General features: G+C 36.5%; 2 protein-coding genes across 4 annotated transcripts in view; both read right to left on the bottom strand.

The window, feature by feature from the left end:
• LOC148940099 (serpin I2-like) overlaps positions 1-58,889 on the bottom strand; it is a 156,582-nt gene extending 97,693 nt beyond the window's left edge. The window contains exon 1 of one of the 3 annotated variants that reach the window (XM_089105932.1): positions 58,742-58,889. The gene's annotated coding sequence lies outside the window, so the exon portion shown is untranslated. The remainder of the gene's footprint in view (positions 1-58,741) is intronic. The other 2 variants (XM_089105934.1, XM_089105933.1) reach the window with 2 other exon arrangements.
• Positions 58,890-84,329: 25,440 nt separating this feature from the next.
• LOC148940098 (heme-binding protein 1-like) lies at positions 84,330-120,427 on the bottom strand. The gene is made up of 5 exons (XM_089105924.1): positions 120,263-120,427; positions 119,586-119,712; positions 109,721-109,898; positions 108,766-108,826; positions 84,330-84,524 (listed from the first exon to the last, which is right to left on the bottom strand). The coding sequence occupies exons 1-5, from the start codon at positions 120,395-120,397 to the stop codon at positions 84,408-84,410; spliced, it is 618 nt and encodes a 205-aa protein (XP_088962050.1). The 5' UTR covers positions 120,398-120,427; the 3' UTR covers positions 84,330-84,407.
• Positions 120,428-144,179: the final 23,752 nt, after the last annotated feature.

The following is a 144,179-nucleotide window of genomic DNA, read 5'->3' as shown; positions in this document are numbered from 1 at the left end:
CAGTCTTACCCATGAAAATTTAAGTGCCTGAGAATATTTGGCTGATTTTTGAAAAAAGGGCGAAAGACCCCCTAAAAGCTATAGAACCTTAATGAAAATCACACCATCATATTCAGCGTATCAGAGAACCCTACTGTAGAGGTTTCAAGCTCCTATCTACAAAAATGTGGAACTTTCCATTTTTTGCCAGAAGAAAGATCACGGATGCGTGTTTATTTGGTTTTTTTTTTTTTTTTTTCTTTTTACCAGGGGTGATCGTATCGGCCCATTGGTCCTAGAATATCGTGGGGGGGCTCATTGAAACGGAAATTAAAAGTTCTAGTGCCCTTGTTAAGTGACCAAAAAAATGGAGGGCAACTAGGCCCCCTCCCACGCTTATTTTTTTCCCAAAGTCACCCGATCAAAAATTTGAAATAGCCATTTTGTTCAGCATGGTCGAAAATATTATAAATATGTCTTTTAGGATGACTTAATCCCTCGAAGCCCCCAGGGGGAGGGCTGAAAGTTATGAACTTTACCCAATGTTAACATATAGTATTGGTTATTGGGAAGTATACAGAAGTTTTCAGGGGAACTTTTTTCTGGTAGTGGGGGGTGGGGGATATCCTCCGAACTTCCCCAAGACCAGTCCAAAACCCTGCTGAAAAATCTACAGCTTAAAACCAAATTTTTGAGGTTCAGTAGGTGATCACCAACCAAGAATTTTTTGTGAAGAAAATTTAATTGATTTGATTTAGGATCAAATTTGAAGTTTCATTTTCAAATAGATTCTCTAAGTCTTAGAAGTATGGAACATATTTTTGCCGTTCAACGGTTGATAACGGGTACTTAAAATTAAGTATTGCCTACTTTGCTACATATTATTATTGTACTATGGTTTCTAACTTGCCACAGGCTTTTAATTTGGACAGCAATTTCTTTAACAATTAGGCCAGATATGCAATAAGGGACTATCCGAAGAAAGGAATCTAACCTGAAAGGGTGAATGACAGGTTCATGCTTGTATTTTTATGACACATTTGCCAGACGAACTACTAATGAAATGCGCAAGAATTAGGTCACGGTCTTCCCAAGAAGTGTTGCCCCCAGAGGAGATCAGATATACAAACAAATGAATTTCTAGACCTCGTAATGGTAAATGTGAAGAAGAGGGGCTTTTCACTAGCATGAAAATTTGTCATGTTAAAGGAATGAAACAGTACTTATCTGTTAGCCAGTACACACTCGAGAATTGGGATCTATAAAATCAGACTATAACCAGTTTATTGCTGTTTATATACGGAGACGATCAGCTTTGGCTCAGTAGAAAACTACATTGTTGCTGTATTTTAATAAATATTTAGTTGTATTTTGGTTGGGTTAGGTTACATTTTGCATGCAGCCCCACTATACTTAAGCCCCCCCCCCCATAATGTGCAAATATATAACCCAAATTATATATATCCTACCTATGTCCCAAGCGTCTCAGTTGTCCTGTAGATCCAAAGTCTCGAGTGTGTACTGGCGAACAGATAAGTGCCAATGAAACTTTCAACAATAGATTTACAGCCCAAATTATAACCCTGGAAGGTATTTCAGGCTCGCACCTACACTCCCGTCCCTCTATTAAGGCATAAAATACTAGGCGATAACTGGAGATGTGAGACTTCAAATTGGCTTAGGGTTCGACTCGAATCCTGGGAACCGTGCCAGGGGAAACAGAGAAAGAGATAGGCCTACAGCCTCTAATACAAACTTGAACTTTCTTTATTGGTTTTCAAATTTAAATCAATTAGCCAATACGGTGACCCTATATCCCGATAAATTTGGAATAGTCTCACATATAAGAGTCTCTGTCTGGGTGTCCCAGAAAGCGACAAAAACTTTCGAATTTATATGACATTAAAAAAAAATTTTACTGTCAAACGACTCTTTTAAAGAGTTGCTGCAGAAGTCAATCTGTCAGCTTTTTAAGAAGGTCAGTATGAAGTATATAAGTCGTTCTGATGTACTTAGCTGAGTTTGAAAAGAAAAAAAACCCACAGCATGAAAAAAAAATCATGTTGAATGACAATAACAGTTTTTAATGTCACTTCTGCTAATTTCTTTGGATCAAACGTCTTTTCATAAATTTTATTTTCCTCCTTATTTCTCCCCATTTACTTTTCCAAAGAGAAAAACCAAACAACTTAAAAAAATGAGGACAAGACAGTGACATGAGTAGTAATCAACCTTATACTTTGCCTGCGCCCCCGTACCAAACAGGTTTCTGGTAGGTATAATCTGGTTTGGTAGGTACAATCTGGTTAGGTGGGTATAATCACATTGCCTATTCAAAGGTAGTGTGCAATTGAAACTGTATCAATTATTTTATTCCAGTTTTTCTAAACCAGTATTGTCTATAACTTAATTTACGTAGATTTAACTTCCGATGGTTAAGAAAGCGTAATGGGTAATTAAAGTATGAGGAATAGGATGTTATAATTAGAATGGTTTTAAGTTGAAAACTGTGACGTAAAAATAACTCTATTTGTGAATTTTTTGCGAAAAGGTATTTGCGTGAAGGTATTGCGTTGGTTAAGAAAGAGTAACGGGTAATTAAAGTATGAGGAATGGGATGCTATAATTAGAATGGTTTTAAGTTGAAAATTGTGACGTAAAAATAATTCTATTTGCGAATTTTTTGCGAAAAGGTATTAGCGTAAAGGTATTGCGTTGGTTAAGAATGCCTCACGGGCAATTAAAGAATGAGGAATGGGATGCTTGCATCAACAATACAAAGAATATGCTCAGATACTTAATAGATTTGACGCCTAGAAGAGACATTAGTAGAATATATTCAATAACTTCATCGAAAAACAACGATAGAATGACATTTTGACTTGACATACATTTACCTCTCAGATACGGTCTGTATAATATAAATGCAACGTTTGAAAAGTATTTCAATTTAAATAGAAATGGCCAAACCGGGTTGTGAGGTGGATGGGATTGCATAGAGGGTTGAGTTGCACGAGGCTTCAGTTAAAGTGGGTACAGTTACACGGGGGTTTCGGTTATACAGGGGTTCAGTTACATAGGGGGTTCAGTTGCACGGGGGTTGAGTTAAATGGGGCTTGAGTTCCACGAGAGTAGTGCTATGTCATGGTTTAGCTTGTCACATTTACATTCTCTTGATCTTTCAAAGTTCACTTTGATTTTAGTTACATGGGGGGTTCAGTTGCACGGGGGATGAGTTAAATAGGGCTTCAGTTCCACGAGAGTAGTGCTTTGTCGTGGTTTAGTTTGTCACAGTTACTCTTTTTGGGCTGTTTGTGTTTCTTTGTGTTGTGTGTGTTTCTTTGGGTTGTGTGTGTCTCTTTGGGCTGTGTGTCTCTTTGGGGTGTTTGAGTCTTTTTGATCTGTTTATGTTTCTTTGTGGTGTTTGAGTCTTTTTGGTCTGTGTTTGTGTCTTTGGGGTGTTTGTGTCTCTTTGGGCTGTTTGTGTTTCTTTGGGCTATGTGTGTCTCTTTGGGCTGTTTGTGTCATTTTGATCTGTGTGTCTTTCTTTTGGATGTTTGTGTCTCTTAGGGACCGTGTGTGTCTCTTTGGGCTATGTGTGTCTCTTTGGGGCGTTTGAATCTTTTGGTCTGTATGTGTCTGTATGGGCGTTTTTTGTCGGGTTTGGCTGTGTGTGTGTGTCTTTGGGCTTTGTGTATCTAATCGGGCTGTGTGTGTATCTTTAGCCTGTGTGTGTGTCTCTTTGGGCTGGGTGTGTCTCTTTAGGCTGAGTGTTTCTTTAAGATGTTTGAATCCTGTTGGTCTGTGTGTGTCTCTGGTGGCTTTTTGTGTCTGTTTGGGCTTTTTGTCATCGTTTGGGTTGTGATCGTCTCAATTTAGAGAGCGCGACTCCATTATATGTACTTTTATCTTGGACTGTGTGAGTAATTTTGTTCAGGGGGTTGTTAATTCTTCTTTTTTTTTCTCTTAGAGGCCATGTGTGTTTCTTTGGGCAATGTGTGTCTCTTTGGGGATGTTTGAATCTTTTTGGTATGTATGTGTCTGTATGGGCGTTTTTTGTCACTTTGGGCTGTGTGTGTGTCTCTTTGGGCTTTGTGTGTCTCTTCGTACAGTGTGTGTGTCTCTTTGTGCTGTGTGTGTCTCTGTGGGCTGTGTGTGTCTCCTTAGGCTGTGTGTATTTTTGGGCAGTTGAATCGTTTTGGTCTGTATGTGTCTCTGTTGACTCTTGGTGTCGTTTTTGGGGGTGTGCCGCTCTGTTGGATGTATGAATCTCTTTGGGCCGTGTACGTCTCTTTGAGCTGTATGTGTCTCTTTGGGCTGTGGATGTCTCTTTGTGACGTGTGTCTCTTTAGGCTGTGTGTGTCTCATTGGACTGTGTGTCTTTTTTGGGGTGTTTGAGTCTTTTTGGTCTGTATGTGTCTCTTTTGGGCTGTTTGAGTCTTTGAGGTCTGTGTTTGTCTCTTTGGGTTGTGTTTCTCTTTGGGCTGTCTGTGTCTCTTTGGGCTGTTTGTGTGGGCTATGTGTCTCTTTGGGCTGTTTGAGTCTTTTTGGTCTGTTTGTGTCTCTTTGAGCTGTTTGAGTCTTTTTGGTCTGTGTTTGTCTCTTTGGGCTGTTGTTTGTGTCTCTTTGGGCTGTGTGTGTTTCTCTTTGGGCTTTGTGAGTCTCTTCGGGCTGTGTGTGTCTCTTTAGCCTGTGTGTGTGTCTCTTATAAGGAAAGAAAAACGAGCAAAAATGGGGTTTTTATAGGCCAAATGACGATACTGAAAAAACAAAGCGAATATTTCGAGAGGACAAACGCCTCTCTTCTTCAGCGCGAAACGAAACGATGTAACAATAAAAGCCAAAAATTAAAAGAGTTAAAACCAACTACCTAACAACCATAAAAGCGAGTTATTCGCCAATATCCGCGATTTGCACAAAATCCAAAAAACATGAACTGCCATCGACGGATACTAGCGAGCAGCTGACAAATGAAAGGAATCAATTCATTCACTTGGAAATAACAAAACGAACCAGCAATTAAATAAGTTGGAAAACTATGTCGTTTGATTTTCGGATTTTAATTATGGCATTTATTGCAGACACCCTTTGAGACCCAAGGGGTTGTTCACGTGTTTGATTACATGACTGAGAAAGTGGTTCAACTTTTATGGCAGGGACTACTTAAGTATCGGATTCTCTTTCGAGAAAACAAAAATATGACAAGTTCATTCTTAAATCACTGTAATGTCTGTTCAAAGCTAGGTCTAAATGTTAGTATATATGAATTTCAACTGCTTCTCTGTAGTGCTGGACTATACCTTTATCATGCGAAATAAGACTAGCTTTTGCCTATAAAAACCCCATTTTTGCTCGTTTTTCTTTCTTTATGTGATGTCAGGCCAATGTGGTTTAAGAAATTATCTTTGTGTGTCTCTTTGGGCTGTGTGTGTCTCTTTAGGCTGAGTGTCTCTTTGGGCAGTTTGAATCTTTGTGGTCTGTGTGTGTCTCTTTTGGCTTTTTGTGTCGTTTTGGGCTTTGTGTGTCTCTGTTGGATGTGTGCGTCTCTTTGGGCCGTGTGCATCTCTTTGAGCTGTATGTGTCTCTTGGACTGTTTGAGTCATTTTGGTCTGTGTGTGTTTCTTTTGGCTGTTTGTGTCTCTTAGAGGCCATGTGTGTCTCTTTGGGCAATGTGTGTCTCTTTGGGGTGTTTGAATCTTTTTGGTATGTATGTGTCTGTATGGGCGTTTTTTGTCTCTTTGAGATGTGTGTGTGTCTCTTTGGGCTTTTTGTGTCTCTTCGGAGTGTGTGTATGTCTATTTAGTCTGTGTGTGTCTCTTTGGGCTGTGTGTGTCTCTGTAGGATGTGTGTCTCTTTGGGCACTTTGAATCTTTATGGTCTATGTGTGTGTCTCTTTTGGCCGTTTGTATCGTTTTGGGCTTTTTGTCTCTCTGTAGGATGTATGTGTCTCTTTGGGCCGTGTACGTTTCTTTGAGCTGTATGTGTCTCTTTGAGCTGTGGGTGTCTCTTTGTTATGTGTGTCCTTTTAGGCTGTGTGTGTCTCGTTAGACTGTGTGTCTTTTTGGGGTGTCTGAGTCTTTTTGGTCTGTATGTGTCTCTTTGGGCTGTTTTAGTCTTTTAGGTCTGTGTTTGTCTCTTTGGGTTGTGTTTCTCTTTGGGCTGTCTGTATCTCTCTGAGCTGTTTGTCTCTCTTGAGGCTGTTTGTGTCTCTTTGGGCTGTGTGTCTCTTTGGGCTGTTTGAGTCTTTTTGATCTGTTTGTGTGTCTCTTTGGGCTGTATGTCGCTTTAGCCTGTGTTTGTCTCTTTGGGCTTTATGTGTCTCTTTAGGCTGTGTGTCTCTTTTAGCACTTTGAATCTTTATTGTCTGTGTGTGTGTGTCTCGTTGGTCCGTTTGGATCGTTTTTGGCTTTTTGTCTTTCTGTAGGATGTGTGTCTCTTTGGGCCGTGTACGTCTCTTTGATCTGGATGTATCTATTTGGGCTGTGGGTGTCTCTTTGTGATGTGTGTCTCTCTAGGCTGTGTGTGTGTGTCTCGTTGGACTGTGTGTCTTTTTGGGGTGTCTGAGTCTTTTTGTTCTGTATGTGTCTCTTTGGTCTTGTTGAGTCTTAGGTCTGTGTTTGTCTCTTTGGGTTGTTTTTCTCATTGGGCTGTCTGTGTCTCTTTGAGCTGTTTGTATCTCTTGAGGCTGTGTGTGTCTCTTTGGGCTGTGTGTCTCTTTGGGCTGTTTGAGTCTTTTTGGTCTGTTTGTGTGTCTCTTTGGGCTGTTTGAGTCTTTTTGGTCTGTGTCTGTCTCTTTTGCCTGTTTGTGTCTCTTTGGGATGTGTGTGTTTCTTTGGGCTTTGTGCGACTCTTTGGGCTGTGTGTCTCGTTGGACTGTTTGAGTCTTTTTGCTCTGTTTGTGTCTCTTTGGGCTGTTTGTGTCTTTTTGGGCTGTGTTTGTCTCTTTGGGCTGTTTGTGTCTCTTTTGGCTGTTTGTGTTTCTTTGGGCTATGTGTGTCTGTTTGGGCTGTTTGAGTCATTTTGGTCTGTGTTTGTTTCTTTTGACTGTTTGTGTCTCTTAGGGGTCATGTGTGTCTCTTTGGGCTATGTATGTCTCTTTGGGGTGTTTGAATCTTTTTGGTCTGTATGTGTCTCTTTGGGATTTGTGTGTCTCTTCGTGCTGTGTGTGTCTCTTTAGTCCGTGTGTGTCTCTTTGGGCTGTGTGTGTCTCTTTAGGCTGTGTGTCTCTTTGGAGCAAATTCTTTCAAAAATATGTTAATACGTTTAAGCAATAAATATCTTTAAGCTTAACCCGTCTTTATTCTTTAGAATAGTTCTATTCATTTCATTAAATTATGAAGAAATTGTAAGTAAGTAACAATAGCTTTCTTGAATAATTTGTGTGTCTCTTCGGGCTGTGTGTGTCTCTTCAGCCCGTGTGTGTCTCTTTGGGCTGTGTTTGTCTCTTTAGGCTGTGTGTCTCTTTGGAGCAAATTCTTTCAAAAATATGTTAATACGTTTAAGCAATAAATATCTTTAAGCTTAACCCGTCTTTATTCTTTAGAATAGTTTTATTCATTTCATTAAATTATGAAGAAATTGTAAGTAAGTAACAATAGCTTTCTTGAATAGGTAACACACTCATTATTGAAGTCACCTCTTGTATACACAATGCGGAAATTTCATTTAAGAAATTATCAAAAATTGTAAGTAAGTAGCAAATTCTTTCTTGAATTCGCCTCCTGGATAAATAAAAAAAAGAAATTTCATTCAAGAAATTATGACAAAATTCTAAGTAAGCAATAAACTCTTTCTTGAAGTTACCTCATGGATACACAATGCAGAAATTCCATTTAAGAAATTATCAAAAATTGTAAGTAAGTAGCATAGACTTTCAAAAATATGTTAATACGTTTAAGCAATAAATATCTTTAAGCTTAACCCGTCTTTATTCTTTAGAATAGTTTTATTCATTTCATTAAATTATGAAGAAATTGTAAGTAAGTAACAATAGCTTTCTTGAATTCGCTTCCTGGACACAATACAGATATTTAATTCAAGAAATCACAATAAAATCACAAGTAAGTAATAAAGTCTTAATTGTTTTCACCTATTGGACACACAATACTGAAATTTCATTCAAGAAATTATGAAGGAATTGTAAATAGGTAACACACTCATTCTTGAGGTCACCTCTTGTATACACAATGCAGAAATTTCAATTAAGAAATTATCAAAAATTGCAAGTAAGTAGCAAATTCTTTCTTGAATTCGCCTCCTGGATAAATAAAAGACATTTCATTCTAGAAATTATGACAAAATTCTAAGTAAGCAACAAACTCTTTCTTGAAATTACCTCATGGATACACAATGCAGAAATTTTATTTAAGAAATTATCAAAAATTGTAAGTAAGTAGCAAATTCTTTCTTGAATTCGCCTGATAAATAAAAAAAAGACATTTCATTCAAGAAATTATGACAAAATTCTAAGTAAGTAACAAACTCTTTCTTGAAGTTACCTCATGGATACACAATGCAGAAATTTCATTTAAGAAATTATGAAAAAATTCTCAGTAAGTAACAATTTCTTTCTTGAAGTCAACTCTTGGATACACAATACGGAAATTTCATTCAAGAAATTATGAAAATATTTTTAAGTAAGTAACAAACTCTTTATTGATTTCACCTCTTGGATATACAGTACAGATACTTCATTCAAGAAATTATGAAAAAAATTGCAAGTAAGTAACTTTTTTTTCTCATTATCACAAACAATTTTCACTTAGCTACATGATGTAGAAATTTAATTCAAGAAATTATTAAAAAATTCTCAGTATGTAACAATTTCTTTCTTGAAGTCAACTCTTGGATACACAATACGGAAATTTCATTCAAGAAATTATGAAAATATTTGTAAGTAAGTAACAAGCTCTTTATTGATTTCAACTCTTGAATATAGAGTACAGATACTTCATTCAAGAAACGTGATTAAACACGTTTTGAAACTACATGCTATTTGCATGCCTTTCCTTGGCACCTTTCCAAAGGAGCGGGGAAGAAACGTGATTAAACACGTTTTGAAACTACATGCTATTTGCTTGCCTTTCCTTGGCACCTTTCCAAACGAGTGGGGATTCCCCCACTGGTTCCTACACATTGCAAAAGACACACAAACAGAATCATAGTGAGTGAGATATCCAAAAAGTTGGGTTGATCTAGGTTCACTTAGAGTGGCGTGCCACTCTAAGTGAACCTAGATCAATCTAACTTTTGGATATCTCACTCACTATGATTCTGTTTGTGTGTCTTTTGCAATGTGTAGGAACCAGTGGGGAATCCCACTCGTTTGGAAAGCTGCCAAAGAAAGGCAAGCAAATAGCATGTAGTTTCAAAACGTGTTTAATCACGTTTCTTCCCGCTCCTGGAAAGGTGCCAAGGAAAGGCATGCAAATAGCATGTAGTTTCAAAACGTGTTTAATCACGTTTCTTGAATGAAGTATCTGTACTGTATATTCAAGAGTTAAAATCAATAAAGAGCTTGTTACTTACTTACAAATATTTTCATAATTTCTTGAATGAAATTTCCGTATTGTGTATCCAAGAGTTGACTTCAACAAAGAAATTGTTACTTACTGAGAATTTTTTCATAATTTCTTGAATTAAATTTCTACGTCGTGTAGCTAAGTGAAAATTATTTGTGATAAAGAGAAAAAAAAAAGTGACTTGCTTGCAATTTTTATCATAATTTCTTGAATGAAGTATCTGTACTGTATAACCAAGTATTGAAATCAATAAAGAGTTTTGTTACTTACTTACAAATATTTTAATAATTTCTTGAATGAAATATCTGCATTGCCTATCCATGAGTTGACTTCAAGAAAGAAATTGTTACTTACTGAGAATATTTTAAAAATTTCTTGAATTAAATATTTTCATAGTTTATCCAATTGAAAAATTGTTTGTGATAATGAGACAAAAAAATTACTTACTTCTAGTTTTTTTCATTATTTCTTGAATGAAGTATCTGTACTGTATATCCAAGAGGTGAAAATCAATAAAGAGTTTGTTTCTTACTTACAAATATTTTCATAATTTCTTGAATGAAATTTCCGTATTGTGTATCCAAGAGTTGACTTCAAGAACGAAATTGTTACTTACTGAGAATTTCTTCATAATTTCTTGAATTAAATTTCTACATCGTATATATAGGTCGTGAAAACAATAAAGAGTTTGTTACTTACTTAGAATTTTGTCATAATTTCTTGAACGAAATGTCTTTTTGTTTATCCAGCAGGTGAGTTCAAGAAAGCATTTGCTACTTACTTACAATTTTTTCATAATTTCTTTAATGAAATTTCTGTATTGTGTATCCAAGAGGTGACTTCAAGAAAGAATTTGTTACTTACCTACAATTTTTTTATAGTTTCTTAAATGAAGTTTCTGCATTGTGTATCCAAGAGGTGACTTCAGGAAAGAGTTTGTTACTTGTTTACAATTTTTTCATAATTTCTTAAATAAAATTTCCGTATTGTGTATCCAAGAGTTGAATTCAAGAAAGAAATTGTTACTTACTGAGAATTTTTTCATAATTTCTTGAATTAAATTTCTACATCGTGTATCAAGTCATGAAAACAATAAAGAGTTTGTTGCTTACTTGGAATTTTGTCATAATTTCTTGAACGAAATGTCTTTTTTGATTATCCAGCAGGTGAATTCAAGAAAGAATTTGCTACTTACTTACAATTTTTTCATAATTTCTTTAATGAAATTTCTGCGTTGTGTATCCACGAGGTGACTTCATGAAAGAGTTTGTTACTTGCTTACAATTTTTTCATAATTTCTTAAATGAAATTTCTGCATTGTGTATCCATCAGGTAACTTCAAGAAAGAGTTTGTTACTTACTTAGAATTTTGTCATAATTTCTTGAATGAAATGTCTTTTATTTACCCAGGAGGCAAATTCAAGAAAGAATTTGCTGCTTACTTACAATTTTTGATTATTTCTTAAATGAAATTTCTGAATTGTGTATCCATGAGGTGACTTCAAGAAAGAGTTTGTTGCTTACTTAGAATTTTATCATAATTTCTTGAATGAAATGTCTTTTTTTATTTATCCAGGAGGCGCATTCAAGAAAGAATTTGCTACTTACTTACAATTTTTGATAATTTCTTAAATGAAATTTCTGCATTGTGTATACAAGAGGTGACACCTCAAGAATGAGTGTGTTACCTATTTACAATTCCTTCATAATTTCTTGAATGAAATTTCAGTATTGTGTGTCCAATAGGTGAAAACAATAAAGACTTTATTACTTACTTGTGATTTTATTATGATTTCTTGAATTAAATATCTGTATTGTGTCCAGGAAGCGAATTCAAGAAAGCTATTGTTACTTACTTACAATTTCTTCATAATTTAATGAAATGAATAAAACTATTCTAAAGAATTAAGACGGGTTAAGCTTAAAGATAATTATTGCTTAAATGTATTAACATATTTTTGAAAGAATTTGCTACTTACTTACAATTTTTGATAATTTCTTAAATGAAATTTCTGCATTGTGTATCCATGAGGTAACTTCAAGAAAGAGTTTGTTGCTTACTTAGAATTTCGTCATAATTTCTTGAATGAAATGTCTTTTTATTTATCCAGGAGGCGAATTCAAAAAAGAATTTGCTACTTACTTACAATTTTTGATAATTTCTTAAATGAAATTTCTGCATTGTGTATACAAGAGGTGACTTCAATAATGAGTGTGTTACTTATTCAAGAAAGCTATTGTTACTTACTTACAATTTCTTCATAATTTAATGAAATGAATAAAACTAATCTAAAGAATAAAGACGGGTTAAGCTTAAATATATTTATTGCTTAAACGTATTAACATATTTTTGAAAGAATTTGCTCCAAAGAGACACACAGCCTAAAGAGACACACACAGCCCAAAGAGACACACACGGGCTAAAGAGTCACACACAGCCCGAAGAGACACACAAATTATTCAAGAAAGCTATTCTTACTTACTTACAATTTCTTCATAATTTAATGAAATGATTAAAACTATTCTAAAGAATAAAGACAGGTTAAGCTTAAAGATATTTATTGCTTAAACGTATTAACATATTTTTGAAAGAATTTGCTCCAAAGAGACACACAGCCTAAAGAGACACACAGCCTAAAGAGACACACACAGCCCAAAGAGACACACAAGGGCTAAAGAGACACACACAGCCCGAAGAGACACACAAATCCCAAAGAGACACATACAGACCAAAAAGATTCAAACACCCCAAAGAGACACACATAGCCCAAAGAGACACACATGACCCCTAAGAGACACAAACAGTCAAAAGAAACAAACACAGACCAAAATGAATCAAACAGCCCAAAGAGACACACATAGCCCAAAGAAACACAAACAGCCCATTATTTATCCAGGAGGCGAATTCAAGAAAGAATTTGCTACTTACTTACAATTTTTGAAAATTTCTTAAATGAAATTTCTGCATTGTGTATACAAGAGGTGACTTCAATAATGAGTGTGTTACCTATTCAAGAAAGCTATTGTTACTTACTTACAATTTCTTCATAATTTAATGAAATGAATAAAACTATTCTAAAGAATAAAGACGGATTAAGCTTAAAGATATTTATTGCTTAAACGTATTAACATATTTTTGAAAGAATTTGCTCCAAAGAAACACACAGCCTAAAGAGACACACACAGCCCAAAAAGACTCAAACAGCCCAAAGAGACACAAACAGATCAAAAAGACTCAAACAGTCCAACGAGACACACAGCCCAAAGAGACGGACACAGCCCAAAGAAACACAAACAGCCCAAAGGGACACAAACAGCCAAAAGAGACACACACAGCCCAAAGAGACTCAAACAGCCCAAAGAGACACAAACAGACTCAAAAAGACTCAAACAGTCCAAACGAGACACACAGCCCAAAGAGACACACACAAGCCCAAAAGAAACACACACAGCCCAAAGAGACACAAACAGCCCAAAGAGACAAACACAGAGCCAAAAACGACTACAAACAGCCCAAAGAGACACACAAACAGACCATAAAGACTCAAACAGCCCAAAGAGACACACAGCCCAAAGAGACACACACAGCCTCAAAGAGACACAAACAGACTCAAAGAGACACAGACAGCCCAAAGAGACACACAAGCCCAAAGAGACACACACACAGACCTAAAGAGACTCAAACAGCCCAAAGAGACACATTACAGACCAAAAAGACTCAGACACCCCAAAGAGACACACATTGTCCAACGAGACACACACAGCCTCTAGAGAGACACAAACAGTCACAAAGAGACACACACAGACCAGAATAACTCAAACAGTCCAAGAGACACATACAGCTCAAAGAGACGTACACGGCCCAAAGAGACGCACACATCCAACAGAGAGACACAAAGCCCAAAACGACACAAACAGCCAAAAGAGACACACACAGGACCATAAAGATTCAAACTGCCCAAAGAGCCACTCAGCCTAAAGAGACACACACAGCCCAAAGAGACACACACAGGCTAAAGAGACACACACAGCCCAAGAGACGACAAAGCCCAAAGAGAAACACACACAGCAAAAGAGACACAAACAACAGCCCAAAGAGACACACAAACAGACCAAAAAGACTCAAACAGCCCAAAGAGACACACAGCCCAAAGGGACACACACAGCCTCAAGAGACACAAACACCTCAAAGAGACACAGACAGCCCAATGAGAAACACAACCCAAAGAGACAAACACAGACCTAAGACTCAAACAGCCCAAAGAGACACATACAGACCAAAAAGACTCAGACACCCCAAAAAGACACACAGTCCAACGAGACACACACAGCCAAAAGAGACACACAACCCAAAGAGACACACATAGCTCAAAGAGACACATACAGATCAAAGAGACGTACACGGCCCAAAGAGACGCAAACATCCTACAGAGAGACAAAAAGCCCAAAACGATACAAACGGCCAAAAGAGACACACACAGAGACCATAAAGATTCAAAGTGCCCAAAGAGACACACAGCATAAAGATACACATACAGCCCAACTAGACAAACACATGCTAATGAGAAAAACACACAGCCCTAATAGAAAAAAAAACAAAAATGAGACACACACACACCCAAAATAGAAAAAACACGCCCATACAGACACATACATACCAAAAAGATTCAAACACCCCAAAGAGACACACATTGCCCAAAGAGACACACATGGCCTCTAAGAGACACAAACAGCCAAAAGAAACACACACAGACCAACATAACTCAAACAGTCAAAGAGACACATACAGCTCAAAGAGGTGCACACGGCCAATAGAGACGCACAAATCAAACAGAGACACACAAAGCCCAAAACGACACAAAAAGCCTAAAGAGACACACACAGACCAAAAAGATTCAAACTGCCCAAATATACAATCAGACTAAAGAGACACACACAGCCAAAAGAGACACACACACAGGCTAAAGAGACACACACAGCCCGAAGAGACGCACAAAGCCCAAAGAGAAACACACACAGCCCAAAGAGACGCAAACAGCCCAAAGAGACACACACAGACCAAAAAGACTCAAACAGCCCAAAGAGACACAAACAGACCAAACAGACTCAAACAGCCCAAAGAGACACACAGCCCAACGGGACACACACAGCCTCAAGAGACACAAACACCTCAAAGAGACACAGACAGCCCAAAGAGAAACACAACCCAAAGAGACAAACACCGGCCAAAAAGACTCACACAGCCCAAAGAGACTTACAGACCAAAAAGACTCAGACACCCCAAAAAAGACACACAGTCCAATGAGACACACACAGCCTAAAGAGACACACATCACAAAGAGACATCCACAGCCCAAAGAGACACATACAGCTCAAAGAGACGTACATGGCTCAAAGAGATGCACACATCCAACAGAGAGACGCAAAGCCCAAAACGACACAAACAGTCAAAAGAGACATACACAGACCATAAAGATTCAAGCTGCTCAAAGAGACACACAGAATAAATAGACAAACACATCCCAAATAGACACAAATATGATACAGATAAACAAACCGAGTCATAAGATACACAAACCGAAAACATAGACACACAAGACGACTAAATATACACACAAAAATACTAAAGACAAAGCCATACACAAAAGATTCAAAAACAACACCAAAAAGACATACATTGCCCAAATAGACACACACATGGCCTCTAAGAGACACAAACAGCCAAAAGAAACACACACAGACCAAAATGACTCAAACAGCCCAAGAGACACATACAGCTCAAAGAGATGCACACGGCCAAAAGAGACGCACAAATCCAACAGAGAGACACAAAGCCCAAACCGACACAAAAAGCCAAAAGAGACACACACAGACCAAAAAGATTCAAACTTCACAAAGAGACACACAGCATAAAGAGACACACACAACCCAAAGAGACACACACACACACAGTATGAGGAGACACACACCGCCCTAACAGACACACAAAGCCAAAAGAGACACACACACACACAACCCAAAGAGACAAAAACGCCCATACAGACACAGACAGACCAAAAGATTCAAACGCCCCAAAGAGACACACATAGCCAAAAGAGACACACACGGTCACTAAGAGACACAAACATGTGAAAGAAAGATACACAGATCAAAATGACAAACACATCCCAAAGAGACACACATAGCCCAAAGAGACACACACGGTCCCTCAGAGATACAAACATCCAATAGAAAGACACACAGATCAAAATGACACAAACATCCCAAACAGACACACTTAGCCAAAGAAACACAAACAGCCCAAAGAGCACAACACCCCAAAGAGACAAACCCAGACCAAAAAGACCCAAACAGCCCAAAGAAACATAAACAGATCAAAAAGGCTCAACCCCCCCAAAGAGACACAGAGCCCAAAGAGACACACACAACCCAAGGAAACAAAAACAGCCCAAAGAGAGTAACTGTGACAAGCTAAACCACGACAAAGCACTACTCTCGTGGAACTCAAGCCCCATTTAACTCAACCCCCGTGCAACTGCACCCCCCATGTACCTGAACCCCTTTAGAACCGAAACCCCCGTGTAACTGTACCCCCTTTAACTGAAGCCTCGTGTAACTCAAGCCTCCATGCAACCCATCCCCATCAAAACACTGTTCAGCCAGTTCTAGTTAAGTTGAAATTCTTTTCAAACGTTACTCGTGTATAATACAGACCACATTGGTAAGGTAAAGGTAGGTCAAGTCAAGATGTCATTCCATCGTAATTTTTCAATTAAGCTATTGAATACATTCTACCAATGTCTCTTTTAGGTGTTAAATCTATTAAGTATCTGAGCATATTCTTTGTATTGTTGATGCAAGCATCCCATTCTTTAATTACCCGTGAGGCATTCTTAACCAACGCAATACCTTTACGCAAATACCTTTTCGCAAAAAAATTCGCAAATAGAGTTATTTTTACGTCACAATTTTCAACTTAAAACCATTCTAATTATAACATCCCATCCCTCATACTTTAATTACCCGTTACGCTTTCTTAACCAACGCAATAACTTCACTCAAATACCTTTTCGCAAAAAAATCTCAAATAGAGTTATTTTTACGTCAAAATTTTCAACTTAAAACCATTCTAATTATATCATCCTTTTCCGCATACTTTAATTGACCGTTACGCTTTCTTAACCATCGGAAGTTTAATCCATGTAAATTAAGTTATAGACAATACTGGTTTTAGAAAAACTGGAATAAAATAATTGATACAGTTTCAATTGCACACTACCTTTGAATAGGCAATGTGATTATACCCACCAAACCAGATTGTACCTACCAAACCAGATTATACCTACCAGAAACCTGTTTGGTACGGGGGCGCAGGCAAAGTATAAGGTTGATTACTACTGACATGACAGTGACAAGACAGAAATTAACCTCAGGCTGTATTGATGAGAATGACAGTACATTTCAAAAGACTATACATATTTCTTGCCTGGTGTAAAGTATTTAACATCAATTCGAGAAGCATTTCCGGGTATCTCCTTTCTTAGTTAGTTGGGCATTTATGCGTCAACGATAGCGGTCCAGGGGGAGCTCTTGGGACTAAAAGCTAGTCGTGGGAAAGGGGTCGTTCCCAGGGCTGGAACTTCCGTTCCAGGAAAGTTACATTCTTCGCTCATTTCTAAAGGCAGTCCATCTCTCGCCTTCGTCGTAGTTAGTTGTTCTTGTGCTACCTTATTTTCTCTATGTGTATTCTCACGTTATTTAATAAAGACCATGTACCAACGTTTATCGTCTATCTTTGGAATTTACGTAAACCATTACATCTGCCAACATAGAAGGGCATAAACAAAGAACTAAAGAGAGGTTTACAGAGTGGTGGCAAGCAGTTAAGACTAGTGGAGCATATATCACTAGGGGAAAACCTCCAAGTGATATTTGAGTGACCGTTATAAGTACTTACGACATCTTACGCTAAATACTGGCAACATATTGAAGAGCTATTTGGCCCGCTACCAAAATTGCTTGTGATATTGAGCGGCAAATACTACAAAAGACTGATAAAAAGGCATCGAAATGTTACGAGGTATTGAACTTTTTTCTATTCAAAGCGCCTTCTTGAGAAACACTTTCTTCTAAATTAACATTTTTAAATCGGCTGTTACACAATGCCTAATATGGATTTCCTCGCGAGAGCTTCTACCTACTAATTCAAATTTCTACAACTGAGAGTCTCCGGTTGATTTCTACATTCACTTAGCCATTTTACGTTTGGTGGTTTATTTTACCTGATTTTATACAGTTGACGTGTGATCTACATTTGACAGTTTCCAACCAAAATTTAACATTTTGAATTCGATAATCGAAAATTAATTCTCAATTGTGACTACATGTGACGCAAGTGATTTAATTGAAACCAACTACAATTGGATCTGGAAAGGACTATCTTTCGTAAGTGATTTACCACGATTAAACAACCCAGTAAATTTTATTATACCCTTGCTGTTAGAAGTGAAGTTATTGCCCAAAATTTAGCGTCCGTAATTAAAGAACGGTGTTTAAAACAAATATTTAAATTTTTAGAATAACTGCTTTTCAAATTTTAATCTCAATATGTCAGTTTTTATTCCTATTCTCGATCCGGCGGAAACTGGATATAACAAAAAGGTTGCTTTTGATTTTGTAAAACAGTGGAGGGGAAATGACATATTTCCACCTCTTTTATTTGACTCAAATGATCCTGATTTCGATCAAGATGAACTTTATGATTACCTTCAAAAGATCAAGACATGGGTCCCAACAAACCCTTCAACTCCCCTGAGCACTACCCCAATTAATCCTCCCCTAGAACAGCCTCCAGAGTCCCAAGTAATAGGATCGCTAATTGACCCTTTTTTTTTTATTAATAACGCCTCTCACAAAGTCAGAAAGTTGAAATATATTTAATTTTGTTAAAAAATTTGTTACAAAGTTACAAAAATTGAGTCTGTTGCAAAGTTAAAAAAATTTCAGTTGTTGTTAAATTGGTCTGATTCAAAAGCTTTGCGTCATTTTTGGCCCATGGTTTGTTTCGCTCCTTTTTGGGAATCTGGATCCCACGATTATAAATTTTTCAAGTTTAAAAGGTGGATTACTTGTAGTATATACCCCAGGCAAAATAATAGGCAACATGGTTGCAGAGTTTGTAGGCGTGGCTCAATTTAAGGAAAAGGGTATATCTATTCTATAGAAGGATGCAAAAATTAGGAAGGTCATTTAGGGTGTCCTTAGAAGCCAGGGATGATGGTGTAGTTCTTGGAAGATTTGCTCTAAATTTATTCAAGGAGAGGATCAGACCGTCCTACAAACGATATTTGTTAGATAATAGTGCAGAATTTTTTTTTTTTTTTAGGTAATGCGTATAAGGTTGCAAAAAAATATTAAAAGTTAACAAATGGTGTGAGGAAAAGATACACGTCTTCTTTTTCCAATGAGTCTCTTTCTGCGCTGCCGAGGGTGAAATTTGGACTCAATGATAATGAGAAGGCGCTGTAAGCTGGTCCTGATTCCTTGCAGGGTGGTTTGGCTACCCAGGAAAAGGGAGCTGGTTTTGAAGTCCCGTGGGATGGTACTGATGCCTCACGGGATGGTTATTTTTGTTGCACTGTGAGATGGTACTGAGTCCTCGCAGGGCGGTTTGGCAACCCAGGAAAAGGGAGCTGGTTTTGAGGTCACGTGGGATGGTACTGATGCCTCACGGGATGGGTTTTTTGTTGCACTGCGAGATGGTACTGATTCCTCGCAGGGCGGTTGGGCTACCCAGGAACAGGGAGCGTGTTTTAAGGTCCCGTGGGATGGTACTGATGCCTCACGGGATGGTTTTTTTTTGTTGCACTGCGAGATGGTACTGATTCCTCGCAGGGCGGTTTGGCTACCCAGGAAAAGGGAGCTAGTTTTGAGGTCCCGTGGGATGGTACTGATGCCTCACGGGATGTTTTTTTGTTGCACTGCGAGATGTTACTGATTCCTCGCAGGGCGGTTTGGCTACCCAGGGAGAGGGAGCTGGTTGTAATATCTCGCGAGATGAGGTTGATGCCTCACGGGATGGTTTTAATGCGTAGCGCTAATAGTTATGTAGAGATATCAACAGTAGTACTGCCATTTGTCGAACCACAAGTTAGTAGAGAAAAACCAAATAGGTCTACACCGAGGCGTTCCACAGCGATAAAACCCCGAGGATTTTATTGGGAATAATATCTTAACGTCATTGCATCATGGTATGATTTTTAAAGTTTCTGCAACTTCTTTTATTTGTCGCTGGTATTTTCAGGATTAATTAGCCTTTCCCGGTCATTCCTTTTGCCCTAATTCAAACTTTATACATAATCCCAACTTTCCTTGTCCTCATCAAATTCAGGGGTATGGGGAACAAGTCTATTTTAAAGTATACAAAGAAAAATGAAGTGTTAAAATATCCAGTTTCCGACTACTGTTGTTAGTGTGGTTCGTTTATACTATGTAAGTATTTACTTATGCAAGTATTGTGTAGTGTTTGTATTATGTAATTGTTTACTAGTTCATGCTGTAGAATGTTAGTAGGTGAGAAGTGAATAATTTGGGAAGGGAATGTTTTGAATTTAATTAAAGTTTGGGGGTTTAATGAGAAGGGGATAAGCCAAATTTGGGAAATTTAACTTAAAACAGGGGGGAGAATCTGTAAAGTATTTAACATCAATTCGAGAAGCATTTCCGGGTATCTCCTTTCCGAGTTAGTTGGGCATTTATGCGTCAATGATAGCGGTCCAGGGGGGAGCTCTTGGGACTAAAAGCTAGTCGTGGGAAAGGGGTCATTCCCAGGGCTGGAACTTCCGTTCCAGGAAAGTTACATTCTTCGCTCATTTCTAAAGGCAGTCCATCTCTCGCTTTCGTCGTAGTTAGTTGTTCTTGTGCTACCTTATTTTCTCTATGTGTATTCTCACGTTATTTAATAAAGACCATGTACCAACGTTTATCGTCTATCTTTGGAATTTACGTAAACCATTACATCTGCCAACATAGAAGGGCATAAACAAAGAACTAAAGAGAGGTTTACACTGGTACAAAAAATTTGCTTTTTGCTTGTCATTGAGTATGAGTCTACATGCGGCATGGAACTGAAATGAATTGTATAGTCTACGTTAGAAAAGACTATTTTAGTTTTTTTTACAAAGCTTTTATTTTTCTGAACCATGATTCTGTTTCTGAATTTAAAGCTCTGCTCAAGCTGGGAAGCAAGCATACCCCATGTTGACCTTTGTTAAAGTGATGTACAAGCTGTAGAAGTTGACGTGATATACTACACATTAGAGATATTTCAAGACAGTGACATGTGAACCAATATATACGAATATTTAACCTTTTTATAAACTGAGTCCTATTATGCTGTCATCTAAGTTTGGTCTTGAGGGCTCCATAAATGGACTATCGTCCAACTAAAGTGAAGGTCCTCCGGCACATTAAATAGTGTTTTGCTAGCCAAGAGCTGGCAAAGTCAGCTCTTTGGCCAAAAAAATAGCTATAACTTCAGCAATTCAAGAAACGTGATTAAACACGTTTTGAAACTACATGCTATTTGCATGCCTTTCCTGGCACCTTTCAAAGGAGCGGGAAGAAACGTGATTAAACACGTTTTGAAACTACATGCTATTTGCTTGCCTTCCTTGGCAGCTTTCCAAACGAGTGGGGATTCCCCACTGGTTCCTACACATTGCAAAAGACACACAAACAGAATCATAGTGAGTGAGATATCCAAAAGTTGGGTTGATCTAGGTTCACTTAGAGTGGCGTGCCACTCTAAGTGAACCTAGATCAACCCAACTTTTGGATATCTCACTCACTATGATTCTGTTTGTGTGTCTTTTGCAATGTGTAGGAACCAGTGGGGAATCCCCACTCGTTTGGAAAGCTGCCAAGGAAAGGCAAGCAAATAGCATGTAGTTTCAAAACGTGTTTAATCACGTTTCTTCCCGCTCCTTTGGAAAGGTGCCAAGGAAAGGCATGCAAATAGCATGTAGTTTCAAAACGTGTTTAATCACGTTTCTTGAATGAAGTATCTGTACTGTATATTCAAGAGTTAAAATCAATAAAGAGCTTGTTACTTACTTACAAATATTTTCATAATTTCTTGAATGAAATTTCCGTATTGTGTATCCAAGAGTTGACTTCAAGAAAGAAATTGTTACTTACTGAGAATTTTTTCATAATTTCTTGAATTAAATTTCTACGTCTTGTAGCTAAGTGAAAATTATTTGTGATAAAGAGAAAAAAAAAGTTACTTACTTACAATTTTTATCATAATTTCTTGAATGAAGTATCTGTACTGTATAACCAAGAAGTGAAATCAATAAAGAGTTTGTTGCTTACTTACAAATTTTTTCATAATTTCTTGAATGAAATTTCCATATTGTGTATCCAAGAGTTGACTTCAACAAAGAAATCGTTACTTACTGAGAATTTTTTCATAATTTCTTGAATTAAATTTCTACGTCGTGTAGCTAAGTGAAAATTATTTGTGATAAAGAGAAAAAAAAAAGTGACTTGCTTGCAATTTTTTTCATAATTTCTTGAATGAAGTATCTGTACTGTATAACCAAGTATTGAAATCAATAAAGAGTTTGTTGCTTACTTACAAATATTTTCATAATTTCTTGAATGAAATTTCCGTATTGTGTATCCAAGAGTTGACTTCAAGAAAGAAATTGTTACTTACTGAGAATTTTTTCATAATGTCTTGAATTAAATCTCTACATCGTATATATAGGTCGTGAAAACAATAAAGAGTTTGTTACTTACTTAGAATTTTGTCATAATTTCTTGAACGAAATGTCTTTTTGTTTATCCAGCAGGTGAGTTCAAGAAAGAATTTGCTACTTACTTACAATTTTTTCATAATTTCTTTAATGAAATTTCTGTATTGTGTATCCAAGAGGTGACTTCAAGAAAGAATTTGTTACTTACCTACAATTTTTTCATAGTTTCTTAAAGGAAGTTTCTGCATTGTGTATCCAAGAGGTGACTTCAGGAAAGAGTTTGTTACTTGTTTACAATTTTTTCATAATTTCTTAAATAAAATTTCCGTATTGTGTATCCAAGAGTTGAATTCAAGAAAGAAATTGTTACTTACTGAGAATTTTTTCATAATTTCTTGAATTAAATTTCTACATCGTGTATCAAGTCATGAAAACAATAAAGAGTTTGTTGCTTACTTGGAATTTTGTCATAATTTCTTGAACGAAATGTCTTTTTTGATTATCCAGCAGGTGAATTCAAGAAAGAATTTGCTACTTACTTACAATTTTTTCATAATTTCTTTAATGAAATTTCTGCGTTGTGTATCCACGAGGTGACTTCATGAAAGAGTTTGTTACTTGCTTACAATTTTTTCATAATTTCTTAAATGAAATTTCTGCATTGTGTATCCATGAGGTAACTTCAAGAAAGAGTTTGTTACTTACTTAGAATTTTGTCATAATTTCTTGAATGAAATGTCTTTTTTATTTACTCAGGAGGCGAATTCAAGAAAGAATTTGCTACTTACTTACAATTTTTGATAATTTCTTAAATGAAATTTCTGCATTGTGTATCCATAGGTAACTTCAAGAAAGAGTTTGTTGCTTACTTAGAATTTCGTCATAATTTCTTGAATGAAATGTCTTTTTATTTATCCAGGAGGCGAATTCAAAAAAGAATTTGCTACTTACTTACAATTTTTGATAATTTCTTAAATGAAATTTCTGCATTGTGTATACAAGAGGTGACACCTCAAGAATGAGTGTGTTACCTATTTACAATTCCTTCATAATTTCTTGAATGAAATTTCAGTATTGTGTGTCCAATAGGTGAAAACAATAAAGACTTTATTACTTACTTGTGATTTTATTATTATTTCTTGCATTAAATATCTGTATTGTGTCCAGGAAGCGAATTCAAGAAAGCTATTGTTACTTACTTACAATTTCTTCATAATTTAATGAAATGAATAAAACTATTCTAAAGAATAAAGACGGGTTAAGCTTAAAGATATTTATTGCTTAAATGTATTAACATATTTTTGAATGAATTTGCTACTTACTTAATATTTTTGATAGTTTCTTGAATGAAGTTTCTCCATTGTGTATACATGAGGTAACTTCAAGAAATAGTTAGTTTCTTACATAGAATTTTGTCTTAATTTCATGAATGAAATGTTTTTTTTTATTTATCCAGGAGTTAAATACAAGAAAGAATTTTCTACTTACTCACAATTTTTGAAATTTTCTTAAATGAAATTCCTTAATTGTGTATACAAGAGGTAACTTCAATAATGAGTGTGTTACCTATTCAAGAAAGCTATTGTTACTTACTTACAATTTCTTCATAATTTAATGAAATGAATAAAACTAATCTAAAGAATAAAGACGGGTTAAGCTTAAATATATTTATTGCTTAAACGTATTAACATATTTTTGAAAGAATTTGCTCCAAAGAGACACACAGCCTAAAGAGACACACACAGCCCAAAGAGACACACACGGGCTAAAGAGTCACACACAGCCCGAAGAGACACACAAATTATTCAAGAAAGCTATTCTTACTTACTTACAATTTCTTCATAATTTAATGAAATGATTAAAACTATTCTAAAGAATAAAGACGGGTTAAGCTTAAAGATATTTATTGCTTAAACGTATTAACATATTTTTGAAAGAATTTGCTCCAAAGAGACACACAGCCTAAAGAGACACACAGCCTAAAGAGACACACACAGCCCAAAGAGACACACAAGGGCTAAAGAGACACACACAGCCCGAAGAGACACACAAATCCCAAAGAGACACATACAGACCAAAAAGATTCAAACACCTCAAAGAGACACACATAGCCCAAAGAGACACACATGACCCCTAAGAGACACAAACAGTCAAAAGAAACAAACACAGACCAAAATGAATCAAACAGCCCAAAGAGACACACATAGCCCAAAGAAACACAAACAGCCCATTATTTATCCAGGAGGCGAATTCAAGAAAGAATTTGCTACTTACTTACAATTTTTGAAAATTTCTTAAATGAAATTTCTGCATTGTGTATACAAGAGGTGACTTCAATAATGAGTGTGTTACCTATTCAAGAAAGCTATTGTTACTTACTTACAATTTCTTCATAATTTAATGAAATGAATAAAACTATTCTAAAGAATAAAGACGGATTAAGCTTAAAGATATTTATTGCTTAAACGTATTAACATATTTTTGAAAGAATTTGCTCCAAAGAAACACACAGCCTAAAGAGACACACACAGCCCAAAAAGACTCAAACAGCCCAAAGAGACACATACAGACTCAAAAAGACTCAAACAGTCCCAAAGAGACACACAGCCCAAAGAGACACGCACAGCCCAAAGAGACACACATCAGCCCAAAGAGACACACACAGCCCAAAGAGACACACACAGCCCAAAGAGACGTCAAACAGCCCAAAGAGACACAAACAGCATCAAAGAGACACAAACAGCCCAAACGAGACACACAGCCCAAAGAGACACACACACAGACCATAAAGATACACACACAGCCCAAAGAGACACAAACAGCCCAAAGAGACAGACACAGAGCCAAAAACGACTACAAACAGCCCAAAGAGACACACAAACAGACCAAAAAGACTCAAACATGCCCAAAGAGACACACAGCCCAAAGAGACACACACAGCCTCAAGAGACACAAACAGACTCAAAGAGACATACAGACAGCCCAAAGAGAAACACAAAGCCCAAAGAGACACACACACAGACCTAAAGAGACTCAAACACGCCCATACAGACACATACAGACCAAAAAGATTCAGACACCCCAAAAAGACACACATTGTCCAACGAGACACACACAGCCTCTAGAGAGACACAAACAGTCACAAAGAGACACACACAGACCAGAATAACTCAAACAGTCCAAGAGACACATACAGCTCAAAGAGACGTACACGGCCCAAAGAGACGCACACATCCAACAGAGAGACACAAAGCCCAAAACGATACAAACAGCCAAAAGAGACACACACAGACCAAAAAGATTCAAACTGCCCAAAGAGCCACTCAGCTTAAAGAGACACACACAGCAAAAAGAGACACACACACAGTCTAAAGAGACACACACAGCACGAAGAGACGCACACAGCACAAATAGACAAACACACAGCAAAAGAGACACAACCAACAGCCCAAAGAGACACACACACAGACCAAAAAGACTCAAACAAACCAAAGAGACACACAGCCCAAAGGGACACACACACCCTCAAGAGACACAAACACCTCAAACACACACAGACACCCCAAACAGAAACACAACCCAAAGAGACAAACACAGACCTAACAGACACAAACACTCCCCAGAGACACTTGAAGAACAAACCCACTCAGACACCCCAAAAAGAGACCCCGTCCAAGGAGACACACACAGCCTAAAGAGAAACACATCACAAAGAGACACCAATACCCCAAAGAGAAACAAATAGCTCAAAGAGACGTATACGGCTGAAGGAGACGCACACATCCAACAGAGACGACACAAAGCCCAAAACGATACAAACGGTCAAAAGAGACATACACAGAGACCATAAAGATTCAAAGTGCTCAAAGAGACACACATCCTAAAGAGACACATACCGCCCAGATATACAAACACATACAAAAGCTACAAACACACAGTCCTAATATAAAAAAAACGCCAAAAGACACACACACCCCTAAAATACACACAAAACGTCTATACAGACACATATATACCACAAAGAGACAAACACCACAAAGAGACACACATTGCCCAAAGAGACACACATGGTCTCTAAGAGACACAAACAGCCAAAAGAAACACACACAGACCAAAATAACTCAAACAGTCGAAGAGACACATACAACTCAAAGAGGTGCACACGGCCCAAAGAGACGCACACATCCAACAGAGACACACAAAGCCCAAAGCGACACAAAAAGCCAAAAGAGACACACATAGACCAAAAAGATTCAAACTGCCCAAAGAGCCACTCAGCCTAAAGAGACACACACAGCCCAAAGAGACACACACACAGGCTAAAGAGACACACACAGCCCGAAGAGACGCACAAAGCCCAAAGAGAAACTCACACAGCCCAAAGAGACACAAACAACAGCCCAAAGAGACACACACAGACCAAACAGACCCAAACAGCCAAAGACACAGAAACAGACCAAAAAGACTCAAACAGCCCAAAGAGACACACAGCCAAAAGGGACACACACAGCCTCAAGAGACACAAACACCTCAAAGAGACACAGACAGCCCAAAGAGAAACACAACCCAAAGAGACAAACACCGACCTCAAAGACTCAAACAGCCCAAAGAGACACTTACAGACCAAAAAGACTCAGACACCCCAACAAAGACACACACTCCAAAGAGACACACACAGCCTAAAGAGACACACATCACAAAGAGACATCCACAGCCCAAAGAGACACATACAGCTCAAAGAGACGTACATGGCACAAAGAGATGCACACATCCAACAGAGCGACACAAAGCCCAAAACGACACAAACAGTCAAAAGAGACACACACAGACCATAAAGATTCAAACTGCCCAAAGAGACACACAGCCTAAAGAGAACACACACAAGAGACATACACAGACGAACATACACACAGTCCGAAGAGACACACAAAGCCCAAAGAGACACACACACAGCCTAAAGAGACAAAAAACACTCATACAGACACATACATACCAAAAAGATTCAAAAACATCCCCAAAAAGACACACATTGCCCAAAGAGACACACACATGGCCTCTAAGAGACACCAACAGCCAAAGGAAACACACAGACCAAAAAGACTCAAACAGCCCAATACGCACAAACAGCTCAAAGAGATGTCCACGACCAAAAGAGACGCACACATCCAACAGAGACAGACAAAGCCCGAAACGACACAAAAAGCCAAAAGAGACACACACAGACCAAAAAGATTCAAACTGCACAAAGAGACACACAGCCTAAAGAGACACACACAGCCCAAAGAGCACACACAAACAGGCTAAAGAGACACACACAGCCCGAAGAGACACACAAAGCCCAAAGATACACACACACACACAGCCAAAAGAGACAAAAACGCCCATACAAACACATACAGACCAAAAGATTCAAACGCCCCAAAGAGACACACATAGCCCAAAGAGACAAACACGGTCCCTAAGAGACACAAACATCCAAAAGAAAGACACACAGATCAAAATGACACAAACAGCCCAAAGAGACACATACAGCCCAAAGAGACACACACGGACACTAAGAGACACAAACATCCAAAAGAAAGACACACAGAACAAAATGACACAAACAGCCCAAAGAGACATACATAGCACAAAGAAAAAAAAACAGCTAAAAGAGACTCAAACACCTCAAAGAGACAAAAACAGACCAAAAAGACTCAAACAGACCAAATAAACATACACAGATCAAACAGACTCAAACACCCCATAGAGACACAGATCCCAAAGAGACACACACAACCCAAAGAAACACACACAGCCCAAAGAGAGTAACTGTGACAAACTAAACCACGACAAAGCACTACTCTCGTGGAACTCAAGCCCCATTTAACTCAACCCCCGTGCAAGTGAACCCCCCATGTAACTAAAATCAAAGTGAACTTTGAAAGATCAAGAGAATGTAACTGTGACAAGCTAAACCACGACAAAGCACTACTCTCGTGGAACTCAAGCCCCATTTAACTCAACCCCCGTGCAACTGAACCCCCCATGGAACTGAACCCCAGTATAACCGAAACCCCCATGTAACTGTACCCCCTTTAACTGGACCCTCGTGTAACTCAAGCCTCCATGCACCCCATCCCCATCAAAACACTGTTCAGCCCTTTCTATTTAAGTTGACAATTCTTTTCAAACTTTACTTGTGTATTATACAGACCACATCAGTGAGGTAAAGGTAGGTCAAGTCACAATGTCATTCTATCATTACTTTTCAATTAAGCTATTGAATACCTTTTACCAATGTCTCTTGTAGGCGTCAAATCTATTAAGTATCTGAGCGTATTCTTTGTATTGTTGATGCAAGCATCCCATTCCTCATTCTTTAATTACCCGTGAGGCATTCTTAACCAACGCAATACCTTTACGCAAATACGTTTTCGCAAAAAATTCGCAAATAGAGTTATTTTTACGTCACAATTTTCAACTTAAAACCATTCTAATTATAACATCCCATTTCTCATACTTTAAATACCCGTTACGCTTTCTTAACCAACGCAATACCTTCACGCAAATACCTTTTCGCAAAAAAATCGCAAATAGAGTTATTTTTACGTCACAATTTTCAACTTAAAACCATTCTAATTATAGCATCCTATTCCGCATACTTTAATTACCCGTTACGCTTTCTTAACCATCGCAAGTTTAACCCATGTAAATTAAGTTATAGACAATACTGGTCTTAGAAAAACTGGAATAAAATAATTGATACAGTTTCAATTGCACACTACCTTTGAATAGGCAATGTGATTATACCCACCTAACCAGATTGTACCTACCAAACCAGATTATACCTACCAGAAACCTGTTTGGTACGGGGGCGCAGGCAAAGTATAAGGTTGATTACTACTGACATGACAGTGACAAGACAGAAATTAACCTCAGGCTGTATTGATGAGAATGACAGTACATTTCAAAAGACTATACATATTTCTTGCCTGGTGTAAAGTATTTAACATCAATTCGAGAAGCATTTCCGGGTATCTCCTTTCTTAGTTAGTTGGGCATTTATGCGTCAACGATAGCGGTCCAGGGGGGAGCTCTTGGGACTAAAAGCTAGTCGTGGGAAAGGGGTCGTTCCCAGGGCTGGAACTTCCGTTCCAGGAAAGTTACATTCTTCGCTCATTTCTAAAGGCAGTCCATCTCTCGCCTTCGTCGTAGTTAGTTGTTCTTGTGCTACCTTATTTTCTCTATGTGTATTCTCACGTTATTTAATAAAGACCATGTACCAACGTTTATCGTCTATCTTTGGAATTTACGTAAACCATTACATCTGCCAACATAGAAGGGCATAAACAAAGAACTAAAGAGAGGTTTACAGAGTGGTGGCAAGCGGTTAAGACTAGTGGAGCATATATCACTAGGGGAAAACCTCCTAGTGACATTTGAGTGACCGTTATAAGTACTTACGACATCTTACGCTAAATACTGGCAACATATTGAAGAGCTATTTGGCCCGCTACCAAAATTGCTTGTGATATTGAGCCGCAAATACTACAAAAGACTGATAAAAAGGCATCGAAATGTTACGAGGTATTGAACTTTTTTCTATTCAAAGCGCCTTCTTGAGAAACACTTTCTTTTAAATGAACATTTTTAAATAGGCTGTTACACAATGCCTAATATGGATTTCCTCGCGATAGCTTCTACATACTAATTCAAATTTCTACAACTGAAAGTCTCCGGTTGATTTCTACCTTCACTTAGCCATTTTACGTTTGGTGGTTTATTTTACCTGATTTTATACAGTTGACGTGTGATCTACATTTGACAGTTTCCAACCAAAATTTAACATTTTGAATTCGATAATCGAAAATTAATTCTCAATTGTGACTACATTTGACGCTAGTGATTTAATTGAAACCAAATACAATTGGATCTGGAAAGGAATATCTTTCGTAAGTGATTTACCACGATTAAACAACCCAGTAAATTTTATTATACCCTTGCTGTTAGAAGTGAAGTTATTGCCCAAAATTTAGCGTCCGTAATTAAAGAACGGTGTTTAAAACAAATATTTAAATTTTTAGAATAACTGCTTTTCAAATTTTAATCTCAATATGTCAGTTTTTATTCCTATTCTCGATCCGGCGGAAACCGGATATAACAAAAAGGTTGCTTTTGATTTTGTAAAACAGTGGAGGGGAAATGGCATATTGCCACCTCTTTTATTTGACTCAAATGATCCTGATTTCAATCAAGATGAACTTTATGATTACCTTCAAAAGATCAAGACATGGGTCCCAACAAACCCTCCAACTCCCCTGAGCACCACCCCAATTAATCCTCCAATAGAACAGCCTCAACAGTCCCAAGTAATAGGATCGCTAATTGACCCCTTTTTTTTAGTAATAACGCCACTCACAAAGTCAGAAAGTGGAAAAATAATTAAGTTTGTTACAAAATTTGTTACAAAGTTACAAAAATTGAGTTTGTTGCAAAGTTACAAAAATTTCAGTTGTTGTTAAATTGGTCTGATTCAAAAGCTTTGCGTCATTTTTGGCCCATGGTTTGTTTCGCTCCTTTTTTGGGAATCTGGATCCCACGATTATAAATTTTTCAAGTTTAAAAGGTGGATTACTTGTAGTATATACCCCAGGCAAAATAATAGGCAACATGGTTGCAGAGTTTGTAGGCGTGGCTCAATTTAAGGAAAAGGGTATATCTATTCTATAGAAGGATGCAAAAATTAGGAAGGTTATTTAGGGTGTCCTTAGAAGCCAGGGATGATGGTGTAGTTCTTGGAAGATTTGCTCTAAATTTATTCAAGGAGAGGATCAGACCGTCCAACAAACGATATTTGTTAGATAATAGTGCAGAATTTTTTTTTTTTTTTAGGTGATGCGTATAAGGTTGCAATACAATATGAACAGATAGAAAAGATCGTGGGGAAAGAAGACACGTCTTCTTTTTCCGATGAATTTCTTTCTGCGCTGACGAGGGTGAAATTTGGACTCAATGATAATGAGAAGGCACTGCGAGATGGTACTGAGTCCTCGCAGGGTGGTTTGGCTACCCAGGAAAAGGGAGCTGGTTTTGAAGTCCCGTGGGATGGTCCTGATGCCTCACGGGATGGTTTTTTTTGTTGCACTGTGAGATGATACTGATTCCTCGCAGGGCGGTTTGGCTACCCAGGAAAAGAGAGCTGGTTTTGAGGTCCCGTGGGATGGTACTGATGCCTCACGGGATGGGTTTTTTGTTGCACTGCGAGATGGTACTGATTCCTCGCAGGGCGGTTTGGCTACCCAGGAAAAGGGAGCTGGTTTTGAGGTCCCGTGGGATGGTACTGATGCCTCACGGGATGGGTTTTTTGTTGCACTGCGAGATGGTACTGATTCCTCGCAGGGCGGTTTGGCTACCCAGGAAAAGGGAGCTAGTTTTGAGGTCCCGTGGGATGGTACTGATGCCTCACGGGATGTTTTTTTTTGTTGCACTGCGAGATGTTACTGATGCCTCGCAGGGCGGTTTGGCTACCCAGGGAGAGGGAGCTGGTTGTAATATCTCGCGAGATGAGGTTGATGCCTCACGGGATGGTTTTAATGCGTAGCGCTAATAGTTATGTAGAGATATCAACAGTAGTACTGCCATTTGTCGAACCACAAGTTAGTAGAGAAAAACCAAATAGGTCTAAACCGAGGCGTTCCACAGCAATAAAACCCCGAGGATTTTATTGGGAATAATATCTTAACGTCATTGCAGCATGGTATGATTTTTAAAGTTTCTGCAATTTCATTTATTTGTCGCTGGTATTTTCAGGATTAATTAGCCTTTCCCGGTCATTCCTTTTGCCCTAATTCAAAGTTTATACATAATCCCAACTTTCCTTGTCCTCATCAAATTCAGGGGTATGGGGAACAAGTCTATTTTAAAATATACAGAGAAAAATGAAGTGTTAAAATATCCAGTTTCCGACTACTGTTGTTAGTGTGGTTCGTTTATACTATGTAAGTTTTTACTTATGCAAGTATTGTGTAGTGTTTGTATTATGTAATTGTTTACTAGTTCATGCTGTAGAACGTTAGTAGGTGAGAAGTGAATAATTTGGGAAGGGAATGTTTTGAATTTAATTAAAGTTTGGGGGTTTAATGAGAAGGGGATAAGCCAAATTTGGAAAATTTAACTTAAAACAGGGGGGAGAATCTGTAAAGTATTTAACATCAATTCGAGAAGCATTTCCGGGTATCTCCTTTCTTAGTTAGTTGGGCATTTATGCGTCAACGATAGCGGTCCAGGGGGAGCTCTTGGGACTAAAAGCTAGTCGTGGGAAAGGGGTCGTTCCCAGGGCTGGAACTTCCGTTCCAGGAAAGTTACATTCTTCGCTCATTACTAAAGGCAGTCCATCTCTCGCTTTCGTCGTAGTTAGTTGTTCTTGTGCTACCTTATTTTCTCTATGTGTATTCTCACGTTATTTAATAAAGACCATGTACCAACGTTTATCGTCTATCTTTGGAATTTACGTAAACCATTACATCTGCCAACATAGAAGGGCATAAACAAAGAACTAAAGAGAGGTTTACACTGGTACAAAAAATTTGCTTTTTGCTTGTCATTGAGTATGAGTCTACATGCGGCATGGAACTGAAATGAATTGTATAGTCTACGTTAGAAAAGACTATTTTAGTTTTTTTTACAAAGCTTTTATTTTTCTGAACCATGATTCTGTTTCTGAATTTAAAGCTCTGCTCAAGCTGGGAAGCAAGCATACCCCATGTTGACCTTTGTTAAAGTGATGTACAAGCTGTAGAAGTTGACGTGATATACTACACATTAGAGATATTTCAAGACAGTGACATGTGAACCAATATATACGAATATTTAACCTTTTTATAAACTGAGTCCTATTATGCTGTCATCTAAGTTTGGTCTTGAGGGCTCCATAAATGGACTATCGTCCAACTAAAGTGAAGGTCCTCCGGCACATTAAATAGTGTTTTGCTAGCCAAGAGCTGGCAAAGTCGGCTCTTTGGCCAAAAAAATAGCTATAACTTCAGCACGGGTCTCATGAGTTTTTTTTTTATAGCATATTCAAATTATGTATTGCAAATTCTTCGGCCGTTTAACGAATGACAAAATAAATTTTCGTATCTCGTTTTTCGTATTTCATGGTCATATTTCAGTAAAAGTGAAAAATAATCTGTGTTGTACGGTGTTTTATACACAGTCCATTGTTGCGAATTGGGTAAAAACTAACTATTGCTTTTAATTCAATCAAGTCGAACTTATAGATCAATAAATTACAACAAATTTTGTCTACAAATTCTAACTAAATTAGATTTTGCACAACCCAGCTGTCCTAACAGTCGTCTTAATGACGTGCAAGCTTTTTTTTTACAGCGCATGAACTGAATTAGTGATGAAGCATAAAGTATTATATACCCTGACAGATATTTTGTACTTTATTTTCCTGCACTCCTAAGGTTTTATTGTTTCAACACAAGTCGACAGTTTTCTATTATTCGATAGATGAGTTTGAGGAATATCTATCAAACTACTTGGATTTTGGAATTTGCTTCACATTTTTTTTACATTAAGAGATACCGATAATGATCTGAACAAGACGCGAAAACGCGAAGATATTCCTGTTTTTTGAAGAAAGTTTTGATTACTCTCTAAGAAAAAGTCTAAGTGGTATCATAGTTCTGACTCACTGAATGAGCACATCTGAAATTAATTAACCCAATGATTTAAGTATTTTTTTCTTTTCGGTGTAATCTACAGTTGTGAAGTCTTTGCGAAGTCACAGGTTTCATAGGGAATATAGACTTTGATTTTGAGGGTACCTTGACGAATTTATAGGAAATGATGTAGAAAGTAAAAAAAAAAAATGTTGATACCTTAGAAGTGAAAGGAAATAAATTACGGAAGGACAGTTATAGATAGTAAGGTAAATGAAATTTTTAAGCATAGTGGTTACAAAGTTGAGAAAAGGTGCTGAAAATTAGGAATATGATTTTCAATAAAAAGGGGTACCTGTTTGTCTAAGGAAAATTTAAATTAGAATATGCATTACCCAGGACCAGCAGTATAATATCTTTAGGTGATGACCGTAAAACCTGATAAACATGCTTATAAAAAATCCCTTTACAAGAAAGGTGATAAGAATGAGTCTTGTAATTATAGAGGCAATAGCTTGGTTTCTGTAGGAAGCAAAATGGTTAGCATGATGTTACTTGCTGGACTAATAATAATAATGATAGTTTTTTGGTGCCCGCTCATATGATTTTGCCAAGATTCAATATATATATTACAGAAATAAGTTTGTTGTAGGTCCGCAAGTATAATCTTCTTAATATTGTCCATTATAAGCTGACGGGTGGCATGGGCGCCCATACGCTGAATTCCAGGGGGGGAGGCAAACCGCATCTAATTGACATTTTTAATGCTATATAGTAGAAATCTCAGAAAAAAAATATAAAAAAAAGGCAGTATCATTCAGCCAGGGGGGGGGGGCGAGAGCCCCCCCCCCCCCCCATATGGGCGCCCATGACGGGTGGTTCTAACATATTAACCGTAGGTTATATCTAAGTAACCTAATAACCTAAGTAACCTAATAAGAAATGAACCGCGGTCTATACTAGCCAAAGTTAGCTGAAGTTTTTAAAACACTTTTACGAAAAAATTGTCTTATAAAAAAGGTCAGTCAACACTTATTCAGAAACGGTAATTAATATACGGATCTAATGGAAAGTCACGAAAACAAATTTCTGAGAATTTCAAAGAACCAAATTTGAGAATAATCAAAGAGCCTAATTGAGAATTTTGAGAACTGAGAATTTCAAAGAACCTAAAACCCGTCAGACATGACGTGATGGCAAATCGAAATAGAAACTGCACCATCGAAATCGCCATCATTGCAAGGCTGGTGACTAAAATTTATCCTCCCCCAACTTGAAAAACTTACAGTCATATTTTTGTATGAATAGCATTGACGTGTCTCTTTTTCCCCCAGCTGTAGCAGGCTACTGAAAAAAACTATATAGGATTTTTCGGTACTTTATTAGTAGTCAGGTAACACAAGAGAAGACCTGCATATAGAATGTCAAAGATATCATTGAAAAACTAGGCAGTTTCCACTGCCTAGTGAATTATTGCTCACTCCATGACAAAGATTTAAACTTTAGTTTTTCGGGGTTAAAGGGGCAAAAAAAGGTACCTAGGTTAGGTTACGTATTAAATATATTCTATGCTTTACCCCCCCCCCCCCCACAATGTGCAAATATATATAGCCTAAATTTGGTCATAAACTATTATATTTTTAATATACTTTGTTTTATTCCATTAGCATTAACCAAACTTCCCTTCTCGCGTGTGGCCTGGCTGCTAATAAAGTACCGATTTTTCTTATAGTAGAAATAAAAAGAGCTTATTGTATCTTTTTCGATACGAAAGTAAAGCTTTCTTGTTTCTTGTGGGTGGTTTTTATGCTTTCAGCAACGTGCTAGTTTTGCATAATATTGCAAACATAGGGAAATGCCATATGGCGTAATACTAGTACGAGTTATATAGATATACATTGCATAGGCTATGAAGCAATAATTTCTGCTCGTTTGAAGTTTCAATCAATTTCTTTATTTTCATGAGATTAATGATCATGAGATCATGAGATAATGAGATTATATCCTGGCTTTTAGAAAACATAGGGTTTAACCATACTCAGATTAATTTCTGCTCGTTTTGAGTTTGTCTTATTTTAATTTCTGTTTGTTTTGGGTTTTACTTATTTGTTGATACTGATTTGTGGTAGCTGTATGCTTGGTAGATTATTTGATTATATTTTTGTTCATTTTTGGTTTAATGGAGTTCTTTACTTAAAAAAAAAAATATTTTTTGCATAAAGTTTTTTTGATTAATTTCTCTTCGTTTTATATTGATATAGTCTTTTTCACGGAGAAAGACTGAGCCTCTTCTGAAGTTAAACTACCATCCCTTCCATAAAAACCTTTAATGCCCCTGGGCATAACTTACAACCCGTGCTCCTAATCTCTTGGGTTGGTTTTAACCCCAAAAGCCTTGTTATATGATATTTAGACTATTTTGAATAGAATGGCTATCTCAATATTTCTATTAGACTCATTTCAGGACAATATGACGTGTGTGCAGGGGTGAGGGGGTAGCTGTCCAGTGATCCCTTAGACTCTTAAAAAGAGCACTAGAGCGTCTGATTACCAATCCAATGAATCCCCTTTGGATTTTATATGACCCCACTTTCTATAAAAACCCTATATGACCCCAGGGCACAATTTACAAACCTTGCCCCGAGGGCTGCGAGGATTTGTTATCCTCAAAGACATAATTCTCAGACCTTGCTGATAGGCTTAACAAAATACCTGTATCAAACTTTTGACTGGAAGTGTTTGGGGAAATGATAGGCGTGTAGGGAGACATTTGCCCTCTGATAACTTTCGACTAATAAAAAAGGCACTAGTCCTCTCAATTTCCAATCGAATGAGCCTTTTTTGAAGCTTCAACGACAAAACTTTCTATAAAAACGTTGTATACCCCAAGGGCAAAACTTACGACCCTTGTCATGAGGCCTATGGGGGAAGGGTTGTCATTTTCAAAGACATAATTTCCAGACCTTATTGATAGGCTTAACAAAATATCTATATCAAAATTTCTATTCTATCAAAATTTATATATATATCATAGGCATGGAGGAAGACATTTTCCCACTGGTCACTTTCGACTAATAGAAACTGCACTAATCCTCTCAATTCTCAATCAAATGAGCCTCTTTTAAGGCTTTTACCGCAAAACTTTACATAAAACCGTTATATGTCCAATGAACATAATATATGACCCTTGTCATGAGGGCTATGGGGGGAGGGTTGTCATATTCAAAGACATAATTTTCAGACCTTTTAACTACATTGAACAAAATGGCCATATCAAAATGTTGATCGGAAATGTTTCGGGAAAAGATGGCCGTTGGGAAGGGAGGGCAATTCTTCCTCTGATTACTTTCAAATATTAAAAAGGGCAATAGCCCTCTCAATTTCCAATCAAAAGAGCCCTTTTTGAAATTTTACGACAACACTAGTAGAGAGGGAGGTGCTACTCCCACGCGACACCCCTGCTGCCACCTACAACTTTTTTACATAGTTTAATGGGGACAGTGTCAATGACCTCTTATTCCAAGGTCGATTTATTGTTATTGTTTTGGCAAAGTGCCCGCTAGGGAAGAATGTTATGATCTAGGACAGAGTATTTGTTGTTGTTGGCTAAGTGCCCGCTAGGGAAGAATGTTACGATCTAGGAAAGAGTATTTGTTGTTGTTGTTGTTTTGGGCAAGCTCCCAGCGAATGTCAAGGGAGAACACGTGGTTAATCAAAGTGGGACACCTGTGCTGACAGTCATTAATCAAATTGTTTCCGGGCAAAGTTTAATAGTGTCTGACAGATGACGTCAAGTTAATTAATGTCTTTGGAGTTCGACCAGAATTGTTTCCGAGGCAAAGTTTAGATCACACATGACAGATGATGTCATGATTGATTGATTGACATGAAAGGGGAATTAATTTGTTGTTTCTAAAGAGAATTATTGATTCACGAAAGGGGAATTAATTTGTTGTTTCTAAAGAGAATCGTTTCCGAGCGAATGTTTTGATCTTCGCGCGCGAAAAGGTTTCTTTGTAATTTCAAATGTGAAAGCACAAGGATGCCAAAAACAACAGGAACTCACTGAAATTACGTTTAGGGATTATTTGGGCGAAACCGTTTTTAGACATTTTATGGAATTATTTCGGCGAAACAGTTAGAGACATTTTAAAAGATGATTTAAAAGATGATTTTAGAAGAGGATTTGAGGGTAAAACTCTGTGGTCGTTATAATACACAAGTTGTATTTGAACAGTGTCGTGAGGTCCCCTACCCCAACCCCAAAGGGCGTCGATCCCCCCACCCCCCCCCCCAAGGACGCCCCCCGGTCCCCAAAGGTCCACCGAGCTCCCAAAAGACCACCAGGATCCCAAAGGGCCCCCCGGACCCCCAGAGGCCCTCCACCGGTCCCCAAAGGTCCACCGGGCTCCCAAAGGACCAATCGGCCCTCAAGTGCCCCCCAGACCACCAAAGGCCCTCCCCGGGCCCCCCAAAGGCCCTCCCCCCGTCCCCAAAGGTCCACAGGGCTCCCAATGGGCCACCCGGCCCTAAAGGGCCCCCCACACCCCCAAAGGACCCCCGGCACCCCAAAGGCCCCGGAGCCCCCATTTTTCAATACTTTTTATGGCTTTATTATATCTTTTCAGAACAAGTTATTTTCTTAATGTCCATCCTAAACCCATTTTACAAGTTGAAGTACCCATCCTTTTCACCCACAACTTTACTATACTGATTTTTGAATGATCCAACACAAAGCAATAATATTCAATGGCATTTCAGAACAAGTTCTTTTCTTAATGTCCCTCCTAAACCCATTTTACAAATTGAAGTACCCATCCTTTTCACCCACAACTTTACTTTACAGCTTTTTGAATGCTCCAACACCAAGCAACACTTTTCAAAGGGCATTTCAGAACAAGTTCTTTTCATAATGTCCATCCTAAACCCATTTTACAAGTTGAAGTCCCCATCCTTTTCACCCACAACTTTACTTTACAGCTTTTTGAATGCCCAACACCAAGCAATACTTTTCAAAAGGCATTTCAGAACAAGTTCTTTTCTTAGTGACCGTTCTAAACCCATTTTACAAATTGAAGTACCCATCCTTTTCACCCACAACTTAGTTATAGTTAAGAGTTTGATGTTTTACCTTAGAGACTTAGCTTAGATTTTTAGTTTTGTTTAGTTTTAGTTAAAATTTTAGAGGTTTTTTTTATATTATAATATTATCTTAGAGTTTTTTTTAGAGTTCTAGTTTAGTTTAGTTTTAGTTAAGAGTTTAGAGTTTTTATCTTAGAGTCTTAGCTTAAAGTTTCAGTTTGGTTTAGTTCTAGTTTAGTTTAGTTTTAGTTAAGAGTTTAGAGTTTTTAGCTTAGAGTCTTAGCTTAAAGTTTTAGTTTGGTTTAGTTTTAGTTAAAAGTTTAGAGGTTTTTTTTTAGCTTAGTCTTAGCTTAGAGTTTTTGTTAGAGTTCTATTTTAGTTTAGTTTTAGTTAAGAGTTTAGAGTTTTTAGCTTAGAGTCGTAGATTAGAGTTTTATTAAGAGTTATAGTTTAGTTTAGTTACAGTTAATAATTTAGAGTTTTAGCTTAGAGTCATAGATTATAATTTTACTTAAAATTGTAGTTTGGTTAAGTTTTAGTTAAGAGTTTCGAATTTTAGCTTAGAGTCTTAGCTTAGAGTTTTTGTTAGAGTTGAAGTTTAGTTTAATTTTAGTTAAGAATTTGATGTTTTACCTTTGAGTTTCAGTTAAGAGTTCTAGTTTAGTTTACTTTTAGTTAAGAGTTTAGAGTTTTTAGCTTAGAGTCTTAGCTTAAAGTTTTCGTTTGTTTTTGTTTTAGTTAAAAGTTTATAGTTTTTTTTTTAGCTTATAGTATTATATTATAGTTTTTTTTATAGTTCTATTTTAGTTTAGTTTTATTTAAGATTTTAGAGTTTTTATCTTATAGTCTTAGCTTAGAGTTTTATTAAGAGTTCTAGTTTAGTTACAGTTCAGAATTTAGAGTTTTAGCTTAGAGTCATAGCTTATAATTTTACTTAAAGTTGTAGTTTGGTTAAGTTTTATTTAAGAGTTTCGAGTTTTAGCTTAGAGTCTTAGCTCAAGGTTTTTGTTAGAGTTCTAGTTTAGTTTAGTTTTAGTTAAGAGTTTAGAGTTTTACCTTAGAGTCTTAGCTTAGAGTTTTAGTTAGAGTTGAAGTTTAGTTTAGTTACAGTTAAGAATTTAGAGTTTTAGCTTATAGTCATACCTTAGAGTTTTACTTAAAGTTTTAGTTTGAGTTTAGTTAAGAGTTTCGAGTTTTAGCTTAGAGTCTTAGCTTAGAGTTTTTTGTTAGAGTTCTAGTTTAGTTTAATTTTAGTTAAGAGTTTGATGTTTTACCTTTGAGTTTCAGTTAGAGTTCTAGTTTAGTTTAGTTTTAGTTCAGAGTTTGGTGTTTAACAACAGAGTCTTAGCTTAGAGCTCTAGTTTAGTATAGTTTTACTTAAGATTCTGGATTTTTAGCTTAGAGTCTAGGATTGTAGTTTTTGTTATATTTCTAGTTTATTTTATTTTTAGTAATTAGTTTATTGTTTTTATATTAGATTCTTAGATTATTTTTTATGTTTAATTTATAGTATATTTTAGTTTTAGTTTAGAGTTTTAGCTTAGAGTCTTAGCTTAGAGTTTTTGATAGAGTTGAAGTTTAGTTTAGTTAAGAGTTTAGAGTTTTTTTTGTTAGAGTTCTAGTTTAGTTTAATTTTAGTTAAGAGTTTGATTTTTTACCTTTGAGTTTCAGTTAGAGTTCTAGTTTAGTTTAGTTTTAGTTAAGAGTTTACCATAGAGTCTTAGCTAAGAGTTTTAGTTAAAGTTCTAGTTTAGTTTAGTTTTAGTTAAAGTTAAGAATTTAGAGTTTTGGCTTAGAGTCATAGCTTAGAGTTTTACTTAAAGTTATAGTTTGCTTAAGTTTTAGTTAAGAGTTTAGAGTTTTTAGCTTAGAGTTTTTGTTGAAGTTCTAGTTTACTTTAGTTTTAGTTAATAGTTTAGAGTTTTAGCTTAGAGTCTTAGCTTATAGTTTTTGTTAGAGTTGAAATTTAGTTTAATTTTAGTTAAGAATTTGATGTTTTACCTTTGAGTTTCAGTTAGAGCTCTAGTCTAGTTTACTTTTAGTTTAGATTTTAGAGTTTTTTAGCTTAGAGTTTTATTTAGAGTTCTAGTTTATTTTAGTTTTAGTTAAGAGTTTAGAATTTTAAGCTTAGAGTCTTAGCTTAGAGTTTTTGTCAGAGTTCTAGTTTAGTTTAGTTTTAGTTAAGAGTTTGGTGTTTTACCTTAGAGTATTAGCTTAGATTTCTAGTTTAGTTTAGTTTTACTTAAGAGTATAGATTTTTAGCTTTGAGTCTTAGCTAAGAGTGTTTGATAGAGTTCTAGTTTATTTAGGTTTACTAAACAGTTTAGTGTTTTTAGCTTATAGTCTTAGCCTAGTGTTTATGTTGACGTTATAGCATATTTTAGTTTTAGTTTAGAGTTTTATAGTAGAGTCTTATCTTAGAGTTTTTGTTAGAGTTGAAGTTTAGTTTAATTTTAGTTAAGAGTTTAGAGTTTTTTTTGTTAGAGTTCTAGTTTAGTTTAATTTTAGTTAAGAGTTTGATTTTTTACCTTTGAGTTTCAGTTAGAGTTCTAGTTTAGTTTAGTTTCAGTTAAGAGTTTAGAGTTTACCATATAGTCTTAGCTTAGAGTTTTACTTAGAGTTATAGTTTAGTTTAGCTTTAGTTAAAGTTCAGAATTTAGAGTTTTGGCTTAGAGTCATAGCTTATAGTTTTAATTAAAGTTATAGTTTGCTTAAGTTTTAGTTAAGAGTTTAGAGTTTTTAGCTTAGAGTTTTTGTTGAAGTTCTAGTTTAGTTTAGTTTTAGTTAATAGTTTAGAGTTTTAGCTTAGAGTCTTAGCTAAGAGTTTTTGTTAGAGTTGAAGTTTAGTTTAATTTTAGTTAAGAATTTGATGTTTTACCTTTGAGTTTCAGTTAGAGCTCTATTCTAGTTTACTTTTAGTTTAGATTTTAGAGTTTTTTAGCTTAAAGTTTTATTTAGAGTTCTAGTTTAGTTTAGTTTTAGTTAAGAGTTTAGAATTTTAGCTCAGAGTCTTAGCTTAGAGTTTTTGTTAGAGTTCTAGTTTATTTTAGTTTTGAGTTCTAGTTTAGTTTACATATAGTTAAGAGTTTGGAGTTTTACCTTAGAGACTTAGCATAGAGTTTAAGTTTAGTTTAGTTTTAGTTAAGAGTTTAGAATTTTAGCTTAGAGTCTTAGCTTAGAGTTTTTGTTAGAGTTCTAGTTTATTTTAGTTTTGAGTTCTAGTTTAGTTTACATATAGTTAAGAGTTTGGAGTTTTACCTTAGAGACTTAGCATAGAGTTTTAGTTTAGTTTAGTTTTAGTTAAGAGTTTAGCTTAGAGTTTTAGCTTAGAGTTTTTGTTAGAGTTCTAGTTTAGTTTAGTTTTAGTTAAGAGTTTGGTGTTTTACCTTAGAGTCTTAGTTTAGAGTTTTAGTTAGAGTTCTAGTTTAGTTTAGTTTTAGTTAAGAGTTTAGAGTTTTTAGCTTAGAGTCTTAGCTTAGAGTTTTTTTTAGAGTTCTAGTTTATTTTAGTTTTAGTTAAGAGTTTATACTTTTTATATTAGAGCATTAGATTATAGTTTTTGTTGAATTTTTATTTTATATTAGTTTTAGTTAATATTTTATATTGTTATATTATAGTATTATATTATATTTTTTTTTATAGTTTAAGTTTAGTTTAGTAATAGTTAGGAGTTTAGAGCTTTAGCTTAGAGTCTTAGCTTAGAGTCTTTGTTTGAGTTCTAGTTTAGTTTAGATATAGTTAAGAGTTTGGAGTTTTACCTTAGAGACTAAGCTTAGAGTTTTAGTTTAGTTTAGTTTTAGTTAATAGTTTGGATTTTTTAGCTTAGAGTCTTATCTTAGAGTTTATTTTAGAGTTCTAGTTTAGTTTAGTTTTAGTTAAGAGTTTGGTGTTTTACCTTAGAGTCATAGCTTAGACATTTAGTTAGAGTTCTAGTTTAGTTTAGTTTTAGTTATGAGTTTAGAATTTTAGCCTAGAATTTTAGCTTAGAGTTTTTGTTAGAGTTCTTGTTTAGTTTAGTTTTAATTAAAAGTTTAGAGTTTTTAGCCTAGAGTCTTAGCATAGTTTTTGTCGAAGTTCTAGTTTAGTTTAGTAATAGTTAAGAGTTTTAGCTTAGAGTCTTAGCTTAGAGTTTTTGTTAAAGTTGAAGTTTAGTTTAGTAGCTAAAAAACTCTAAACTCTAAACTAAAAGTAAACTAGACTAGAGCTCTAACTGAAACTCAAAGGTAAAACATCAAATTCTTAGCTAAAATTAAACTAAACTTCAACTCTAACAAAAACTCTAAGCTGAGACTCTAAGCTAAAACTCTAAACTATTAACTAAAACTAAACTAAACTATAACTTCAAAAAAAACTCTAAGCTAAAAACTCTAAACTCTTAACTGAAACTTAAGCAAACTATAACTTTAAGTAAAACTCTAAGCTATGACTCTAAGCTAAAACTCTAAATTCTGAACTTTAACTAAAGCTAAACTAAACTAGAAATCTAAGTAAAAATCTAAGCTAAGACTATATGGTAAACTCTAAACTCTTAACTAAAACTAAACTAAACTAGAACTCTAACTGAAACTCAAAGGTAAAAAATCAAACTCTTAACTAAAATTAAACTAAACTTCAAATCTAATAAAAACTCTAAGCTAAGACTCTAAGATAAAACTCTAAACTAAAACTAAACTATACTAGAACTTCAACATAAACTCTAAGCTAAGACTCTAAGCTAAAAACACTAAACTCTTTACTAAAACTAAAATAAACTAGTACTCTAACAAAAACTCTAAGCTGAGACTCTAAGCTAAAACTCTAAACTCTTAAGTAAAGCTAAAATAAACTAGAACTCTAAGCTAAGAATCTAAGGTAAAACCCCAAACTCTTAACTAAAACTAAACTAAACTAGAACTCTAACTGAAACTCAAAGGTAAAACATCAAACTCTTAACTAAAATTAAACTAAACTAGAACTCTAACAAAAAACTCTAAGCTGAGACTCTAAGCTAAAACTCGAAACTCTTAACTAAAATTAGCCAAACTAAAACTTTAAGTAAAACTCTAAGGTATGACTCTAAGCTAAAACTATAAATTCTCAACAGTAACTAAACTAAAATTCAACTCTAACTAAAACTCTAAGCTAAGACTCTAAGGTAAAACTCTAAACTCTTAATTAAAACTAAACTAAACTAGAACTCTAACAAAAACTCTGAGCTAAGACTGTAAGCTAAAACTCGAAACTCTTAACTAAAACTTAACCAAACTACAACTTTAAGTAAAATTCTAAGCTATGACTCTAAGCTAAAACTCTAAATTCTGAACTGTAACTAAACTAAACTAGAACTCTGAATAAAACTCTAAGCTAAGACTCTAAGCTAAAAACTCTAAACTTTTAACTAAAACTAAACTAAACTAGAACTCTAACAAAAACTCTAAGCTAAGACTCTAAGCTAAAAAAAACGAACTCTAAACTTTTAACTAAAACTAAACCAAACTAAAACTTTAAGCTAAGACTCTAAGCTTAAAAACTCTAAACTCTTAACTAAAAGTAAACTAAACTAGAACTCTAACTGAAACTCAAAGGTAAACATCAAATTCTTAACTAAAATTAAACTAAACTTCAACTCTAACAAAAACTCTAAGCTAAGACTCTAAGCTAAAACTCGAAACTCTTAACTAAAACTTAACCAAACTAGAACTTTAAGTAAAATTATAAGCTATGACTCTAAGCTAAAACTCTAAATTCTGAACTGTAACTAAACTAAACTAGAGCTCTGAATAAAACTCTAAGCTAAGACTCTAAGCTAAAAACTCTAAACTCTTAACTAAAACTAAAGTAAAATAGAACTCTAACAAAAACTCTAAGCTAAGAATCTAAGCTAAAAAAAACTCTAAAATTTTAACTAAAAAAAAACCAAAATAAAACTTTAAGCTAATACACTAAGATAAAAACTATAAACTATTAACTAAAACTAAAATAAACTAGAACTAAACCAAACTGAAACTTTAAGCCAAGACTCTAAGCTAAAAACTCTAAACTCTTAACTAAAACTAAACTAAACTAGAACTCTAACAAAAACTCTAAGCTAAGAGTCTAAGCTAAAAAAAAACTCTAAACTTTTAACTAAAACTAAACCAAACTAAAACTCTAAGCTAAGTCTCTAAGGTAAAACTTCAAACTCTTACCTATAACTAAGTTGTGCGTGAAAAGGATGGGTACTTCAATTTGTAAAATGGGTTTAGGACGGTCACTAAGAAAAGAACTTGTTCTGAAATGCCTTTTTAAAAGAATTGCCTGGTGTTGGGCATTCAAAAAGCTGTAAAGTAAAGTTGGGGGGGAAAAGGATGGGTACTTCAACTTGTAAAATTGGTTTAGGATGGAAATTAAGAAAAGATCTTGTTCTGAAATTCCCTTTGAAATTTTTTGCTTGGTATTGGAGCATTCAAAAAGATGTAAAGTAAGGTTGTGGGTGTAAGGGATGGGTACTTCAATTTGTAAAATGGGTATAGGATGGACATTAAGAAAAGATAGTGCTCTGAAATGCCTTTGAAAAGAATTGCTTGGTGTTGGAGCATTCAAAAATCAGTAAAGTAAAGTTGTGGGTGAAAGGGATGGGTACTTCAACTTGTAAAATGGGTTTAGGATGGACATTAAGAAAATAACTTGTTCTGAAAAGATATAATAAAGCCATAAAAAAGTATTAAAAAATGGGGGCTCCGGGGCCTTTGGGGCGCCGGGGGTCCTTTGGGGGTCTGGGGGGCCCTTTAGGGCCGGGTGGCCCATTGGGAGCCCTGTGGACCTTTGGGGCCTGGGGGAGGGCCTTTGGGGGGCCCGGGGAGGGCATTTGGTGGTCTGGGGGGCACTTGACGGCCGATTGGTTCTTTGGGAGCCCGGTGGACCTTTGGGGACCGGGGGAGGGCCTTTGGGGGTTCGGGGGGCCCTTTGGGAGCCTGGTGGTCTTTTGGGAGCCCGGTGGACCTTTGGGGACCGGGGGGCTTCCTTCGGGGTGGGGGTGGGGGGATCGAAACCCTTTGGGGTTGGGGTAGAGGACCTCACGACACTGTTCAAATACAACTTGTGTATTATAACGACCACAGAATTTTACCCTCAAATCCTCTTCTAAAATCATCTTTTAAATCATCTTTTAAAATGTCTCTAACTGTTTCGCCGAAATAATTCCATAAAATGTCTAAAAACGGCTTCGCCCAAATAATCCCTAAACGTAATTTCAGTGAGTTCCTTTTGTTTTTGGCATCCCTGTGCTTTCACATTTGAAATTACAAAGAAACCTTTTCGCGCGCTAAGATCAAAACATTCGCTCGGAAACGATTCTCTTTAGAAACAACAAATTCATTCCCCTTTCGTAAATCAATAATTCCCCTTAGAAACAACAAATTAATTCCCCTTTCATGCCAATCAATCAATCATGACATCATCTGTCACGTGTGATCTAAACTTTGCCTCAGAAACAATTCTGGTCGAACTCCAAAGACATTAATTAACTTGACGTCTTCTGTCAGACAGTATTAAACTTTGCCCGGAAACAATTTGATTAATGACTGTCAGCACAGCTGTCCCACTTTGAATAACCATGTGTTCTCCTTTGACGTTCGCTGGGAGCTTGCCCAAAACAACAACAACAACAAATACTTTTTCCTGGATCATAACATTCTCCCCTAGCGGGCACTTGGCCAAAAACAACAAATACTCTTTCCTAGATCATAACATTCTCCCCTAGCGGGCACTTGGGCAAAACAATAACAATAAATCGACCTTGGAAAAAGAGGTCATTGACACTGTCCCAATTAAACTATGTAAAAAAGTTGTAGGTGGCAGCAGGGGTGTCGCGTGGGAGTAGCACCTCTCTTTCTACTAACACTTTCTATACGACATTATATGCCCCCATGGAATAACTTACAACCTTAGCCCTGAGGGCTGTTGGGGGTTGTCATACTCAAAAACATAATTTCCGAAACCTTCAGCTACGTTCAACAAAATTACTATATCAAAATGTTGATCAGAAGTGTTTGAGGAAATGAAGGGCATGGGGGGGGGCATTTGCCCTACAATCACTTTTGACTATTAATAAGGACACTAACCCTCTCAATTCCCAACTGAATGAGTCGTTCTTGAAGTTTCTACGACAACACTGGCAAAGACCTAATTTCCAGAACATTCGACTACGTCGAACAAAATGTCTATCTCAAAATTTTGATTGGATGTGTTTGGGCAAATGGTAAGCTAGAGAGTGGCGTTAGTTGCCCTCTAATCACCTTCGACTATTAGATAGGCCACTAACGCTTTCAATTTCCAATCGAATGAATCCTTTTTGAAGTTTCTACGATAACACTTTTTATAAAACTTTATATTCCCCCAGGGCATAATTTACAACCCTTGCCCTGAGGGTTATAGGGGGAGAGTCATCTTCAAAGACATAATTTCTGGACCTTTCAACTACGTTGAACAAAATGGCTATCTCAAATTTTTTTTGGATGTTTCGGGGGAAATGGTGGGCGAGGGAGGGGTGTTAGTTTTCCTCTAATCACTTTTGACTTCTAAAAAGGGCACTAGCCCTTCAAAGTCTATATTACAACGCTCTATAAGAACCTTAATACCCCCAGGACAAAACCTACATCCCTTGCCCTGAGGGGTGTGGGGGGGTTGATCATCCTTAAAGACATAATATCCAGAACTTTCAACTACACTGCGATAAAAGGCCATCTCAAAATTTTTATTGGATGTGTTTGGCGAAATGGTGGGCGTGGAAGGGGTGTTAGTTGCGTTCTGATCACTTTCAATTATTAAAAAGGGCACAAGCCACTCCAATTTCCAATCGAATGAGTCCTTTTCGAAGTTTCTACGACAACTCTTTCGATACGAAGTGCCCCGGCCTAAAAACATAAAAAAAATAATACATTGTGCCAACATTGTTCTATACTTAGGCAGTGCTGTTGCGCTGCCTATGAAAAACTTATAAAGAGGGTTGACGCAATCAAGATGTAACAGGAAGAATAGCCATAGGGTGTTTTTTTTTTCGAATTTGGGACAAGTCTGGAAGAATAGGAATAAAAGCATTCGAATTACGATTAGTTTACTACATTAGAAGCTATAGTTCTGACAGTGGTCAAGTTTCTCTCTGAATCGCGAGTAGTATACTTCATAGCAGAAAAAGTGGCCCCAACGATCTTGAATTCATTTTGTATGTACACTGGCAGGCACCCACCATACCAAAGATCGCATCAAGGAGATGTTAAATGTAGAACACAGATGAAATTGCTGAGGATATAAAACATGCAGCTCATTTGAGTGTGATCAAAAATTGAATATAAGACTTTTGGAGTACCATGAGGTCACTTTGGGAGTTGAACATTTAGAATATGAATGCCAGTTTTTAAGCGATCTTAACTGAAGGTGTATGGTCGGGATAACACGTAAGTACCTTGGGGAGAAACCAAAATGTTTAGAATAAGAAACATATGAGATTTGTCTCAAGGCCAAGCTCCAGAGGTCTTTTGATGACTTTATTCATATACGTTTTAGGTTTTAACATTGCTCTTTAGTTTCCTCTGAAGACCTTAATTCAGAATGATCTATGGACTTAGTTCAATATTCCACCACCATAAAGCTATGGAAGTCAACTCGATAAGGCCGACCAATCTTGTGGTTTTAAATAGGTATTTTCTTAACGCTTAAATTCTTTTTTGATCAGGGGTAATAAAAGATTTCGAAAATTTTCTTGAAAGTTGTTTACTCATACATAGAGTGATCTTATTATATCATCAGATATGCCCGGTTATAACTGGTCTTAAAATATACATTTAAGGTTTAAAACGGAGGGCACCCTCAAATGGGATGGGAAGATATTACTCCTGAGTTGTGACAATGGATTCGAAATTTGCAAATTATCACTTTCACTATCAGGTGATCATGTTATTTAGTGCTAGTTTTGTTTTATCCTAGCTGAAAAAGAAAACTTTCACTGTCAGTTTAATTCGTCAATTGTTGATTTATAATGCCAATTTGAAATAAGGCAGACTTCTAGATGATTTTTTTTTATCTCAGAAAACCTTTTGCGTCTAAAAACTGTTTAAAGTCTAAATTGCACACTGGGAAGATATTTTCAATCTCTTCTTCTTCCCCAGTTCTAAAGCTTGGAAGACTTTACAGAAGACTCGTTTGCCTCTCTAAACTTACGAAAAAACATTCCTTAGATTTGATTCAAATCTACTTTTCTTTGTCTCTAGGATATTAAAATATAAGGTACTTGACTAGAATCTAGTAGTCACGCGAGAAAGACCGCATCGAGAGAGACCGAGATGCTACATGAAAAACAGGTTTCCGCTGACTTGTGAGGTATTGCTCACTCCGTGATAAGCGTTTAAACTTTAGTTTTTTGGGGCTAAAGGGGCAAAAAAGGTACCTAGGTTAGGTTACGTATTTAATATATGCTATGCTTTACCCCCCCCCCCCTAATGTGCAAATATATAGCCCAAATTTGTTTCTAAACTATTACATTTTCATCCTATTGTGTTTTATTTCATTAACATTACCGAAACTTAGCTTATGGCGTGACTACTGGATTCTAGACAAGTATCAAATATAATTCCAATGATTCAATGGTTAATATTGCTTAAAGATCAGAAATCAGTTAACTGAGACTGTCAGGAATGTTTTTTTTTTTTTGCTTAAATAAACCCAGGGAAAATGCTACTAAGCCACTATCTCTCTCACTTCCTTTCTTCTATGGCTCAAAAAATTTAATAGATGACAGGTCAATGCCCCCAGTGTTTGAAAATACAACTCGTATGATTTCAGTAGAATTTTATGCCATATCAAGGCTGTTCTTTTTATATTTAATAAGTATTATTTTCAAATCTATAAAACGTTAAAAAAAGTTTTCTAACACGTAAGTACCCAATATTGTCATATTTAACGACGAAGACCACACTGCCTTCCCATCACAAACATCAAAAAACAAGAAGAACATTAGGGAAATCTTTTCACAAGACAGTGAAGATAATTTGATTGTATATTTCGGCCCTATGTCCAAGGGCTGTCCTCAGCAAGACAAAAACATATAAAAGAAAGATAACTAATGACAACATGTCACAGATAAAACTAAAATGTAAAATTTTCAAAACAGTCTTGGCATCATTACTCCAGCGAAGTTCAACCAGGACTGATAAATACAATGAGGTAAAACAAGGCGATTCATTGAAATAAAAGAAAAATAATTAAAAACACGTTCATATTGATAATTTCGCCTTTTTGGCAGCTAATCTCAAACGTCTTTTTGTGACCAGTTCTGTATTAATGTCTACTTGTTTTTTTTTTTTTTTTTATATTTTGTAGGGTCATTATTAATTAAATTCGTGTATATAGCCTTTAGTGAATATTCCCCGAAGTCCCTATTTAAGGAAATATTATTATTAATATTAAGTCTGATTTCAATTGCTTCTCGAATTACCTGTTTTACGCCTTGATCATTGCTAATAAGGGCAAATTCTTCAAAAATCTGCCCTTGTCTAGGGCAGATGTGTTTCCACTTTTTTGTAGGCTCAATGTATTTCCGATTCCGTAATTCTTTTTCCCAGCAAATTAATAGTTTACCGATGGGTCATCCCCTCTCCGGGTTACTGGCAAATATTTATGTGGAACATATTGAAAATTGGGTGTCGGATTCATGCTTTTGAAACATATCTTTTGGGGACGTTACATGGATGACGTAATTTCACTTTGGAATTATGGGGAAAATGAACTTACCAACACAAAAAAATACATATTTACATTTTTAAATCAACCCCCCCCCCAAGTTAAAAGAGGTGTCGTAATCCCTCTCGTCGATCGTGCCCTAAATATTTGTTCGGATTCCCACGTCAAAGCAAAAGTAAATTTTATCAGGGAGATACTTTTTGAAAATGGGTATCCAATTTTATTTACTAATAATATAATTAACCGTAGACTGAAAAGAAACTCCCGTAAAATCAATGGTAGTTTACCATTTGAGAATCACAATAAGCCCTCAAACATAATTTACCTCCCTTACATCCCAAAATCCCTACGAATCTTAAAAAAGTTTGCACACAAAATAATCTGTATGTAGTATTTACCAATAATTTCAAAATCATAAATTTCCTAAATTCTGGTCACAGTATAAAGATGTAGCAGTAAGTCTACCGCAGATAATTTCTGGCTCTTCATTCTCGGTACGAACAAACAGCTCCTCCCACATATTCTTGCATTAGCGCGTACAAACAGCAGCTCCTCTCATTTGATCTGCCATCAGCGGTCCAATTACCCTGGAACACGTATTTTGGCAGAAATTTTCTCAAATTGCCTTTGGAACCAACTTGAGACTTCGAAGCCTACTTTTAATTCCTAAAAACATCTAATAATAACATTGCACTACTAATTACCGATTTTCATATATGTATTGGAATAAATTAATTTAAAATTAGTTTCTTCAAAATTTAGTGTTCCAACATTGAAGCCAAGTTTCACGTTCAAGAGAAATCTGACTTGTCTACCCGTGAAAAGATATAATGTCGATTATGTTTATACGTTCTCTGGAGTACTCGCACCGCGGTCCGGGTTTTTATAATGGGTGAGATAGGGAAAGATCATACTGCCTATAATTTATATACTGTGATTCTGGTAAAGATAAAACCCAATTTACTCGCCAAAGAGAGGTCTATCAAGTACCATGCGATTGTGGCATACAATGTAGGTGGAATTTAGAGACACCCCTACAGCAGCATAAAGATGATATTACCAAAGCTCTAAATTCTAATATTGCTACTGTTTCTTTTGATTCTGCCTTAGGCAGCTATGTTTTTGAAAATTCTAGCCACAAAATACGTTTTGAAGAATCTGCCCTTATTAACAATGACCTAGGCATAAAGCAGGTACTTTGAGAAGCAATTGAAATCAATAAAAACTTAATTAGCTGTCAAAAAGGCAGAATTAGCAATAAGAAAGTGTTTTAATTTTTTTTTTCATTTCAATGAATCGCCTTGTTTTACCTCATTGTATTTATCAGTTCTGGTTGAACTTCGCTGGAGTAAAGATGCCAGGACTGTTTTGAAAAATTTTACATTTTAGTTTTATCTGTCGCATCTTGTCGTGAGCTTTCTTTCTTTTATATATTTTTGTTTTGCCGAGGACGGCCCTTGGACATAGGGCCGAAATAATCATTCAAATTATCTTCACTGTCTTGTGAAAAGATTTCCCTATTGTTCTTCTTGTTTTTGATGTTTGTATTGTCGTATTGTTTACTATCCATGGACATGATTTATGAGTGAAGGTTTAAGCTAACAAATAATGATTCTTCCAATCAACATAAACTTTTCAAATAATAATAAAATATACCCTTTTGCCAGTGTAGTGAAAGTACCCGGGCCTACCGATTAGAACTTCCTAGGTTCAATCCCCCACGGTGTAAGGGAGCTATGATTGTACAAATTAAAAGGTGATTTTTTAATTGATTTCAATGCATCTAGACCCCAGCGCCGCGCCAATAAGGGAAGACCGTCCCCCCCTCCCCCGGTGCGCCACCTATAATTTTTTGCATCGCCTCTGGTAAGATGTCGGCGGCGCGCCGCCGGCGCGATGAATGGTGATCACAAACATTAGTGTTTTCATCAGTCTTTCTCAAATCCCAGCTTGAATTTGCAAAAGATTCGGGCCTATTCATGAGTTAAAAACTTCACAAGTCAATGGCTGGACGATGGTCTTCTTCGATATTTCTTCAGAGAAGTAGAAATATGGTAGAAACGAAATGGCTGTGGCGTTTCAGAGCCCTTGCATAATAAATGAAATAATAGATAATAGATTCGCCGTGGCATTCAATAAAATCCAAGGAATCTAACTAAAAGGGAGCACACACAAACGCCAAATTAGGCCAGTAGCCTATAAGAAATCCAAAAATACCCAAGACAATGAAAAAGTCCGAATAGGGGGCCCTGGGTCTATGAAAATATTTCTATGGTTTCCCAGGGAATTTGATATCATTTTCTTCCGTCTCCGCTTTAAATGGAAAAAATAATTAGCTTTTTGGCATCCCTGCTTTAATTAAATAAAATTGAGGTATTATCATTTAAAAATGATAGCCCGATATCCCCCCCCCCTATAAGAAATAACATACAATTTTTTTTATGAATGATATTTTTGTGGTCACTTTCGTTTCAATCTTCAATCCTCCAACCTTGTACATAGTCTATAGCTAAATTTTGTCTCAATAGAAGGTTTTTTCGGAGGGGGGGAAATTTTCAGAAAGAAGATTGTTTTCTCTTTGATCTATCAGGCGTTCAATAATTGTGTATTAAACATTAAGGAAATGTATCCAAAACATAGCAAATTCTATAAAATTCTACAAAATTACGATTCAGCTATCACAATAATCTGTTTGCTACCAAATTCAAAATTGAACTGGACCTGTGTAGTGTAAGCGTTCTGTTCAACTTAAAAATAATATTCTTGACTACGAATGATGCAAGAATCTTATAGCAATTGGGAAACTGTATTCAAAATGGTTTAAGCTCATCAAACAGTTCGTGGTAACGAACTGTAAGTAAGGACCGACCCGGCTCAATAGTACCGAAATTCTAAAAAAAAAGGATACCAATTTTGATATCAATAGATACATCAAAAGAATCGGACTTTTATGCCAATTTCAAATATATAAATTTCATCAAGTTTAGTGTTACCCCACAAAAGTTATGAGTCTGAGAACATTTGCCTTATTTTCGAAAAATGGGGAAACCACCCCCTAAAGTCATAGAATCTTAATGAAAATCACACCATCAGATTCAGCGTATCAGATAACCCTGTTATAGAGATTTAAAGCTTCAATATGCAAAAATGTGGAATTTTGTATTTTTTTTTCTGCCAGACGAAAGGTCACGGATGTGTGCTTATTTGTTTGTTTTTTTTCTTCCCTAGGATGATCGTATCTACGTAGTGGTCCTAAAGTATTGCGAGAGGGCACATTCAAACGGAAATCAAAAGTGTTGTGCCCTTTTTAAGTGACCAAAAAAACTGGAGGGCAACTAGGCTCCCTCCCACGCCCATATTCCCCCCCCCCCCCCAAAGTCACCAGATTGAACATTTGAGATAGCCATTTTTTCAGTATAGTTGAAATATCTAATAACTATGTTTTTAGGTGTAAAATGACCCGCCATAGTCCCCGGAAGAAGGGCTGCAAGTTGTGAACTTTGCCCGTTGTTTACATATAGTGTTTGTTATTGGGAAGCATACAGCCAATTTTTTTTTTGGGGGGGGGGATGGGTGTGCTTGGGGTGGATTTCTAAGAGGAGAATCTTCCTTTGGGAGGAAAATTTCTGATGAGTGAATATTCTAAGGAAATGTTACACTGAGGGGTTTTGACACAATTACTATAAAAAAGTGTTTTCAACAATCTTGCATACTCTTTGCCAATTTTTTCATGTGGAAATGTTCCGGGGGACTTATCCGGGGGCATTTATCTGTACATTTTATATTCTGGAAATTAACTTTCACGGAAGGGGGCATCTCTGGAGTGATCGAGAAACTAGCTAGACATTAAGGTCTTAATCCAATGAAAAAAATGCTAAGGAGAATTTTTCAGGGTGAATCATTCACAAGCCATTTTACAGAGAGGGGAGGGGATTCTCATTGAGGAAGGAACTGTCTGGAGGGAATTTGACGGGGAGGGGGTGAAGTTTACATTGGATGAAATTTCCACGTAGGAGTTTTCCGTGAGGGGGAGGGGTATATTTCATAAAGGGTGAGTCTGATTTACCGGCATTATTTGAAAAACGAACAGAAATTATGTCATATATGAAGGGTTGCTCCCTCCTCAATACCTTATTCTTCACACTAAATTTTGACTGTTTACTAAAACTGAAACACAGGGGCTGTTTAATTAGAATAGGAAGTTTTTTTTTTAAGTGCTAACAGCCTTAGCGTAAAGAGCAAGGTATTGAGGAGGGGGAAGCTTCATATCCGGAATAAATCTGCCAAAAATAATATTCAAATTGTGTTTTAGTTTTTCATGCACGGTGAGTCAAAATCGAACCCGCATTAGTTGAAAAGCGTTCAGAAATTAAATAAAAAATAAGTTTTTTTTTAACTGAAAGTAAGGAGCGACATTAAAACTTAAACCGAACAGCAATTATTCCGTATATGAAAGGGGCTATCCCCTCCTCAACGCCTCACTCTTTACGCTAAAGTGTGACCCTTTTTCACCACTCAACTTTTTAAAACAATAAAAAAATTTAGCGTAAAGAGTGAGGCGTTGAGGAGAGGATAGCCTCTTTCATATACGGAATAATTGCTGTGCGTTTTAAGTTTTAATGTCGCTCCCTACTTTCCTCCTTACTTAGTCAAAATACTTGTTTATCATTTAATTTCATAAAGACGATACTTTTGTCAGCATATGAAGAACCGTGTATATTGTAATTGTATCTGTCTGGTTTATATGCAAAGTAACACAAGAGACGAAAATTAACGAACAAGAGAGTAGTAAAGAATCATGGTATGCAAAGAAATATTTGTCATGGGTAGTCCCTAGTGATAAATCACTAGGGGTGGCATCGTGACTGGTTGATTTTCGGAGATTTCGGAGAACCAAATTTTATTCGGGGTGACACAGAGATTTTCAGGGGAATCCCCAAAAATTTAGGGAGAGTGCAAGACCTGCTTGATTTCTAATAAATCAAAATACTTAAAAACAATAGAAAAGAAAAGCTCCGATTTTGGGGTTGACGCAATAAAGAATTGCCGCAAAATCAATTCAAAGTCAGTCGAACGCCACCGCCTCTGTCAGCAGCGGCGCGCGTGCGGCGCACCGGCAGCGTTGCGACACTTCGGCGGCAGTCAACCGGGCCTCTCGTTGGCGGCGTTCGGTCGATGTACCGGCGTGGCACCGGGGTCTAAACGTATCCATGGACATACTGTAATGAAAACCTCAAAGAATGATTTTTTGGTAAAAACAGCTTTATGGTCATCGAAAATCAAACGTTCCAGAAAATTATGTATTGTATTATGAAGAATAGATAATGAACTTTATGTTATAGACTGAAAGTTTTTCACAGATGTCAAGGATGTTTGCAGTATTTTATAGAGGTGTAGTATCTCCTGTAGATCGGTGATAATTAGAAATTATATTAAAAATGAGTTTTCAGCTGAAACTAAGGAGTACATCAAAACTTAAAACGAACATACATTATTCCGAATAAATAAAAAAAAAATCATGACAGCGTTGTTTCTACATTAAATTTTAATAAAAAACGAACAAATATTAATTTAAAAGAACTAAGTTTTTCCGAGGGAAGTAAAGAGCGAAGTTGAAACTTAAAACGGACAAAAATTATTACTTGACAGCCTATCTAATATATATCAATAAAACTGGTACAAATAAACCAATTAATTATGTTTCTCTGTGCTTTTAGGATTATAGAAAACTAGGGCTTTACTGAACACACAAAATAATATAGGAGTTTTGGTACAGTAAAAGCAAGCCAATTAAGGACACTTTTTACAGAATAAAAATATTATCAATCTTTTTTAGGGTCAATCCCTTTTAAGATAAAGCAACAATCCATTATAGGATTGTTGCTTTATTTTTTTTTACGTTTTATTTGTTATCACTTCTGCACAATGGCTCAGTTCAATGACTGACTCTTGTGTTTGTTCTGAAAAGGACATGTCATGATTAGTTTGTACACAAGTTCGAAGTAAAGCCATCTTGATTGTATTAGGACTATAGACTAGCTTTAGAGTTTGTATCATAGCTTGAAATTCACTATTGTATAGAGAGAAAAAATCGGATTTTTAGACTTCATATTATGTCTCGTTTGATCTTCATTTCAAGCATTACTAAAGCATGTTTCTTACAATTTAAGACTGTATATTACTCACTATTGGTATTATAGCTGGCGAGACCAAAATGCAACCTGATAAATAAATCCTATATTTCTCTATGTTGTTCAATCTCTTCGCGGTTATTACAAAAATATTTAATTTTACGCTTATGTTTTTCAGATAATTTTAATTGTATGCTGAAAGTTACTGAATTCACAACTGGTGTAAGACTTTGAAAAGCTTTATAGATTCGTTTGTTGTTGTCAGGCTACATACTCCCTTTTGACTCCCAAATCAATATTCCGGAATTTTATACTTGACTTTGTGTTTTCAATAAAGCGCGTTTTCTATAATCCTAGAAGTACAGGGAGTCATTATTAGTTGGTTTATTTGTACTAGTTTTATTGGTATATATTAGATAGGCTGTGAAGTAATAATTTTTGTCTGTTTCAAGTTTCAACTTCGCTCTTTACTTCCCGCGTAAAAACTTAATTTTATTAAATTAATTTTTTTCACAGTGGCCCATACAAAGGCCTGGCTTGTGACATTTCTTTTCTAATAACTTTATCCAGACTTTATTGCATTGTTTTATTTTCAATGACATGGCTTGAACTAATGGTTAAATGAAATAGTTTTGAACTGCAGCTTCGGCTAAAATATATTACAAGAAAGTAGTTTCTTTATCGGTTTTTTCAAATGCAAAAAATTAGATAGCGATTGTACACCTGTTTAATACGCGAAAAATGCCCAAGTATCCTTTTCTGAGTCGCGGTATATTTTCTCCGCAAGTTCAGGACTCGGAGAGAATACCCCTTCCCAAGGAAGAAAACTGTACACTCCATAAAAAACAGAAGGATAAAACAAATCATGTCTCGATTAATACTCAATTACCTCATTATATTTATAGCGAGGTTCATCTATCTTTCGATGATATCGTATCTTCTTATACTCATGATTATTTGTTGATTTTTTATAATCTATTAGCCATTGTTTTCTTACTAGCTACTAGCCCATCATTTGGCATTACGAACCAACTGTTGATGAATCCCCCAAATCAGCAGACTTTTGTTTAAGTCCTAGGGAGATATTTGGCACCATTAGGAGGGGGGCTAGGATACAATTGTGATGGCAGTGATTATTATATTTGGAAAGAGCATTGGAATCAAATCAAATGTTTTTAACATTTGATTTCGGTTAAGTTCTACCAAATCATATTATTGAGTTAGGACAAAAGTGAATACACCATTCGATGCCTTTTTTTTGCTGATTACGAATATAATAATCATATCTATCGGAAATGAATTTCAGCCCCCCCTATATATGCCAATTCAGGGTTAGGTATATATAGGGGGGGGGGCTGAAATTCATTTCCGATAGAAATGATTATTATATTCGTTATCAGCATAAAAAAAGGCATCGAATGGTGTATTTACTTTATTTCTAACTCAATCATATGATTTGGTAGAACTTTACCTTGATTTCCACCCTACAAGTAAATTCGCCGATTTTTTTTTTTTTTTTTTTGCGTATTTCCCATCAACAACTGGTTCTTAAAACCAATTCAAAAAAAAAGAAGCAAACTTTTACATATAGATGGGGCCTGATACCTAGGTTAGGATACGTATTTAATATAGGCTATGCTATGCTTTACCCCCCCCCCCCCTAATGTGTAAATATATAGCCCAAATTTGTTTCTAAACTATTACATTTTCATCTTATTCTGTTTTATTTCATTAGCATTAACGAAACTTGACTTCTCGCGTGTTGCCCAGATTCTAAAAAAGTACCGAATCGGGAATCAAACGATACAGCCCCTTTTTTCTATCTGACTTCTGCCCTAGAACGTAAATTCACCTTGTATAATTCAGGGAAGGAATCTTGCACCAAGATTACCGAAAGTATACATAAGAAATTCGATTCTGACCTTTACGAGGAAAAATTGCAAAAATCCTTACAAAATGAGAAGCATTAACTAATGAAAAACATCAGACCAACTTTTAGATTAATTCTTCAAAGCTGATGAAACCAGTTTTGAGGAGTCACCGTCATCAACAACATGTTCTGGATTGAAGTTGCCTAAAGAAATTCTAGGCGTGACGATATTTTGGCAGTGAGTGTACTCAAAAATTCCCACTTTGAAAAACAGAACCATTTGAAAACTAGGATTTTCGAAAAAAGCTCTACACTATTAAAGAACCTTCATTTTTCTCAAATGATGAATCAAAAATTTAGATAAAACGTTATCTAGAATATCCGGATACTTGTGGTATTCGATTCACTGTAATAATAAAAAAAAAGTCATATTCAAAAATTATTAGTCTTCTTAACGCTGATACATTGACCGTAGGTCCCCCCTTTCCAGTGGCGATTCGGGCCTATCTTGCGCTTCAGACAAAATCTTGATTAGCGTCCCCCCTATCTCCCAAACATTTTCAGGCCAAACTTTAACAAAATTTTCATTTATCAACAATTTTTTCCATTTATTTAAATCTGACTTTTCATCTTTAACCTCTTTAAATTATTATTTATCCAGCCCCTATTCATTCCTTGGATTTCTTCGCATTCTATACTCATTAACGGTAAATCACCAGCCCAAACCAGCGTTGCCACTCTGGTGATTTGGGATTTACTAGTTTTGGGCGAAAAAATTTACTAGATTGGCTTCCGTTTTACTAGATGTTGCCAAAAAAGTGCGCGTGTTGCGGCTTTCGCCGCGTGACGTGCATTGGCGTGAGAAAGCTAGTAAAAAGTTTTTGTCATCAAAATGAAAACAAAAGTAAAATGTAGCTATTGCGCATTTTTTTTTTCTGCTTGTGCAGCATCTTAATATGATTTCTTTTGGCCATTCGGCTTATTTGCCTTCAAATATGTAGGAAATGTGTTCCCAGTTATTCATTAGGTCCAACGAGTTTCTTCCAGCCTCCTAATTTTTGACAGACTCGGCCTTACTCTATAGCTTAACCAACTTTTCCGAAAGTTTATAGTTTCAGTATATACTTACGACTAGACTTCACAAAAATTTCAGGTACACATAAAAACCAAACAAACGACCACGAAAAATGGAATTCAAAGTAAAATATAAAATAAAATAATAATAAAGTCCGATTTGACAGACCAATTTTGACTTTTTCAAAGCTTAACCGCCGGTCCTGCACCATTATTTCTGTTTCCCAGGAACCAGGTTTGTTCGCCTTCGTCTTCCATTTTCCGCATCTATCAATCAGAGCGGGCGGAATCTCCCACTCCAAAACGTATTTTGTGTCTCTGAGGTAGAGTTGCTTAGAGTGCATGAGAGCTCCAACTGTGTCAATATTTAATCGGTTTTGCCAAGTCGTCTTGATAATATTTAAACTGGAAAACTGCCGCTCTGCACCGGCTGAAGCATGGGACAAAGCCCAGAGGGTCAACATAAACTTGGGGGGCACTCGGAAAATGGCTTTCCCGCTACCATCTTTCAGTTTGGTAAGCCTCTTCCAGAATGTAGGAGGACACTTTAAATCTGATTCTGATACTATTTCTGAAATAAAATCGCTTTGGATCTGAATTTCCTCATACTCACCATTAAGGTCCTCCAGCAACTTCATCTTCTCCCCTTCCGTTCTGCAGTCTCTAACAGCAATATGTTTAAACCTCTGTAGAAGAGGAAAGTGACATAGATTCGTTGCTCATAGCTTTCAGTGGATCGAGGAGTTCTAAAGATGTAAGAACAGGATAATTCAGTCTTAACCTAGTACGGATCTGAATAGCAAGTTCAATAAGATAAGCAAGACAGGCTTTTCGAATGGCTTGCAACCAGTGACGTCGGTCTTCCACTGACAGGCTTTCAAGGTGCAACTCGGTATTCATCCCAAGTTTGACATGTTCAAGCTTCAAAAAGTTTTCAGGACTGCTCATGGTCAGGGATGTAAAAGTTACCTTTGAGCTTCTCAGGGCGAAGGAAACACTGCAGAGTAGACAAGTAAAGCTCGCGGGAACGTCTCAGAAGGCAATGAATCCTTGTTCCACGTGACTGGAACTCAAGGTTGAACTTGTTAATCTTTGCCAGTATATACGAGAGAAAGTACAAGTAGACCTTATTCACGCCTACATCCATCGCACTTAGCGGCTTTTTAACTTTATCCCTTGTAGAGCTGTCCGATGATGTTAGGGACAAGTTTTTCGGATACAAATGCAAGGCTGGCCACTGTTCAAGTAATCTGTTAATTCCGGCTTCAAAAGACAACCAGTGTATGCCACTAATGTGCAGAAGTCTGTGGTTGACAATTTAACAAAACCCCTGGAAAACCTTCAGTTCCAACTGTTTCTTAGGGTTTGGGCTTATGAAGTTGGTGAGTTCCTTCAAAAAAGTTTCAATTTAAGCAGGTAAGTGCTTTGCTGCAGCCGAAGCACACAATGGAGCAGCATGGCAAGTGCAACCAAGGACAAACAGCTGAGGATTTTCACGCAGCGGCTGGGCTGCGAGGCCGTTTTCACTCTTCATATTGATCGACGCATTATCAAGATCAATCCCAATACTATTTTCTAATGGAACGTTAACTTTCTTAAAGTACTTCGTCAGAAGATTCTTTTACCCACTTGCAGTTGCGTCGTCCACCTCTAGTAGTGCCAGGAATTCTTCTCTCACGGTATTCTCACTGTCTACATACCTCAGAAAAACAACTAAGGACTTTGTATTTGATCTGTCCGTGCTTTCGTCGGCAATTATTGAAATCAGATGCTAAAGTGTCCTCGCCATAAGACCCTATAACATTTTTAACAATACCAGTCAATTTAGTTTGCTTCATTTCAACATGCTTGGCTGTAGCTGAATCCCCAAAAGATCTTTTCAAAACGGGAACGAGAGTATCAGTTTTTCTCAAAGAAATATCTTCAGCTGCAATCCATGCTGCAAGGCGTAATTCAGCAGCTGACACCATCCTATCACTTCTCTTTTTCCTGCTTTTGCTCATTTCCGACTGCTCCCTCAACTGTCAGTTGTTCCAATACTACTTTTACATTCTTCTTATGAAGCTAATTAGTCGCGTGAATCTTAATGACAGCCAAACTTCCTGTCAGCTTTCGTTGACAGTATCTGCAATAGGCGTTTTTGCTTCTGTCTGACGATTGAATAGGAAAAGGTTTCAGCACAGTATCAGTCAACTACTCTGCTCGAAACATCTGTGCATAGTGCGTCCTCTTAGACTTGTGACCAACAGACTTCAAATTAGTCTCTGAGTCCTCAGCCAGATCGATTGTGGCATATGTAGATGCAATTTCATCGGATTCCTGCAAAACGCTGCTTTCCAAAATTTCGATTTGTTCTTGAACACAGTCCAGCCCAGTATCTTCAGGGGCAGCATTGTCCGTCTCAGCGTTAGCAATCTCTATTCTGTCTTCAGGGCCGGTCTTTTTAGCAGAAGCTATATGGTACGAAGTTTGCTGATTGGCACGCGTTTTCTGCTTGTTCAATGTTGATCAGAAGCTGTCTAATGTTTGCTGCTGGCTGACAAGTGGAGCTTTCCTCTTTCCAGACATTCTGAAAAACCGAAACGAAAATCAATCACCGAATATCCATCACTTCCAGAACGAGTTCCTGGTGAATGGTGAATCAGGGTTTCCAAGCAAAGTAACAATGTAAGTTAGAGATACCAGCTTAAAGGTAAACTCTAGCATTAAAATAATTGGACTTTAAGTGGACAAGTTTAATAGTTGAATTTTTTCTGATTTTTTGACGGACAAATCATTGACCTGCTAATCTGTACCTTTACAAAGATAGCTAAGAAATAAACATACCATTGGGTTCAGAGTTCAATCCATTATCTGAATAAAGCAAACATGTCTACTGGAAGTAACCTTAGACCCTTAGCTCCTCCTGTACCTCCAGAGGCACACAGGGCGTCCGTTAACAGCCTCAAATCATCCCGGAAATGAGTTGCGGCGAAGATGTCCTCCCACTCTGGGACTAAGGATGCATGAAGGGCTCTCCTATCCCACTCATAGGTCCTGTGAAGCGTGTTTTTGGGCCTTCCTCGTCGACGCGTGACGTCTGGTTGCCACTGGAGAAGCATATTCGGTAGTGTCTATCCTGGCGTACGGATAACATGGCCAAGGTAGCGCCAACTTCGTTGCCAGACTACATTAGTGACATCAGGCTGGTTTGTGTAGTGGTAAATTTTCAATATTGTTATCCCATCCTTCCAGGAAGGATAGGATAACAAACTAACCTATCCTACTGGAAGTTTCTTTCATAAATTTGGGAAATTTTTGAATTTCCAGGTTTCAGAATTTAGAAAACCTAGTTTTGGTTTAGTTTTTGGCTTTGCTTGAGATCAGGGGTCAAGGCTTGTGTTTTTGTTTAGTGCTTGTGTTTCTCTTTTCTCTTTGTATTTTCCTGTTGGTTACTTCATCTTTAGGGTGCCTCACACTCCATTATTTGATATGGTATATAAACAAATTTCAATGAATTTACAAACTTTGACTCCAAAAAGTATTTAGTATTGAACTATAATATTTAACTATGTTAGTATTGGACTTGGATTGGAAAGCCCAGAATGTCAAAATGTTTTTCCTCATTCATCAGCTAAACAATGACAATACTTATGATAAAAGCTAGATGAAATAGCAAACAGACATACTGTCACCAAGAAACAAAAGTACGAAGATGGTGATCATTATAGAAACTTAGAATTTCCCTTGAGTAGTAGAGGTATTTTGACATGTTTACCTCAAAGAAAGAAAAAAAGGTAAATAAGTATTATTTGCCAACATACTATTGAAGTGGTTAGTATTTAATATTAGAATACAGATTAATTATAGAAAGAATCATTGTCGATATTAGAAATTATAAGAAAAAGAAATAAGAAAAAGAGTTCAGAGTAGAGGAGATATGGGGGTCAAGAATCAACCAATAGAAGGATATCAGAGCATTTTTTAAGAAAAATGCTTGTCTTGGCGGAGCATTCTTGGTTATAACCAGTCTTTGAAACAAGATTGTGATATGACAGTAAAGGTGCAGAGGTGCTCCCCATGCAGTAAAAATACAATGGTGCAGGTCAAGAGACGCAGGATGTAAGACGACTTATGCATTAATTAGTCCATTGCACAGCAACTCTTCGCCTTTACTGCGTGGGTAGCAGTTCTGCATGTTTACCCAGCATGACAGACTGAATAATATACAGTTGCTTTGATAATGGTGCAGATTAGCAAGATTAGCTACCCCTATAGTATAAGGTACCTGATAGAACCAGAATAGACAGTAAAAAATGAGTTGTTCATATCCTGCATCTACTGGGCAGCATCTCTGTAACTTTACAGTGCAATTTACTGAATAACATAGATTGAGAAATGAACTGTTTTTGGTTAATTTGAAATATAGGATGATAATGAGATATTTAGGAAATAAACATACCATTTGACTCAGAGTTTAATGCTGTATCCAAATATAGCAATAATTTCCAGTGGGAACACATCCTCTAGATTCTATAAATTAAGCTTTTTGGGGCTACAAAGGGATTCAAGGGTAGGCTTCAGGGTGGTAGGTGAGGTGACCTAGACCCTGAACTCCAAGTAAGTCAAAAACTAAACTGAAAATAAGGGTTTCCTATCCGAGAATCTGGAAATTACAGACTTTTCGAAATTTTTGGAATTAATTCCCATCAGAAATGATTGTTCTATTTGGATAGAGGATTGAATTCTAAATTGAATGTTATGTTTGTTTCCTAGCTATCTTATTATGGTCCAACATTTCAAATTTACAATTTTTTTTTATCAGGGGTAGCTAACCTGCACCTATACCCATCAGTGTTAGTAGCGGCAAAAACTCATAGGTGCAAGCTCTAAATGAGATGCAGCAGTAGTGAGCATTACAAGAAAACAATACTAGAGGAGACTTAAGAAAAGGATAAGCACAAAGGTGTCACTCCAAAAACATTTAATAGGCATTCAGCCAGCAAACATGAAGTCTTTGCTCAACATGCCTTTTATGACTAATCGACTAGCTACCGTAGTTATAAGATGAAAAATTCAGATCCGATAAGCTCAGATCTTGATTCAAAAAACAGATTTTAAAAGTGTTGAATTTCAGGCCAAAAGACTTGAGTAGTTTGTCGTGTTTTGAACCACAGAATAAATGTCATTGGAAGAGTGAGACAACAGTCAACCACCTCCGGTACGTTTTCCCAACAAAATGCTTTCAGATGAGAGGGCAAAAAAATTTACTTGATTTTGGGAAAAATTTACTAGATTTGTTCGATTTTACAAGATCTGACCCCCATATTACTAGACTTACCAGGTGGATATGCTTTTTACAAGATATAGTAAAATTTCACAAGGGGTGGCAACGTTGGCCCACACTCGATCTGAGCTACATTAATACTAATTGAATTTTTCTAAACGACGACTCATTACTGGCCACCGACACTGCAGTCGCTAATAAAATTTGATATGCAACTCTTTCGTTTGCGAAGACCCCACCGTATTGCACAATTAGATCTAAGACATCTATTGGTTTCTTTAAGCAAATGCGTTGGTGTTGAATTATTTTTTTCATATCTTTGAGTTCGTGGAACAAGTGAAAAGGACCTAATTCATCGCAATATTTTCCACCAAGTTTGAGGTAATATTCTCAACTTTCGTGTAATCTTGAAATTCTTCTTCGGTGTTCGGTATTAAGCAGAATTATTTAGTTTTCACCTGCCCAGAGTCTCAGGCAAGTGACCCTACACTTCAAAAAGTGGAAATAGGCTCAGATTGCTGAACTGAGCTGAGGCAATGAATAGATACTAATGGGAAAGGGATTGGAGACGCTGGCCATCCGTGAACAAGTGGTAAATTGAGAGAGGAATTTGGGACAACATTTAGGGGTCCACCCGCCCAGAGTCTCGGGCAAGTGACCCAAAAATAAAAAAAATTTGTGAAAAATTCAAATTTTTCAGAATGTAGGGCTAACCTTAGGCAACGAGTAAGTACTATTTAAAAGATAAAGATAGCTTCAAACGATTGTTTGCCTATAATTTCAAGCAAATTTATGGTCCTATGTCAATTCTAAATTTTTGGTCAACCTTCTTAAGACCATAAGCGGGCATGCCTTGTTTGCCTCTCATTACAGGCAATTTAACGGTCTTATGTCAATTTTTGAATTCTTGGTCAGCATGCCTGAGACTCTAGGCAGGCATGCCTTTTCAAAAACTAACAAACAAGTATGTGTACAATATGAGAGTCATGCATACTCCTGCCACTTACCCGTGCCCCAGCCATTTAAACATTTGCCTCTCAATTACTTGGACTATATATCTAGTAAAATTTTACAAGGGGTGGCAACGTCGGCCCACACTCGATCTGAGTTACATAAATATTAATTCAATTTTTATAAACGACGACTCATTACTGGCCACCGACACTGCAGTCGCTAATAAAATTTGATATGCAACTCTTTCGTTTGCGAAGACCCTATGCCCAATAAGAGAGTCATGCATACTCCTGCCATTTACCCGTGCCCCAGCCATTTAAACATTTGCCTCTCAATTACTTGGACTATCTGTCATGGCTTTTCTCTGTTTACAATTAGCCATGTCGTGATGCAACCTATGCAACCTACTGGAAAATACTTGATAACTTCAATTCATTGAATTTGAATTCAAAATTTCGTTGATTTTGAATTGAAGTTATCAAGTATTTTGAAGTAGGTTGCATAGGTTGCATCAAGACGTGGCTAATTGTAAACAGAGAAAAGCCAAGACAGATAGTCCAAGTAATTGAGAGGCAAATGTTTAAATGGTTGGAGCACGGGTATATGGCAGGAGTATGCATGACTCTTATTGGACATATACTTGTTTGTTAGTTTTTGGAAAGGCATGCCTGCCTAGTCGAGGGTATTAGTACCTTTCGCGGTTGAATGTATTTCCACCGGATTACATGAGGAACCTGGTACATACATTTCTAAAATTAAACGGTCAGGAAACATTTTGAACAAACTAATGACGCAGGTCACAAAGGCTGTGAATTTAAAACAAAAAAAAGTCCTGGTTTGAGCTTTACGAATTCAAGCGTGTCATGACAAGGCAGAATGTATTTCCACCCAATTACGTGATGAACCGGGTAAAAACATTTCTAAGCTTGGACTGTCAAGAAAAAGGCTTTTTGAAGAGATGAGTCAGACAGGCAGCAAGACTGAGAATCCCAAAAGAGAAAAACTCGTGACTTGAGCTTTGAAAATTTGAGCACGTCATTACCTGTTAAAGCTGAAAACATTTTCACCCGATTATTGGGCACGTGTATTTCTAAAATTGAAGAAATTAGTGACAAATATTCCAGAAAGATTGTGAATCAAAAACAAGGAAAAACAAAAGACTTAAACTTTAAAAATGTCAGCAGGTCAGTGCTTATCAATGCTGAATGTAGTTCCACCAAATTACCAGACAAATTGGGCAAATGCAATTCTAAAATTAAACTTTCAAGAAAAGGTGACAAACAACCATATTTACGCCATGCTGCAGCAAAAGGTAAACTAGACATGTGTCAGTTACTTATTCCAAAGGGTGCTCACATACACGCTTTAAATGATAAAAAGCGTACTCCCTTTTGTATTTTCCATGAATGAAGAGAAAGTTTTTACAACTAGAACCAAAGATAACTGTGCTTCTAAGGCTGTGTACTCAAATAATGTGGAAATTAGTGAGTCAAATTCCATCATGAAACTAGATCTAAAGAGAATGAATACATGGAACAGAATTTTTGTAGATACAAGTTCGTCCATGCCTGTCAAGGCAGAAAGTATTTCCACGAGATTAAAGTCAATAAAAAGTCATATAGAAAAAAAGAGTAACCTAGGTCCTAGCAAGGCTGTAAGTTTGAGAAAAAAGAAAATTCGTGACCTAAGCTTTGAAATTCATGCACGTTAGTACCTGTCAAGGCAGAATTTATTTCTACTCGATTATGCAATGGATCGGATGTAAACCTTTCTAAACTTGAATCGTCAAGAAAAATGCATTCTGGAGAAATGAGTAACCCGGATAGCCAGGCTGTGAATCCAAAAAAAAGAAAAAATTAGTAACTTGAACCTGGAATTTTCGAGCGCATTAGTATTTGTCAAGGCAAAATGTATTTCCCCACGAAAACCGTCAAGAAAAATGTATTTTGAAGAAACGAGGAACCCGGATAGCCAGGCTGTGAATCCAAAAAAAAAAGAAGAAAAACTCGTAACTTGAGCTTTAAAAATTCGAGCTTGTTTGTACCTGTCAAAGCAGAATGTATTTCCACCCAAGTATGTAATGAACCGGGTGCAGACATTTCTAAGCTTGAACCGTCAAGAAAAGGCATTTTGTAGAAACGAGTAATCCAAGTAGTCAGGCTACGAATCCAAAAAAAAGAAAAACTTGTAACTTGAGCTATCAAAGTTCAAGCTTGTTAGGACCGGTCAAGGCAGAATGTATTTCCGCCATTATTATGCAATGAACCGGGTGTAAACATTTCTAAGCTTGAACCGTCAACAAAAAGCCATTTTGAAGAAAGAAGGAACCTAGGTAGCCAGTCTGGGAATATAAAAAAAGAAAAAAATATAACTTGAGCTTTAAAAGTTCAAGCGCGTTAATACCTGGCAAGGTACCCTTGCACATTGCTGCTGAAAAAGGTGAACTAAACATATGTCAGTAAATTTTTTCAAAGGGTGCGCAAATAGACGCGATTGATAATAAGAGTCGTACTCCTTTGCATATAGCTGCAAAAAATGGGCGAACATCCGTGGCTAGCTATCTCATAGAAAAGGGAGCAAACCTCAATTTAAAGGCTGGCAATAAGGAAGATTGCGGATACACACCCTTACACTTTGCTGCTACACTAGGTCAAATAGAAATGTGTCAATTACTTGAGTAGAGTAAGAGGTACCATTTTGCCAAGGCCCCTGCACCAAACAGGTTTCTGGTGGGTATAGTCTGGTTTGGTGGGTACAATCTGGTTTAGTGGGTATAATCTGGTTTGGTGGGTCTAATCTGGTTTGGTGGGTACAGTCTGGTTTAGTGTGTATAGTCTGGTTTGATGGGTATAGTCTGGTTTGATGGGTATAGTCTGGTTTGGTTTTTCAAAGAGAGTGAGTATGTTATTTGCTTGCGGGCATAGGAATTCCCATGTTATTTGCCTGCATGTATGGGAATTCCTATGTTATTTGCTTGCGTGTATAGGAATTCCCATGTTATTTTCTTGCGTGTATAGGAATTCCCTTGTTATGTGCTTCCATGTATAGGAATTCCGATGTTATTTGCTTGCTTATATAGGAATTCCCATGTCATTTGCTTGAATGTATAGGAATTCCCATGTTATTTGCTTGCGTGTATAGGAATTCCAATGCTATTTTAAGGACATGTACACCCTCCCATGCTATTAGAAAAGTTTATGCCCCCTTCCTATGCTATTCCAGGAGCTTATGTTCCTTCCTATGCTATTGTAAGGGCATTTCCGTGTGGTTTTTCTTTACTTGGTACCCATTAAAAACAACATTTTGGTGTTAAATAAGTAGTTTTTGTATATTTTAAAATAGCTTTAAGGGGTTTGAGACACTCAGTTGCCTGATTCCGTGTGGTTTTTCTTTACTTGGTGCCCATTAAAAACACAATTTTTGTGTTAAATAAGTAGTTCTTGTATCTTTTAAAAGAGCTTTACGGGGTTTGAGACACTCTGTTGCCTGATTCCGTTTGGTTTTTTATTTGAGAAGTTAACTTTATTATTTCGTGGTTTGACTTGCCTGAAATCATGAATTAGAATATTTAATTGGCTGTTTAGGGATTTTCGGACCTAGGTTTTTTAGGTTTTCGTGTGTTTGACTCCTGGGGTTTATTATTTGAGAAGTTAACTTCCGTATTTTGTGATTTGACGTGCCTGAAATCATAAATTAGAATACTTAATCAGCTGTTAAGGGTTTTCAGACCTAGGTTTTTTAGGTTTCAGTGTGTGTTTGGTTCCCGGGGTTTATTATTTGAGAAGTTAACTTTAGTATTTCGTAATTTGACGTGCCTGAAATCATGAATTAAAATAGTTTATTAGCTGTTTGAGTTTTAAGACCTAGTTTTTTAGATTTTCATGGGTGTTAGGTTCCCGGGGTTTATTATTTGAGAAGTTAACTTTAGTATTTTGTGATTTGACGTGCCTGAAATCATGAATTAGAATAGTTAATTAGGTGTTTGGGTTTTCAGACCTAGTTTTTTAGATTTTCATGGGTGTTAGATTCCTGGTATTTATGATTTGAGCCATGAAATTTAGTAGTTCAAAGTTTGACTTGCCTGAAATCATGAATTAGAATATTTAATTGGCTGTTTGGGGATTTTCAGACCTAGGTTTTTTAGATTTTCGTGTGTGTTTGACTCCTGGGGTTTATTATTTGAGAAGTTAACTTTAGTATTTTGTGGTTTTACGTGTCTGAAATCATGAATTAGAATAATTAATTAGCTGTTTGGGTTATCAGACCTAGTTTTTTTTAGATTTTCGTGGGCGTTAGATTCCTGGGATTTATTATTTGATAATTTAACTTTATTTTTTAGTTTTTGACGTGCCTGAAATCATGAATTAGAATATTTAATTGGCTGTTTGGGGATTTTCAGATCTAGGTTTTTTAGGTTTTCGTGTGTGTTTGACTCCTGGGGTTTATTATTTGAGAAGTTAACTTTAGTATTTTCTGGTTTTACGTGCCTGAAATCATGAATTAGAATATTTAATTAGCTGTTTAGGGTTTTCAGACCTAGGTTTTTTAGATTTTCGTTGGTGTTTGGTTCCCGGGGTTTATTATTTGAGAAGTTAACTTTAGGATTTCATGGTTTGACGTGCCTGAAATCATGAATTAGAATAGTTAATTAGCTGTTTAGGTTTTCAGACCTAGTTTTTTAGATTTTCGTGGGTGTTAGGTTCCTGGGATTTATTATTTGAGAAGTTAACTTTAGTATTTCTTAGTTTGACGTGCCTGAAATCATGAATTAGAATAGTTAATTAGCTGTTTGGGTTTTCAGACATAGTTTTTAGATTTTCATGAGTGTTAGGTTCCTGGGATTTATTATTTGAGAAGTTAACTTTAGTATTTCATGGTTTGACTTGCCTGAAATCATGAATTAGAATATTTAATTGGCTGTTTGGGGATTTTCAGACCTAGGTTTTTTAGGTTTTCGTGGGTGTTTGTTCCCCGGAGTTTATTATTTGAGAAGTTAACTTTAGTATTTTGCGGTTTTACGTGCTTGAAATCCTGAATTAGAATAGTTAATTAGCTGTTTGGGTTTTCAGACCTAGTTTTTTAGATTTTCGTGGGTGTTAGGTTCCTGGGATTTATTATTTGAGAAGTTAACTTTAGTATTTCATGGTTTGACTTGCCTGAGATCATGAATTTGAATATTTAATTGGCTGTTTGGGGTTTTTCAGACCTAGGTTTTTTAGATTTTCGTGGATGTTTGACTCATGGGGTTTATTATTTGACAAATTAACTTTAGTATTTTATGGTTTTACGTGCCTGAAATCATGAATTAGAATAGTTAATTAGCTGTTTGGGTTTTCAGACCTATTTTTTTATATTTTTGTGGGTGTTAGGTTCCTGGGATTTATTATTTGAGAAGTTAACTTTAGTATTTCATGGTTTGACTTGCCTGAAATCATGAATTAGAATATTTAATTGGCTGTTTGGGGATTTTCAGACCTTGGTTTTTTAGGTTTCCGTGTGTGTTTGACTCCTGGGGTTTATAGTTTGAGAAGTTAACTTTAGTATTTTGTGGTTTTACGTGCCTGGAATCATGAATTAGAATAGTTAATTAGCTGTTTAGGGATTTTCAGATCTAGATTTTTTAGATTTTCGTGTGTGTTTGCCTTCTGGGGTTTATTATTTGAGAAGTTAACTTTAGTATTTTGTGGTTTTACGTGCCTGAAATCATGAATTAGAATAGTTAATTAGCTGTTTGGGTTTTCAGACCTAGTTTTTTTAGATTTTCGTGATTGTTAGGCTCCTGGGATTTATTATTTGAGAAGTTAACTTTAGTATTTCGTATTTGACGTGCCTGAAATCATGAATTAGAATATTTAATTGGCTGTTTGGGGATTTTCAGACCTAGGTTTTTTAGGTTGCTTTACGGGGTTTGAGGGACTCTGTTGTTTTATTCCGTGTGATTTTTTCTTTACTTGGTGTTCATTCAAAAAGCGAGGATTTCTGTTAAATAAATAATTCTTATACCTTTTAAAATAGATTTACGGGGTTTGATCGACTCTGTTGTTTTTATTCCATGTGATTTTTTCTTTACTTGATGTCCATTCCAAAAGCAAGTATTTTTGTTAAAAAAATAATTCTTATACTTTTTAAAATAGCTTTACGGGGTTCGAGAAACTCTGTTGTTTTATTCTATTTGATTTTTTCTTTACTTGGTAGTTATTCAAAAAGCGAGGATATATTTTAAATAAATAATTCTTATATTTTTTTCGTTCAATTATTTTCAGTGTAAGCCAATATAATGCTAGGGGGAGTAAAAACGGTAGTTATTTAATACCCAGTAAACAGGTGACTTGACATGCTTCATTAGAAGTAGGTTATTGCTAATGATACCTCCTCGACAGATATTTCTATGGCTCTAACAATTGTACTCTATGCTTGCCCAGAGACACAATGTGGCTTTCCCGTTATTGCTCTATGGCCAGTTATCGACACTACCTAGTTTATTGAATGAATTAAAGCAGTATTTTTTACACAGTGGAACGATTAACAAGTAACTAATATCTCTAAAAAAGCGAAGATGAAGCATTTTAAGAAAGTGTGTTCACATGATAGTGTTATTGTAGCATTGAATGCTGAAAAGGAGAAGTATTTAAACTATGAAACAAGTATAAGTGGCAGCACAATCGGAAAAGTATGCGTGTATTGTCATGACAGTAAGGAATTGAATTTCTTTGGAGTATAAAAAAAATTCAAGTCTTATGATGGTGGCTATGCGAGATTGAGATCTCCGGAGATTATTGCACTCAAAGAGAATGCCAACATAAAAATAGTAGTTGATAAAGAGGGGTTTCTTCTTGATAGTGCTTTTGGTAACATGTTGATAAGTGTTAAGCCATTACGTAAATTGTTGGTAATTAGCATTCAAATGAAATCAAAAACAAAAAGAACGTTCTTCTGTTCTACTTATATCATGGATTATGCTCTGTGTGTGTACTAAAACTGTTAACTATGTAAAAATGGTGTGATAATGGACAATAAAATTGCAAGAAAAATAAAAAGGGAATTGACAGAAAATATCACTAAGGAATATAAAGATGAATCGATGAAAAACAAAGTACCAGCAAACGTTACTGCCATTGATCAAACAGTCAATGAATCAAATAATACCAAAGACGAAAAGCATATTGACCCTGTCGATGACACACCTATAAAAATTGTGTATGAGTCAAAATGGAATAATGATTATTCTACTGATTACGAACTAAGAGAAGACAATAGCTATAGTATCAAGAGAGAACATGGTGAACCATTTTATGGAACAGATTCAAAATGTCCAAAGTTTCTCATTGATATTAATAATGTATAATAATATTTATTTTTTGTATTAATATTCTACATGACATTATTTCATTAAAAATATATTATGCCTTACATTGTTATGTATTCATTATTTTTAGAGTAAGCTAGCATATCGAACGTTTAGAATGTCATATATCGGATAGATAGGTTAACATAGAGAAAATCTAAGTATAAGAATGAATAAATTCTCTATCAACATCTATTGACAGATACTTGGGATAGCATTGACAAAATCAAAGTATCGTAAGTAGCAAACTCTTTCTTGAATTCAACTCATGGGATTTCTCGAATTAAATATCAAAACAATAGAGTTTATTACTTACTTGTGATTTTATCATGATTTCTCGAATTAAATATCTGTATTGTGTCCAGGAAGCGAATTCAAGAAAGCGATTTTTACTTAGAATTTCTTCACAATTTAATGAAAAGAATAGAACTATTCTAAAAAATAAAGACGGGTTAAGCTTAAAGATATTTATTGCTTAAACGTATTAACAGATTTTTTTTTGAGAAAAAAAAACACAACAACAAATGTTTACATAAAAATAGTACTTAGAGTTCACTCTTAAACATACACAAACGATGGTCCCATGATATAGAATAGTTTTTACCATGTCTTATGGATTTATCACGATCAGGTATGTTCTTAGGTATCCACTGTGCGAAGAACCTAACCTCGTCTTCAGGACGGTGATAACCCCCTTCAAATTTTCCTTGGCACCTTTCCAAACGAGCAGGGATTCCCCACTGGTTCCTACACATTGCAAAAAAGTGAGCAGTACGAAAACTCCACGTTTTCAACCAGACTGGTTTTTTAGACAACATCCATTTTTTTTAGGGACCAATCAGAGACAGTGGAGGTTGCTCATTATACAATAACTTCATTGGTGATTGGTTACACACAGCGATGGCGCATACATAGTGAGAGAGACATGCAAAGTCGACATAGCTTTATTTCATTTTTTTAAGGTTAATTTAGACGAGGTTACGTGCGCGCACGTAACCTCGTACTATTTTTATGTAAACATTTGTTGTTGTGTGTTTTTTTTCTCAAAAAAAATCTGTTAATACGTTCAAGCAATAAAAATCTTTAAGCTTAAACTGTCTTTATTCTTTAGAATAGTTCTATTCTTTTCATTAAATTGTGAAGAAATTGTAAGTAACAATCGCTTCCTTGAATTCGCTTCCTGGACACAATACAGATATTTTATTCGAGAAATCATGATAAAATCGCAAGTAAGTAATAAACTCTTTATTGTTTTGATATTTAATTCGAGAAATCCCATGAGTTGAATTCAAGAAAGAGTTTGCTACTAACGATACTTTGATTTTGTCAATGCTATCCCAAGTATCTGTCAATAGATGTTGATAGAGAATTTATTCATTCTTATACTTAGATTTTCTCTATGTTAACCTATCTATCCGATATATGATATATGTAAATTCCTTTTCTTACATCTCCGATGTTGTAAAAGACATTCTAAACGTTCGATATGCTAGCTTACTCTAAAAATAATGAATACATAACAATGTAAGACATAATATATTTTTAATGAAATAATGTCATGTAGAATATTAATACAAAAAATATATATTATTATACATTATTAATATCAATAAACAACTTTGGACATTTTGAATCTCTTCCATAATATGGTTCACCGTGTTCTTTCTTGATACTATAGATATTTTCTTCTCTTAGTTCGTAATCAGTAGAATAATCGTTATTCCATTTTAACTCATACAGAATTTGTATAGGTATGTCATCGACAGGGTCAATATGCTTCTCGTCTTTGGTATTATTTGATTCATTGACTGTTTGATCAATGGCAGTAACGTTTGCTGGTACTTTGTTTTTCATCGATTCATCTTTATATTCCTTAGTGATATTTTCTGCCAATGCCCTTTTTATTTTTCTAGCAATTTCACTGTCTATTATCACACTATTTTTACACAGGTAACAGTTCCGGCATGTAGACAGGATATGGTTTATGATATTAGTAGAAGAGTAGGCCTTTCTTTTCGTCTTTGCTTTCATTTGAATGCTAATACCCGAAAGCTGACGATATGGTTTAACACTGGGTAACATGTTACCACAAGCACTAGCAAGAAGCTACCCCTCTTTATCAACTACTATTTTTATTTTGGCATTCTCTTTGAGTGCAATCATCTCCGGAGATCTCAATCTCGCATAGCCACCATTATAGGAGTTGAATTTTTTTGGTACTCCAAAGAAATTCAATTCCTAACTGTCATGAAAATTCACGCATACGTTTCCGATAGTGCTACCACTTATGCTTATTTCATAGTTCAAATACTTCTCCTTTTCAGCATTCAATGCTACAATAATACTATCATGTGAACACACTTTCTTAAAATGGTTCATCTTCACTTTTTTAAAGATATTAGTTACTTGTTTATCGTTCCCCTGTGTAAAAAATACTGCTTTAATTCATGCAATAAACTAGTTAGTGCCGATAACTGGCCATAGAACAATAACGGGAGAGCCACATTGTGTCTCTGGGCAAGCATAGAGTACAATTGTTAGAGCCATAAAAATATCTGTCGAGGAGGTATCATTAGCAATAACCTACTTCTAATGAAGCATATCAAGTCACCTGTTTACCGGGTACTAAATAACTAACATTTTTACTCCCCCTAGAATTATATTGACTTACACTGAAAATAATTGAACGGAAGAAATATAAGAATTATTTATTTAACAGAAATTCTAGCTTTTTGAATGACCATCAAGTAAAGAAAAAATCACACGGAATAAAACAACAGAGTCCCTCAAACCCCGTAAAGCTATTTTAAAAGGTATAAGAATTATTTATTTAACAGAAATCCTCGCTTTTTGAATAACTATCAAGTAAATAAAAAAACACATGGAATAAAAACAACAGAGTCCATCAAACCCCGTAAAGCTATTTTAAAAGGCATAAGAATTATTTATTTAACAGAAATCCTCGCTTTTTGAATGAACATCAAGTAAAGAAAAAAATCACACGGAATAAAACAACAGAGTCCCTCAAACCCCGTAAAGCAACCTAAAAAACCTAGGTCTGAAAATCCCCAAACAGCCAATTAAATATTCTAATTCATGATTTCAGGCACGTCAAATACGAAATACTAAAGTTAACTTCTCAAATAATAAATCCCAGGAACCTAACGCCCACGAAAATCTAAAAAAACTAGGTCTGAAAACCCAAACAGCTAATTAATTATTCTAATTCATGATTTCAGGCACGTAAAACCACAAAATACTAAAGTTAACTTCTCAAATAATAAACCCCAGGAGTCAAACACAAACGAAAATCTAAAAAACCAAGGTCTGAAAATCCCTAAACAGCTAATTAACTATTCTAATTCATGATTTCAGGCACGTAAAACCACAAAATACTAAAGTTAACTTCTCAAACTATAAACCCCAGGAGTCAAACACACACGAAAACCTAAAAAACCAAGGTCTGAAAATCCCCAAACAGCCAATTAAATATTCTAATTCATGATTTCAGCCAAGTCAAACTATGAAATACTAAAGTTAACTTCTAAAATATTAAATCCCAGAAACTAAACACCCACAAAAATCTAAAAAACTAGGTCTGAAACCCCAAACAGCTAATTAACTATTCTTATTCATGATTTCAGGCACGTAAAAACACAAAATACTAAATTTAACTTCTCAAATAATAAACCCCAGGAGTCAAACATCCACGAAAATCTAAAAAACCTAGGTCTGAAAATCCCCAAACAGCCAATTAAATATTCTAATTCATAATTTCAGGCAAGTCAAACCATGAAATACTAAAGTTAACTTCTCAAATAATAAATCCCAGGAACATAACACCCACGAAAATCTAAAAAACTAGGTCTGAAAACCCAAACAGCTAATTAACTATTCTAATTCATGATTTCAGGCACGTAAAACCACACGATACTAAAGTTAACTTCTCAAATAATAAACTCCGGGAAACAAACACCCACGAAAACCTAAGAAACCTAGGTCTGAAAATCCCCAAACAGCCAATTAAATATTCTAATTCATGATTTCAGGCAAGTCAAACCATGAAATACTAAAGTTAACTTCTCAAATAATAAATCCCAGGAACCTAACACCCATGAAAATCTAAAAACTATGTCTGAAAACCCAAACAGCTAATTAACTATTCTAATTCATGATTTCAGGCAAGTCAAACTAAGAAATACTAAAGTTAACTTCTCAAATAATAAATCCCAGGAACCTAACACCCACGAAAATCTAAAAAACTAGGTCTGAAAACCCAAACAGCTAATTAACTATTCTAATTCATGATTTCAGGCACGTCAAACCATGAAATACTAAAGTTAACTTCTCAAATAATAAACCCCGGGAACCAAACACCAACGAAAATCTAAAAAACCTAGGTCTTAAAACACTAAACAGGTAATTAACTATTCTAATTCATGATTTCAGGCACTTTAAACCATAAAATAAAAAAGTTAAGTTCTCAAAAAATAAACCCCAGGAGTCAAACAACCACGAAAAACTAAAAAACCTATGTCTGATAAAACTAAATAGCTCATTAAATATTCTAATTCATGATTTCAGGTACGTAAAACAACAAAATACTAAAGTTAACGTCTCAAATAATAAACTCCAGGAGTCAAACACACGCGAAAATCTAAAAAACGTAGGTCTGAAAATCTCCAAACAACCAATTAAATATTCTAATTCATGATTTCAGGCACGTCAAATACGAAACACTAAAGTTAACTTCTCAAATAATAAATCCCAGGAATCTAACGCCCACGAAAATCTAAAAATAACTAGGTCTGAAAACCCAAACATATAATTAAATATTCTAATTCATGATTTCAGGCACCTAAAACAACGACAAAATAAAGTTAACTTTTCAAATAATAATAAACCTCAGGTGTCAACAACACACGAAAAACTCAAAAACATATGTCTGAAAATCCCATAAAAGTCAATTAAATATTCTAAATCAAGATTTCAGACAAGTTAAACAATGAAATACTAAAGGTAATCGCTCAAATGATACATACCCGGAACCTAACTACCACGAAAATCTAAAAAAACTAGGTCTTAAAACCCAAACAGCTAATTAAATATTCTAATTCATGATTTCAGGCACGTCAAATCACGAAATACTAACTTTAACTTCTCAAATAATAAACACCGGGAACCAAAAACACGCATGAAAATCTAAAAAACTAGGTCTGAAAACCCAAACAGCTAATTAACTATTCTAATTCATGATTTCAGGCACGTCAAATCACGAAATACTAAAGTTAACTTCTCAAATAATAAACCCCGGGAACCGAAAACCCACGAAAATCTAAAAAACCTAGGTCTGAAAACCCTAAACAGCTAATTAACTATTCTAATTTATGATTTAGGGCACGTAAAACCACAAAATACTAAAGTTAACTTCTCAAATAATAAACCCCAGGAGTCAAACACACGAAAACCTAAAAAACCTAGGTCCGAAAATCCCTAAACAGCCAATTAAATATTCTAATTCATGATTTCAGGCAAGTCAAACGACGAAATAATAAAGTTAACTTCTCAAATAAAAAACCAAACGGAATCAGGCAACCGAATCTAACAGCCCCTGTATTACTATTCTACAATAAAAAAGAAATTATTAGGTAACACAAAAATTTATTTTTTGAGAGCACCAAGGAAAGAAAAACCAAACGGACTCAGGCACTTGGATCGCTCAAACCCCTAAAGGCTCTGTTAGAATATATAAAAACTAATTATATAACACCCAAATTTTGTTTTTAATTGATACCAAATAAAGAAAAACCACACGGAAAAGCCCTTATAATAGCATAGGAAGGATAATAAGCTCCTGGAATAGCATAGGAAGGGGACATAAACTCTTATAATAGCATTGGAGGGTACATAAGCACTTAAAATAGCATTGGAATTCCTATACACGCAAGCAAAAAATATGGGAATTCCTATACATGCAAGCAAATAACAAGGGAATTCCTATACCCGCAAGCACATAACATGGGAATTCCTATACATGCAAGCAAATAACAATGCAATTCCTATACAAGCAAGCAAATAACATGGGAATTCCTATACACGCAAGCAAATAACATAGGAATTCCTATACATGCAAGCAAATAACATGGGAATTCCTATACACGCAAGCAAATAACATAGTCACTCTCTTTGAAAAACCCAACCAGACTATACCCATCAAACCAGACTATACCCATCAAACCAGACTATACCCACCAAACCAGACTGTACCCACCAAACCAGACTATACCCACCAAACCAGATTATACCCACCAAACCAGATTGTACCCACCAAACCAGACTATACCCACCAGAAACCTGTTTGGTACAGGGACCTTGGCAAAATGGTACCTCTTACTCTACTTACTTGTTTCAAAGGGTGCGCATATAGAAATTTTGGATAATGAAAAGCGGACTCCTTTACATCTGGCCGTGACGAAAGAAGGAAGAAGAGTAAATTTTTGTAGAATAAAAGCAGGAGATAAAGCAGAAATTGTCAATTTCCTTCTTTCAAGAGGTGCACCTATAGATATTTTGGATAAGTATGGGCGTACACCATTACATTATGCTGCCAGAGAGAACAGACTAGATAGTTGTCAGTTACTAGTTCCAAAAGGTGCACAAGTAGACGTCGAGCAAATCTGAATTCAAAAGCTGGCATGCGCAAGCTTACACAGTTGCATTATGCTACTAGAAAGAACAAACTAGATTGTTGTCACTTACTAGTTTCAAAGGGTGCACAAGTAGACGTCTTAGATTATAAGGAGCGCACTCCTTTACATTTGGCCTTAGAAGTAGGACATATATCCATAGCTAATTATTTATTAGAAAAGGGAGCCAATATGAAGTACAGTCGTTTACACTATTTTGCTGCAAAATGTAGAGTAGACATTTGTCAGTTACTTATTTCAAAGGGCGAGCCTATAGACGCTTTAGATAATAAACGTCGCACTCCATTGCATATTGCCGCGAAAAATGGACAAACATCCGTGGCTAGTTATCTAATAGAAAAGGGAGCAAACCTAAATTTAAAGACTGGGAGGTCTTGGCTTACACCGTTATATTATGCTGCAAGAGACAACAAACTAGATATTTGTCAGTTACTAGTTTCAAAAGGTGCACCTATAAATGCTTTAAATAGGGATGGACTTACATCGTTACAATTAGCTCTTTTCGAGAGAATCTTTGTCATAGCCGAATATCTTCTAGAAAAAAAAAAGCAATTTATCATCCCAGCAATATCACGGTCCCCAGCAAAGATGAATATAAAAAATTGCTAGAATATCTAATAGATAAATACACTATAGAAGAAGCGGCTACAATGAAGTTGTGTCGTATACTGTACAACCTTGCCTTTAATTAAATAAAAAAAACAAGTTTTTTTTTTAACTGAAAGTAAGGAACGAAGTTAAAAATTAAAACGAACAGAAATTATTCTGTATATGAAAGGGGCTGTCCCCTGATCAACGCCTTGCTCTTTACGATAAAGTTTCTTATTGTTAAAAAAATAAGTGTTTTGAGAAAGCCAAACTTTAGCGTAAAGAACGAGGCGTTGAAGAGGGGCCAGCCCCTTTTATATACGGAATAATTTCTGTTCGTTTTAAGTTTTAATGTCGTTCCTTAATTTCAGTTAAAAAAACTTGTTTTTCTATTTAATTTCTGAACGGTTTTGAATTGATGCAGGTTTGGTTTTTGGCTCACTATATAAGAATGATTAAAACAAAATTTGCATATTAATGTTACATGTTTTTGACTGAATGGGTTTCTCAAAAGTTGTTTAATTTTATTTATGAACGTTTTTATTAGTAATAAATATACGTAACTTACAAATTAACTTACGTAACGAACTTCTATATTCATATATTTTTAATACGTATATTAGGAGGCTCGCCCCCTAGTCAATACCTCGCTCTTTAAGCTAAAGTTCGAATTTTGTTACAATTCTTTAAAAATTACCCTTAATAACAAAGGCCGTTACTTAGAATAAATAGCTCTTATGAAAGTACTAAAAAATCTTTGGCTTAAAGAGCGAGGTATTGACTAGGGAATGAACCCAATCATACACGTAATATTTTCTGTTCGTTTTAAGTTTCGGTGTTACTCCTTATTTTTAGTCAAAAAACTTGTTTTTTTTTATATTCAATTTCTGATCTTTTTTTAAATAATGCTGGGGAATCCGGCCCCCCCTTCATAGCAAGGTCCCTTCCCCCATGCACACTTCCTTCTTGGAAAGATCTTCCCACATAACCCCGGACCCACCCAACCCTCTACTACTAGAAAAATCCCCCTGAAAACGTCTGTATACTTCCTAATAACCAATACTATATGTTAACATTGGGTAAAGTTCATAACTTTCAGCCCTCCCCCGGGGACTTCGGAAGATTAAGTTATCCGAAAGGACATATTTATAATATTTTCAACCATGCTGAACAAAATGGTTATCTAAAAATTTTGATCAGGGGACTTTGGGAAAAAATGAGCGTGGGAGGGGGCCTAGTTGCCCTCCATTTTTTATGGTCACTTAAAAAGGGCACTAGAACTTTTAATTTCCGTTCCAATGAGTCCTCGCACGATATTCTATGACAACTGGGTTGATAAGATCACGCGTGGGAATTAAAAAAAAAAAAAAAAAAAAAAAAAAAAAAAAAAAAAAAAAAAAAAATACGCATTCGTTATCATTCTCCTGGCAAAAATGGAAAATTCCACATTTTTGTAGATAGGAGCTTGAAACTTCTAAAGTAGGGTTCTCTGATACGCTGAATATGATGGTGTGATTTTCATTAAGGTTCTATAATTTTTAGGGGGTCTTTCCCCCTTTTTTCGAAAATCAACCAAATTTTCTCAGGCACTTAACTTTTGATGGGTAGGACTAAACTTGATGAAACTTATATATTTGAATTCAGCATTAAAATCTGATTCTTTTGGTGTATCTATTGGTATCAAAAACCCGTTTTCTAGAGTATCTGTTACTATTGAGCCGGGCCGCTCCTTACTTTACAGTTCGTTACCACGAACTGTTTAATGACTCAAATTCTCTGAAATCACTCTGCCGGCATATTATCGTAAATTATACATATCAAGCCAAATTATGTGATAGCGTTGAACGGTTAGACACACCAAAGTTTTTAAAAAGATACTTGACTTTTGATGAAGAGCTTCAACTTTGTTTAAAAAAATCACCTCTTAAATAGAAACTGGTATGATTTACAGGATCTCAAGTTAGTTTATGTAAGACTGGGTTAGGCTAGATTAGGTTAGTGAAACACTCTGGTGCAACCTCTCCTCATTTTTAATCTTCCTCCTGCTTTTATTCTACAAAAATTTACTCTTCTTCCTTCAAGAGTAAATTCCTTCCTTCATGTATTTCCCCACGAAAACCGTCAAGAAAAATGCATTTTGAAGAAACGAGGAACCCGGATAGCCAGGCTGTGAATCCAAAAAAAAAAAAAAAATTAGTAACTTGAACCTGGAATTTTCGAGCGCATTAGTACTTGTCAAGGCAAAATGTATTTCCCCACGAAAAACCATAAGGAAAATGCATTTTGAAGAAACGAGGAACCCGGATAGCCACGCTGTGAATCCAAAAAAAAAGATTAACTCATAACTTGAGCTTTAAAAATTCGAGCTTGTTTGTACCTGTCAAAGCAGAATGTATTTCCACCCAAGTATGTAATGAACCGGGTGCAGACATTTCTAAGCTTGAACCGTCAAGAAAAGGCATTTTGTAGAAACGAGTAATCCAAAAAAAAAAGAAAAACTTGTAACTCGAGCTTTCAAAGTTCAAGCTTGTTAGGACCGGTCAAGGCAGAATGTATTTCCGCCATTATTATGCAATGAACCGGGTGTAAACATTTCTAAGCTTGAACCGTCAACAAAAAGCCATTTTGAAGAAAGAAGGAACCTAGGTAGCCAGTCTGGGAATCTAAAAAAAGAAAAAAATATAACTTGAGCTTTAAAAGTTCAAGCGCGTTAATACCTGGCAAGGTACCCTTGCACATTGCTGCTGAAAAAGGTGAACTAGACATATGTCAGTTAATTTTTTCAAAGGGTGCGCAAATAGACGCGATTGATAATAAGAGTCGTACTCCTTTGCATATAGCTGCAAAAAATGGGCGAACATCCGTGGCTAGCTATCTCATAGAAAAGGGAGCAAACCTCAATTTAAAGGCTGGCAATAAGGAAGATTACGGATACACACCCTTACACTTTGCTGCTACACTAGGTCAAATAGAAATGTGTCTATTACTTGTTTCAAAGGGTGCGCATATAGAAATTTTGGATGATGAAAAGCGGACTCCTTTATATTTGGCATATGACTAAATAAATGGAAGCCAGTTTTTTGCTCACGGCAACAGTGATTTCAAAGTGTTACCAGCTCTATACTGTTTGAGTACCTAAAGGCTGGACAGACGTGACATTTTTCAAGCAAAAACGGATATATTTATGCAATAGGGGTGCATTACACACCAGCTTCTGAAAGAGGACCTCTTTCTGGGTTTAACTCTTACTTTGAGAGTTTTTTTTTAGGCTGACTTTTAAGCTTGAAAGGTTTTCTTAGTATGTTGGAACATTTTCAATATACAATTTCGGAGATAATTACTACCTCACTTTATATGCTATTTGATAACTTGGCCAAACAAATTCTCTTCATTGTGTCCATGTTCCAGAAATTTAAAATAATTTTCCCAGAAAACGTTACCTTTTCTGTGGAAAAGCCACTTTATCATTCGCACATTTACGTTCATAAAACACTGAAGCAAAACTCTATATCTGTCTAGCACTTTAGCATAAATCCTCAGTGCTCCTAAATGTAAAAACCTGCAAAAAAACTGATATGGGTAGCCTGCATTATTCTCATACTGTTCTTAAAAGAAGTTATTATCGTCAGTATTATCCTCAAAGAAGCAGGAAGACGTTGGTGATGAGGATTCTTTGGATACCTAGTGTAGAAGATAAGCTTTAAAATTTAAATTTGTTAAAATGTAATAGTGACCTTCTGCAACAAAACCATAAAGATAAAATTAAATTTGCCAATTACCAACATTATATTTTCAAATACCAAACTTCATTTCTTCTATTCCAAAACTTGAATGGGGCATCGTAACCATTTCGATAACAAAATGTTTTGTTGACATCAAAATTTTTCGAATCTAGTATTGCCTAAAAAAGATACAGATTTACGTTTTTTAAATTTAAATAGTAAAAAAAGCGATTTAAATGCCCTATTTGCAAATTTTAGGCAGATCAAACATTGAGTTATACTGAAATTAAATACAATAGGTATTTTTCGATTTAAAGTACCAGAAACTTCCAAAAAACATAAATCTTCCTGTATATAAAATGGTTGACGTCCTCCCGACATAAAAATCAACAATTTTCAAACTTAGAATGTAACAAATGCAGTCAGTTAGGTAATTTAAAGCATTTTATTTACGGAAGATCGAATTCCTCCGTCCCTAACCATCGATGGAAAGCAGTGACAGATTCAGGCGGGGCGCAAGGGGCAGCCCCCTAGTGTAATTGTGGATTTGGGGTTGGGGTTGAGACCGCTTGTTCTGGTTTAGGTTGGGACAATGTATCACTTCAAAGTTATTTTTTTTAATTGGTTTTTAATAGTTGAGTTACTAATAAGATTTTAATTGTTAAGACTGTTTCTTTTTCCAAACAAGTTTGAAGCAAAGTTTCAGTTACTATGGGTGGCTCTGTTAGATTTTATTGATGACGCATACCGCCTAAAAGAATTTAATTTAATTCAGATTTATCAAGGGAATCTGTCCATATTACCACAAAAGTGAACTAGGAGGCGAAAATCTTTATTTCAAAACAACAAGGAGGAGAAACTTAAAATCCTAACTTCTTTACGCTGTCAAAATGATATTTCAGGATTGTGGTGTCACAAAAGGGCTGATAATTCAATATTTAAACTTCTTTTTACTGTAAAAGATTTGTTTTCGAGTCTTACCGTGGCAGAGAGGTGAAGAAATTGATATCATTACTTTTTTGGCTATAATAAAATATGGAATTATTCTTTTTGCGAAGCGGGGTGGTTTTTACGATATTATTCTTTTTTGTGGGGTTTGTGTAATAGAAATTAAATGCACGAGAAGTGCACAGACATAATTAATTTACGTTTTGGATTCAGTTAGCAAACGGTGGCCACTTTACTGCCTATTTTCATCAAATTAAAGATCTGCGCTATGTGACATATCACCTCCTCTGTTCATCCTAAAACAATAAAATAAAGGCCAAACTCTTTAGAAATATATATATATATATATATATATATATATATATATATATATATATATATATATATATATATATATATATATATATATATATATATATATATATATATATATATATATATATATATATATATATATATATATATATATATATATATATATATATATATATATATATATATATATATATATATATATATATATATATATATATATATATATATATATATATATATATATATATATATATATATATATATATATATATATATATGTATATATACTCCTTCAAAGGTCGAAGTAATCATTTAGGAAAAATAGATTTAAAAAAAAAACTATAAAAGAAGGCCAATAATTATGTGTTTTTTTTATCTAACCGGCCCAGATGGGTCTCTGAATTCTCAGTTTGAATAAGTGATAAGGTATTAATTTTTTTTTTTCAAACAATTACTAATGAAATGTTGAAAAAAGTGGAAATTCACACCACTTGAGTTGACCACGGAAACAGAATACAACGACAATATTACTTCAGAATTTCTCACCTTCTCCAAAACAACAAGTCACAAAATATAGTTATAGCCTATTTATGTATAGGGGCAGCATATAATTGTCCATAAAATCATATGTACTGCTATACATACCGCTGAGGATTTATTACTTATTTTGGTACCGTATAAGAGCAAGTTTAATTAATTAAATTACACTATACACTACTTTAGACTTATTTAGGAGGGGGCCGCCCCTTCGCCCCCTGGATCCACCACTGTTCCATAATTAGTTGTTTATAAATCAAAATGTTTACAGGAAAATTCTCTTATCTAAAGCAAAATCTGAGCCGAATTTCAAATTTATATTTTGTACTTAACAGAAATATCGAGATTTAAACGTTTAAATTGAAGATTTTAAAATTTCAAGATTTTAACAATTTGATTTTAAAATCTACCACAGCTTGAAAACCTGAAAATTTAAATCACCAATCTATACCTATCAAATACAAAATAGCAAACACATAATCATTTGTCGTTTTTTAAAGGATTATTTATATTCGTATGCTTAGTTTGAAGCGCATACACCTATTTTGGTATTTTCATTGAAAAAAAAACGACAAAAAAACTCCTAAGATTTGAAAACTCTATTTTGCCCTCCCTCCCCCCTCCCCCACAGTTCCGTAAAGGGACGCCACTTTTTGATTACTGTGTTGTTTCACAAATTTTTCATGCTCAAAAATGTCAGCTAACAAACTGACAAAAATACCTGACTTTAACGTAAAGCCAGGTATTGAAGTTAATTAAGACAAGCCTTCTGGCATTTAGGGTAACGTTGGAAATAGTATTGAAAACAAACAGTGATTAAATATAAAAATAGTCTTTTCAAATTATTTTGTTATATATTTGCCACAAGAAGTAAAAAATAACAAATACAGCACATTTTTGAGCATGAAAAATTTGTGAAACAACTTTTGTTTCACAAAAGTGGTGTGAATTTCCACTTTTTTCAACATTTCATTAGTAATTGTTTGAAAAAAAAAAAATTAATACCTTATCACTTATTCAAACTGAGAATTCAGAGACCCATCTGGGCCGGTTAGATAATTACGTGATGTAACTCGCATAAGCTCTAAGACCTAGTTCTCACAATGCTGTAATCAGTGCTAAGTACACTAAAAAAAAATCGCCTGAATACACACCGTACGTTTGGTATACACAAACGTATTTTGTGAAGTAAAACACGCTTCCTGTAAAGCAAGACTATGTGGTGTATTATCGCGGACATACACAACGTATACACAAACGTATTTTGTGAAGTAAAACACGCTTCCTGTAAAGCAAGACTATGTGGTGTATTATCGCGGACAATCTGGCTAGACAGGAAAAAAATAATCCTTTCGCCCTGGGAATGCAGATATTTTAATATTGCTGATAAGCACGTACGGTGTGTATTCAGACGTGAGGGGGGAGGGGTACACACTCCTGCCCTCTCCAAACGCGGGTTTATCCAAGGCGGTCTATTCAGTTCCGTTCGAAGCAAGTAATTTCAGGTACAAATCAAAGGACAAATTCAGGTACAAATCAAACTCTCAATTCAAACTCTCAATCAATCAATTAATTTCAATACGAATTTGCAAACGCATACTCGTCTATATTACATGCTCATACAGCACGTTTACTGAATTTGAATAGTAAAAAATAAAAGTTTATGTCGAGTGTGTAAAGTGATATTAAAAAGTGTTTTATTATTATTGAACTCCATTTCTTACTTATGAAAACTCGTAACTGATCATATTCTGGTAATTTATAAATGATATAGAACTGACAAAAATCTGTAAGCATAAAATAAGGATATTACTATCCTCTAACATAGGCTTTATTCCTCAAAATCCTACCTCCTAATGAAAAATGTGAATACTTCACATTACTTCACGGTGAATACTTCACCGTTAGTTTGAAGCGCAGTTTGAAGAGGCTTTTCTTATAAAGCCTCTTTATTAGAGTTCATATTTTCTGACGATTTTGGTCCTTATTTGAACATTTTAGGATGAATTGAAGAGGAAATACTAACGAAGAACTCTAAACTGACAGGACTAGTCATTATAAACGTTCACCGAAATATTGAGGTTGACATTGACCGTGTAATAAATAGATATGGTGGGAGTAGAAAGAGAAAAAAATATCTTTTCTTATAAAAATGTGAATTCTGCAATTTAAGAAAAATGTATCAAACTTTAAAAAGTGGAAAGATTTCGTTGAAGTTGACACTGTTTATTAAAACACTATTTTAAAAAAGAAATGTGATTATTTAATATTTCGTTGCCTATACTTAATACCGTCATTTTATATGTCTTCTATGTATTTCTATCTCTTTCTTCTATGTTTCTTGTTACACCCCTAAACCAACTAATATTTAATGTTTACGCATATATGATTGTACCTTAATCCTCATTTCAAACTCTTCATTACATTCGTAATTACTAAACGATGCCATATAATTAGACAACAGGCTAAATGGTTTAACCAATACAAATAGCAAACAATTCCAACAAGGTTGAACATGTAAAGATTCTAACTTGTGTTTTACCCAATGTAAGTACGGTGGAGTAATTGTTATATTCTCTTTGGACTATTGGCTTAAAAATGGCCGTCTCACAATTTCGATCGAATATGTTTGGGGAAAAGAGGATATCATGGAGAGGTGGGGGGGGATATTTTCTGTCCATCACGCTTGACTCTTAAAATGGAACTAGAAGTATGCATTTTCAATTAAAGCAGCCTCTTCTAAAGTTCACAAGACCACCTTTTCATAAAAACCTTACATTCCCCTCGGGGCATAGCTTAAAATCCTTATTCCCATACGTTGGGGGGTTGTGTCAACCCCTTAGGCCGTGTTATGAGGTCTTTGGACTATTTTTGAACAAATGGCTATCTTAAAATTTCTATAGGATGCATTGGGGGAAGTATGACATGGGAGGGGGGGTATAGCTGCCATCCGATAAATTCGACTCTTAAAAATGGCTCTTCAACTTCCAGTTTCCAATCCAATGAGCCCCTGCTAAGTTTATACGACCATCATTTTCATAAGAACCTTAAATGCCCTCGGGGCATACCTTACAACCCTTGCCTTGAGGACTGTGAGGGAGTTCTCATCCTCAAAGACATGATTTCTGGACTTTTAAACTACGTCAACCAAAATAACTATCTCAAATTTTTTGACTGGAAGTGTTTGTGGAAATGATAGGTGTGTGTGGGGGGGGGGGTTGCCCTCCAATCATTTTTTACTGTTAAAGATGGCACTGGCCCTTTCAATTACCAACCGACTGAGCCTTTTTCGAAGTTTCTACGACAACAAATGACCGTCTTAAAATTTCTATAAGATGCGTTTCTGGAAAATGCGACATGTGTGTGTATAGGGGGGGGGGGTTATATTTTCCTTCTGATCACTTTGACTCTTAAAAAGAGCACTATAACTCCTGATAACCAATCCAATCAGCCCTACTTGAAGTTTATATGACCAGCATTTCTATAAAAACCACATATGCCCCCAGGGCGTAACTTACAACCCTTGACCTGAGGGCTATATGGGGGGGAAGTTATCCTGGGGGTGGGGGTTATTTCTGGACCTTTGAACTACACTGAGCAAAATGGCTATCTCAAAAATTATGATTGAATGTGTTTGGGGAAATGATCAGTGTATAGGGGGGGGGGGGATTGGATGACCTACAATCACTTTTTACTGTTAAAAAGGCCAGTAGAACTTCTGATTACCAATCAAATGAGCCCTCTCTGAGGTTTATAAGATCAACGTTTCTATAAATAAAACCTTATATCCCCACAGGTTCAAGGTTTAGTTTTAAAATATCTGTACAAAATAAACATAAATACAGGGTATACGCCGGAGACACAGGGTAGAATGACAAAAACCCGGTACATTAATCGGAATAAACCTGTTTAACAACAAAAAATAAATAAGAATTATTCCATGACTCACCAATAGACGGGCACCCACCCCACAAACCCACCGACACCGGCCAAAGATCCACCGAAAACACACCAATAAAAAAGAAACAACGGGCGAGCAAGGGCAACCGATGACCGGCAGCTCACAGGGAAAAACACCCAACAAAACAATATTATCAAATGTACCCAGTTTTTTAATATATTATTAATTCTTGAATCTATTTATAAGGATAGAATGAAGTTGCTTTTTTGTATTTGGAAGAGATTTACTGTAATCAATAAATGGTGGATAAAGACACCAGTAGAGAGGGAGGTGCTACTCCGATCACGCACCGCTGCTGCCACCTACAACTTTTTTTAACACCATATATTGGCATGTGAACCACGTGGTTTATGGTTTTTTTGTCAATGAGAATTTGAAAAACAGGAATTTTGTCACAGTTATGTATGTTTTCATGGATGGTTATGTGTGTTGGTCGATTTATTTGATGTTTTTCATGGATGTTTAATGGTTTTTGTCAGTGAGAATTTGAAAAACAGGAACTTTGTCACATTTATGGATGTCAACAGCAATTCATGTCTGTTTTATGGTTTTCTCACTTAGATTTGTATACAGGAACTTTGTCACATTTATGGATGTCAACAGCAATTCATATCTGTTATATGGATGATCCAGAAATAGTATTTGATGTTGTTGTTCAAGTCAAATGTTATGAGTTTCCCGGAAACAGTTAGATCACGTGTTTCCTTCTCAGCCAATCAGCGAGTCGGATACATCCTCCTTCTCAGCCAATCAGAGACTTGCTTACATATGATTTTCCCCGTTACATAACAATTCACCCTTGAGATTTCGTATATAACGGGTATGCAATGTGATTAAATTATCAGAAAGTTCCAGAACACAATGGATAGAACACATGAAATTATTGATTAACTTTAAGTCTTGGCAGCCACATTTAGCATTGTAAGTTATTTTTTAATTTTTTTTTTTAAAAATAAATTTTTGTTCCGTGGTCACCCTCTACCATATGCGGTTAAACCCCCCCCCCCTATAAAATCGTCCTTATATGATGTTTATACTCAATAAAAAGTGTAAAATATGCTCTTTTTTCGTTACGTAAACCCCATCCTTCCTTCCCCCTCTGTTTATGAACTTAATTCTGTTTTTGATAAATTCCGTATCTTATCTAAAAGCAACTGTCAACTTTCTGTCATTCCCTTAATATACTGTCCGCTATGGCTTGACTTACAGATTTCTCGCAACGATTTAAATATCTGATAATTACTAACACCCTTTTAAAGTACATCCGGCTGTGATAAATATACAAGACTTTAGATAGAGGCTTAACCAAAGGGTTTCTCTGAGAACGTTAGTTTCGCGTGAAAAGAGACATTATTGTTAATTAACCTTGTGTGCTTACTGGCTTTGAGTAATTCTATGTGGTATGGAAGCATGGAAATGAGTTATTTCCAAAATTAATGCCTAACAATATTTTTAGGACATTGGTGAAAGGGGGGGGGGTTGACAATGCCGCAAGTCGAACACCTCCATTGTAAGGTGAAACCAAACTGGTTATTCGTGTGAAAAGTAAGGGGAGTGGGTTTAAGAAAAATATACCTTGCTTTATTATGTGTAAATTGAATAGCATTTTTACCATATCTTGCGGTGAGGGGCGGGGGTATTGGCCCAGGTCGTTTCTCCGGGATTAATGTCCTTGGGGGTTCATGTCCGGGTGCTGTTTTTTTCGGGGGGTTATATAAATAAACATACTCGGCCAGCTTTTGCACGTCTCAGTGAGTCGTATTTATACTATTCAAACGACCACAATATCTGGCGGGGGTGGGCGGGGCTATTTTCCCCTGTCTTGTATCCGGGATATTTGCCATGGGGGTTATTTTCCGTGGGCTGATTTTCTGGGGGTGTGATAAATATACAAACTAGGCCGGCTTTTGAATGGCTCAGTGAGTCGTAATTCTTCTTTCTCAGATTCAAAAAAGGATGCAATTAGTATATTTCACGAAATTTTTTTTACGTTGTGCTTTCTTAGTGATAAATGCCTTTTCTATACAAAATTACATGGATGATGATACTAACTTTCTTTCTGTAAAAAAGGGGCAAATTATTTAGATACTAATTTTTTCTCTTCTTTTCAAGATCAATTATGAAGAATGCATGCCCCCTCCATCCAAGAAAGCGAGGGTTAATAATGCGGACCCTGCGAAGGCTACTGTCCGGCAATATGGTAGCTGGCCGAAGCCTCCAAAACAAGTGCAATCATCTGTACAAGAATGTAACGCCGCCGGCCCGTCCACCTTCCATCATACAGTGTCTGGGCCTTCAAGAGCTGCCCCACTTATGCAAGGTCAGGAAGTGGCCCTCCAGCATGCACTACCTGGTCTTTCGGGTGCCCAAGTGCTGCCGGGATATAGAAATGTAGACATTTTTTTCCTACCTGTCTATTTCTTCCAATTTTCAGTCCTTTTCAATCCAAATATAAACTTATCTCTGTGAGTTCTTACCCCCTCACCCTCAACCATTGTTTTAAATTTATCTCCCTCGGAGATTTCTAAATGTAATTTTTTACAATGAAACAACTCTTTTTTCTGCTCCCCCCTCCCTCGGAGATATCTAAATGTATTTTTTTTGCAAAGAAACCGCTCTTTTCTAATCTTTGCTATCGCTTCGATATCTCATAAGCGAATATTTTTAGGTAATTTCTATTAATAATCACTGCCTTTGAAACTCAAAATGTTGTTTTTTCTAATCTTTGCTATTTTTTATGCATTCCCCCATATCTCTTCACCGTTATGTCATAAGCGAATATTTTTCATGGGTAATTTCAATTAATGCTCACCATTTGAAACTCAAAATCTCCTATTTTTCACAATTGATTATCACAAAGTTTCAAGAGAAGGAACTGAGTGAGATTATTCGCATTTATCTATTTGTCACATATGGATCCCGTAATTTGCGCAAGGATATTTTAAAATAACTTTCAATCTTACAAAGCCTTGCCAATATTTTAGTGATGGAGACATTCCTGAATAAGAATTAACGGTTCTCGAATTTAATTGTACTGTTTCCCAGAGAATACTCTTGAAAACAGAACAGAAACTCGATTAAAAATAATCTAGGCTCATTTGGAGTCATAGACAACCTGTACGGGGAGTAGGCGAAACGACTTATGCCGCCTAACAATCCGGTTTTTTGGGACATTATGTAAATACCCGGAGCCTGGACGGCGCCGAGGGGGCGGGGGAGGACGGGAGGGGCTAGTTGAGGGACGCACCGGCGGGAGGCGCCACGGGACAGGGACGTGCCACAGGGATGCGCCTCGGGCCCGAGAAGCATCGCGGGAAGCGATGTGGGGCCTGAGAAGTGCCACAGGGATGCACTGTGGCTCCGAAAAGCGCCACGGATGGTCCGGGAAACGCTGTGGGGCAAGGTTAGGGGAGGGGGGGGCGCTGGGGGGGAGCGCCAAAAAAAAAATAAATTTTTTAACACTGAAAATAAACGACCAAATTGTTGCCTTCCGTGTCATATCTTAGATTATCTTCAGTTGAATTAACCAAATGTTATTAAGCAATAGTAATCCAAATTTTAAAAACAGTAGGGGTGATTTGAACACATTAAAAATAAGCTATTTTTTCATTTATAGATTGGGCGAGCATTGGTCCCATATTCGCCGTCCAGTGAAGAAGGGGAAGAAGAGGAGGCACACGTGGAGTCCCCCAACAATTCACTATGGGATGATTTACATCAAATTCCAGATAATATTGACGACTTTTTAGGTGATTTTTTAAATGTTGATTATAGCGCAGTTGAGCTGGTAGACTTGAGTCCAAACAAATTGCAAATTTTATATTATTTTACCCGGGAATTAACAGGTAACCCTCACACCTCCGATACCCTAACAACTCCACTTCGAATAACTGAAGTGGAGCATCAGCCTTTTTTTGGTCACCAAGGGGGCGGAGGGGGTAATCTCGCCGCGGGGGCGGGGGGAACAACTCTCCCCGATTTTCAGCTGTCCAACAGAATTTTAAATAATATAGTTGTTTTCACTGCAACGTTTGGGGATCCCTTTAATACACTTTTGGCGAGAAATTTTGTTTATGACCCTGTAGAGATTGTGCATGCCTATGTAGATAAAATTCGTGCACTTCTGGAGAATCAAATTCAGTTGTGGGGGAGGGAGTCAATTAAGGTTTCTATTGTTTTAAAAGTGTTTTATTTGAATGAGGGGAAAAGCGAAGTGTATTATCATTTTATACATTCCGAGATGCGTTTGGTTTATTCGAATTCAGAAATTTTGAGGGTGCTTTCTTAGATTGGGTCGATCAAATTATAACGCATCTTGAGAACTTTAATGAAAATGGGAGTGGCTCAGTAGTTTTTTTGTTGAAAATTTAAGCGTAAATATTTGTAAAATTAAGAAAGATTTTATTTTAAGAGGGGGGACTGGTGGGGCTGAAAGGGATACAGTTTTAAATTATAATCCAGATCTAGTAGGTTGTCAAGGGGTCCAGAAGATCTGTCTTGAAACAGATCAAAAGTGTTTCCGATATGCTTTCCTCATATCAGCATTCGAGCCTCTAGCTCGGGACGCTACCAAGACGAATTTAGGCGATTGGACTATACATGGGAAGGACGGGTCCAGTTTCCCATTGTAGATTTTTCTTGTTTAGAAGGAAAATACCCAGTGACGCTAAGATCCATTGACATGTTTGAAAGGGCTAATGCCCATTTAAATATCGGCGTTACTGTGGTACAATACGAAACTGAATTTGAAGATGGGGTTCGCTCTAAAAAGAAGGGGGTGGTATTCCCTGTAAGGGGTCCCTCAGTTGATTTGGTTAAACACTGGGTTTGGTTGCTTTACACGCCACCTAGTCAACCGAATGCAATCGGTCATTTTAATCCGATCACTGACATTAGTAGAGTTCTGGGGGGTGGTAAGCATAGGGGGACCCGTTTCTACTGTCCAACATGCTTGTCACAATTCCGTAGTGATATAAAACTACGGGGTCACATGAGGCATTGTAGCCGATATGGCTACCAGACAGTGGAAACGGTTTCAGGGGATAGGGCCATTCTACATTTCAAAAATTTCCAGAACACCCTTTTCCAGTGCAGCAAAATATCTTTTGATTGTGAGACTAAGCTGGTGGAAGTGAACGACCCCAAATATCCAAACCGAGTCAAAGAACATCTGGATATTGCAGTGTCCTACGCCCAAGCACAAAGAGATAGTTCTAACACCATGCGGTTGTTAGAAATAGTTGAAACAGTGGATGAGTGGGAGTGCATGGACAAGGCACTGACTAAACTGATTGGCACGGCTAACGGTGCTATTTCTCGTTTGAGAAATACCCATTATCCAATGGTGTTGTCTGCAGAGGATCGTCTTGCGATTAAAAATAAAAAAATTGGGGGGGTTGGTAAGGGGGAGTTAGCAGCGGTGGATACGGGGACTAACGGGGCCCGCGGGGGGAGGGAGACAGTTAGAGATCAGGAACCTTTGTGGCAGGAACTATCCTCTGTGTGTCGTACTTAGAGAGGGGGTGCGTATCAATCGTGTAATTTAAATGTTAGCCAGCAGTTTTTTATCCCTGTTTTTATTCATAATTCCAATTATGACTTAAAATTTATTTTACCGGCACTGGTACGTAGGCATAGGGAGGGAGGGGGAGTAGATTGTCCATGGGTAAATAGTTCATTTACCTATAACTTTATTCCCAAATCGGCCGAGAAGTTATTGCTTCTTGAGCTGAAATGGCAGGCAGTGGATAATGGGCATACGTGCTGGAATAAAATCAGGTTTTTAGATTCCTTTAGTTTTTTCCCCAAGGCATTGAGTCAATTGATTCAAGCGCAAAAAAGTGACAATTTTGATAGCTTTCCCTTGCTTAAACAGCACTTTCCAGACAGTGAAATGTATGACCTGTTGACCTGCAAATGTATATATTCATACGATTATTACTGTTCTGGCGCACGCTTAAGTGAGGAGAAACTACCTCCAATTGAAGCTTTTTACAATTCACTGACCAACAGTGAATGCACAGCCGAGGAGTATGAGTTTGCCGAGAAGGTGTGGTCCAAGGGGGATTGTAAAAATAGGTGGGATTATTGTAGACTGTACTTGGCCAGTGACGTTTTAACTCTGTTGGATATACTCTGCAAGAACACAGACCAGATCTATTCAGAGTTTGGGTTAGATATAGGCTATTATTTTTCCACACCCCATTTAGTGATGTATTTAATTTTAAAAATTAGCTGGGAGGAAATAGGCCTAATCACTGATGTAGATCTGCACATTTTTGTAGTGCGTTCAATGAGGGGTGGGTATGTTTTTCATGGGGACCGCTTCTTATCAACCGATTCGAGCGGAAAAAGAACGGTGTAAAGTCAAATGCAGTGTTCTTGGACATGAACTCATTGTACCCCTTGGCAATGTCACACTGCTCTTTGCTGTGTGGGAACTATCAAAGGCTTGAGAATCCTTGAGAGGTACCAGACATTAAAAATGTCGAGGACACTGGCCCACAAGGATGGTTCTTTAAAGTTGACGGTCACAGTTTGCTGGCACTTCACGACTCAGTCAAAGAGTTTGTCTTTCTCTTCATCAATCGGCCGATGACTAGGGGCTCGCTAAGCCCCTACAATCGTTCAGTGGTTGAGGATATAGGGATGCACTGGACTCCCTCTAAACAGAAACTGATTGCTGATTTGGACCCTAAGGAGAATATCGTTGTTCACCATGTGCTTTTTCATTGGATGGTGAGCAATGGTTTCAAGATCACTAAAATACACAGGGTCCTGCAGTTCAATCAGCGACCTTACTTGAAAATGTTTATTGACACCTTTGTCGATAAACGCTCTAGGGCAAATTCAATGGTGGAGAAGGAAATGTATAAGCTTATCCTAAATTCAGCGTTTGGTAAAATGTGTGAAATCGTTCGTAATAGATCTCACTGCGACGTCGTGACTGACCCTCTAGAATGTGCACGAATTATTGCCGACCCCAATTTTACATCATTCACGAGCATATAGGCCGGCATCGTTCTTCTACACAGGTGAAAGCGAAATGTAGTACTGAACAAGAATATTGCAGGCGGCAGTTCAGTACTAGAAATTTCAAAAAAGCTCATGTTGTCGTTCTTTTACAATGTGTGCAAGGTGCAATGGCCACGGGAGGGGAGGTTCAAGTTTACTATGGTGATACAGATTTTCTGCTGTTAAAGGTAAATGGGACTGAATTGGATTTATTGGGTGATTTACAAAAGGGGGTGCATGTCAGCACGCGAATGGATTTCACCAACTAGAATCCAACCCTCTACCCTGAGTTGGTGAAACTTCAAGCCCCTATCCAACTATTAAAATTAAAATCAGAGACGGGGAGTGATTTAATCTCCCGGGGGGTGGTCCTGGGCCCAACAGTCTATTGCGTGGAACCTCAGTGTGGGGAAGAAAAGAAAGCGTGTAAAGGGGTGCCTACACACTTTGTAAAGAGCAATTTTAACATGAGCGTGTATAGTGACTGTGTAGAAAGTAGCCTAGTGCCAAGAGCACAAGTGCTTGCAATTTGCTCTCTACAGTATAGAAAATATACTGTGAGAGTGGAAAAGAATGCAATGTCATGTATATCCGACCAGGTCTATGTGCTCGAGAATGGTGTGACTGTCCTACCCCACGGCCACTACCGTATTTCAGACCGAGTTTAATGCGTTGACTATCGCAATCAACTTGGTCTGGATAAATTAACCTAATCTGACTAACCACCACTCAACCTTTCATAAATTAACTAATCCCAATCTCACTACCTTAACCCATCCACTAACCTGCAGTGACGACAACTATTGTTTTTCCATCGCGGTTCCCGGGGGGAGGGGGGGGCCTTCCCGCGGCCGCCCAGGGGGTGGGGGGGGGGGTCCTGCCCGCGGCTAGCCGGCCTTTGGCCCCGCGGCCCTGGGGGGGGACCCACCATTAAATTCACAATAATCAAGTTCAACTGTGCTATTGTTCCCGGTGTGTGTATTTTCTGTTGTACAAAAAGTGTCAGGTATAGCAAAGTTTTTAAGTTGACAAAAAGTGTTTTTGATGATGGACAAAAGTGTTTTTTAATTTTACATAGTGTTGTACAGAAAAGTGTTTTTAAATACAATAAGTGCTTATTTATAAAGTGTTATAATTGAAGTTCATGTTGAACAAATAGTTTTCATGTGGACAATGAAATTTTTTCAACTGTTCTTGTGTTATTATTTTTATCGTTTTTCATGTTGACTGAAAATATTTGTTTTCATGCAGTGTCGAAATAAATGCTGCCCTGAAATATTGTTTTTGTTGTTATTGAATAGATAGATACATGTGGAAAAATATTGCTACTTATTCATTGAGCACATGTGATTTACAGTTAGTTGCAGTCTAACTATTGTCAACAGTATGTATCAATTTAAAACACACTTCAGATCGTTTCTGTGTGGTCCGTCAGTGTCGGGGAAAACAACACTTTTAGCTAGAATAATTCAAAATTACGATAAAATGTTTTTGAAGAAGCAAAAAAAAATCTACTATTGCTATAGTATTTGGCAGGAGTCCTATGATAAAATAAAAGCTAGTGCCACAACCATACAAATACAATTCATACGAGGACTTGATATTTTCAATAGTATTGAATCAAACTCGCGGCTAATTATTGATGATTTGGCTGAATCCATTGAAAAGTTCTCGCATGAAATGATACATCTGTTCACTGTCCGCTCCCATCATTAACACATTTCCGTTACTCTGGTTCTACACAATCTGTTTCATCAGAGCAAATGTATGCGAACACTTGCTTTGAATTGCACTATCTATAATATCTATCGATTCGTGCGTGTTTCTATCTCACTACAAACACTCAAAAATCAGATATAACCCCGCGCGCCAAAAATTATATTGTCAGCGGACAGAAACGAGCCAATCAATACCAATGGTTACATTTTTCTGGATCTTAATCAGAGCACGCCCGAGGATCTACGTCTAGTCACCGAAATTTTCAACAATGAAATTACAGTATATCTACCGGTGAACAGTAGAAAGGGCTATTAGTCACCATTATGACACTGAAGAAACTACATGAACAACGACATCTGTTTTCCGTTTTTAGCACTTCAAAACCACTGCTTAGGAAGGCTATACTCAAACATGGGGTTGACAATGATTTCATTAATATAATATCTTAACTTTTTTTAAATTTAACTGTGGGAATAGTTCAACTTCCATATAGTGTTATAAAAAATAAAAAGCAACATCGTTTCACTGTACTCGCCTTGGCTTTTAAAAACAAGGTAAAAAAATTATAAAGAACACAGCTCCTTCAGGCAGGCGGTAGCTTTTTCACACTTTTACTACCAATAATTGCAGGACTTGTAAATAGTTTTCTCCAGGGAGAGAATGGCAAAACCCTATAAATTGACACCATTTGAACTTTGCCTCTTGCCCATCGAACATTTTGAAGACAATCTAAGCAAATTCATTAACGACGAGAATATTGCCGATGACAAAAAACTACTTTTACTTCAAGATGCATTACGACTTGGGGACAAACATAACCCAGATCATGAGAGACCCATCGCTGATCCCTCTAAACAAGAAACATCTCCTCAAGATTCTGCAGCAGCATCAAAGGAGAAGGGCTTGAATTCGATTGTATTGAAAATTGGAAACCTATTGCCATTGACCTATCGAGAACAGAGTAAAAGAGTATTATCTTATCTCATGTTGGAAACTGGCGATCAAGTTCAAGTCGAGAGCACAGGGAAACGAATTATAGTTCAGGGAAAAAGTTATAATCTAGTTGATTTAATTTGTGATATGGTGACGAATCATAAAGGACTCTTATCCTTTGACGATAATCTATACAACTTTCTGAGTGCAATAAACTTCCCCAAAAGTCTTATTGGCAATAAGTAAATTCTAAAGAAACTAAGAGAATATAGCCCTCCAACAACACAATTTAAAATAGAAGAAGATTCAATATTTGAAGATACTAGCAGCATCACTGATCTTAAAACACCTATGGCTGCTAGTCAAAAGCGAGGACGAATTGATTCGCCCGCCAGTGTGCAAAAGGGGAGTGGACATTAAGCTACGTGTTTATGCTTAAAATGGATGAAGTTTTGAAAGGTGTCTATGAAAATATTGGCGAAGCGGGGAGTCTAAGTACTCCCAAAACGCTTTCCAAAGCTGTCTCCGGCACCACATTGAAAAGTGCAAAAGAATATCAAGAAAATGAATCGAGTTACACACTGCATCGAAATCAAAGGCTTCGCAGTAAACAATATCGACAAACTAAAGCCCTTTTCCCACTGCATATACTGCAAACGGATCTTTTAACTCTAGACACACTACAACAACGTCACAATGCGCTCTACAAATATATTCTAGTGGCAATCAGTATCTTTAGTCGCTATGCCTATACCAGTCCACTACGATCAAAGAGAGGTATTGAAGTTGCTCGGGCCATTGAAAGTATTCTCGACCAGGATTCCGATAGAAAGATTCAATCGGATCGTGGTAGGGAATTTGTTAATCCCCATGAGCAAATGGTTTTTTTGAAATATAATACAAGACATTATCAGAGTCACAGTCCTATAAAGGCTGCATTGGCTTAACGATTAATAAGAACGATTTGTCTATTAATTTCAAGATATTCTACTTTGCAAAAAACACCGGCTTTTATTCATGATTTAGGTAAAATAATGCAGATATATAATCAACGACCCCATCGATCTCTGTCCAACTCTACACCAACGGATGTTCATTATAGTGAAAATACATTTGATGCTTTTCTAAAGCAATACTCCAAGGGTGAAAAAGAGAAAACGAAGAAGAAATTCAATGTTGGTGATGCTGTTTGAATTAATAGAACCAGCAATATTTTTGAAAAGGGAAATTATTTATGAAGCACCAAACTTTTTGAAGTGTCCAAAATTCTAGACAACCTTCCAATAACTTATCGAGTGCGAGACACCAAAGATGATGAGATTCTCGGCGGTTTTTATGAATATGAATTGCAAAAAGTTAGAAACACTAGTGAAATTTATCAATTTGAAAAGATATTAAATAGTCGTACACGCCATGGTAAGAAACAGGTGCTTGTTCGCTGGCTAGGATACAACTCAGATTTTGATTCTTGGGTCAGTGCTGAAGATATTAACAATGCCCAATGATTTCTATGTGACTTTCATGTCCAATGTTTCTGATCCTCTCTACAACGACTTGAACAGAACAAGTGATTTTTGGACGAAACTCTCCCCCACCATCAAATTCAACGGAAAGTATGAAGTGGCTCTTGTCGACTGTATTCTCAAAAATACCTATGACATCCTGAGAAAGGATCTTAAATATGAAATAAAAATTAGACCCTATGATTGGCCGCCACCACCATGTGATCAAGAACAAATTCAAAAAATCAATTGGATGGATTATCCATATATTGAATTACCCTACGAGGAACTCACCTGTATGAATGACTTATGTCGTACTATCAATAAAAGAATTTCCGTTCGTAAAAAGGAGCTTTTCATTTCAACTATTCAAAGGAGGAGGGCAAGATCTACATTAGTTCACCTAATGCCAGCGAAAAGGTTATTCTCAATGATAATCTAAAGGATATTCTTGGCTTTAAGCTAAATATAATCAACGGTAAAAGTGCGGGAAACCCTAATTTCATTTTCGCTGACTATCTGCCCGCATTCTCCACGGACACCTGTATATTTCTCTACGCCTCTTTTGTGGAAAGATCTCGATCTGGTCATTCAAATGTCCCCCTCTTACGACTTCTTGAACAAAAAAACAATCAGGAGCATATTCACCACTACAATATAAAGCATCTACAGTATATTACCGTAAACACGTGCTATTCGGAACTCTGTCAGTTAACACTCAGAACCGAATTGGGTGATTCCATAGCAATTTCAAAAGGTTTGGCTGTGATTACATGTCATTTTTGACCCATCATTAAACTGCAAGATGTCTAATAAAAAAGTGGTATTCACTTGTCCTGATATTAATTGCTATGTTAATACTCTTGGCCCCAGACAACAGGGCAATGGAATGGACTATTACAAGGGTCGCTCGTCAATGTATGGCTACGGTCTTGGCAGTTGGTTTGCTTAGCTGTTTCACTCTTCGTTACCACTGGCTAGAAAATATCTTGTACTGGCTGCGACAGATTTTGCATCCTCTACACTATACGATTGGGGCTCTGGCAAGGATTTTAAAAAAAGTGCTTCGGAAAATCTTAGGTCCAGTGCGCGAACCCTTGGTGAGAGATTAAAACAGAATGGTAAAGGTTTAAAAAGGTCAAGAAACAATACATCCCTCATCAGTCTCTACTCAGGACGGAAACGTAAGACATCCCTTTTGTCAAAGAAAAGAAGGAAACAGCCGACACGTAGTGTAACCAGCAGTCCCAGGAAGAAAATTGCTAGATCGAAACTTGGTTTCTTCTCCTAAGATGTCCTACCTACCTCATAAGGATTCTCAACCTTCAATCACCGCCTCATTGAATCTATTCAATGCCGAAAATGTTGATGTTAGTGTCAAACATGGATACTATGAACAATTTTATCCAATGCAACTCCTCTCAGACAATATATACTTTCAAATTTATTCTAATGAAGACTACTTTATGGACTTGTCTTCGACAGTTTTAGATTTGCAAATGAAAGTCCGTAAATCCGATAATGCAATGCCGATTCGGGCCGATGGAATATCCTATGAAAATTGTATACTACATAATTTATTTCGTCAAATTAGTGTCTACATCAATGGCACGCTGGTGAGCACAAGCAACAATCTCTCCAACTATGCTAGCTATATGCAATTCATGCTGATGACACCAAAGTCATACAAGGAACTGAGAGGGGCCTCCAATGGATATGAATATATTACTAATACTGATAGTACAGATGCACTTAAAAATGCTACAACTAGTGAATTACATCTAGTTGGAAAAATATATCATGAAATATTTAATATACCCCAATGGCTGCCGCCCAATGTTAAATTGGATATAAAACTAACGCTTGCACCCTCCAATTTCATATTGAGAAAAGAACTTGCTGCCAATCCTAATGTAAGTCTCTCCCTCACCTCGGAAATACTTCATGTACGCAAACAACAGGTTATGAGTTCTGTTGCTTTGGCCGTGGAAGAACTGAGAGCCAATGGTAACAATATTAAACTACTTGTTCCTCATACAATCACCAATCAGCGTCATATTGCCATGGGCTCACGCACCTTCACCGATTCATCCTTTATCAATGGTGAAATCCCCTCGAAATTGGCTTTGGCATTTGTAAAAAGCGCCAGTGCAATTGGATCATGGACTGAATGCCCACATAAATTCGAGATGTTTGGACTTTCATCTCTTGTGTGCAAAGTAAACGGCATCCCACTCTACAATCTATCTTTTGATAAATCCTATAGAACATTGTACGAGCTGACCATGCAAACCCTAGATCATGATTCGCAACTATTTGAAAATGGTATAACCGAAGATATGTTTGCTAAAACACATGGTATCATTGTACTGGATTTATCGGGTACACAGGATATGAGTATAGTACGTACGGGGAGTGTGCGTTTAGAGTGTACATTTGCCGACCCATTGGCTGAGAGTATTGCCCTAATCTCACTAAATCAATATGAAACCTATTGGGAAATCACTCCCGAAGGCAGTGTTCTACTAGACTTGGCGCCTTGAACACCAGTCAAATAATCAATGTATTTAATATGGATCCCTACATGTCTCAGTACAAATCCTATTGTCTGCCCTCGGACTTTCTTTGGAAAAATTCAACGTGTCAACAATACCTTGATTATTGTTAATAGCAGTCCGTCGACTGTGCTGACGGGTCAGTGGCTGTGCATCTTTCAAACAATGAAGACGATTGAATTTTTTGATCCTCTTGGTCTACCCTATACATTCTACACGCCTCACATCAGCAACTATATTGAGAGCAGTGGGAAAACTATTATTCAAAATCCGATGAGGGTGCAGGATCTAACGAATAAAAGCTGTAGCTTCCATGCGCTACTATATTTTTTGTTCCGATGTCGTGGCTATACTTACAAGCAGTCTCTCCACATTTGTGGTGACAATCCACGTCTGAACGACTTTCTAGTGGAAATAATCCTCTCAGACCTATATAGTATTGATTTCGGTGCCCTAAGAGTAAAGTGCTTAAAAAATTTTTGTGAATTTGTTTATTAATAAAATGTATATATATACAACAATGTCTTTAAATCTTCACTTTAGATTTATTCATCTTCGATGTATAGTCAACTGTCGCGAACAACTAATGCTGGTACATCATTTTGATTCACTTTATATTGATCTTGATTGACTGCAAAGTCAGGGTCACATTTCCTACAGTATAATGTAACTTCACTCTTGTCATATCTCTTTGTATAGTCAATTATACTATTTGCATTCATATTATGAAATTCACGAGTTTCAATCTGTCTATTTGAAGCAATATCACATACAGCGTTTTCAAATGGTGAATCACATTCGGTCACAGCCAAATAAAAATCACTTGGTTTATAGTCATAGTAGGCATTGCCATCACAGCGATGACGTAGAAACCAAATTGTCTTGTTACCCCAACAGTTGAATCGTAGACCAGAGTCCTCTTCCCAGAATAATTTAAATCCACGACGATACCAATCTCGTAGAAATAAACTAAAATCACGTTTGGGATTCTTTCCAATCATAGCGGGGTAAGTATTCTCCCACTGATCACATTTATCATAGTGACAATTGGAGCACAGGTGCCCTCTAGGATGAGTCACACACCTCCTCAAGACATGAATTACATCCTTTAATTTGTACTGCATAGCCTCTATGTAATTTACAAGGATTACATAATTTACACTTTTCACTATAGTCATTAATAATTGTACAATTCTCACATTGATTCCAACTGCCAAGAGTGTACATGCACAATGGACACATTATGCAAAATGTTCTATGCAAAATAGAACATTTTTCGGTTTCCGATGTCAACTCACTCACAGCTAAAACGAAACTGATCCTCTTCGTTCGATAAGTTCAACGAGAGGGAAATGGGGGAGAGAGGAGTAGCTCTGTGACGTTACCTCTTTCGAATAATGAGGGAGCCATCTACATTGAATCCATTGGCAGTATTTTCAAAGTATATCCACAATATGAGTCTGCTATGTTTCAATTAATATATCAAAAAATTGAGCATAAGCATTTGAATCGCATTTTAGAATTTTCATGAAATTTTTAAACTTAGGAGAATCACTACTCTGTATATTTTCATTTGTTCTCCGACATGAGACTATCCTATGTTGAATCGATCGCTTGAGAAAATCATCATCCAAAATCAAATGTTTTTCCATAAACACTAGATTTGATCTAATTCTCTCTTTCTCAAATTTATTCATTTTTCAGTCCTTTCACTCTGACTCTAGACTGACCCTGATTCGTCAACCCTAACCAGAAAAGAAAGGGAACATTTTCGATTTCGAAACAATTTTATTGAATAATTAGAACAACAACATCAATAATACAGAGCATGTACAATTAACGATACTGTTTATTGTCTTCAATATGTTTCACCAATGCACTTAAAGCACATTGAAGTCTATTCACATGTGCTATATCAACTTTAGCGGCTAAACATAATTGATCCTCCATTTTAAATTTGTTCAAGGATATTACATATCTTGCATATACTGCATCCCATTCCAGACAAAGACGCGATCCTTTCGTAATTTCCACCGCAATGTTTGGTGCTCTTGTACTATTATCATCAACTCCACTATCAACTTCTAATAGGGTAAACATTCCACTCATCGCCATCACAAATATATATCCAAATGAGTAAAGTCAAAACTGTTCTTCTTCTCACTCCTTTGAATTCTATTCACAGACTAATAAAACTATAGCAAAAAAACTATTCCTTATATTCACTCCGCCGCTAATATGTAAGCACGTCTCTGATTGGCTGAGAAGGAGGATGTATCCGACTCGCGGATTGGCTGAGAAGGAAACACGTGATCAACTGTTTCCGGGAAAGTCATAACATTTGGAAAATTCCTGTTTTTTCATTCTCACTGAGAAAAACATATAACAGACATGAATTGCTGTTGACATCCATAAATGTGACAAAGTTCCTGTTTTTCAAATTCTCACTGAGAAAACCATAAAACAGACATGAATTGCTGTTGACATCCATAAATGTGACAAAGTTCCTGTTTTTTAAATTCTCATTGACAAAAACCATTAAACATCCATGAAAAACATCAAATAAATCGACCAACACACATAACCATCCATGAAAACATACATAAATGTGACAAAATTCCTGTTTTTCAAATTCTCGTTGACAAAAAAACCATAAACCACGTGGTTCTCGTGCCAATATATGGTGTTAAAAAAAGTTGTAGGTGGCAGCAGGGGTGCGTGATCGGAGTAGCACCTCCCTCTCTACTGACACCATGAACCCGTGATTGAAAATAATGGCGAGAACCGTGATCTCTCTGTGCTTAATTTTAGGTGCTGAATGTTCCATTTATGTCGGGTTTCATAAGCATGGGCATGTTGCACAGGGAAAAAATTATTCGAACGAAAGTACAGAGGTATTTCTGACTGGTCATATTTTACCTTAAATAAAAAAGAATTAAGGGTGAATATCTGTGAAAAAGGCAAAATATTAGTTAGAAGAAATAGAGTTTCAGTTTTATTCTTATTGGGATACGAAGACGGTGACGGTAAATATTTCTGTAAAATTAGAGGAGCCCTGTTTTGAAGAATTTGTATCGGTTTCACATGACATCTGAATGTTGCCAAATATATCAGAGGACAATACGTAAGATGGGAATGAACCAACGCAAAATAAATTAGACGTAGGATTTCATATGGGAAAAAAATGCTGAAACCTTTGCATTATACCAACCCCTTGAGCAACAACCCGTAATCTATTATAATGTTCTTTATAGGACAACTTTTCATCAATAATAATACCCAGATACCAGAGCGAAGTTACCCTTTGAATTTGAATATTTGTAACATGATCAAATATTGTTAAAATTCCTTGTGCATTCTGCCCAATTCTACTATAAATGATAAATTTGGTTTTTGATGCATTTAATGACAAACGATTAGCTTTTAGCCATACAAGAAGTTGTGAAAATACGATTTGCAGCTTCACTTTGAGATCCTCTTCCGACTGTCCAGTAAGTGATGATCCGGTATCGTCAGCAAAAAGAACATTCAGACCAAGGTTTTCTGTCGCTGATAGAAAGTCATTTATGTGTATTATAAAAAGCAGTGGTCCCAGCATAGAACCTTGCGGAACACCAATATTTAACAACAAACATGGATCCGAAACTTTGTCCTTGATCATAGTCACTTGGGAGCGACTACTTAGGTAAAATGCGATAAAATCGTGCGCTGGTCCTCGTATCCCACCATGGTTTAATTTGTACAACAATATTTCATGGCATAACGAATCGAATGCCTTCTCAAGGTCCAAAAATATACTCGCCGGGATCCATTTTTTGTCCAGACATTCGTGAATAAATTGTACCATAGTTAATATAGCATCCTGCGTACTATGCTTTTTTCTAAATCTATATTGTGTTTTTGAAAAATAATCTTTTGAACAGAGAAAATTAGTTTAAAAAAACTCGAAAGAATAGAAATGGGTCTATAATTCGAGCAATTAGTCCGGTCACCACTTTTTAAAAGTGGTGACCGGCATAACTTACAGCCCTTTCTCTGAGGGTTGTGGGGGGGGGGGGGGTTGTAAGTCATTCTCAAGGTCATAATTTCTGGACCTTGAAACTGCACTGAATAAAATGGCTATCTCAAAATTTTGATTGGATGTGTTTGGGGAAGTGATTGACGTGGGGAGGGGGAGCTGGTTGAAATCTATAAGCTCTTTTGAAGTTCCTACGACATTTCTTTCTATAAGAAGTGCCCTGGTCTAAAAAAAATATATATATTGTCCCCACATCGCTCTTTACTTAGGTAACGATATCGCGCTGCCAAGGATATTTTGTCTTGAGATTTCAATTATACAGCACTGGAAGTGCCGATTAGATCAGGTAAGCCCCCCCCCCTAAAATTCAGTCTATGGGAGCCCATGTTAAGAATTTATTCTTTTTATTGAGAAATTTCTGGCATTGTATTTCATCTGAATCTTTGTATTTGCTGCTTTCTGCGTGCTAAGGATTGACATCATACTTATGTTTTTGGGGCAGACAGTAAACTTAGTTAACCATAAATTCACACTCCGTAAGAAAAACCGTTGCAATAAATCGATCTTTCAGTTAAACCAATTTTACTGAAAATGACAATAAACCTAAGTTTATTATTTAAGTAGACCAACAACTTTTGTTCTGCCCGCTCATCTAAAGACCCCATGACTATTGACGAATATAATGGATGCACATATGATTAATACTACTAGTGACCATATTCTATTTGTTTTGTGAAGAATTTTGAGGTACTCTTAGTTCTTTCACCAGTTAGTTGACGCTAAAAAAAAATTGTTTAGATATTTGGATCCCATAGGAAACAAATTCCTAGATGTAATTCCAATAGTAACTAGACGGGTCCTGAAAGTGAAATGGATAACAAAAATAACAGAGATTGATTATAAGGAAAAGCATATTACCTGGAGATCCGAAGCTTCCTCGTCCCAAACTGGATCAGACCTCATATATCCACCAACTTTCCTAAAATTTGAAGCAATTGAGATTTGATGCCTTTCTGAACTGCACAAATTAAAATCACTATTGATTAGATTAATTTAAAAAAAATTCTGAAAAAGAAGTTTTTCAAAGAAAAGTAAAGGCAATTTTAAACTTGAGATCAACCAATAACGCAGTAGGTTTTAGGCTTTTACAGTGAGAGAAGGAGGCGATACCCAAACTCTTGTTTGTAGTGATTTTTGTTCGTTTCAAGCTTGATTTACATATTAATTTTAAGCATTACTGGCTTTAAGATTTATTTATTCATTTATAATATTACTCGTTGTATGTTTTTTGCTATGATTGTTTATTTAATCTCTGTTCGTTTTGGGTTTCATTTATTCCTTTATAGTAATAATAGTAATAATTACTGTTTGCTGGTTAAAATATTAGACCTTCTTGTTAGAAAATCTTGAATATTCCATGCTTTTAAATGTTCAAATTCAAATTTGATTTTTGAATCCTGTTCACAACTTTTAACTGCTAAAGTAAACTTTTCAGATACCGTAAGCTTCAGTCTAAATTTTTGTTCTATATTGAAATTTACAAAATTTGAGGTTTTAATTCAAGTTGTGAATCTTTTGAATTTTTCAGATTTGTCAAGTTGACATTTATTTGAATTACATACAAACTGAACATATACGTAAAATTAGGCAACTCCTCTAGGATCTTCTATGTGCTCCTTTAGATTATAGCTCAATCGGCTCGAGCAGTCGAGTTGAACCAGCTTTGTCGCTGGTCCTGGAGTACAAATATAACCTTGACTTTCGATTCTGTTAAGTTAAATAAATTGTTGTGACTTAGCATAGTCGGTAGTCTGAAGTTATGCGATTTTCAAAAAAAAAAAATATTAAAAAAAATAATAGTCTTTGAAACTACCTTGTATAAATTTTCATTTCTGGGCGGTTTTTGATGTAAACATCTAGATTTCTGGGTTTTGGAGCATCCATTTGAATAGCCTCCGGCAGAACAAAGCACATTTCATATGACCTCAAGTCTCCACCCAAAGTGGGACTAACCTTTGTTGACACAGGCGCAGTCATGTCTACTTTAGCACCTGTCAAAAACAAAGTTAGAAAATCATACAAATTCAAAGTTAGAAAATCATACAAATCATACTAAATCAATATAATAATAATACGGCACAAACATAATGAATTGCACACCCTTATTATTTATAAGCATAACTAATTCAAAATTTTTTTGAATTCGATAAACTTTTTTTTGCAAGTGATCTTCATAAAGCCAAGGATTAGCTGCAAAGTTAAGTGTTCACCAGGCTCCAACTGAAATTAAACCTGGTTGGAATCATAATACGAGCCTCAGATACAATTACAGTCAGAATCTAGCACCATCTTTTTCTTCCCATAAGTAATCTTGATAAATAAGTTATATACAACAGAGACTTCGCTGCTTACATGCTGAATGCTCGGAATTGGGGGTGCGTTTCAGATGTTCCAGAATGGTAGATGATAACATATTTTAGCCCCAATCGACTTATTATTACTGACCCAGGACCTAAATGATCATTAAAATTTTCTTGTTAACCTTGGAAGCATCATTAGTTATTACAGCGTTTATTCAGATAGAGAGAAACAAGACGATTTGGTTGAAAAATGTAACATCAAAATCATAATTTTCACATCTTGCAGGAAATGTGGGGTAAATGGTAAATAGGTAATGCTTTTTATTTGTTGTTTTACCTTGACTTTTAATAGATTTTCTGGTAAAATGGCAGCATTTGTTAACTTTGAAAACTGTTGAGCATATAATTGCCTTTCGCGCAATATTTGCTTCAGCTCTTCATTAAAGGCATATTTAAATCCAAAGAAAAGGAATGGAAGCAAATTGACATGCTCCTGGAAACAAATTGACATGCTGATCTGGGCTCTGATATCTATTATAATGGCACAGTTTTCACTTGCAACACTTTTGGCAAGTTAAACATCTTTTTAATTCAAAAATTTTTCAGAGACTACTCTGGACATGATGTAGGTGACATTCTTTAAGCTAGAGAAGTAGCCATCGGACTTATCCAAATACCTAAGCTCGCCATTCCAGCTAAGAGGGATGAGCTGGATCATGGCAATGGCGCTGTCTAAGTAACGAGTGATGTGGGCACAATGAATTATTTATTAATTTACTTTTTTTTATTTTTTTGTTTTAGACCAGGGCACTTCGTATCGAAGGATTTGTCGTAGAAACTTCGAAAAGGGTTTATTCGATTGAAAATTGAAAGAGCTAGTGCGCTTTTTAATAGTCGAAAGTGATTTGAGGGCAACTAACCCTCCTCCCACGCCCACCATTTCCCCAAACACATCTAATCGATGTTTTGAGAGAGCCATTTTGTTCAACGTAGATGAAATGTCCGGGAATTATGTGTTTGAGGATGACAACCTCCTAAAACCCTCAGGGCAAGGGTTGTAAGTTATGCACTAGTGGTATATAAGGTTTATATGGAAAGGGTGATCGTGTAAACTTCGGGGGGACTCATTCGATTGGTAATCAGAAGTTCTAGTGCACTTTTTAAGATTCAGAGTGATCTGAAGGTGGATACCCCCACATCTCATATGTTTCCGAAATGAATCGGATAGAAATTTTAAGATGGCCTTTTGGTATCGTAGAAATCTTGAAAAAGGCTCATTCCATCGGAAATTGAAAGGGCTAGTGGCCTTTTAATAGTCAAAAGTGATTTGAGGGCAACTACCCCCCTCCCTCGCGCCCACCATTTCCCCAAACACATCCAATCATAATTTTGAGATAGCCATTTTGTTCAACGTAGTTGAAAGATCGGGAAATAATGTATTTGAGGATGAAAGCCCCCCCCCCAGAACCCTCAGGGTAAGATTTATAAGTTATGCACTGGGGGCATATAAGGTATATATAGAAAGAGTGATCGTAAAAACTTCGGAGAGGGCTCATTGGATCGGTAATCAGAAGTTCTAGTGCCCTTTTTAAGATTCTGATAGATCGAAGCGTGGATACCTCCTCCCCCCCCACACCTCTTATTTTCCCAAAATGCTCCTTATAGAAATTTCGAGATGGCCATTTGTTGTCGTAGAGACTTCGAAAAGATCTCATTTGACTGGAAATTGAAAGGGCTAGTATCCTTTTTATTAGTCAAAAGTGATTGGAGGGTAACTAACCCCTCCTCTCACGCCCAACTTTTCCCCAAACATATCCAATCAAAATTTTGATATAGTCATTTTGTTCAACGTCCACAGCCCTCAGGGCAAGGGTTATAAGTGTATGCCCTGGGGGTATATAAGGTATATATAGAAAGGGTGATCACATAAACTTCGGAGGGGGCTCTTTGAATTGGTAACCAGGAGTTCTAGTGCCATTTTAATATTCAAATTATGAGATAGCCATTTTGTTCAACATAAATGTTGAAATTGATTGGAGGGTGGACACCCTCCACCCTATGCCTCGTATTTTACCAAAATGTATCTTATGGAAATTTTGAGATGTTTCCGAAATTTTGTTGTAGAAACTTCAAAAAAGGCTCATTCGATTGGAAATTAAAAGGGCCTGTTTTAATAGTCGAAAGTGATAGGAGGGCAGCAAGCCTCCCCCCCACGCCCATCAATTCCTAAAACGCATCTAATCATAATTTTGAGATATAAATTTTGTTTAGCGTAGGTGAAAGGTTTGGAAATTATGTCTTTGAGGATGACAACACCCCCCCCCACAGCCCTCAGCGCACGCGTTATAAGTTATGCCCCAAGGGAATACAAGGTTTTTATGGAAAGGGTGGTCCTAGAAACTCCTGGTGGGGATCATTTGATTGGGAATCAGATGTTCTAGTTCACTTTTTAAGAGTCTAGAATATCGGGGGCAGCTGCCAACCCCCCCCCCCCCGCCTACGTCGTATTTTCTAAAAATGCATTCGATAAAATTTTGAGGTAGCCAGTTGTTCAAAAAATAGTCCAAAAAACAAATAATAAGGCCTTTGAGGTGGACAGAATTCAAAACAGTCTGGGGGTAAGGGTTGTAAGTTATGCCCCAGGAGCATATAAGGTCCTTATGGAAGGGGTGGTCGTATGAACTTTAGAAGAGGCTAGTTTATTTTGAAATATATAGTTTTAGTTCCCTTTTAAGAGTCAAACAAGATGGAGAGCAGCTAGCCCCCTCCCTGACATTCTCTTTTCCCAAAATGGATTAAATTGAAATTATGAGATAGTCATTTTGTTACCAATAGCCCAAAAATCATATAAAAATGTCTTTAATGTGGACACAATCCCCCAGAGCCTATGGGCAAGTGTTGTAAGTTATGCTCAGGGCATGTAAGGTTTCTATGGAACGGGTAGTTCCATTAACTTTGGATCGGATGGAGCTCATTTGATTGGAAGTCGGTAGTTTTTAGTGCCCTTTTTAAGAGTCAAAAGTGAATGGAGGGACGTCAGCCCCACCTCCAGCCTATCACTCTCCGAAACATATTAAATTGAAATTTTAATAGAACTATTTTGATCAGCATTGTTGGAAAGTCCAGTAATTATGTCTTTGGGGATGTCAACCTCCCACAGTCCTCAGGACAAGAGCTGTAACTTAGGGAATTCGTTCATTGTTTGCACATAGTATATGTTATTGAGAAAGGCACGCATGTTTGAACTTTTCTTTCCAAGAAAACGAAGGATATTCAGGTGAGCCTTTCGTGTTGAGGGGAGTGTTAAACTAAATCAAAATATATTATGGGTATATGGATTATCAAAAGAGTACAACACAGGAATAACTGAGCATATTAATTTGGAAAATTCAGAAAATGATAAGGGAGATGATCAAGAAGATAATATTTGCATGCTGCCAATATTACTGCAAATACCACCACTACTACTACCACACTACTTCATTTACAGTATTAAAGGAAAATTTGACTAAACCAAAAGACACTATGTGCATGCGCATTGTCAAAATAGCGTAGGCCTATCTCAAGAATTAATTTGAGTGTTAAGTTGGAACTTTCAGAGATTACTTAAAGGGGAAGATCATCTCACCAGAAGGAAATATGTGCAAACTACTTTTAATACTACTGTTACTGCTACATTTACTACTACTACTCCTATTGCAACTACTTATAGGGCTAAGAGCGTTAAGATAAATGGAACAAAGAGTATATAAATATACAAGTTATCAATACGACATGTCAACAATTTTATTGTAATAACTTAATGTAGCAAGTTGACACCTACAGGACTCGATGAGAGGGATGATTTGCTGACCAAAAATCCACATGTTAATACTACTATTGCTAGTAATACTAGTGCTATTCAAAATTATTACTAATTAAATCAACGCTATTGTTGTGACTATTGCTTCATATATGCCAAAGGCTATGGAGTTAAAATTTTCAAGGTAGTTTGAAGGGGAAAGGTGCACTGAATCAGAAAATACCGTCTGTATGCAGGTTGTCAAAAGGTCGTAACAGCAATATCTTAGGAACAGTTTGGTGTGTGAAGTTAAAACTAACAGAGCTTGTTGTGAGGGATGTTGAACTAACCAAAAGAAAATATTTGCATCCTCATGCTACTGCTTCTACTCATACTACTTCTACTGTTACTATTAGTTACTACTTCTATTGCTACTACTGCTACTAAAACTTAGTCTACTACAATTATTTCTACTGCTACTACTGCTACTACCGCTGTAAAAACTACGGATATTTAGGCAAAAACTTGGGATATATAGAAACTGTATAAAATAAATCGAAACACACTATACCCACACAGGTTGGCAAGCGGGCACATCAGAAATGCTTCAGGAGTTGTCGATGGTATGTATTAAGCTGAAACTTTCAGCGTGTGTTGAAGGGGATGTTCAAAAACCAAAGGTGCTATGCACATACTACTACTAATATTGTTAAAACTATTGCTACTGCGCAAGCTAAAGGTATTAAGGTGAAACTTTTAAGGAATATTTTGGCAGATGTTGAACCAAATAAAAACAAGCTATGAGCATGTGGACTTTCAAAAAGGTGACAAAGCAATATCTGAAGAACAACTAATATTATTAATTTAGACCTTTAAGGGTAAGTTGTGAGGGATTTTCCACTAGCCAGATGGCACTATATTTATACTTTTAATGCTACCACAACAGTTAATGTAACTAATGACGCTAAAGATGAAACTTTTAAAATGAAACTTTGAAGGAATGTTTAGGAGTTTCAACTAAAGGAAAAAACTGTGTGCAAAAGGGCATACAAGCAATATCATAGGCAGCACCACTCTATAATAGCTAGAAATATAATTGAAACTTTTAAAGGAGCTAATTCAATTCCAAAATTAAAAGTTCTGGTGCCCTTTTTAAGAGTAGCAAGATATTAGAGGGAAAGCAGCCCTTATCTCGAGCCCATTCATTTTCCAAATGCATCCAGTCAAAATTTTGAGACAGCCATTTTGCTCAGTATAGTCCAGTAACTATGTCTTTAGAAATATTAATCATATCAACCCGCCACAATTATGCAATTGGCCCATTATGCTTTAAAACTAAATGTTGCTTTAAAATAAATAGAACGGCTTTGTTTTTGTGGTTGCCAATAAGACACCTCAGAACGACTGGGGGTATTAAGCTGAAACTTTTGTCGGTGATACTGCTATTACTACTTCTGCTCTTACAATTTAAATAAATAAAAAGAGTATAAGTGTATCCAGGTTGTCAAAGAGCATAGATAGAATCTTTTGCGAACAATAATAAGTTTTATTTTTCAGGTCAACTTCGGAAACTATAAGATTAAATTAAATAATACTGTTTGTGTCAGGATTAAAAATTGTTGAAAAAGTTTCTCCGACATACAAATAGCAACTCATACTATGGATTCTTATAGAAAAACTGAAAAGATATAAAATATTATTTTTTTCCATGAAAAAGATTGTTTAAATAAAAAACGAACAGAAAACAATTTAAAAAAAATTCCACTAAACTAGTTTTTCAAAGGAAATTAAAGAGCTCCATTAAGCCAAGAATGAGCAAAAATCAAGTCAGATAATCTTCCTAGCGTAAAATTACCACAAACCACTATCAATAAATAAATGAAACTCAAAACGAACAGAAATTACCATAAATAGCCAAGTCAAACTCAAAACGAGCAAAAATTAACAAGAATAGTGATGACCCCCATGCATGGGCGCATGTAGCTTCTTCTCTAGGGGGAGGGGGCTGCCGATTCTTTGATGAAAGGCGGGGAGCTGAAGTTATATTGGCAGTTCAAAAAACCTTACATTGCCAGCAATTTCTATCATACCCATGAAATCTTTATCAATAAGTAATCACCAATAAGCTTCAGCATTAATCAATCTTCTTGGATTAGAGCTAAATCTTTCCAAGACATTATGGATAATTGCTTCTTGTTTGACTTTTATTCTATAATTCCAGCTGTTTATTTCCAGCTTTTCAACCATCTACCTTTTATCAACTGCGTTTTTAGCTATCTACCTTTTTATCAATTGCTATTTCAACCATCTGCTTTTTCAGCCATATATAGTGTAAATTTGAAGTTCTAGGGGGAAGGGCAGATGTCCACCGCTCCTCCCTAGTTCCGTACGCCTATGCCCCCATGCCTTCTCAAGACCAGAACACAATTTGCGCTTTACTGAAAACAAAATACGTTTGAAATATTTTCACTTTTCTTACTTTCATATATAAAAAACCTATCCAAACTTTAAGGGATAAATATCAGTATATATTAATTAAACTGACAATCCATTTGTTCTATTGTTTTTTTTTTCAGTTAAGCGCAAATTGTGTCCTAGTCTTGAGAAGGCATAGGGGTTATCAGCCCTACTCATGTTAATTTTGCTCGTTTTGAGTTTGACTCGGCTATTTATTGTAATTTCTGTTCGTTTTGAGTTTCATTTATTTATTGATAGTGGTTTGTGGTAATTTTGTTCGCTTGGAAGATTATTTGACTTAACAAAATGTTGCCCTTTTGTATTATTATATAGGCTACAAAAGAAACAAAAGAAAATGTTTCAGCAATCAACTTTATTTGGGACTACATACAAAGAAATTATTTGGGCTCACTGTAACTAGTTGTTAACTGAAAAAAATATGCCTGACATGGAAATGGTGCTCCCCCCCCCCAACTGTATAGCCAAAAATAAGCAAAAACTACTAAATTGTTAATATTTGGGGGAAAGGGGAGGGATTTAACGTCTCTTAGGTAGAAACAATTTGGTTTTCTCAAACATCTATTCCCTTAAAAACAAATTGATGAAGAAACTCAAAGATCCGATAGTATAAAATTCTTCATCAAAATCTCCATGGCTGTAGCTATCTGCCTATTAAATTCAAGTGGACCCGAATACTGTGTCAGGAAAGTAGACAGGTATTAAAAAAAAATTAGACCATACTGCCTTTCTTTCTACAATTAAAACAAAACAAAAATATAGAAAAATTGGTATCAGTTTTCAATAATATAAGGAAAATTAACAAGCGAACTTTTTTTTTGAGCAATAACAAAAGTCTGAATCTTTTGATTCCACATCTTAAAACCTTTGTTAAAGATAAAAAAAAGAAAAAAAGAAGAAAACAAACTAACCTAAAATAAACAAAACGCATAAAGGATAGTGAAAAGAAAAACACAAACGCTATGCAAAAACAAAAAGAAAACAAAGGAACTCGCATCTTAATGACGTCCAGTATTCGACTTTTCATGCATCACAATGCACAAGGCGAACAAGGCAGGAAAGATCAGGATATATTGCTGATAATTAAATCTAGTAAAATGGGTGTTGTATTTATGTTTATCTTATGTTAGGTTGTGTTTTTTCTTTTCTTTGTTTCCCATTGATAAAGGGTTCTAGTAGTCAACCCAAGATGTTTGGACTTTTATTGTTATTAGTGAAAAACGGTTTTTTGTTATTTTGCCAGGGATCACAAGTTGTGTGCGCTTTTGAATATCGATCTTATTTATCAATCGTACCTGAGCACTTTTCTGCCAAGATCAATGAAGGGAGTATGACTCTGAAAATAATTGTTTCGTGTCCTATTGGTCCAAAGTACTTGTCCCGTACATTTTAAGCCAATTAGTGAGAAAAACTTATCTTCCTTTCAAACGAAATTTTGCTGTTGCGGGTGGTTATAAAGGTGCTACAGGATTACTTTGTGCTTTTTATCATACAGAGTGAAAATCATTCCATTATTCTTTTTAAATTAAGGTGCAATATGCCAACATTTCTGCTAAACGTTCGCAAGGAGAGTGCTGAGGGGGTCGCAGGCCCACTTGGCAGATCAAGTCAGACATAATGAAAATAATTATTGGTTTCCTATCGGACAAGGCATAACTCCTACGCATCTACCAAAAGGCAGGCAGTGGGAATTGTGTTGGAGCGACCACTGACGCACTTCAACTCTTAAGTCATACAGATTGAAAATTCCTCGGTGATTCCTATTCGAAGAGTATATAACATATCTACCGTCCTGCTAAAATTTGGCTTTGGGGGGGGCACGGAGGTGGGTCTATTAAAGAGACTGCGGGCCCATTTTTGTCCTTTAGTTATATGGTTAAAAATTCTCATATGAATCTGGGCCAAACAATTTATAATATGCCTACTTATTTGCTAAAAAGTAGACGGGGGAGGGAGTGGAGGTTAGTGAGAAGTAACGGAACTACTTTTATACAGCCAGCGTACTATTTACCGAATCAGGATTAAGCTCATTCTTGCGGAAAGTCATTATCAAATTTTTTCCGATGTGGCTTGCAACGAAGTTGCCAGCCTCTCAATACTTTCAAAACGGTGCAAAATAAAGACTTAACCGAAATAGCTTGTAATAGTATATGGCAGCTTTTTTGGTCCGTGGAAAAATTTTCCTTTTTCAAATGTCAATTTTTTTCCATTTATTATCTTAAGAAGATATGTAGGTGATTCGCAAGGGAACCATTGTGAATCTTAAGCATATTTTAGACAGCATTCTTTTTTAATCTAATCCTTACCTTTTTGCGTACTCAAACGGAGCTTTCCATTTGAAACCAGAAATGCAGCTCAAAGAGGCGAAACCTTAGCGACATAGCCTCAGATAGTCTTTCCTCAAATACGCTATAAAACCCCATTTCAGCTTGAACACTAAAGGCTCTGGCTCAAGGACAAGCAAAATCTACACTTATTACCTCCAGGCAAAAAATAAATTCCACTTTACAAAACTGCATAGTGAAACTCGTAAATCAAGTCTCGCAAATGATGATACGGCATCACAAATCATTATATTACCAAGAATATGCTTTTATTTATCTATATACTTAGGTTTAAATAAACCTTTGGGTTTTATTTAACGCATCTTTATATGTGTGTATGTGCAATAGAGAAAGCATCATATAGTGGGCGATCGTTCAGTGATTAGAATCTGTCAGGGGCAATGCTTACCAGAATTACAGAATTTTCCTCGGAAATTTAGCTGTTTATTCATAAAAAGGACATCTGCTTGAGCATATTTTCCATTGATATTTATTTGGGAAGCTAACAGAACCTATGCTAACCCAAAAAATGCCTCCAGATGGAACTAAAACCTCACAAAAGAGAACAACCTGCTCTTTTTCTAGTGATTCAGGCATGCACGTGAAGTTCATTTCATAGGGCGGGGTAGGAATCCAACGTTAAGCTAGGCCTAGCTTCGGCGAAACACCTCAAACTTGAGTAATAATATGGGGGAATCCTAAAACCTATGTACTTTTAAAGGGAGGCGATTCACAGACCTGATCATTAGTTAGACAATTAATGCACTTAAGGAAGTATTTGTGAGAGAAAAAGCTTACTTTTTTCATTGTCCCCGTCAATATATCGAAATAGTTTCATGAACATGTCACGAGACGGTACTTGAAATGCGCGATATGTGGTGCATACGACATTTCTCGCCGGATATAACCTTAGTTCCAATCCACCCTGAAAAAAAAATAGTATGTCATAAAACTAGTTGCCAAAAGTCAACAAAAATCATCAAAAAATCACCCAACTAAAAAGAAAAAACCTAAAAGGGAAACTTCCTGGAACACCTCTTGGTTTTGGTAAAATAAAACCCCCGAAAGCCTCCTTCAGGAAAGTTACATTTATATCCCTTCTCTTTGGAAAGTTTTCAATTGCCTTTTTTACTCTTAAGACCTCACAGTGTCAGGAAAATTTTTCCTCCATTAACTAAATTCCTTTAAACAAGTTTTTATGAGTAAACACGTTCCATAACTAATAATCTAGGTCTAAGATTATAATGTCTAGTTTAAGGGCATTTCAAAAACCAGAATATCCAGAAAGATACCAAAACAGCCGAAACAAATTCTGAAAAAATCACTCGGGAGGAAAAATCTTAGTAAAGAAAATTTATTAAACATATATCATTTCCATTATAGTCCACACAATTTACATTTACAACGTCTACAGTTATCTCTTCAGTATGAAACACAAATAAGCAAGTTAGTCAAAAGTAAATTGTTGCACTTACACCATATTCTGCTAGAAGTGTGTAATTTGCCGTCTCAACCCCAGTAAAAGCTGACCCAGCTCTGCTAAGAAATTCAAATTGACCATGCACACTGCCGAACACCGTGATAATGAAACAAATAATCAGTTTTGACATCGTTATTTTAATAAATGCTCTTGCTGTTGAATCTCACATGACTGAGAGTTCTGTATCTGCTTAGAAAGATGTTAATTTTTATCAACATGTGTTAAACACGTGCTGACTGATCGTGCACCAAAAAGGAATTATGTAATTGTAGTGCGTATATTAACACCCATAAAAAAAACAGGGAAATAAAAGGAAAGACTGAAATACACTTGGAAACATGGGCGTAGTTCCAGCATTTTTATTGGGAGGGGGACAAGAGGGGTCTACATTCGGAGAGTCAAGGGGCGTGGGCTATATAATAAATTTTTCTCAAAATTATCGGGGGGGGGGCAACTACCCCTCCCCCCAAACAACGCCACTGCTTGGGAATCAGAATATATAAGCCACAGATTTTATACAGTGATTCTTTTTTTTTATTAAATTCTGGCAGCCTCTAAGCCCATCCGTCTCGCCTTTATATTTAAACAAGAGCTCTTTTAGAGCTATGGCCAGTATTGGCCATAGCTATAGTAGCAAGTGGAAGTTTATCTCTGCAATTAATTTTGTAGGAGGAAAATTAATTCATAGGAATTATCGGAGATTGAAAACGATTGGGACAAAAGTACGAAAGTAAATTTTGATACAATATTTTTGAAACGAAAGCCACAGGGTTAAAGCAAAAAATAAAACAATAACTATAACAAGAAAATGAACATTTCAACAGCATAAACAAATTATAAAGGAAAACTAATCCTATAATCAAGGCCGTACAGGGGGCACTCTGTTTGAGCCCCTAGAAATTCTTGTTCGGCTCGTAAAAAAGTAGCTAAAATACATTTAAACTATTTTTAATGCGTTTTATAAAGATTTTTCTGTAACCCCCCCTCGAAAAAAATCTTGGATACTCCCTTGCCTGTAATACCCCTTAATTTTCCAACCGAATTATGCTGGGGAATATAACCTTGAGAATCTTCTCAGCTAATTAATAGCAGGACAATAATCACTGTCAATCATTCTAGCATCACATACACTTCCCTCTTCATCACATACACCCTGAGACATGACATTATCTATTAAATCTTTTAAAATATTAGACTTACAATGTGAATGAAGAACTGTTTCCGGTGGTGTCAATTGGGAGGGGAGCATGTTCAACCATTTCTATATTTTTACCCCCCTCCCTTCCCTCCCTTAGGCCTTGAAAAAATCTTTTTCGGGGGTATTTGCAATTGCAATGTATTTTTTTTTATTTTTACTGGAAAAATTGACAAAAGACAAATTTCACCCCCCTCCCCTTACATAAGAAATTAGCCCCTGAATTTTTGCAAATTTACGCCACTGGTTGTCTCCCTTTACCAATTATCATTAATCTTTTCAGTTGGTCCAAATTTTTCCTCAAGTGATCACATCGAGCCAGTAGAGACAAATTGAAAAAGGCCTACTAAAATGGAAACTTCGAGCTAATGACCCTTTTTGCCTAACGGGAATGATCGCCAGAAAATCGATCTCCCCCCCCCCACCCGTAAAACTGATAGGGCAAAAATACAATCAAGGCTCTCTTACCTGCAATTGCGGGGAGGCAAATATTTACCTATTACAGGAGTAACGCGTAATTAAGCACATTAATTCTCGAAAAAATCTGATAAATTACTACACTCTTAAAAACGTGTTTTCTTTTCACCAAAACTTAAGTTACACTTTAGGCCTATGTAATGGCCCGTCACATAGGTAAAATTTAGCATGTATGAACACCCATGAGCTGATAACTGAAGCCCCTATCATAGGCAGCGCAATAGCACTGCCTAAGTAAAGAACGATGTTCGCACAACGTATTATTTTTTTTTCCATACCATGGCACTTCGTATCGAAGGAGTTGTCGTAGAAACTTCGAAAAGGCTCGTTCGATTGAAAATTAGAATGGCTAGTGCCCTTTTTAATAGTTGATAGTGATTGGAAGGCAAATAACACCCGTTCCACGCCCACCATTTCCCCAAGCACATCCAATCAAAATTTTGAGATAGCCATTTTGTTCATCGTAGTTGATTCCCAGATAGAAATGATGTATTTGAGGAGGAGACTCCACCCATAGCCCTCAGAACAAGGGTTGTAAGTTATACCCTGGGGGCAAATAAGGTTTTGTAGAAAACTCTGTCGTAGAAACTTTAACAGGGCTTATTCTATTGGAAATTCAAAAGGCTAGTGCTACTTTTTAATAGTCGAAAGTGATTGGCAGGCGACTAACCCCCTTCTCACGCCCACATTTTCCCCAATTACATCCATTCAAAATTTTGAGATAGCCCCTTTGTTTAACGTAGTCGAAAGTTCTAGAAATTAGGTCTTTGAGGATGAAGTCCCCCCGCAGCCCTCAGGGCAAAGGTTATAAGTTATGCCATGGGGGCATATAAGGTTTTTATAGAAAGCGTTGTCGTAAAAACTTCAAAAAGGGCTCATTCGATTGGAAATTGAAATGAAAAGTGCCCTTTTTAATAGTCGAAAGTGATTGGAGGGCAACTAACACCCCTTCAGTGCCCACCATTTCCCCAAACACATCCAATCAAAATATTAAGATAGCCATTTTATTAAACGCAGTTGAAAGTTCTGGAAATTATATATTTGAGCAGGAAACTCCCCCCCCAGTATTCAGGGCAATGGATATAAGTTATGCCCTGGGGGAAAACAACGTTTTTATTGAAAGCTTTGTCTTAAAAACTTGAAAGAGGGCTTATTCTATTGGAAATTGAAAGGGCTAGTGCCCTTTTTAATAGTCGAATGTGATTAGAGGGCAACTAACCCCCCTCTCACACCCAACATTTCCCCAAACTCATACAATCAAAATTTTGGGATAGCCATTTTGTTCAACGTAGTTGAAAGTTTTGGAAATCAGGCCTTTGAGGATGACAAACACCTTAAACCCCTCAGGGTAAGGGTTGTAAGTTATGCCCTGGGGATATATAAGGTTTTTATAGAAAGTGTTTTCGTAGAAACTTCAAAAAGGGCTAATTTGATTGGAAATTCAAAGGGCTAGTGGCCTTTTTAATAGTCGAATGGGATTTGAGGGGAATTAACCCGCCTCTCACATCACCAATTTTCCCAAACAGTTCTGGAAATTATTATTTTGAGGATGACAAAGCCCCCTAACTCTTCAGGGCAATGGTTGTAAGTTATGCCCTGGGGCATACAAGTTTTTTTTTATAGAAACCGTTTTCTTAAAGACTTTAAAAAAGACTCCTTCGATTGGAAATTGAAAGGGCTAAGGAGTAGAATGGCCTTATTGAGTCCCACGAGGACCACGTGGTTTATGGTTTTCTCAGTGAGAATGAAAAAACAGGAATTTTCTCACTTGGAAAAACAGGAATTTTCTCACATTTATGGATGTTTTCATGTATGGTTATGAGTGTTGTTCGATTTATTTGATGTTTTTCTCGGATGTCAACATCAAATTATGGATGTTTTATGGTTTTTGTCAGTGAGAATGAAAAAACAGGAACTTTCTCACATTTATGGATGTCAACAGCAATTCATGTCTGTTTTATGGTTTTCTCAGTGAGAATGAAAAAGCAGGAATTTTCTCACTTGGATTTACATAATCGCAAGGGGAAATTATTTATTCACGAAGGGGGGAATTAAGAAACAAACATGGCTTCATTGTTGTTTGGTTAGCCTAACCTGAGAAATTGATTTACATAATCGCTATGGAAATTATTGATTCACGAAGGGGGGAATTAAGAAACAAACATGGCTTCATTAATCTTTAGGCCTGAGGGATTTATTTATTATTGTTGTTTTGGACAAGTGCATGCTAGGGGTGAATGTCAAGGTGTCCTGGAATAGGAAACCGGAAGTACATGCATCCTTCTCAGCCAATCAGAGAGTCGGTTATATACCCCATCTCAGCCAAACAGAGGGCTGGTTACATATGATTTCCCCGTTACATAAAAATTAACCCATGAGATTTCGTATATAACGGGCCTGCAATGTGATTAAATTATCAGAAAGTTCCAGAACACAATGGATAGAACACATGAAATTATTGATGAACTTGAAGCCTTGGCAGCCACAATTAGCAATGTAAGTTCTGTTTTAATTTTTTATTTTCAAAATAAAATTGTTTTCCGTGGTCACCCTCTACTATATTCGGGTAAACCCCCCCATCCCCCCCTATACAAACGCCACTATATGATGTTTATACTCGATAAAAAGCGTAAAATACGCTCTTTTTTCGTTACGTAAACCCCATCCTTCCTTCCCCCTCTGTTTACGACCTTAATTCTGTTTTTTGATAAATTCCGTATCTTATCTAAAAGCAACTGTCAACTTTCTGTCATTCCCTTAATATACTGTCCGCTATGGATTGACTTATAGATTTCTCGTAACGATTTAAATAGCCGATAATTACTGACACCCCTTTAAAGTACATCTGGCTTTGATAAATATACAAGAATTTGGATAGCGGCTTAACCAAAAGGTTTCTCTGAGAAAATAAGTGTGTCCCATCGAATTAAAAAAAAAACAGTTTCGAATGAAAAAAGATTATTGTTAATTAACCAGGTGGGCTTACAGTCTTGGGGTAATTCTATGTGGTATGGGATCAATGAAATGAGTTATTTCCAAAATTAATGCATAGCAATATTTTTCTTACATTTGTGACCGGTGTGGGGCGGGTGGACAATGCCTCATGTCTAACACCTCCATTGTAAGGTGAAAACAAACTGCTTCTTCGCGTGAAAAGTAAGGGGAGTGAGTTTAAGAAAAAGATACATTGCTTTATTATGCGTAAATTGAATAGCATTTTTACCATTTCGGTCGGTGGTGGGGGGAGGGGGTATTGGTCCAGGTCTTTTCTGAGGGATATTTTCCGTGGGGGTTCATGGCCGTGTGCTGTTTTTTTTCTGGGGGTGTGATAAATAAAAAAACTAGGCAGGATTTTGAACTTTTTAGTGAGTCGCATTTCTCAGATAAAAAAGTATTAAAGATCTTTCGGTGGGGGGGGGGATATTTTTCCATGCCTTTTCTCAGGGATATTTTCCGTGGGGGTTATTTTCCGTGGGCTGTTTTTCTGGGGGTGTGATAAATATACAAACTAGGCCGGCTTTTGAACGGCTCAGTGAGCCGTAATTCTTCTTTCTCAGATTCAAAAAAGGATGCAATTAGTATATTTCACGAAATTTTTTTTACGTTGTGCTTTCTTAGTGATAAATGCCTTTTCTAGACAAAATTACATGGATGATGATACTAACTTTCTTTCTGTAAAAAAGGGGCAAATTATTTCAATACTAACTTTTTCTCTTCTTTTTAAGGCAAATTGTGAAGAATGTCAATCGCCTCCACTCGCTAAGAAAGCGAAGGTTAATAATGCGGGCCCTGCGAAGGCTACTGTACGGCAATATGGTAGCTGGCCGAAGCCTCCAAAACAAGTGCAATCATCTGTACAAGAATGTAATACCGCCGGCCCGTCCACCTTCCATCATACGTTGCCTGGACCTATAAGAGCTGCCCCATCATTGATAAGTCAGGAAGTGGCCGTCCAGCATGCACTACCTGGTCCTTCGGATGCGCAGGTGCAGCCAGGATATGCAAATGTAAGCATTTTTTTCCTACCTTTCTATATAGAAATATCCATCAATTTCTTCCAACTTTTATAGGCCATTCCTACATGCAACATTTTCAAACACTGTGTAAAAGTATATCTCGGCGGGACTATTGAAAGATTTTTTCTCCCGAAAGAAAACATAATGTTCCCTCTTTTGAATCACGTCAAGTGCATGCATTCACTCTTTTGCTAAATTAGATTAGTGACGCCAAAAAGGCACTATATTCTGGTCATATTAAGGTTTTATAATTTATATTTCGATATAAACGAATGTTGAACAGTGCATCTAAAAATATTATAAAAAAAAAACGGTATATCTTAATAAGTTGTTTATCATGACACGAGAAGGCAATCTATTTAAAATCATGTTTTTTTTTCAAAATCAGATAAATTCAATTAATACGAAATTTTTTTCGGTGAAATTGTGTGAACAAAATCGAAAACAACTATGTCTGGTTTTAGATTGTAAATATCTTATATTAAGGTGGGGCCGGCGCGGGGTCCCGGTCGGGCCCGGGAAGCGCCACGGGGAAGCGCCGTGATGACCAGCTCGGGGGGGGGGGTGGTTTAATAGTGGAAATTGGGAAGGGGTGGAGTTGTTTGAACAAAATCAAATTGTCAATTCTATGTAAAGCGGCGTTTTAGATTGTAAATATCATATATTAAGTTGGATATTTGAACTTTCAGAATATCGATAGTTGAGGGGAACAGTGAATTAACCAAATGCTAATATGTGCATACTGCTACTACTACTACTACTACTACTACTACTAAGTACGTTTTTAAAAATACGTAAATAATAATCAAAATTTTAAACAGTAAGGGATGATTTGAATACTTTGAAAATAAGCTATTTTTTCATTTAAAGGCTGTCCTGGTTCCATACTCACCATCTCCCCCCTGCACGTCAGTTGGAGAAGGACAGGACATATTTGTTGGGATTTAAAATACATAGGCATCGGCTATCAAATAAGGGCCTTGTTGGTCTAGAGAAAGGCCATATAATAGGTACGTCCATGTAAGTGATTTTTTTTTAAATGGGATTAGGAGTGCAGCTTTGAATGGACCTTTCTGTGCGTCAGATTCGTAAGTCTCCGGGTTCGGCCCGACTAATATTATAAGGTTTGTCGTTGTTGTCGGTGGAGTGATTGGAAACCCTTCACCCTCAGAGTACATGAACATTTCCCCACTTCAATCGAATGAAGCGCCTTCCCATAGCCCTATTATTGAACAACTGGGGGGAAGGGGTAATATACAAGAGGGGGGTACAACTCTCCCAGACTTTCAGCCGTCCAACCACATTTTAAATAATATAGTTGTTTACACTGCGACGTTTGGAGACCCTTTTAATACACTTATGGGAGGAAAATTTGTTTTTGACCCTGTAGAAATTGTACACAAGTATGTAGATAAAATTCGTGCACTTCTGGAGAATCAAATTCAGTTGTGGGGGGGTAGGGAGTCAATTAAGGTCTCCATTGTTTTAAAAGTGTTTTATTTAAATGAGGGAAAAAGCGAGGTTTACTATCATTATGTACATTCCGAGATGCGTTTGGTTTATTCAAATTTAGAAAATTTTGAGGGAGTTTTCATGGATTGGGTAGAACAAATTATAACGCATCTTGAGAACTATAACGAAAACGGGAGTGGCTCTCTATTTCTATTTGTTTAAAATTTAATCATTAACATATTTAAAATTAATAAATATTTTATGTTAAGAGGGGTGGGGGAAAAGGAGATAGTTTTAAAATATAATCAAGATCTAGAAGGCTCTCACGGGGTCCAGCAGATTCGTTTTGAAACAGATGATAAATGTTTCAGATATGCTTTCATCATCTCAGCATTTCAGCCTCTAGCAGATGACGCTACCAAGACGAATTTAGATTACTGGGCTGTACACGGGAAGGAGGGGTCCAGTTTTCCCATTGTAGATTTTTCATGCTTAGAGGAGAAATACCCAGTGACGCTAATATCCATTGACATGTTTGAAAGGGATAATGCTCTTTTAAATATCGGCGTTACTGTGGTTCAATTTGAAACAGAATTTGACGCTGGGGCTTACATTAGAAAGAAGGGTGGGATTGCCTACGGACGGGTCTCCTCAGTTTGTTCTTCTCGAATTGTTGGACGGCTATAAGGTAAGAAGACCGGTGCCCATATCGACCTCGTGATATTTAGTAAGCTTCCTTTACTCCTTCTCCTACTGAGGGAGGGTCTGAATAGGGGAGACCGTTTCTACTGTCCGAAATGCCTCTCTAGATTCCGTAGTGATAAAAAACTACGGGATCACATGAATCATTGTAGACAACATGGATATCAGACAGTGGAAACGGTTTCAGGGGATAGGGCCATTCTTAGTTTAAAAATTTTTCAAAAGACCCTTCTCCAGTGCAACAAAATATCTTTGGATTGTGAAGCTAAGCTGGTGGAGGTGAACGATCCCCAATTTCCAAACCGTATCAAAGAACATCAGGTTATTGCAGTGTCCTACGCCCACGCGCAAAGAGACAGTTCTAACATCATGCGGTTGTTAGAAATAGTTAAAACATTGGATGAGGGACCTGAGTGCATGGTCAAGGCACTGACTAAACTGATTGGCACGGCTAATGGTGCTATTTCTCGTTTGAGAAATACGCATTATCCATTATCGTATTATCTGCAGAGGATCGTATTAAGAAATACGCGATTAAAAATCAAAAAATATGTTGGGTTTGTAAGGGGGAGTTTGTAGAGGTGGATAAGGGGACTAAAGGGAAACGTGGGGGGAGGGGGAAAGTCAGAGACCATAATCACTTGTGGCAGGAAATCTCCTCGGGCGGTAGGAATTGGAGAGGGGTTGCTTATCAGTATTGTAACTGAACGGTGATCCAGCAGTTTTTATAAAAGTTTTTAATCATAACTCCAATAATGATTCAAAATTTATTTTAAAGGCACTGGCACCTCTGCAGAGAGAGGGAGTGAGAGTAGATTGTCTATGGGTAAGTAATTCATTTATCTACAACATAATTCCCAAATCAGCTGAGAAGTTATTGCTTCTCGAGCTGAAATGACAGGCAGTGGATAATGGGCATACGTGTTGGAATAAAATCAGGTTTTTAGATTCCTTTAGTTTTTTCCCCAAGGCATTGAGTCAATTGATTCAAGTGCAAAAAAGCGAAAATTTTGATAGCTTTCCCTTGCTTAAACAGCACTTTCCAGGCAGTGAAATGTATGATCTGTTGACCTGCAAAGGTCTATACGCATACGATTATTACTGCTCTGGCGCTTGCTTAAGTGAGGAGAAACTACCTCCCATTGAAGCTTTTTACAATTCACTGACCAACAGTGAATGCACAACCGAGGAGTATGAGTTTGCCAAGAAGGTGTGGTCCAAGGGGGATTGTAAAAATGGGTGGGATTATTATAGACTGTACTTGGCCAGTGACGTTCTAGCTCTGTTGGATATACTCTGTAAGAACACAAACCAGATCCATTCAGACTTCGGGTTAAATATAGGCTCTTATTTTTTTACACCCCATTTGGTGATGGATTTGATTTTAAAAATTAGCAGGGAGGAAAGAGGCCTAATCACCGATGTAGATCAGCACCTTTTTGTAGAGCTTTCAATGAGGGGGGGGTATGTTTTTCATGGGGATCGTTTCTTATCAACCGATCCGAGTGGACAAAGCACCGGTGCAAAGTCAAATGCAGTGTTCTTGGACATGAACTCATTGTACCCCTCGGCAATGTCTCACTACTCTTTGCCGTGTGGGAACAATCAATGGCTTGAGAATCCTTATGAGGTCCCTGATATTAACAACGTCGAGGACAACGGGCTACAAGGATGATTCTTTGAAATTGACGGTCATTTGCCACGGGTGATTCATGACTCGGTCACAGAGTTTGTCTGTCCCTTTATAAATTGGCACTTGAGAAGGGGATCGCTGAGCCAATAAAATTGATCAGGGTTTGAGGTTATGGGGATGCATTGTACTACCTCCAAACAGGAACGGATTGCTTATTTGTACCTTAAAGAGACTATCGTTGTTCACTCTGTGCTTGTGCACTGGATGGTGAACAATGGCTTCAAGATCACTAAAATACATATGGCCCTACCGTACAATCAGTGACACGCTTTAAAAACATGTCTTGACTCTTGGGTTGACAAACGCTAGCTGACACACAACCAGGGGGCGACGAAAATGGACAAGATTATTCAAAATTAAGTATTAGGACCTAGGGGTGGGAGTTGACGTAATGTATATTGATGTCATAGTGTGACTGACCCTCGCGAGTTGGCAAAACTGAGTAAAAACCCTACGCGAATCTCAGCCATAAGCAGAGGGATTGACATGGTTCTTTTAAACATTTAACAGAAACCATTGGCACTAAAAAATACTCGCGGAGGAAGTATTTAAGTAATGCCCATGTCAAAGAAGCTTATGTTGTCGTTTTTGTAAAATTTTTACAAGGTGCACTGGCCACGGGAGGGGGAGGTTCAAGTTTACTATGGTGATACAGATTCTCTGCTGTTAAAGGTAAATGGGGCTGAATTGGATTTATTGGGTGATTTGCAAAATGGGGTGCACATCAGCTGGCGAATGGATTTCACCAACTGGAATCCATCTCTCTACCGCGAGCTGGTGAAACGTCAAGCCCCCAACCAACTATTAATGTTAAAATCAGAGACGGGGAGTGATTTGATATCCAGGTGGGTGTTCCCGGGTCCCAAAGTTTATTGCGTTGAAACTCATAGTGGGGATGAAAAGAAGGCGTGTAAAGGGGTGCCTACACATTTTGTAAAGAGCAATTTCAACATGAGCGTGTACAGAGACTGTGTAGAAGCCTAGTGCCTAGTGCCGAGAGCACAAGTACTTGCAATTCGCTCTCTACAGTATAGAAATTATACTGTGAGAGTGGAAAAGAATGCAATATCATGTATATCCGACAAGGTCTATGTGCTCGAGAATGGTGTGACTGTCCTACCACACGGGCACTACCGTATTTCAGACCGAGTTGAATGCATTGACTATCGCAATCAATTTGGTCTGGATAAATTAACCTAATCTGACTAACCACTAACCACCCCCAACCAGTTCATAAATTAACTAATCCCAATCACACTACCTTAACCTAACCCATCCACTCACCTGTAGCAGTCGTCGCAGTGACCGGACAACTATTGTAGTTTTTTTTCCACCGCCGCTCCCGGGGGGAGGGGGGGCCCTTCCCGCGGCCGCCCAGGGGGGGGGGCCCCGCCCGTGGCCGGCCGGCCTTCGGCCCCGCGGCCCCGGGGGGGGGGCCCCCACCTTTAAATTCATAATGTTCAACTGTGCTAGCAATTTCCAAGTGTCTGTATTTTCTGTTGTATAAAAAGTGTTGTATAGAAAAGTGTGTTTTTTTTGTTGTTTTTTTTGTACAGAAAAGTGTTTAAGTTGACAATAAGTGCTTTAAAAGATGTTGTAAAGAAAAGTGTTTTAAAGGAAAGTGTTTTTAAAGTCAAAAATTGTTGTTTTTTTACATAAATTGTTGCACAGAAAAGTGTTTTTAAAGACAATAAGTCCTTATTTATATAGTGTTATCATTGCCCTGTGTTCATGTTGAACAAATAGAGTTTTCATTTTGACCACCGTGAAATGTTGTCAACTGTCCTTGTTGAACAAGTGTTATTTTTGTCGTTGTGCAGTTCATGTTGACTGCAAATATTTGTTTTCATGCAGTGTCGAAATAAACGCTGCCATGAAATATTGCTTTTTGTTGTTCTTGAATAGATAGACCTATGGGGAAAATTACTGCTACTTATTCATTGAGCACATATGATCTACACTTAGTTTTAGTCCGACGGTTGTCAGCAGCAGCAGTATGTATTAATTTAAAACACCCTTCAGATCGTTTCTGTGTGGTCCCTCAATGTCGGGTAAAACAACACTTTTAGCTAAAATAATTATAAATTATGATAAAATGTTTTTGGAGAAGCCAAAAAAAATCTACTATTGCTATAGTATTTGGCAGGAGTCCTATGATCAAATAAAAGCTATTGCCACAACCTTACCAATACAATTCATACAGGGACTTGATGTTTTCAATAGTATTGAATCGAACTCGTGGTTGATTATTGACGATTTGGCTGAATCCATTGAACAGTTTTCACAGGAAATGCTACAACTGTTCACCGTTTGCTCCCACCATGAACACATTTCCGTTACTTTGGTTCTACACAATCTGTTTCATCAGAGCAAATGCAAGGAAACCCTTGCTTTGAATTGCTCTATTCATATCATTTATCGAGCTGTTCGTGATTCTACCTCGTTAATAACTATCAATAAGCAGATATACCCCAGAGCCCCAAAATTTCTGTTGTCAGCGTACACTCAGGTGACTAACAAGCCCTATGGTTACATTTTGCTGGATCTTAATCAGAGCACGCCCCTAGGATCTACGTGTAGTCACCGACATTTTCAACAATGAAATTACAGTATATCTTCCGGTGAACAGTAGAAAAGGCTATTAGTCGCCATTATGATACTGAAGAAACTACACGAACAACAGCATCTGTTTTCCGTTTTAATCACTTCAAAACCATTGCCTATGAAGTCTATACTCGAACTTGTCGTTGACAATTATTTCATTAATCTAATAAATTAACTTTGTTTAAATTTAAATGAGGTCAATTTTAAACTGAAATAAGGTGTTATAAAACAGACAAAGAACAATCGTTCCACTGTACGCGCATGGGATTTTAAAAACATGTGGAAAAAATTTAAAAGAACACGGCTCCTTCAAGCAGGTGGTAACTTTTTCACTCTTTTACTACCGATAATTGCAGGACTTGTAAACAGTTTTCTCTAGAGAGAGAGAATGGCAAAACCCTATAAATTGACACCATTTGAACTTGTCCTCTCGCCCGTCAAACATTTTGAAGACAATCTAAGCAAATTCATTAACGATGAGAATATTGCCGATGACAAAAAACTGCTTTTACTTCAAGATACATTGCGACGTGTGGACAAACATAAACCATATCGTGAGAGAGCCACCGTCGCCACTGATCCCCTTAAACAGGAAGCATCTCCTCAAGATTCGGCAGCACTGCAATCAAAGGAGACGGAATTGATTTCAATTGTATTGAAAATTGAAAACCTATTGCCACTCACCTATCGAGAACAGAATAAAAGAGTATTATCTTATCTCATGTTGGACACTGGCGATAAAGTTCAAGTCGATAGCGCAGGGAAACGAATTATAATTCAGGGAAAGAGTTATAATCTAGTTGATTTAATTTGTGATATGGTGACGAATCGTAAAGGACTCTTATCCTTTGACGATAATCTATACACCTTTCTGTGTGTATCAAACTTCCCCAAAAGTCTTATTGGCAATAAGCAAATTCTAAAGAAACTAAGAGAATATAGTCCTCCTCCTCCAACACCATTTAAAAAAGAAGAAGATTCAATATTTGAAGATACTATCAGCAGCAGCAATGATTTTACAACACCTGTGGCTGCTAGTCAAAAGCAAGGACGAATTGATTCGCCCACCAGTGTGCAAAAAGGGAGTGGACATTACACTACATGTCTACGCTCAAAATGGATGAAGTTTTGAAAGGTATTTATGAAAATGTTGGTAAAGCGGGGAGTTTAAGTTCTCCCAAAACGCTTTCCAAAGCTGTCTCTGGCACCATCACATTGAAAAAAGCAAAACAGTATCTAGAAAATGAATCAAGTTACACACTGCATCGAAATCACAGGCTTCGCAGTAAACAATATCGACAAACTAAAGCCTTTTCCCTCTACATTTACTGCTAACGGATCTTTAAACTTTAGACACAATTCAAGAGCGTGACACTGTGCAATACAGATATTGTCTAATGAAAATCGGTGTCTTTTGAGGCTCTCTATATGCCAATTCAACTACAGTCAAAGAGAGGTGATGGAGTTGCACGGGCCATTGAAAGTATTCTTGAACAGGATTCATATAGAAAAATTCAATCGGATCGTGTCAGTGAATTTGTTAATCCCCATGTGCAAAGGTTTCTTTTGAAATATAATACAACACTTTATCATAGTCACAGCCCGATAAAGGCTGCATTGGCTGAACGATTAATAAGAACGATTCGTCTATTAATTTCAAGATATTGTAGCCTGAAAAATACATCGACTTTTATTCATGATTTAGATAAAATCATGCAGATTTATAATCATCGACCCCATCGATCTCTGTCCAACTCAAGCCCTCGGGATGTTCACTACAATGAAAATACATTTGATACTTTTCTAAAGCAATACTCCAATGGCAATGAGAAGAAGAAAAACAAGAAGAAATTCAATGTTGGTGATACCGTTCGAATTAATAGAACCACCAATATTTTTGAAAAAGGGAATTATTTATGGAGCACTGAACTTTTTAAAGTGTCCAAAATCATGGACACTGAGCCCAAGACATATCAACAGCGAGATACCAAAGATGACAAGATTCTCGGCGGTTTTTATGAATATGAATGACAAAAAGTTAGAAACACTAGTGAAATGTATCAAATTGAAAAGATATTAAAGAGTCCTACACGCCATGGCAATAGACAGTTGCTTGTTCGCTGGCTAGGATACAAGTCAGATTTCGATTCTTGGGTCAGTGCTGAAGACATTAACAATGCCCAATGATTTCTATGTGACTTTCATGTCCAATGTTTCTGATCCTCTCTACAACGACTTGAATAGAACGAGTGATTTTTGGACGAAACTCTCCCCCACCGTCAAATACGAACACAATGGAAGGTATGAAGTGGATCTTGTCGACTGTATTCTCAAAAATACCTATGACATCCTGAGAAAGGATCGTAAATATGATATAAAAATTAAATCGTATGATTCGCCGCCACCACCAACAGGTGATCAAGAAAAAAATCAAAAAATCAATTGGATGGACTATCCATATATTGAATTACCTTACGAGGAGCTCACCTGAATGAATGATTTATGTCGTTCTATTTATAAAAGAATTTCCGCTCGTAAAAAGGAAGCTTTTCATTTCAACTATTCGAAGGAGGAGGGCCAGATCTGCATTAGTTCACCTATTGCCAGTGAAAAGGTTATTCTCAATGATAATCTGAAGGATGTTCTTGGCTTTAAGCTCAATATAATCAATGGCAAAAGTGCCGAAATCCCTAACTTAATTTTCTCTGTATACCTACCTGCTTTTTTCCAAGGCAATTTTAGAGGACCTTACTCATCATTTTTGGTAATACCATGAATTTTAAATGCCATAGGCCCATTAGATCGTTTGCTTGAACGAAAAAACCTATAAGGAGAATATTCACAACTAAAAGGTCTGGCACCTTTAATATGTTCCCGTAAACACTTCCTATTTGGAACTCTAAGAACTTAGTTAACACTAAGAACCGAATTGGGTGATCCCCTAGCAATTTCAAAAGGTTTGGCTGTGATTACATGCCATTTTCGACCCATCGTTCAACAGCAAGATTTCTAATAAAAAATTGGTATTCACTTGTCCTTATATTGACTGCTATGTTAATACTCTTGGCCCGAGACACCAGGGCAATAGAATGGACTACTACAAAGGTCGCTCGTCAATGTCTGGCTATGGTCTTGGCAGCTGGTGTGCAAAGGTATTTCGATCGATACGACCACTGGCTAGAAAATATCTTGTATCGACTGCGACAGATTTTGCATCCTCTACAGTATACGATTGGAGCTTTGGCACGGATTTTTAAAAAAGAGCTACGGAACATCTTAGGTCCAGTACACGAGCCCTTGGCGAGAGATTAAAACAGAATGGTAAAGGCTTAAAAAGGTCGAGAAACAATGCATCCCTCATCAGTCTCCATTCAGGTCGGAAATGAAAGACATCATCCCTCTTGTCAAAGAAAAGAAGGAAAAAGCGAACACGTGTTGTAAACAGAAGTCCCAGAAAGAAAATTGTTAGATCGAAACTAGATTTCTTCTCCTAAGATGTCCTACCTACCGCATAAGGATTCTCAGCCTTCAATCACCGCCTCATTGAATCTATTCAATGCTGAAAATGTCGATGTGAGTGTCAAGCATGGATATTATGAACAATTTTATCCACAACAACCCCTCTCCGATAATCTCCCCTTTCAAATTTATTCCAATGAAGACTAATTTATGGACATGTCTTCAACATTTATAGATTTGAAAATGAAAGTCCGGAAATCCGATAATACAATGCCAATTCGGGGCGATGGAATATCCTATGAAAATTGTATACTACATAATTTATTTCGTCAAATCAGTGTCTACATCAATGGCACGCTGGTGAGCACTAGCAACAATCTCTCAAATTATACAAGCTATATGCAATTCATGCTGATGACACCCAAGTCATACAAGGAATTGAGAGGCACCTCCAATGGATATGAATATATAACTAATACTGATGGTACAGATGTACTTAAAAATGCTACAACTAATGAATTACATCTAGTTGGAAAAATATATCATGAAATATTTAATATACCCCAATGGTTGCCGCCCAATGTTAAAGTGGATATAAAACTGACGCTTGCAGCATCCAATTTCATATTGAGAAAGGAACTTGTTGCCAATCCCGATGTAAGTCTCTCCCTCACCTCGGCAATACTTCATGTACGCAAACAGCAGGTTATGAGTTCTGTTGCTTTGGCAGTGGAAAAACTGAGAGCCAATGGCAACAATATTAAACTACTTGTTCCTCATACAATCACCAATCAGCGTCATATTGCAATGGGCTCACGCACCTTCACCGATTCATCCTTTATCAATGGCGAAATTCCGTCAAAATTTGCATTGGCATTTGTAAAAAGCGCCAGTGCAATAGGATCATGGACAGAATGCCCACATAAATTCGATATGTTTGGACTTTCATCTCTTGTGTGAAAAGTAAACGGTATCCCACTCTACAATCTATCTATTGATAAATCCTATATACAATTGTAAGAGTTGACCATGCAAACCCTAGATCATGACTCTCAACTATTCGAAAATGGTATAACCGAAGATATGTCTGCTAAAACCCATGGTATCATTGTATTGGATTTGTCGGGTACACAGGATATGAGTCTAGTACGTACAGGGAGTGTGTGCTTAGAGTGTACATTTACCGACCCATTGGCTGAGAGTATTGCACTAATCTCACTAAATCAATATGAAACCTATTGGGAAATCACTCCCGAAGGCAGTGTTCTACTAGACTTGGCGCCATGAACACCAGTCAAATAATCAATGTATTTAATATGGACCCCTACATGTCTCAGTACAAATCCTATTGTCTGCCCTCGGACTTTCTTGGAAAAATTCAAAGTGTCAACAATACCTTGATTATTGTTAATAGCAGTCCGTCGACTGTGCTGATGGGTCATTGGTTGTGCATCTTTCAAACAATGAAGACGATTGAATTTTTTGATCCTCTTGGACTACCCTATACATTCTACACACCTCAAATCAGCAACTATACTGAGAGCAGTGGGAAAACTATTATTAAAAATCGGAAGAGGGTACAGGATCTAACGGCTTAAAGCTGTGGCTTCCATGCACTACTATATTTTGTGTTCCGATGTCGCAGCAATACTTACAAGCAGTTTTTCCATATTTATGGTGAGACTCCACGTCTGAATGACTTTCTAGTGGAAAATATCCTCTCAGACCTATATAGTATTGATTTCAGTGCCCTAAGAGTAAAGTGCTTAAAAAATGTTTGTGAATTTGTTTATTAATAAAATGCATATGTATATATATACAACAATATATTTCAATATTCACTTTTAGATTTATACATCTTTGATGAATAGGCAAGTGTCTCGAACCACAAATGTCGATAAATCATTTGGAATCGCTGTATATTGATCTTGATTCACTGCAAAGTCAGTGTCACATTTTCTACAGTATAATATAACTTCACTCTTGTCATATCTCTTTGTATAGTCAATGATGCTATTTGCATTCATATCATGAAATTCAAGAGTTTCAATCTGTCTATTTGAAGCAATATCACATACAGTGTTTTCAAATGGTGAATCACATTCCGTCACAGCCAAATAAAAATCACTTGGTTTATAATCATAGTAGGCAGTGTCATAACAGCGATGACGTAGAAACCAGATTGTCTTATTGCTCCAACAGTTGAATCGTAGACCAGATTCCTCTTCCCGGAATAATTTAAATCCGCGACGATACCAATCTCGTAGAAATAAACTAAAATCACGTTTGGGATTCTTTCCAATCATAGCGGGGTAAGTATTCTCCCACTGATCACATTTATTATAGTAACAATTGGAGCACAGGTGCCCTCTAGGATGAGAGTCACACACCTCCTCAAGACATGAATTACATCCATTAATTTGTACTGCATAGCCTATATGTAATTTACAAGGATTACATAATTTACACTTTTCACTGTAGTCATCAATAATTGTATAATTCTCACATTGATTCCAACTGCCAAGAGTGTACATGCACAATGGACATATATAGAACATTTTTCGGTTTCCGATGTCAACTCACTCACAGCTAAAACGAAACTGATCCTCCTCGCTCCATAAATTCAATGAGAGGGAAATGGTGGGAGAGAGGAGTAGCTCTGTGACGCTACCTCTTTCGAATGATGGGGGGGAGCCATCTACATTGAATCCATTGGCAATGTTTTCAAAAGTATATCCACAATATGATTCTGCCTTGTTCCAATTAATATATCAATAAATTGACTATAAGCATTTGAATCACATTTTAAAAGGTCCATACAATAGTCCAATGGGGGAGAATCACTCCTCATTATATTGTCAATTGTTCCCTGACAAAAGAATATCCTGCGTTTAAGAGATAACTCGAGAAAATCATCATCCAAAATCAAATGTTTTTCCATAAACACTAGATTTGATCTAATTCTCTCTTTCTCAAATTTATTCATTTTTCAGTCCTTTCACTCTGACTACTGACTCTAGACTGACCCTGATTCGTTAGCCCTAACCAGAAAAGAAAGAGGACATTTTCAATTTTGAAACAACTTTATTGAATAATTACAACAACAACAATAATATAGAGCATGTACAATTAGCAATACCGTTTATTGTCTTCAATATGTTTCAATAATGCACTTAACGCACATTGAAGTCTATTCACATGTGCTATATCAACTTTTGCGGCAAAACATAATTGATCCTCCATTTTAAATTTGCTCAAAGACATCACATATCTTGCATATACTGCATCCTATTCCAGACATAGACGAGAACCTTTCGTAATTTCCACCGCAATGCTCGGTGCTCTTGCGTTATTATCATCAACGCCACTATCAACTTCTAATAGGGTAAACATTCCACTCATCGTCATCAACACAAATATATATCCAAATGACTAAAGTCAAACTGTTCTTCTTCTTCTCACTCCTTGAATTCTATTCACAGACTAATAAAACTCTAGCAAAAATCCTTTCTTTATATTCACTCCGCCGCTAATATGTAAACAAGCCCTCTGATTGGCTGAGAAGGAAACATGTGATCTAACTGTTTCCGTGAAACTCATAACATTTGGCTTGAACAACAACATCAAATACTATTTCTGGATCATCCATAAAACAGACATGAAAAACATCAAATAAATCGAACAACATACATAACCACCCATGAAAAACATCAAAAAAATGTGAGAAAGTTCCTGTTTTTCAAATTCTCACTGACAAAAACCATAAAACATCCATAATTTGATGTTGAAATCCGATAAAAACATCAAATAAATCGAACAATACACATAACCATCCATGAAAACAACCATAAATGTGAGAAAATTCATGTTTTCCATGTGAGAAAATTCCTATTTTTTCATTCTCAGTGAGAAAACCATAAACCAGACATGAATTGCTGTTGACATCCATAAATGTGACAAAGTTCCTGTTTTTTCAAATTCTCACAGACAAAAACCATAAAATATCCATAATTTGATGTTGACATCCGAGAAAAACATTAAATAAATTGAACAACACACATAACCATCCATAAAAACAACCATAAATGTGACAAAATTTCTGTTTTTCCAAGTGAGAAAATTCCTGTTTTTTCATTCTCACTGAGAAAACCATAAACCACGTGGTCCTCGTGGGACTCAATAAGGCCATTCTACTCTAAGGGCTAATGCTCTTTTTAATAGTCGAAAGTGATTGGAGGGCAACTAACCCTCCTCTCAACCCACCATTTTCCTAAACACATCCAATCAAAATTTTGAGACGGCCATTTTGTTCAACGTAGATAAAAGTTCTGAAAATTAGGTTCATAGGGATGACACCCTCCCCCCCCCCCCCAATGCCTTCAAGGTAATAGTTGTAAGGTATACCCTTTGGGAATATAAGGGTTTTTTATAGAACACGTTGTCGTAGAAACTTCAAAAAAGGCTCATTCAATCGAAAATTGAGAGGGCTAGTGCCCTTTTTAATAGGGTAGTCGAAACTGTTGGGAGGGAGACCAACATTTCACCAAACACTTCCAATCAAAAGAATTTAAAAATTCTTTTAAATGTTTTCACTTTTATAACTTTAAGAAGTTAAAAATTAATTAAGATTTTAGGGAATAAATATCAGCATATGTATATTAAACTGACAATGCACATTTTTTAACAGCCTGAAGTAATAGCCCATCGCCCATCGCCCTGGCTATCGCCCCATATTCAGTGTTGCTAAATTTTGAAGAAAACACCCTTTGCCGATCGCCCAATCTTTCAAATTGATTCCAATGTTGCCAATTTTGTCGCCTATAACCTAAAGAACTATTAAAAATACTTTAACACACTTACTTCAGAGTAGAGGAGATTCTAAGATAAGATGTATAGATAAGATAAATTGTATTTGATACAAATATAAACAACACAAATAATTAAATAAAGCCAACAGGGAGCTAAACTCGAAATGAAGGCGACCAATTATTATTACAATTAGTTTAAGTAAATAAAAAATAAAGACAAGTGAGATAAACCAAAAAAACGTCAGACCATACAAAAAGATAAGGGCACCAGATCCGACCCTAGCACGTCAAAATCTAAAAATAATGTCAAGAAACTAGTTAAAAATAAGAATCACCCAGTCATCAAAGATTAACGGTATGTTCTACTAATCTAGTTTTTAAAAGTGATGGGCTATTAATATTTTTATATTTAGTATTTAATTTTAGCTTATTTCCTATAGAAGGGATTTGGTATCTTATTAAAAATTTATATCTTTCACAATTAATCAAAGGGATTCTATACGCTCAAAAACGAGCCGACGAAGAAGCGAGTGAGCGAATAGGGTTAACAAGAATTTGTGATTCATAAAAATAACTCGCCGGAGACTGAATATCATAATCATAATGCCAGAGCGATAATTGTAATTCCCTAAGTTGATTAAGGTTTAATATTTGAAGAAATAAAAATAAAGTTTTGTTTCAGAAAGATTTTGAAGTCGTGCACAACGATGAAAGAAAGTACCAAGGATTCTTGCGGCTTTATTTTGCAATGTCTGGATGTGTTTAAAACGATTAGGAAATGTATTTAGGTAAATAATGGGACAATATCTTAGGTATGATTCTATTGAAGAATGATAAAGAATTTTAATAATTGAAAAAGGAAAAACATACTTTAATCGATGTAAACATCCTAAATTTTGCGCTAATTTTATACGGAGATGGTCAGAATGACTGCGGAAACATAAAAGCTCATCAAGAATAATCCCCAAATATCTATATGTCTTAATCCGTCTAATTCTACACCCAGAAACAACTAACTCATCAATTCCAACCTTAGCAAATCCTTGCTTAGTTCTCCCGAAAACCATAAATTCTGTCTTAGACAAATTTACAACTAGACGATTCAAAGAAAACCACTGGATAACTGAATTCATTTCAGACCCCATGTTCTCGATCAATAATGAAGGGCTTTTAGCTTCAACAGATATCACTGCATCATCTGCAAACATAAGTGCTAGGCTATCCTTATAGGATAAAAAATTAGGAGATCATTTATATATATCAAAAATAGTAATGGTCTAAGCATAGACCCCTGGGGCACTCCAATATCACCCAGGGAGTTAGGCTGAGACAGATGGCCTTAATCTAAAGCATTTATAAGTGTTATCTTAAGTGTTCACAAGTGATCTGAAACGTTTACAATTGATAAAAAGTGCTTATAACCTTTCTAAAGCATTTATAACTGTTCTTAAGCGTTTACAAGTGATCAGAAGTGTTTAAAATGATTTTGGTTGTTTCTAAGTAATCTAGAATGTTTTTAAGTGATCTCACGCTATAGATGCGCCTTTGAATTACAAGCGTTTGAAGGTGTTTAAAGCGATCTAGAGCCTTTATAAAGATTTTTTGTGTGTATAAGTGTTCGAAGGCTTTATAACTGTTCCAGAGCGTTTATAAGCTATCCAAAACGTTTGTCCAAAACCCCTATGCCTTCCCAAGGCCAGAAAAAAATTTGCACTTTACAAAAAACATAAATTTTTTCACTTTTATAACTTTAATAAGCCAAATAATATTAACATTTTGATTATTAAATATCAGTATATGTATATTAAACTGACAATGCACATTCATTTGTATTTTTTTCAGTAAAGTGCAAATTATGTTCTGGCCTTGCGAAGGCATAAGGGTTTTGAGCCGAACTTATGTTAATTTCTGCTCGTTTTGAGTTTGACTCGGTTATTTATTGTAATTTCTGTTCGTTTTGGGTTTCATTTATTTGTCGATGCTGATTTGTGGTACTTTCATGTTTGGTAGATTATTTATTTTATTTTCGCTCATGTTTTGTTTAATGGAGTTCTTTACTTTTCTTTGAAAAACTTGTTTTGTGGAAAACATCTTTTTTTATTAATCTCTGTTCGTTTTATATTGACATAGTCTTTTCAGGAGAAAAAAAATAATACTATAAATCTTTTCGTTTTTTAAGACTTTATAGTTTGGTCTGCTATTTGTATACTGGAGAAAAAATTTCACCAATTTTTAAAAACATAGACCCTTTTAAAAATCTAGACACAAATAGTAGTGTTTAATTTAGTTTCATACCTCCTCTAGTTGACCTGAAATGAAAAACTTGATACCATTCGCAAAAAAACCTGTTTACTTTCTTTGATAGCTTGGATACACTTTCGGTATTTTCATTTGGTTTAATTTTAAGAGCATAATTAGCCCCGAAAGTTTGAACATAATACCCTCAGTCGTTTTTTGGGATACTGCTGAGATGCCTTATTGGGAATTAGCATTAAGACAGTGCATTTTGATTTAATATTAAAGCAAAGTTTAGTTTTTAAACATAATGGGCCAATGGGGGGGTGGGGGTTGGAGGGTGGGCGTGGAAGAGGGATTAGTTGCCCTCCAATCACTTTCGGTTATTAAAAGGGGCATCAGCCTTTTCTATTTTCAATCAAATGTGCCCTTTTTGAAGTTCCTACGACAACTCCTTTGATACGAAGTGCCCTGGTCTAAACAACAACAACAACAAAAAATAATACATTATACCCACATCAATCTTTACTATAAAAATGCCAAGGCTTCCAATCACTTTCGACTATTAAAAAGGGCGAAAGGGACCAATCGAATGATCCCTTTTTGAAACGACAACGCTTTCGATAAACACCTTATGTGCCTCCAGGGCATAAATTACACCCCTTACCCTAAGCTCTGTTAGGGTGGCTATCATCCTCTAAGACCTAATTTCCAGAACTTTCAACTACGTCAAAAAAAACGGCTATCTCAAAATTTTTATTGGATGTGTTTGGGGAAATGGTGGTCGTGAGAGGGGCGGCAGTCGCTCTCCAATCACTTTCAACAATTAAAATGGCACTAGCCCTTTCAATTTCCAATCAAATGAGCCCTTTTGAAGTTTCTACGACAAAACTTTCAATTAAAATCTTATATGCCCCTGGGCATAGCTTACAACCCTTGCCCTGAGGCTGAGGGGGGGGGGGTGTCATTCTCAAAGACCCTCTTTCCAGAACTTTCTACTACGTTGAACAAAATGGCTTTCAAAAATCTTGATTCGATGTGTTTGGAGGAATGGTGGGCGTGAGAGGGGGGTTAGTTACCCTCCAATCACTTTCGATTATTAAAAGGTCACTAGCCCTCTCAATTTCCAATTGATTGAGCCCCTCTTGAAGTTTTACGACAACTCTATCTATAAAACCTTATGCGCCCCCAGGGCATAACTTACAACCTTTGCCCTTGGGGTTCTGGGGGGTTTGTCATCCTTAAATGCATAATTTCCAGAACTTTCAACT

Source organism: Artemia sp. Qi Xiang Cuo, chromosome 20 (genome assembly GCF_049724085.1).
Source record: "Artemia sp. Qi Xiang Cuo chromosome 20, ASM4972408v1, whole genome shotgun sequence".
Taxonomy (NCBI): domain Eukaryota; kingdom Metazoa; phylum Arthropoda; class Branchiopoda; order Anostraca; family Artemiidae; genus Artemia; species Artemia sp. Qi Xiang Cuo.
The sequence above is the reverse complement of the archived record's forward strand: the minus strand, read 5'-3'. Positions and strand labels throughout refer to the sequence as shown.

Excerpts from the sequence above, each read along its gene's own strand:
- LOC148940098 (XM_089105924.1), bottom strand. The coding sequence starts at position 120,397 with ATGTCAAAACTGATTATTTGTTTCATTATCACGGTGTTCGGCAGTGTG. Across the intron at positions 109,899-119,585 it reads TGACGGGGACAATGAAAAAA|GTGCTAAAGTAGACATGACT; the intron begins GTAAGCTTTTTC and ends TGTTTTTGACAG. Across the intron at positions 108,827-109,720 it reads GAAATGAAAATTTATACAAG|GAAAGTTGGTGGATATATGA; the intron begins GTAGTTTCAAAG and ends TTCAAATTTTAG.